Raw genomic sequence first — 130,334 nt, 5'->3', positions numbered from 1 at the left:
GCACACATGAAGTTTAAATATTTATTGACTATTTATTGGGAATTTTAAAATCAGTTGGTAGCCTTATTTCAGATCCTGCACAGCTGCTCCTCATCAAGGAAATGTGGTGGTTGTCTGTCAGGAGAGAAGAATAGTGATTGTGATTAAGGTTTACCAGTAAGGAAACTAATGCAAGTGTGTGTGTGAAAGCTAGGAATAAAAGTGGTGCAAATAAGTGTAAGATAATGATTACTCAACTTTCTTGCCTGTGTCCTCTTCAAGGTGTTTGGGCAAATGTTTCCCCGGGGGTCCAGACATCATTTAAAGGTTCCGGGAGAGACCATTGGTAAAGAGTGTGGTGAATCTTGTTGTGCTTGGGTTTCTGGGTTTTTATAATATTGGGTTTGGTGTAACATTAAAGTGTGAAATATTTATTAATATGAAAATGTGAAATGTATTTATGTATTTATTTATTCTAATTGATATATTGTATACTGTGGTGGAAGGTTGGGATTTAAGAATTTACCTGAGAGTGGAATAATGGTTAAGTCTGTGACAGCTGAATATATTTAAGGCTGCCAGTTGTCATTAGAGGTGGATTTTTGTGCTGTGAAGAAGCTCGACAAGTTAATTGTTGTAAGGAGAGCTGTATAGAAAATAAATACTTTGTTCCACTACACTTGCCTTGGTCCATCTCACTGTGTTTCCAGCCGCTAAGGGCCGCCCTGTTACAGATCACATGGTAGCAGAGACACGTCAAAGGCATGAATGGGACACTTTAAGTGAGTTTGATGAAACTGCATTAATCGATGCTCCGGGAACGAGAGCAGGCCGGATGAGTCGTGCGCTCCCTGATTATAATGGGCGATGAGGGCTTGGCACAGCGCTGTGTGTTTGCTTATAGGCGTCTGATTAAATTGTTTTCACAGTTACTAAAAGTTAATGCAACCAATCAGGATCCAGAATTATTCCTGATCTTACATTTATTTATGTGTGAAAACAAACATCGGACTTCACGTGTTTCCTCTGGCTGTTTGTTTGCAGTTTAGGCTGAAACTCACAGGAGCCTTAAATGTTATACTGTTACAATGTTACTGTAAAGGTACTCCATATAAGGCAACATACATGCCATAATTCTATGTTATTGTATCCAGCATAAATTAGTCATATGTTTGTATATTTTTGTCATTTCATTTCAAAGTGTTTTATTTTTTGAATTTATCTCCTTGTTGCAGAGATGTAAGGTTGCAGGTAGAATCACAAATATTTCTTCCCAACTCTTCTTTTGTAATGTTTGCAGATATTAGGCCAACATAAGTTTCCTTATTTGCATGTCTCCCGAGTGCCTGCCGGGAGGTTTGAGAGGAAGTTTAGTTCCATTCGTTTTAGATATAAACAGAAGACGTTATGCTGTTTTGATCATAATGGAGAACAAGGAAAAAGACCGTATTTATCATATGGATGCAAATCTGTGCAGATGAGGTGAATAAACCTGTTAACGCAGACTAGAAAATCAGCACAAGCGCACGCATGTTTAATAAAATACAGGTTTTGATGACTGTGGCTTTAACGTTACAACATTTTCTTAACTTTACTAATATATGTTTCATGTGAGCTCTGTTTGGTCCCTCCTGAAACTCTCATGCAGAGGTTTTCTTTTTTCTTTTTCTTTGTTTGACCTCTGTTTTGTCTTACCTGCTTTTTGGCTTCCTTGCTTTTCCACCATCTTCAAGGGAGTGCTGTTACACTCTGCAATGCATCTAATTCATCAAAGCCTAGCTAATTTCTCAGCTTGTTTGATTTACTGTTAGTTGTTGCTAAAATGCCAGCATCGAGCTGTGAACTTTGGAGGAAAATCTTTGAGCAGATGAGAAAAGAAAAGACTACAAAAACTAAAATGAGATAACACTCACACTGACAGGTCTGCAGATTGCACTGAAGCTCGGTTGGCATGTGTGATACGTGTTGACAGTTCGTGGGTTCATGGCCAGCCCGTCCCGTCTATCACTCCGGCCTCACACCCTGGGCTTACCTGTCCCATGTGTCCCGGCTCTGTCTGGTCAGGCCTGTTGTTTCTGGAAAGCACTTTCATCCTGATCCTCATCACTAATTCATCCGCTTACGACCTCCATCCATCAGTGCTAGCTCAAGTATGAAAACACCTCAGGCTAACTCACTACAATAGCGGTCTGGCTTCCTCCTTGCACCATGAAACCTGCTCTGCTTCTTTCTCTTTTTCTACCTGAGAAAAACACCATCTTTCTCCCAGTTTGGCTTTTCTTCTTCGATTTCTCTCCTCTATTAGTAACTGTCAGAGTTTTTTGTTTTGTGCCTCTTGTATTCTCTGTTTATTCTGTTCTTTTACCATTTATTTCTCCCCTCTCTCTGTTTCTTACTGCGTTTATCCCTTAGATGGAAGCACTGCAGCGAGAGCCACTGACAAGATAATGGCCTTCCTCTAGTTAGTCTCCTAAACACAGTAATGCTAATGTTAGATCTTTGTGTGCGTCACAAATATATTCCTGGCAGCACGTGCTTCCTAATTCTAATTTACCTGGTTTCTTCTTTCTTTCTTTTCTTTGGTTGTTTGTATTAAAAATGCATGTGACTCGTCTGCAGCACCGCTGCACAGAGATCAAGGTTGCAGACTTTTTTCACGTCGCCAACTTATTTATTTTTTTAATGTTTTTGTCCCCTTTCAGATCTGGCCTTTGGCAGCCATTTAGATCTTGTGTATGACTTAAAAATACACGGTTGTCAGCCTGTGAAATATTAGGTTTGCTCAATTGCTCGAATGCTGATTCCTCGGTGATGGAAGCGTTTCCAGCTGTCACCTGTGCCAGCCAACATCCCAATACTTAGAAAACCAGTGAAGTCAGTCCACACAGGATTTATCCACGCTAGAAACGAGGTTGTACCGAGGTCGCTGTTTATCTTTTGGTCATTTGGTCTCTTGGAATTTTTAAGTTCACTAATTCTGCGGACTGTTGTAAATCTTTGTATAACTATTAATGATCCCACGGCAGTAAACCAATCAGCCACAACAATAAAACCAGCCGTGGGTCATCCCACCATGTTTACCCTCCCTAACCCAGTCATAGATTCAAAGACTCCAGAGGTAGTTTTAATGGGAATTATGCAAAATTTTAGACATCTGTTGTCATTAGTTTCAGGAGTGCAGTTCAAGTTAACACAATGACAGTGTCGCGGTCCTGGAATTGTTTGCCCTGCGTTTGACTATTTGGACGTTTTAATTTTATTTAGTTATTATACGAGATCCCAGCGTTGTGTAATGCTTGTATTACTTATTGTATTCCTCGTCTCACTGTAAGTTTGATTCCTCCCTCCTGTTACAAGTCTCTTATATTAAGTTTCTTGGTGTGTCTGTGCCGTCCCCATTTAGTTATCACTTCCTGTTGTACTTTGAGTCTTTGTGGTCCTGGGCTGTATCCCAATTCAGGGTCTGCAGCCTTAAAGGCCGCATTTTAAGGCCGATTACGTCACAGCGACGCGACGAAGGCTGTCCCAATTCGAAGGCTGCTCGAAATGTGGCCCTCAAATGCATCCTTCATTTCCCTGAATTTTAAGGACGTGGTGGTGTAGACTTCGTGGCCCAACATATCCCAGAATGCATAGCGCGGCGGTGGGTGCAGTGTTGCCAACTCCTCAGTAAGGAAAATCGCTATTGGCTGTCCTAAAAGTCGCTAGAAGTCGCTAAATGACGTCATCACCTAATTTGCATAATTGGTCATGCTAATGTAATTGTTACCTACGCTGCTGGAGAGAGAAATAACATCGTGGAAGAGACATAAAGTGAGCAAAAAACGTCCTAAATGCATTTAGAGTTTATTTAGAACTACAAATTAAATTTCTTTTAGCAATTATTGTTTTTTGTAATGTCACAATTCCAACCCTGCTCCTTTACCCGGGCTTGGGCCGGCAAAAGTGACCCGAAATAGGCACTCTGGTGGAGTTACTTTGTGTGTGTGTGTTTATAAGTAGTTTTAAACCTGATCCACAAAACAGCATCACAGTAAAAGAGTAAAAGAAGAACTGACTGCGTTACAGCACCCGCTGCTTGTTGAGAGTAAAACCGATATGCGCTTTCACGTCTTTTTTTAGCAACTTTTTTTTAGAAAAAAAGTCGCTAGGGGGTCTGAAAACTAGCTAAATATAGCGACAAAGTCGCTAAGTTGGCAACACTGGGTGGGTGTGGATAATTTTGCCGAAAAAAAACAGCGGATGAGGGGCGCCCGAAGAGTAAACTTTAAGTAAGTACTGAATATTATGTCACTTATTTATGTGCAAATGTTTAATAACGAAGAACATTAAAACATTACTGTTGGCCACATGTTGGTAAAGTCATGTGACATTAATGACGTTTGTACTAACTTGGTTTTAAAGCCTTTACTTTAAAATATACGCCGTTCAATAGCTGAGCTTAATCTGACAGGAAATGATCAAAGCTCATGTAGAAACAAACAAACAAATGAACAAAAGATTTTCTCCTTCATTTCTGTCAAACAAAGCTGTATGAAACGTTTCCAGCTGTTAGTATCATGGTTGCTAGGCAACCTGGGCAGCGCAACGGAGGCTAGACCGTCCCATTTCACAAGCCTCGCACTTCCGGCCTTAGCGGTCTTTAAGTACGTGGCCCTTGAGGATCGTTGAGGCTGCTTACTTTAAGGCTGCAGACCCTGAATTGGGATACAGCCCTGGTGTTTTGCTTTTAGTTCCCATCCTTTGTCTCGTCCGCTGTGATTTGGTTCACCTGTGTATTACTCTCCCCAGCTCTGTACGCTTTGCTAAATGACCCCTCTGTGTATATATTGATATCTCATGTCCCTCATCACAGCATCTGCTCTTCTTCCTCACTGAATCCGAGCCCTGGGAAGTTTTCTAGTTTTCTCCTGTTATGTTCCAGCAGTCGTTGTTTTCAGTTCACTTGTGGACTTTTACTTTTGTACCACATTCAGCATAATAAATGGCTCGCTCTTCGTTAAATGTTGTCTGCCTGAGAGTCTGCACTCGGGTCCTCAGAGAAAGTTTATGTCAATATTATATCTAAAATTTTTAATGTGGTATTTATTTATTTATTTGAGAAAATATAAAGATATTTGGGAGCTGAAATTCCTGTCATAAAGTTGATCTTTCCCCTGGAGTTTTTTTTTTTAAAAGGAAAATCTGTGAAGGTCTGGGAGGAGGGGGCATCCTTCTTCCTCTTCCATCTCAGGGCAACGTGTCACCAAAGCAAATATGAGGTAACGCCACGAGTGCAGGAATGTTGGAGCTCTCTTTAGTCCATTCACTTAGAGCCCATTCATTTGGTAAATTGTGCTCACATTTTACACATCAAATACGATTGCTTCTCTAGCTTGAATTTGCCGTGCCTGCAGCCAGTCGACCACGTGTTATCATCAAACAAGAACGCCTTTCAGTGCTGGAAATTCCACACTACTTTCCTCCTGAAATCTGAGAAAGGCTCCAACAAACTGTGCAAAGTAATGCGTCATCTCTACTTAAGGAAACATCTGCCGCCTCTAGATATCCTTTCTGCTTTATTGCATGCTTTAAAGCATTTGATGTAAGAGTTATCAAAAAGAAACCAAATGGAATTAAATTCCATTTCTTTGACAAAATAATTAAAATAGTTACATTTGTCTTAAAAAGTGAAAGATCCCTGGTTTGATCCCAGGAGGAGGCACAAAAATCCCTTTGTAGTTGCATCAGGATGGAAACAAATGTATCCAGTTACATTCTCACCTTGGAATTCTTCTGCACTCTTGTCTCTTTACAGCTGCAGATCCACAGCGATGAGTGACGGTGAGAGGCTCATTTAAACCACTCATTTCTGATTTTTCAGCATCTTTGTCTCTTTGAATGCGAGAGTGGATCTGAAAGGGAGCGTCGGTGTGCTGCCAGGTAACACAGGTTACCCGTGCAATATAACGTTAAGGATTGCATGCAGGTGGTTATTAAGGGAAATTGTTTCTCCATGGTGACGTTGCTCGGCTGTCGGTAAATATAGCGGGCTTTACGCAGACAGGACGAGGACGGAGAAATTGCTCAAACTGGCTTTGTAGTCCCTATAAATGTCTTCTTCCTTCGTCTCTGTGTTTCTGCTCTTTTTTCCTCCGCTGACAGTCTGTTCCTGCCTTCTTAACAGGACTTCATTCCTCTTGCTAACTCTCCTCCTGTCGTCCTTCCTCCCTGACTCTTACTCCTGTCCTTCCTGCTCCACTTTTCTTCCTTCGTCCTTTGACACTGCCATCACACCTGTCCTTCCTGCCATCACTCTTCTTCCTTTGTTTTTTTTTTTATATGACTTTCTGTCTTCTTCTTTGCTGCTTTTCCTTCCCTCCTCCTTCCTCTCCCTCCCTGCACACAGCCATATGCAGCTCTGTAAATGGCAGGATGCTGTGTGGTTGTGATGTGGTCTGGCTGTGGTCTGTTTGCACTGCCACTGTGGTTCATTCTGCTTACCAGCCTGCTGCTTCACCCTGTCTGGACCCGACCGGCTGCCCGCCCGCCTCCCCGGCTGGCTGGCTGGCTGGTCGTCCGATTGACTGACTGCTGCGTAATTGAGGCGGTAGATGCACCACACATAGATGCTACCACTGTCGCAAGCCTGTCACAAACCATTACAAACTATCCCGTCGCTGCAGAGACCAAGGCCAGCCATCAGAGTCGCATTTACTGCTCTGTTTTCAACTTAATGCCCCCGTCGTCTAAATTTTCTGACAATACCATCAAATGGCATTTATCATCCAATAATTGCAGCCTGCAGAAAACCGGTCAGTGAGAATGATTAACGCGATGACTCATGGGCTGTGTTAGCCCACCTGATGGGAGCGGTGATGTATTATGTGGAGCAGAGGACGGAGTCTGTATCCGAATGTGGGTAAAAAGTGTGTGCCGTTTGTGTGTTTTGGCACATACAGCGGAGCAGTTACATTAAACAGTTATATCCAGAGAGACGCAAATTGAAAAGGTGACCATTTTGGGGTAAGTGCAGTAATAAGGTAATGTGGTAAAGCGAGACTTTCCATATGTGTGTTTCGCTGTCTGTGTGAGAGAGAGAAACCGAGTCAGACAGAGAGCAGACAGAGAGCAAGAGAGGAAGAGGAAACAGGAGGAGGGTAGCTGCCAGAGGGTGAATGTTGGAACATAGAGCATGCTGTGTTGATTTGATTAAATTCAGTTCTGTTCTATTTGCAGTAGGCCTAGTTACTCAGCTATATTTGTACAGTGCTGTCTGCAGAGTTTTAACAACACTGACACAGATCCGTGTGAGAGCGGGAGGCCTGGGATTAGGCTGCAAAATACACTTTTGAAAAGGATACGCCAAGTTTTGGGGGAGATTAGCCCCGTTTGTGCGGTTTATTTAAATTAAACCATGTGTCCCCCGTTTGGTCCTGCTCTCAGTGCTAACACTTTAACAATTTATCGTGCAAAAGCTACAAAAAACGTGGAGTGAGGACTAGCGTTATCGCAAATTTAAAAAAAGATGAAAGAATAGACCTTGAAGCGGTGCTATAAATAAACAGCCAGCAGCGTTGTGTACAGTACTTCTTTATTTTGAATACAAAAGACTATAATTGCATCTGCATGGCTAAACATCGCCATTTATTCATGTATTCATTCTATTTTTATTTATCTTTTAAAGTGTCCCTTGTAGTGGATGTGCGTGACATCAGAGTAGGAAACGCTTAATCAGCAGCCCTCATTTACATCCTTCTTGTTTAAGAGCCAAAAAAGATCCCACCCAAGTTTTCTACTGGTTTTCTACTGGGCAGGAGATTGACTGGCTTTAAACCACAGTGGAGCTTCCATGGAACTGTATGTATGCGAATGGCTGTTTTGTATCCTTGCCAGTGTTGGGGAGTAACGGAATACATGTACCGCCGTTACGTATTTAAAATACAAAATATGAGTAACTGTATTCCGTTACAGTTACCGTTTAAAAAGGTGGTATTCAGAATACAGTTACTTTGTTGAAATAAATGGATTACACGGCGGTACTTCCCTGTTTCATATTGTGGCGGGTCAGGACTGTTTGGGTTTTGTTTGACAGCTACGTTCTGATGTTCCAGGCGGCAGCGCTACGGTTGCCATGGTTACAGGGCGACGCTCTCTCTCTGCGTGTTTCCTGGGTGAGAGAGGCCTTTTTGTTGTTGTTGTGCTAAGCTAATAGGCAGAATGCTACAGGTATAGCTCTAAAGAATGTAGCATCATAGGCAGTGTAGTCCGTGCTCAGTGTTGCCAACTCCTCAGTAAGGAAAATCGCTATTGGTTGTCCTAAAAGTCGCTAGAAGTCGCTAAATGACGTCATCACCTAATTTGCATAATTGGTTATGCTAATGTAATTGTAACCTAAGCTGCTGGAGAGAGAAATAACATCGTGGACGAGACATAAAGTGAGCAAAAAACGTCCTAAATGCATTTAGAATTTATTTAGAACTACAAATTAAATTTCTTTTAGCAATTATTGTTTTTTGTAATGTCACAATTCCAACCCTGCTCCTTTACCCGGGCTTGGACCGGCAAAAGTGACCCGAAATAGGCACTCTGGTGGAGTTACTTTGTGTGTGTGTGTGTGTGTTTATAAGTAGTTTTAAACCTGATCCACAAAACAGCATAAGAGTAAAAGAAGAACTGACTGCATTACAGCACCCGCTGCTTGTTGAGAGTAAAAGCGATATGCGCTTTCACGTCTTTTTTTAGCGACTTTTTTTCTAAAAAAAGTCGCTAGGGGGTCTGAAAACTCGCTAAATATAGCGACAAAGTCACTAAGTTGGCAACACTGTCCGTGCTGCAGGGAGAATGGACTGCCATACCCGTTATGTGTCTGTGAGCGAGGGAGGGAGAAAAAGGAAAAGTACGAGCTGTCATCGAGCAGAAACGGGAGCTGGAAGCATGTAAATATAATAATAACCACTGCAGCCAAGAAGAGAGCCTGACGAGCCCAGTTGTAAGTAAGCTATTAAGACTCGACTGTACACCGTGTTCGTGTTTTCCTCCAAAAACAATAAGTTCTGTTGGAGCAGCCTTTCAACGCCTCTCTCTGTCTCTGCTAGCAAAGTTGACCCAGACAACAAAGTAAAGCTAGTTTTCAGCTACGAGACACAGAACCCACCGTATTAGCCAGAGGTCCCTTTACTACGGTTCGGAGCCGCGGACCTTCAGTAACAGTAATAAATCACAGCAATAGTACATTCACGTAGTTGTAAACAGCATGATAATATGTTAAGTAATCCAAAGTATTCAGAATACGTTACTCTCATTGAGTAACGTAACGGAATACGTTACAGAATACAATTTGGGGCATGTATTCTGTAATCTGTAATACTCGTTTTTTTTGTTTGTTTGTTTTTAGTGGCGGAAACGCTTCCATACCCTTGGTCGGTGACAGCTCGTACTTTTCCACTGCCCATGAAGCTACATTCTTTAGGGCTACACCTGTAACACTCTGCCTATTGCCTTCATATTAAATCATCTTTGTGAAAATTTTTAAAAATATTTCTTCACGTCATTATGCAGCCGCAAGTAGGGGTGACATTGGCCGCGAGATTGAGACACAGACATTGGAGCCTCTTAATGCGTGTTTTGTTTGGGGCGCGGAAACCAACAATAGAGAGGGCACAGCCGAACATATGAAACAGGAAAATACCGCCGAGTAATCCCTTTATTTCAACAAAGTAACTGTATTCTAAATACCACCTTTTTAAACGGTAACTGTAACAGAATACAGTTACTCATATTTTGTATTTTTGATACATGTATCATGTATCATTTGATACATGATACATGTGTTCCGTTACTCCCCAACACTGGCTACAGATTTGCAGTTTTTGCCATATTACTACGAGCAGATTGCATGTAACTGCCATCTTGACCCCATTCGCTCGTAGACTGACTCCACCTCATCCTGCTTTTTATCCAAAGTATCCTTGATGACATTTACTGACTGTGAGTAGTTGCAGACCTGGTCCCATCTTCAAAGCAACCATTTCAAAGGCAACAGGATCACAAGTTCATTGCACACAGTCCCAATAATTTTGGTGGCGCCGTGGTCTGCGCCCTGTTTCCCCTCTTCAAACTTTACGTTCTTCTCCACGCACCTTTGACAAAGGTGAGAAACTTTCATCCAAAGAATAAAATATGTTGTACTTCACTGAAAATCCTAAGAAAGAAAAAAGGTTGAAACCTGGAACCAACACAGTGTATGTTAAGTGTTAGCATGTAGCCCTGGAACAAACAGTTTTCCCAGGGAAAATCCAATTCATTTGATAGTGAAGCTAGTATTTGAGACTTTCCTGTTGACAGGATGGTGTTTTATATGCATAATCTTTGTACAATTTTGAATTTTTAGGCATTAGTTTGATGTTATTCTTTGACAGCAGCTGTATCTTTCAAATGACGGGAAGGTTCGGTCTGCTCTGAAGCCTGGAAACAAACAATCGGTGTTAAGTGAAAGCTTCCCTGGTCTTGTTTTGCTCCTGCACTTTCATTTGAATGTGTATAACTTTCAAGCCTTTCGAGTGACAAACTACCCAAAACTCTGAGTGATATTTATGATTTTAGTTTAATTAAGATAAATCATCTTGATGAGAGTTTGGAATAAAGCTTAAACTCTGGAAGCATTTGGCTCCGGCTTCTCCTTTGTACTTTTTACTGCGTGATTATTAATACAGTTATAACTTTTTGCTCTCATCGGCTAAGTGGCTGCTAAGTTTGACAGGCTTATATACAATGTGTGATGGACTAACTGGAGCTGTTTGTGGAGCCAGTAAAACAAATAGAAGCTGAAAACTGTGCATCACCACCTAAACTCCTGCAAACAAATCAGATGTGCAGCCTTTTATTTTATATTATATTGAATATTTGTTTATTTATTTTACGATTTTGAGCAAATCTTCAGTCCACCACAAAATAATCATTTTGTCATCAGGGGTAAATGACCACATCTGCTTCTTCTTCCTGCTTTTCCTGTCCAGTAGCACCTCTTCTCAAAAGCATGCTGAGCGCACTGTTAGTTGTTCTGAGCATTTTGTTGTCCTAACAGCGCATGACGTTCCCTCCACCTGCAACTTTTTTGTTTCTAACAGACTCTCAAAATTTCTGAAACTGTCAGTTTTCAATCAGAAATGCTTTTTCAGAGAAGGCAGTTTGATACGGCCGGTAAGAGGGTCGGGTGCACTTTTTCCTTTTCGACACCGTTTGACAAAATGAAGTTGTTTCAAGCACTTTAAATCCCACAATCCAACAAGCAATCTGCATAAAGTAAGTCTGAGTTACTCTCAGAATCGGTGGTCACATGTAGGAGGCAGAAAGGGGCCCGTGGTTCAGTTAGCAGCCAGTTCATCTCTCATATCCTGAAATCAGAAAAACAGCAGCGATGCTGTGGCCTGAATGCACGGTGCTGCCAGCGAAATCATTGAAGCCTTAACAGGACGAAATGCATCCTGATAGAGAGTTTGATAGGGAAATACTTCCTGAAAACAAATCCAATTCCAGGTGTAACAAAAAGGGAGAGATTTGAAAAGTAATGCTTTCAGTGTGAAGCTGAAATCGTTAGGTTCGGCGTGGAACTCAGAGTTTCTCCGAGTGTGTTTTTGAATGTGATGGATGGATCGAGTCGATGTGTCGATGGTGAGTGTATAGGTGCCTGAGTCAATGTCTGGTGACAGCTTGGGAACAGTCAGCCAGCCAGCTCCAGTCCCAGGGGACACTCGGAGTAGGTCGCGCACACACACACACACACACACACACACACACACACACACACACACACACACACACGGCTCAGACCGGGTTGATGCTCACTCAATGTCACTCTGACATTTACTCTCTGAGGGAACGCTGCTGTCACTGAGGACGATGTGTCATGAGATGGAGGCAAATTTTTTTACAGCCTCACTCTGCAGTAAACACGTACAGTAATAATACAGGGATGGATTTTTTTGTTTTTGGAAGTGAAATCCTGAGTTTGCATCTCTTTTCAGATCCGTTTTGATAAATTAGTTTCCCTTTCAGAGCTCGATGCGGAACACATTACAAGTTTTTGTTGTTTTGATTTTAGGTGGATGCCCCGCTACTGCTGCATGAAACCATCTGACCAGACACACACACAGATGTACTTTACCTAAACTCTATAGCTTTCTCTCCTCCTGGTCTACAGCTACTCTTGCATACATACCTCTGCACAGTGTTGGGAAGGTTACTTTTAAAATGTATTCCATTACAGATTACAGAATACATGCCCCAAAATGTATTCTGTAACGTATTCCGTTACGTTACTCAATGAGAGTAACGTATTCTGAATACTTTGGATTACTTAATATATCATCATGCTGTTTACAACTACATGAATGTACTATTGCTGTGATTTATTACTGTTACTGAAGGTCCGCGGCTCCGAACCGTAGTAAAGGGACCTCTGGCTAATACGGCGGGTTCTGTGCTCGTAGCCGAAAACTAGCTTTACTTTGTTGTCTGGGTCACTTTGCTAGCGAGAGACAGAGAGAGGCGTTGAAAGGCTGCTCCAACAGAACTTATTCTTTCAGAGGAAAACACGAACACGGTGTACAGTCGAGTCTTAATAGCTTACTTACAACTGGGCTCGTCAGGCACTCTTCTTGGCTGCAGTGGTTATTATTATATTTACATGCTTCCAGCTCCCGTTTTTGCTCGATGACAGCTCGTACTTTTCCTTTTTCTCCCTCCCTCGCTCACAGACACATAACGGGTATGGCAGTCCATTCTCCCTGCAGCACGGACTACACTGCCTATGATGCTACATTCTTTAGAGCTATACCGGTAGCATTCTGCCTATTAGCTTAGCACAACAACAACAACAAGGCCTCTCTCACCCAGGAAACACGCAGAGAGAGAGCGTCACCCTGTAACCATGGCAACCGTAACGCTGCCGCCTGGAACATCAGAACGTAGCTGTCAAACAAAACCCAAACAGTCCTGACCCGCGACAATATGAAACAGGGAAGTACCGCCGTGTAATCCATTTATTTCAACAAAGTAACTGTATTCTAAATACCACCTTTTTAAACGGTAACTGTAACGGAATACAGTTACTCATATTTTGTATTTTAAACACGTAACGGCGGTACATGTATTCCGTTACTCCCCAACACTGCCTCTGCAGCACTATTTTTAGTACAGACACACCCAGAAAACACACACAAACACTCCCTGGTTGATGTTGTCCCAGCTTCCTGCCAGATGGTGTCATTTGGCCAGACAAGGTTGCTCTGCCCCAGTTGCTGACAGAAATGTCAACTCTAGCAACTTGTTTATAGTTTCACTTCACCTCATATATATATACTGTATAAATATATACAATAAGCTTTTCTGCTTATCATTAGTGATGCCTAACTGTATATTTTCATTTGTTTAAGTTCCTATTAGTCTCGATGCTTCCATGATGTACACAAACGGAGGATTGTTTTTGGCTCTTGGAGCTTTGGAATAAGTTATAAAACAGTCACACACCTTCGCACAAACAATATCATCGTCACTCTGGATAATCCACAGAGCTCACCTCATCGACAGTTGACTGAAAAGTGTAGCAGATTTCTCTTGGCCTTAAGACCGAACGCACAACTCGGTGCTTCCTTCCAATCCTCCAACATCCTTTGACTCCTGCGCTTTCCTTCGCCCCCTCCCCGCCTTCACCGCATCCTCGTGAATGCGAGGATGTCTGAGGTAACACGGGAAGTGTTACCTCAGACAACCTCGCGCTTCCACCTGTGTTCACATCCCATTACTTTTATATCTGTCAGCTCCCAAAGATGCCATTTCCTCGTTTAATTTCACCCCATCACTGATACAACACAAAACTGGGTTAATTTTTATGGCAGATGCTCAGAAGTAAGTTTGCATGCCAGGGCTTTGTCTCACTCTTCTTGAATTGTGTGCGAGGCTCTGCAAATGTGTGTATTTCACTCTCACTTCAGGCCAGGGTTAATGCTGTGGATTGCTGGTAGAGTCTGACCTTAATTAGCATGATATAACCCGGGCATGGTGCCAAGCTCCGTTTGCGCGTGCTCATGTGTGCAACGGGGGCGTGCATTGTGTCTTCTTGTCTGCGTGTGCGCACATGGTTGTGCTTCTGTTTCAAAAAATATCTCAAAATAAATTTGTGTGTGTAGATATGATCATTTAGACACGTGCAAAAGACGTTGCGTGCAAATACGTAGCTCGTTTATGTGTTATTACGTGCGCAGACATGCGGCGCAAAGCAGGAGCAACATTTCATCTCATGTAGCAAAAGTAAGGAAAATGCATTTACTAACCAAAGCTTACAAGGTGAGGCCGTCCAAGATTTTAAACTGAAACCTAAACCTGACCTGAAGCCAGTGCAGTGGAGTGATACGAGAAAATCTATGAGGCTGAGCTAATCGACTTACAGCAGCATCTTCGGCAGACTGAAGGTGATTAAAAGATGCTTTAGACAGATGAGAAAAGCAGGAGATGAACGAACATCTCGAGTTCACAACCCTGAGTTTAGCAATAAGACAAAAAATCTCTGAAAGTATTTAGTTAAAATATAGTTTCTTCAAATTCATGCAAATTTCTTTTCACTGCAATAGACTATGTGCACGTTAGCATATGCTACTTCCGGTGCGGAAACTCCTGTGGGGAGCTTTGTTTCCGGTGTCCTATTCGCGCCCTGTTTACGGTCCAAAACAAGTTAAGCAAGTGAATGAATCAAGTGGCGATTTACATTTCTATAGATGTCTCGGGCATTTACCCAATATATCTGTAAATGATGTTCATTGACTTGTTGATATTTTTTCCCCGCGCCTCAGAGCAAAAGAGAAAAGGGATTCAAATGTTGTATTTCTCAGCTGTCCCTCGTTTATCGCAGGTGTTATGTTCTAAAAACAACCAGCTATAGGTGAAATCAAGTAGCCAATTTTATTTTTTGACGGTGCAAAATGTTTCGTGGACATCGTCGACATACAGTACTGCACTTTAGAGTCACACTGCTAGCGATCGATGCAGCGATTCTGTACTGTACAGGAGAGACGCCATGGAGGAGATCGTCTGCAGCGATCAGGACACAATGTGACGTAAAAAAATAAGCATGCAAACTTGCACTAAAAATCTGCGGAACAGCGAGGTGAAAGGTGAACCGCGTTATAGCGAGCGACCGCTGTAATTTTGAAGGTAAGTCACAACATACCCTTCGTAAATACTAATGTATAGAAACCTTTACCGGCTTTTTTTCACGGTTTGTTAACATGCTGTGTAGGTGTGTACTTGACTAGCTGATCTCGACATAATGGGGGAAACATCTGGTTTGACTTTTCTTCACCTGTAGTTTGAATGCTGAACATTTGCCTGTTTAAATCATGAGACCAGTCACTATACAGAGATGTGCTTCTGAATGTGGACGATGTGTCTTCTGCTGCAGTTCTGCTTGTGTTGAGTGATGTAAACAACTGATCGATCTAAACTCTTTAAACGTCAAAATTGATCATTAGATTTTTTATGACACAGCAGTGGTGAGTGTTCCCACCTTCTGCTCTTTGTAACTTAACGCGATCTTTCCGTTTTAGAGTTTTGGACATGATTTTGGAGTATATCTTCGCAGTAGCGATTGACCGCAAAGTAAAGCTACCGGAAATGTACAACCCCACATCCGGTCTCAAACCAGGAAGTTAGCATTTTCTCGTGCGCAAGGTCAATTTTGAGATCTTGGTTTCTTTTACAGACCACGTAGACGAATGACGGTGCAACAAAGACTGAACTGGGTCTTTAACCCTGCAAGAGAGGGTATATTGAGTGTACTGCATGCACATGAGCTGAACAGTCATGTGATGTGTAATTGTTTCTTTAAGGAGGACACTGTTTTCTGCACTACCTGTTAAGAGTGACTGTCTTCCTGTGATCACAAGTAGGAGTGAAATATTCACTTTCACCCAATAAGACTGAAAGAAAGAAGACCTCCCCAAGCATTATCATAAAGTTTTTATTGATTCATATGAGAAAAACCTCCCCTGCACACTCCCTGGTGTATATTTCTGAATAACAGATTCAGTATTAATAAACCTTAAAGCTGGTAAAACAACAGTGAAACCTCCACTGAGATTCACGATTAAGAAATCAAGACAAATACGATTATATTACTGACATCAGTATTATTGAATCATGTTGATAAGACAACTCTTTCTAAACAAAAGCAGTGGTGGCTCCTTAAAAAAAAGTAGAACTGGAGAAGAAAATGGGGCTGTAATGAGAACGCTGGCTTATATTCAGCTCTGCGTGAGGCTCCGGGTTGGTCACGCCGGTCGCTGCCAGTTTCCATTACCTAGTGCAGAGTCCGAACCCGCTCCACTTGGGCTCAGAGTGCTCTGTTTGCACAAATGATCTTGGCACGCTAATGTCTCGAACACCTCACTCAACAAACACTGTGTCAAGGGAGCGGCCACGGAGTAGCGTGTGTAATGGGGAGTTAGGATCACTTTGTTCATTGGCAAGGAAAACATGTCTTGTTTTCTCCGATCTTCCCTCGACCTTTATTGCTACCTCTGCCTCTTTTATTTTTTTCATGCATACAAACAACACAAAAAATGATTCGTTTCTTTGGACCAAATATTATCTAAAGATGCTCGTTCCTGATTTATTGCTGATCAGCCATCTCCAACTGAAACCATTTTAATGAGAGGCGTAAAAAATGTCTCCAACTCACTTCATCAAAAAAATACACTTTTTATGAGATATTTTAGTTGTTGTGTGCTTTTGTTTGCTTTGCTTGGCACAACACTGTTGCCAGTACTCTGCAACCTGAAAAGTAGATTTTAGTCGCACTCAAACTGAATACTCAGGTAATCAATTTCAGGAAACACTTAACTTTTTAGATAACGATATTAAAAATAATATGGTAACAAGGTTGAAATTATAGAAACTAACTGGGTTGAATGGATGTTTTACTTTTCGTTATGTCATAATAAATGTGACAATTAAATGCTCAGGCTAACAGAAGTACTGTTTACAGTTAGGTCCATATATATTTGGACACTGACACAAGTTTTGCTTTTCACCTGTTCAGTGAAACAGATTCCTGTTATAGTTATATAATAAACATGGACATAATTGTCCATGAGTTCATTTTGTATTTGTCTCATTTTAGAGTTGTGATTAGTTTATGTGTCATTCCTATTTAGCTTTAGTAAGGCAGTTATTATTTATTGTTTCCTTGGTTTCTATGTTTGAGTTCTTGTATCGTTCGTCACGTGTTAGGTCTGTTAAGCTTGTTGTCATGTCTAGTTTCAGTGTTTCCTGTTTTATTTTGAAGGAGTCGTGTGTTCTTTGTTCATTGTATTTAGTTTCACTTCCCCGTCTTGTCATTAGGCTCATGTCAGTCAGCTGTTCCTCCATGTGTTCCCACTTCCCCTAATCACCTCCTGTGTATTTAAGTCCTCTGTTTTCAGTGTGTCATTGTCAGATCGTCTGCTTTGTTTTCAAGCCAAGAAGTTCATGTCGAGTCCATGTTCCTGTTGTAGGTTTTTAGTTAATTTAACTCACCCAGTTTAGTTTATTGTTAGCTTTGACTTTTGTTTACAGTTATTTTGCCAGCCTCAATAAACGGCTCGTTTTCTGTTATTCAAGTCATGTTTCACATTTTGTTTTCGTCTGCATTTGGGTCCACCCTTCACTCTACACACAGTCAGCCCTGCTGATTGTGACCATAATGTGTAGACTCTCAGCTTTCATTTGAGGGTATCTACATTCAACTTGAATGAAGGATTTAGGAGTTTCAGCTCCTTAACACGTGCCACACTCTTTTTAAAGAGACCAAGTGACCACCTGACTCGTGGGCAATTACTCCTTTATGTCATTATCAATTAAGCAGATAAAAGCCCTGGAGTTAATTTGAAGTGTGGTGCTTGCATTTTTAATATTTTGCTGTGAACAGACAACATGCGGTCAAAGGAGCTCTTCATGCAGATGAAACAAGCCATCTTTAAGCTGTGAAAACAGAAAAAAACTCCATCTACAATATTAGGTGTGGCAAAATCTGCAGTTTGAGAAAGAAAGCAGAAAGCAGTGGTAGACTCAGCAATGCAAAAAGACCTGGGCATCCACGGAAGACAACAGTGGTGGATGATCGCAGAATCATTTCCATAGTGATGAGAAACCCCTTCACAACAGCCAAACAAGTGAACAACACTCTACAGGAGGTAGACGTATCCATATCCAAGTCTACCATAAAGAGAAGACTGCATGAAAGTAAATACAAGGTGCAAGCCATTTAAAAGCCTAAAGAATAGAAAGGCTAGATTGGACTTTGCTAAAAACAAACAAACAAACAAACAAACAAAAAAACCCTGAAAAATCTTTTTTAAAAAGCCAGCACAGTTCTGAAAAAACATTTTGGACAGATGAAACCAAGATCAACCTTCACCAGAACGATGACAAGAAAAAAGTATGGAGAAGTCGTGGAACAGCTCATGATCCAAAGCATGCCAATCATCTGTAAAACACGGTGGAGGCAGTGCGATGGCTTGAGCATGCATGGCTGCAGGTGGCGCTGGGACGCTAGTGTTTACTGATGATGTGACACAGGACAGAAGCAGCCAAATGAACTCCGAGGTGTTCAGAGACAAACTGTCTGCTCAAATGCAGTCAAACTGATTGGGCGGCGTTTCATAATACAGATGGACAACGACCCAAAACATGCAGCCAAAGAAACCCAGGAGTTTATTAAAGCAAAGAAGTTGAATATTATTGAACAGCCAAGTGAGTCACCTGATCTTAACCCAACTGAGCTGCATTTCACTTGTCAAAGACTAAACTTTGGACAGAAAGGCCCAAAAACAAACAGCAACTGAAAGCTGCTGCAGTAGAGGCCTGTCAGAGTAATGGAAAGGAGCAAACTCAGCATCTGGTGAAGTCCATGAGTTCAACCAAGTATTTTAAATGAACATTTTATTTTCACTTATTTGATTTGTTCAAATACTTTTGAGCCCTTAAAATGAAGGGATTGTGTCAAAAATGCTTTAGTTGCTCACATTTTTATGCAATCTTTTTGTTTTATACACTGAGTTAAAGATGAGATTCTGCACATTTGTTTAATTTACAATTCAATGTGGTAATGTACAGAAACAAAATTATTATTGTATAGTGGGGGCTAAATATAGTTATATAAGTAAAAGCTTTGAAAATCTCTTCTTTTTGGTAATACCAGTAATGATGTTGCTTTGGTTACCATAGTTAATCTAGTCAGAAAAGACTGGAAAAGTATAGAAGTATCAAAGAGGTTGGCTCTGTGCTGTGGGACACAAGTATAACTACATATCTGTTGTTGTTTTTTTACTTTAAAATATGCAGTGCAATATTAAACGTCATTCCTGTTCTCAGTTTCATGTATACTTGAGGAAATTAAACCAAGATTCATTAAAAGATCAACAGATCTGAGGTGCCGGTGGGTTTTTGACTTTATTTTGTACTTGGTGGGAAGAGAGTTTGTTTGAAATCTGACTATATTTGTCAGAAGTGTGCTAACATGTTATTGTTCTGCAAATTTTGTGAAACAGATAAATAGATCTTGGAACTTTTGTGTGACAAAGAAACCCCCGAGGGATAGATGAAACAGAAAACCAGCGAGAAGAAAAAGCCAAATACCAAAAAGATCTTTCTTTTCTAACTTTCTGTATCTCAGCTTCTCCATGTTTCTTACTTCTAACTCTTTCTTTGATCCCGTGTCTTTTGAGCAGACGCACACGCGATGCACGGGTCCGGTGTGTATTGCGTGCGCGTGAGCGAGTGCCGTGCATGCCTGCTCTGTAAGGCCAGTTGAACAACAAGATATCCCCCAGGAATCTCCAAACATGGCATCATGAATTTTTCAACACTGACATTCGCCATCTGCACCTCGACCAACACACACATGCACAAGCGTGCACGCACGAGCACACGCATCCCGATCCAGCATTCCTCGCACGCATACGTGCATCTGCTCTCTTTCAGTCCATCTCACCTCTCTCTCTTCCTCTCTGTGTTTTTGAACACTCTGCATCTGGTCGGAAGAACCCCTGCCAGTACATTTCACACTTACATAATGTATCCTACTGTCAGAATCTTTAAGAAGAGACGGAGAGAGGGGAGAGAGGAAGGAACAAAAAGATGGAAAGAGAACAGAGCAATGGCGAGAGGTATTGATATTCCTCTTTGATTAGTATTATCGATAATGCAACAAACCATTTTTCCAGTCCAATGAGGCACGATGCAGAATTCGAGGCAGAGCTGAGAGTTGGACGAGGGAACGCTTTGATATGCAGGATGTATATAGAGCAGCATGCCGAGATGGAAAACCAATCACAGCGATTGTGTTGTGCTGCTGGATAAATGACCAACTATCACAAAGTAAAGAGCTGCATGGCTTTATTTTCCTGGTGTCAGTGGAAATGATCAAGAAAAGAAAAATGCAGAGGCACAAATGAAATACGTTCTGCTGGAAGCGTTAGCTCGGCGGGGAACTGTTTTTGTGTCCTTGACTTTGAAATTACATACGTGCCTTTATTAAACTTTTTTTTTTTTAAGTTAATCTATTATGTGTGTTTGTTCAAGTGTTTGTTTCAGACTGTGCAAGTGTATATAATCAGTCTACATTCAAGCTAGCACCCCTGTGAAGCCGCGCTTTGGCTCAGCTGCGAATGTAGTCGGCATGCTAACATGGTGGTGTTGAAATGGTTCCAATGCTGCGATTGAAATATTAAAAGCCCCATTAGCTAATCGCCACAAAACATGAGCAACAGGAATGCTATTTGTTTGGAGAGTAACCATTAAAAAAAACCCTAAAAAAAGGAAGTACTGAATGAATTAAAGCTGTAACGGGAACTTGAGAGTTCATTTCATGGCTATCCACCAAATAGCTGTGAATATGTAGAGCAATTTCTCTCCAAACCACAAATGTCAGCTCTTGACGAGAAGTCGGGGGATCACCACAGGCGGAGGGCTTCATCTCTGGGGACCTCAAGTATGAAAATTCAGTGACGATCCACCCACAGCGGGTTTTTCAGTCTGGACGAAACTGGCTGAGCGAGCCGACGGAGCCGACAGAGCAGCGCTGCCATCCATAGAGCCACGCTGCCAGCTTGGCTAAAAGTGTAAGAGTAAATATTGCTATATGCATTCAGGAGAGACACAAGCAGGACTGAGTGTGAGATGATGACAATAATGGTGGAAGGGGAGAAGGTATTTTATTTGCTGGAGTCTGCCTCAGTCCAAATTAGTCACAGAATTGGCTCACGCAAAGCAGTCTGATCCCAGGACAGTCTACTACAGCCTGGAGGGTTGAACACACATGCACACACACACACACAAACTGAGTTGTGCAAACACATCTGCATAGGTAACCGCTCTCGCAGCACAAACACAAGCGTTCTCACCGGGTGTCCAGTTCGTAGTCCACGTGCATCACCGCAGACAATATCCTCTGAATACTTTGCCTTGTTTCCTGTGAATGAAGCGAGGACTTTCAGCTTTAATTCAACGGATTTAACAAAAAAATTAGTGTTCACTTTTTACAGGAACCATTTTCTACACAGTCCCCCATTTTTCAGATGCTCACGGGTAACTGGGAAAAACTAATATGATTTTAAATATAAGGGTGTTTTTTTAAGATTAGACGAAAATCATTTGAAGTCTCAAACCCACAAACATCACTAGATCCTCTGCTGGGCCACCTTCAGTTGCTGCTTGTTTGTAAATGGTAAATGGTCTGGTTCTTATATAGCGCTTTTCTACTCTGTCCGAGCACTCAAAGCACTTTATACAGCTAATTCATTCACCCAATCACACAAGCACTTCTAAGCATCTAACATTCATACACATTCACAGCAACATGGGGTTAGTATCTTGCCCAAGGATATTTGGCATGCAGACTGGAGCAGCCTGGGATCGAACCACCGACCTTCTGGTTAGTGGCTGATCCGCTTTGCCACCTGAGCTACAGCCACCCATGTGGGTCTTTCTGCTTCGGTTTTATCTTCAGTAACTGAACATCTGCTGGTTCAGTTGACCGACTTTGCCACTGAAGAATATCCCGTTTCTTTACCTTGAGACTGTGAGCGAACGAGCAGCGATTATAGACCTGCTCGCTTCAGAATTCATCCTGCAGTCACGTCATTAGAAAACACTGGTGAACAGATTTTACTGGCAGCTTCAGATCGTCTTGGTTTCATCTGCCCAAACTGTTCCAGCTGTTCATTGGCAAAGTTTAATCTGACCTTCCAGATCTTGAGTCTAACTAGTGGTTTGCACCTTGTTGTAAACCCTCTGTATTTACAGTAATGAAGGTGTCCCATGATTGCAGAACTCGACAATCTTACACCTACCTGCCCGAGAGTCTTCCTGACTTGGCTGGATGGTGTGAACTGGGCTCCCCAGTTGAACTGACTTCACTTGGGGTCTCACATTCAACGTGACAAGGAAAAGCTATAGAATACAAATTCAAAACTTTGAACCAATTCAAAATCTTTTATTTGCATCATTTGTCTTGAAATAATAAGAGTATCTGCCTCACCTGGCCATGAAGCTGACTATTAGTCCACTGTCCAATTAGATTTGAGATGTTAAATAATAATGTTAAAAATGTTAAAAGCCCTTTCACTAGCTGGGCCCACGTCCTCATTTTAAGTTTGACAGCTTTCAGTAGGTAAAAGTGAATGCTTTGACATGAATTGAGCTGCAGTTTGGGGAAGGCCTCGAAGGGGAGTGGAGATGCCTCCCGGGCCTGGCAGATCCCCGTGCACTAAATAGAAATGAAGCAGTTAAAGAATTGAGAACGAAGAGGGAGGGAGGGGCACGTAAATGAGAATGAACAGCTGGCAGAACTGGGGGAACCTATATAGATGACAACCGGAATGAGCGTGTTTGGAGGCGTGGTCCTGCTCCTGAAATTCCGATAGATAATCTCCAATAAATTAAAGCTGAAGTATGTGTACAGTATGCACATGCATACATCCCAGTTATGCATACTATATCATCATATTTTGGGAAAAAACACTGCAAACACATTACAGCTTATCAGATGTGGAGATAGCTGATACAAACCTTTTTACTACACTTATTGCATCCACCTGTAGTGAGTGTGCGTCAGTGGCCTGCATCTGAGATGCACAGGTGGAAAGCACGGAGTCCCCTCTCCTTTTATGTCCTTTCACGTTACCGGATGCCGATCCCCATCGTCTGGATATTTGCCACGTTTCCTGCTGAGCTGACCTTTAGGTGCTATAGTCCATTAAGGGACACAAGGACTTCTGAGTAAGTGAAAAATTAACCGGACAAACTAAGGTTAGCATTAAGTCTTGTTTGGAGGAAGTGCATTGTATTGTACCACTGACCTCTAAGGCCTGTTGCATTCACTGTAGGACCACACCCAGTTTTACTGCTACGTGTTGGTGATGATCAGCTGAAGTCACCACAAGATTATCTCCTGGCTGCATCTTTTTTTCCCTTTTTGTTTTTGAAGCAAACTTGTCACAGTAAGATTTCCTGAACCAGACAAGTTTAGTGTTCCTGGGGAATTATGCCGACGTTGGAGAACTTTGAACCTCTGAATTCAATACCAGTGTGCAGTGCAGGGTACAGGAAGCGGTGCATCCAGCTTTCATGCAAAAAAAACAAAGTTTGCCTCCTGTTACAGGCGGGCAAAACGTTTGATCTGAACATCCGTGTACTGGAGATATTATTAGAGAAAGACACGGCACTCAAGGAATTCTGCAACAGCAAAGATGATGGTAGAAATAATCTGATCTGACTGGCGATTCCATACACGCTGTCTTCATGCCTAGCTGACTATTGAATGTGAAGCTAATTTAGACAGTTCTTCAAAACAACTTCCTAAAAAAGTGGGCGAAGTGGTTTTGTTTCATTTGAGATCTAATGTGCCGGAATGCAAATCTTGCCCCATAGAGATGCACACATGCACATCACGCAGAAGTGACACAGTTCTTTCCTGCAGCAAGGAGCAGGAAATAAGTTGGACGAAGCTAATTATGGCACAGTGTTGCTGCACATATTCCACACAACCAGCCAGGAAGTCACACTGATCTTGCAGAAACATACTCAGTCACACCCAAACACGTCAATAGACGCACAAGCACGCACTCACACACATGCACAGATCCTTTCACAGTATAGCCCAATGTTTGCACTACCAGGTCAGGAGATCACATGTGTTTGCAGGCACTCAGGGGCCTGTAACCCACCGCAGGTATATGTACATGGCAGTTTTATTCGCACTGTGTGTCTGTGTGTGTGTGTGTGTGTGGAGGGGTCTGCTAGTAACGCATGTCGGCACATTCCCCTGTTTGTGTGTGCCAGTGTGTGAATAGGCGTCTATTTATCCGGCATCAACCACACCAGAGCTTCTCCAGACTCCCACATCACAGGGATAGGGTTTCTCCTTGTGCCGTTTCCTATTACTGAATAGATTAGTCAGTGCAGATCTGCAGATCGCTTCCCTGACTGACAGCTGTGTGTGTGTGTGTCTGTGTGTGTGTGTATGAAATCATTTAAACAAAACAGAAACCATCAGAATTGAATAGAAGATTCGAAGAAACGAACTCAAAGTCAATCAGTTAACTTTTCTTTTTACCGCTGCGTCTCATAGTTGACATCAACAAGTAAAGTCTACTTACTCCTGATCTTGATCCTCCACCATGTCCTTGGCAACAATTAGGTTCAGTCTGCAACTGAAACATCTGATAGACCCGACCCGAATACCTTGAAGTTTGATTAGAAAAACAGTAAAGTTTCACAGTCATAAAAGCAGAATAAGGACCTGCAAAAAAAGAAAAGAAAAGAATTAAATAGAACGCACTTTAAATCTTACTAAAACTAACTAATATTACTAAAACTACTGAAAAGATTCATGCACAAGCTTTTTAAATGATGCTCTGTAGCCACAGTTTGTCTTCTTCCTCTTTGCCTCCTGCCTGACACCTCCAACTTTGTCCAGTATTTGTGAGTTTGATAAATCAGTCATTCTAAAATGGACATAGGTGTGGACGTCTTGCGCCTTTAAACCCTGAATCGAATAGAAGACCGATGGACATTTGTATCAAACGACTCATTTCAAAGAAAACTACAACAAAAGAACTTTCATCAAAGCTACAAAGGAGTTTGATTTCCCTTTCACTTCTAATAATCTGAAACAGCAATGATAAATGTCATGGTTATGGTGCTTGACCTTTCTAAAGAGCAAGCGATTGTTTCCAGACAAACAATGTGGGTATAAACCTACTGCAGAAGACGCAGAGATGCCAGTTGCTCTATTGACGTCCTACAGCAGGTGACGCAGCCACACGTGCGCTCCGAGCCAAAGACAAGGATTCGCATCCAAAGAAAATGTACTGCGGCGTGGAGTGCACTTCCCTCTAAACATCGCTGTCTTTGGTGACCTCTTGGTTCTCCAGCATCCGTGTTCCCTTTAATGAGTAGGTACAGTCAGACCCTTTTACTGCATTTCACTGCCACACATTGACAGTTTCCTCTGTAGCCTGTCCATAAAGCTTTATGCAGCCTTCCACACACCTAAAGACAAGACAGTGAGTACAATGGCACTCAGCAGCTTTTTATTTTTACCCTGCAGTGCAGAGTTGTAAAATGTGGTCCGTGAAGGGAGTCATCATGCCGGAGCGTGTTTTGTTGAGACACACCAAATTTGCACAGTATCGCTCTGGAGGTGCACGCAACAGCTCAGAGTGTGTATGTGTGTGTGTGTGTCTGCACGCATGCACTGCACATAACGACGTATAGAAAGTGCCACAAACAGCAGCAACTACGGAACTAGAAAATCATTGTGTGTGTGAGTTTATACACTATGTGTGTGTGAGCTGCATCTTTAAAGATATAGAAATTATTTTACATAAAAAGCAAGACAGAAAGAGCTGGGAAAACACATCGGGCATGAAAGCCAGACGCTGCAGGTTGTTTGTCATATCCGACTCGTTTTATGTGTTTAGGTTAGGGTTGTTCCACATGAATGTTTACTTATTTTAATTTTTAAGTGTTTGAAGTGGAATAAAGGAGCAAGAAAAAAAAAAGGCTTTAATTTCGTGCTGGACTTAACTGCGTGTGAGGTGTTTGTGTGTGTGTGTGTGTGTGTGTGTGTGTGTGTGTGTGTGTCTGTGTGTGTGTGTGTGTGTGTGTGTACAGTATCCTGTGTGAGAGACCGTGTGTGTGTGTGCAGTAGAAATAGCGGGATTGAAATTAACGGCAGAATTTACTGAGCATTTATGTAGCGTGACTGACAGGGTGCGTGTGTGTTTGTGCGCGCGCGCAGAATAATTGGAACTTCAATGCCCACAATCCCCACAGACTCGTCGGCTACCCCCCTCCCCACCGCCGCCGCCGCCACCACCGCCCACACCCATTCAATGGCCAAGCTGCACCACGATTGGCCCGCTCTCCTCATGACATCAGGACCCAACGTGGGGTTCCCTGAAGGCAATTGGTTAAAACAGGGAGACGCTCCCTCCAATCAGAACGCGGAGAGAGTCCCCAGTCAGAGCTGAGCTTTTAAGGTGGAACCGAAGTGTTGGGGTGTGAGGGATGTGGGGGGCGGTCCTTTTCTACAGTCTAAATTGAGATGTGTTAGCATGAAACTCGAGTTTCCCTCACCTTTACGGCGTGTTGTTACCCAACTAATAGGTGATCCTATTTGAATGTAAGTGTACTCCGTGTATTCAGCCACTGGACATTTTTAGTTTAGGCGTCGTGTGAAAATGCCGCCACTGCTAATTCGTCGATATTTTAACTGTCATTAGCTACCATAGTTAAGTTGGCTGCACTAAGTTTTGGTTGCTAACTCTATGACAGGTTTTTGTCTCATTGTGTAGTGTTAGGTTGTAGTACTGGTTATTTTCCATTATAGACCACGAGAGGACCATGTTTATCCCATGCATGGCCTGATCTCGCTCTGCTAGAAATGATTACCACACACATAAACAGTGTATAAATCATCTGTTGCTGCTATTTAGGGCTTTGGAAGCTGAGATCATAGTGTCATTGCTGTATCTCATCATGGGACTTTTTGCATCAGTCTGAAGGCGCTGACTCAAAGGCAAAGGTCAGTCAGAACACACTCCTACGCATGCGTTTGATATCCATAGAGAAACTGTAGGTTGTCCAGGGTTTCACCAGTCCAGCATTTCAAATTGGCAAAAGTATTTCTTTCTTGTGATTTTTTGTTTTAGAAGACATTCAGTTAAGGCTCTAACATGAGATGAGTAGGCTCTCTGTGTATCCCAAACAATATCAGTTGTTGTACACTAACAGATTATGCCTCTATGAATGTCACTGATGGACCTGCTGGACCTGGTACTGTGATGTGACTTGGTCATTTTGGGCTAGTGCACCCTCATAAACCAGTTTAGCCCATATAGCGTTGCGTTAAAATCAGGTCGTCACTATAAATGCTTTGAACCGATCTGTACTGATGTCTGCATCTGTCTGTGTGTTTGCATGCTTACCTATCTGTCTCTCTTAAACCCAATGTGAGGAGTCGGGGGAGTAATTACCTGCATAATCCATTCTAGAAAATTAGATAATGCTGATTAGTACAATGGGCTACATGGGGAATAGTGGTGGGCATCACTGAATGACAGCATGTGTGTGTCTGTGTGAAAAAGAGCGCTAAGAAAAAAGCAATTTAGAAAGAGACAAAGAGGGAAAAATGTGTTTCCTCACTAAATGATAGCTTAAGCAGGCTTAAAAGTTTTTTTGTTTTGTTTTGTGCTTCCCTCTCTCAGAAGTTTCCTCAGGTGACCTGTCCACCTCTAGTCCTGCTCGGATTAATTGTTTGGATGTGAATAATCCGGATGCGTAGATTTGATGAAGAAGGTGATGTGCTTCTTTCTTAACCTTTGGGCTGCTGTTGCTTGATTGCACTCATGATTTCCATTATGTCTCAAACTCTGCTCGATGCTTCTAGTGTAAATTTATGGAGAATGAACTGAGAGAGTAAGGACAGTTTCAAACGCTGAACATATAAGAGCTTCTGCAACTTCTCTGTCCATTCATCCATAACCAGTTATTCAATTCAGGGTTGTGAAGGTGTGGAGCCTATCCAGACTTTCAAAAGACAAGAGGCAGGGCCACACGCTGGACAAGTCGCCACTTCATCACTGAGCTAACGCAGAGAGACGGACAACTGTTCACACTCACATTCACACTTATGGCCAATTTAGACAAGCAAGCTAACAGGCATGCCTTTGGGCTGTGGGAGGGAAAACATGCAAACTCCACTCAGATCTTTGGTTCATGTTACGGCTTAAATTTTGTATTATTTCCCATTGGTTAGTTAGCATTAGTAAGCAGAAAGGGGTCACTTTCAGAGTAGAAGTCATCCAGTATTATAGTGGGTAGAAATACTTTTTAAAAATCTGGGCTTTTATTTTGAAAGGCATATGTATTGCGATATAACAGACATGAGACCACTAACCATAAGACATTAACTTGTCGGCTATTTTGGACATGTGACAGTCATGGTGGGAGTCAGTCAGTCAGTCAGACAGGCCTAGAGACTGGTCGTGAGGGGGAAAAGGAGTATTCTTGGACTGGCTGCGAATGGTTGCTGGCAGTCACTGGAAAAATGGTTGGTAAAGCTCCAGTCACACAGGCTGGTTACACCCCCCCATTTTTCTCTAGTGATCCACCTGTTGCTCTAGAAGGGGAACAGATAGGCAAAAACCTCGTTGTTTGCTTGTATGCTAGTCACAGACTAGTCTGCAAACACTGTCCAGCTGTTAACTGTGAAGAGCAACGCACACCAGAAATGGGGACTGTTTGCCTTGAAATTAAAAGTTGGGCTTTTTGATGCATTGATAGTACATTCATGGTACTTATGGAGTATATGCAGACAAACATGAAAAACTACAGGCAACCATGGCAATCACTAGCAGGATTTGAGTGCAGCACATTCTTTGCAACCACTTTTTCCAACTAAAGCCAGCAACCTCCAGGAACCACTGCTAACCAATCGGGGAATAGACATTTACACCATTTAACCCTATAGAAATGAAAACAAATCTCATTAGAGTAATAAAATGGCACTAGCGTTTCGAATAGCTAGCTAAAAATAACAACAGTTCTTAATCTACCCATGTTTTTTTTCCCTAACCCGTATTTGGGGGGCATCCTTGTGTTTTTGCTCTCGGCCATTATTCTGTCCTTTAAATGACTGCTGGATAATATGTAGAAAACATATTTTATCACTTTCAAATTTAAAGAGTTGACATCAAATGATTTCCCTTTTTTTGGTGAAATGAAATGAAACACGAAGAGTTAAGATGAATGAAAGACAAAACATATGAAATGGATTGTTTTTTGTTGATTAGAAATCAGTTACCTTCCAAAATGATCTGAAATCAATTCCAGTAAGATCGCTAACAACTGAAATAATTCATTTATCATAACGACAGATTGGTGTGTAACATCAAGGCTCATCCCTCCCCACAAATATGCTTTATATTAAATTAGGGAGTGACGAGTACAATCCCCCTGGAGCTCACAGGTGGATGCTGGGGGTGATGGAGGGGTTTTAAACAGCAGGCGGTGAAGCAGAGCTCGAGTCAGACGGGCGTTTTGTTGGGAGAGACGGTAAATTTTGCAGCTTAAAGAGATAAAGATCCAAATTTGGATGGTGTGTTTGGTATATGACGTAAGGTGGCAGGGAAGTAAGTGTGCATGATGCATTGCAGCTTGCCTGAACTAGCTTGCAGGCTTCTCACCATTAATCAACAGATTGCAATTAACAGCAGAAATGTCTGGCCTCATCACCGCCACAGCTGCCCGTCATAAATGTATAGTCTGCTGAAATTAAAAGAGCCTGGCTTAGTTTCAGTCAAATGACAAATCAAACATTTGAACAAATGTAGAACAATACATTTCAGAGCGCACTGACAGCAGTTTACTCCAGGATCTATAGTGTGGGGTAATAGGCTGTATTGGATAATAGGACGTCTGTATGTGGCCTTAATTGAAGCTCTGGAGCTGCCCTCTGGCTAACCCACTAGTTATCCAATGCAGTTTCTGTCTTACTGGAAACCCTCCACGGATACCAAGACCCACTGTGTCCGATTCCACAGCGCCGGATTAATGGCTGTTTGATCAAGTTCAAAGGCAGAGCTGCTCTGGATAAACTCATTATAAACTGCGCCAAAAGACGGCTTGGCCAGACCGTCGTACTGTACGTGGAAAGGCTTTAAATACCAGGTCTTAGTTGGTCCAGGTCCATTCTGGGCAGTCCTGTAAATAACAGGTGTGCTGGAGCCAAGAGTCAAAAGTAGGCAGGGAGACATTTTTATCTTGCTCTAGCTTGGATATTTCTGGTGTGTTACGCTGGTAATCCTCCAGTTACTCGACGACGTGTTGATTTAGATGGCGTCTTTGGCGGGAAGTGGACGTAACTGTTGCGTTGCTGCTCTGAAGTTTTGACAAATGTGGCCATAATTATCCATTTTGATTCAGAAGTCTCTGCAGGTGGCACGTCTAGTTGTTTATTCCAGCTGAGTGTTCTCGTTAAGGTGAAAGTTCTGAAAAATAGTCTGTTTTTTAAACGAAATCTTAATGCCAAGGTGTTTTTTAATAATATGCTGTGAGTTTCTGTTCACCTTAAGAAACCCATGGAGAAACAATAGATCAGAATTCAGAACCACCAAAAACAGTTCTGAGCAGATTATTTTTAAATATGTGTTGTGTTTAGAGTTTTAGGCCCGTTGTGGAACATGTTAAGGCTCTTGCTGTCTGCACCTTTAGGCTACGTTCACACTGCAGGTCTTGATGCTCAATTAAGATTTTTTGATCAAATCTGATTTTTTTGTCTGCTCGTTCACACTACAAATAAAATGTGACAGCAAACGCGCTCTAGTGTGAACGCTCAAAGCGGCCCGCATGCGCAAAAGAAGACGTCACACACAACGCGCTCTGTTTAGACCCAGACCCAACTATTGTTTGACTGATGGCCCTTAATATAAAGACTTCGGACTTCACGTTTCCCAATTTTTGCTTTAAGTTATTTTGTTATTTACATAATAATGTAGATAACCTAATAATGATCCTTATTGCTGTTTTAGAGCGGTGCTTCAAAGGATAGTTGCAGATTTCTGTCAGAATCTGCAGATTATACAGTGCAAATAAAATGTTCACGTTTCTCCAACGTTGTCTTCCCAACAGTTTCACCGGATGGCCAGGAAGCGTTCGCGATGTCTTCTCCGGCGCTGATAATTGGCGTCTGTCTTGTGTCAGTGACGTAAAAGACGGATTTAACGCGACATGACCATCAAACAGCAGTCGCTTTCTGAAACATCGGATATGTATCGGATTCAGTACCACATACGAAAGTGACCCAGATCGGATTTGAAAATATCGGATTTGTGCCGTTCACACTGTCACACCATGATCGGATATGGGTCGCATAGGGTCAAAAAAATCGGATTTAATGCGCTTTCGCCTGCAGTGTGAACGTAGCCTTAGTGTGGTGGCCCTGGAAAACTTTATCATTATGGCGTGTACGCCAAGCCCTGTGAATAGCCTCGAACTATGCGCATCAAGTGCACCCTTCTCCCAGGCGAACCAGAAAGCAATATAAGACACATCACTGGGTTGTATCCTTGTATCCCAGCCCGTGCTTTCATATTTAATCCTTACTGCAAACACGCTCACAGCCTTTAGACATAAACGTGATAACTTTAGCGTTACAGCGCGCACTTCCGTGGCACTCTTCTGTGTTAGAGAGGCTGTAGGAGCAAATGTATGTGGTCTGAACTCCTGGATGCAGCGCTTCTCAGGCCTTTTGGTGACGAGGTGTGAGGAGTCACATCGGTAGCGCAGCCCGAGTGTGTTTACACCTGGATTTGTGCGCGAATAGGTGTGATTGCTGTCGCATCATCCATGCCGCATTTTAATGCAAGGTGCAAACTGCCTAATAAACTTATCACTGTAATTGTTGTGTGCGGTTGGTGCTGCACATCGAGCGTGTCCGCATAGCTGTCGAGCGTTTTGTGTGTTTGAATCTCGATTCATATCAGTTTGAGCCCGAGTCTTTGTGCATGACTGATTGCTTTGTGTGTCCGACCACAATTGAAAAGAGATCCATCTCTCGCCTCTCTCTCTTGCTCCCCCTCCGTGTGCGACTGGGTGTCTCTATCTACTCAGTTCCACCTTAAGAGGAGCTTTAGCAGGCTGTCGTGTTTGTGTTGAAGCCAACAGGCACAATATATTACAGTCTAGGGCTTGCTGCTGAAAAGCCCGCTGGATCCTCCACTGACCTGCTGTTCTTTCCTGCTTTCCTCTTGCATTTTTTTTCCACATTTAGATTAAAAACAAAGCTCTCACTCTCTCTCTCACACACACTCTCACTCCCGTCCCCTCCTCCTTCTCCTCCTCCTCCTCCTTTTTCTTCTTCTTCTTCTTCTTCTTCTTATCCTCCTTCTTCTTTTCTGCGGCAGCAGTCAAGGCAGAGGCTTCAGTGTGTCACAGAGAGGGCGAAGAGGAGGAAAAAGCAGAGAAGAAGACTATTTGATCGAACTGAGTGTTTGTTTACGTTTGTGTGTTTCGCCATTGGACGGCCGGGCGAAGGGGCAGGAGGAGAAGAGGGGCGAAGAGTCGGAGAAGTGGACGAGGGGAGCTCGTCTGGATGAAATTCTCTGTGTCATGTCACTACGTGTGGACCCTGACTGATCACAGGGTGAGGAGAAGGCTGAGAGACGCTAAGGAGGAGAAACTGAGACTTTCCCTGTGGAAAGGACAAGAGAGGAGGAGGAGGTAAAGTCCGCTGCTCCGTTTTGTCATGATATTATCGGATGAAGGAATTGACAGACTTCTTCTTCAGTTGTGCGTCAAGAGGAATATGCGGTAAAAGATAAATATATATATACATATATAGGGAGAGAGCGCGCGAGAAAAGGCAAAGAAGAACAGAAGAGTAAAGACTGCTGCGTTCAAGCCTGCCAAGGAGCAGGAACTGGACTTATTGACTGGTGAGAGTGTGCGGGGGTTTGTGTGTGTGCGTGTGTGTGGCTGTGTAACCGGTGGAGGGCAGAGGAGTGGAGGGCCAGGGGACTAACCTGGCCATCAAACGGACTGGCAGCCTCTCCTCTCCTGGGATCATGTACCCTCAGGGCAGGCATCCGGTATGTACCTCCTTATGTCTTCTTTACCTGTCTGTCTCTGTCTCCCTTTTTATGTCTCCGATTGCATTGTCACTTTTTTTTTTCTTTCAGTACGTCTCTTATCTTGCGTCTTGATTTCTTTTTTCTTTTTTAAATTTCCTGCTGGTCTTTCCTTACGTCCCTCCTCTTCTCAACTCTCACCTTGTTTATGTGTCTGCGTCCTTCTGTCCGTCTTTTTCTGTCCCTCCTCCTTAGTTTTACTGTAACATGAGGAGTGAGACGTGATGGGAGGGGAGTGGGATGTTTGGGCTAAGAGATTCCCTGTTATGCACACACACACACACACACACACACACACACACACACACACACACACACACACACACACACACACACACACACACACACACACACACATCTCTGTCATCTGCAACCAGGTGCCTTTGAGATCTTGTTGATAATTGGCAATGTAGGTGGCACATAGCTAAATCTGCACCTTTCAGTGTGCATTTATGTGTGTGTGTGTGTGTGTGTGTGTGTGTGTGTGTGTGTGTGTGAGAATAGATCTGGCTGCATTAATGTGTGTGCGTGTGTGTGTGAAAGACCATCAGCTGTCTATTTGCTCATTTCTGTTGTTAAGCAAACACACACAGACGCCCAGACACACACACGCACACACATAGACACAGGCCATTTAATTGATAGTTAAATTCTACTTAATTCATTTCCATTGCAACTAAGAAAGGTCGTGAGTGCACAAGTACTTCCCCTTAATACCTCTTTAAAATCCCTCCTTCAGTTTCACCCTCCACCACCAGTAAGAATTCGCCGTTAATTTACCTGCCGGGGTAAAATAAAGGTTAAATACGTAGACTAAAAAGCACAGAAGGATGAATGACAGCTTAGGCTCAGTTTGGCTTAGGCCATTCGTTTCACAAGGGCCCTGGTCTGGTTGCTATAATCAGATTTGGTTGTCAGTCTCTTTGTATCTGCTACAAATGGGTCAGTGGCCACTTTGCCTCACAGTCAGCCAGCAAGCCAACCACTCAGTCAGTCAGTCAGTCAGCCAGCCATCCAGCCAACTAGCCATCCAACCAGCCAGCCAGCTATCACACAGAATTATGAATGACATTTCCACAAGAGGAAGGCATGAGGAATCAATTATACGTACAGAGAGAATGCTAATAAGGCAGCAGCGGGAAAAGAAGGGAGAAAAAGACGCTGGAAGAGACAGAGGAGTAAATACAAATGGAGAAAGTGAAAGATGTAAGAGCCAAGAAGGAGGAGGGGGGGGCAAAAAAGGCTAGAAAGAATTCTTTAAAAAGGCACGGCTGGGGGTGGAAAGAGAAATGAAAATGAATGAGAGATGCGAAAGAAGAATAGAGCGCGAACATTCCTCTGTTCTCTCCTTTAGAGACGAATCAGAAAGCTTCCTGCTGCGATGCTCTGCGTTTCTGATAAAGTTCAATGCCGGATTGAGCCAACTCCAACCGATCAATAGTCTCTCTCCCGTCTTTCTCCTCCTCTCTCGCTTCTTCCTCTGCGGCCCTCCTCTGCCAGAGGAACTTTATTTCTGGTGTTGCTGTGAAATGTGATCTGTGGAGAGGTGCGAGGGTGCAAAGAACGGTTACGTGTGTGCGTGCACGTGTGTGGTTGTCTGAGTTTTCATGTGCTTGTGTTTGTAGACACTGTGAGTGTGCTCATATGCATATACACATGTGCTCAGTTCAGACTTATAATTTGTACTTTTAGCTTTTTAGCAGTCCGTCAGCTTTTCCACATGCAGGAATGCTGAAATATTATTATTTTTCCCTGTTTTTATACTAGTTTGTTGTTTAGATACTTTAATTGTGCCTATGTGAATGGGAAAAGGTTGTAATAGGTATAAATATATACTCCCTTCAATAACATCAAGCAGGTTTCTAGTAATGAGCTTACATTTAAAAAGTGCATTTCTAGTTTAGAGGCAGATTTCCCTTTTTTTTCAGTCAAACATTAGTTTCCATTCATTTAAAAGAGGCTTGAAAGTTGCACGAGTCAGATCATCTCTGGCAGTAATCGCTGTATCGCCTTAATTGTTTGTGGTAAAGATACACTTCTGTGTTGCTGTCTTTTTACACGGATCCCCATCAAACATTCTCCTCAAAAACGAGTCGACTGCATCAAACAGCTGATGTGTGTCACTGGTAAATGCAATCAGAAGCCAAACTGTGAGGAATGTGAAAACAAAGTACGAGCTGTGTGTGTTTTTGATCACACCACAACAGTTTACGAAATCTATGTGAAAACTGCGTTACCAAGAGCTGATAATGTAACTTTCATCATCATCATCAACTTTATTTATAAAGCACTTTAAAACAACCACAGCTGACACAAAGTGCTGTACATTGGAACTGTAAAATAAAATTACATAAGATATAAGTAAAAACCAAATAAAAGAAGAGTGAAATCATTAAATAACTACTTCAATTAAAAGAGAAACTAAGTCTCGCTGAGGTTAAAAGCCAAGGAATAAAAGGGGGTTTTAAGACGTGATTTGCTTTAAATGGTTTCATGTCATGACCAAGTTAGGTTATGAAGTGTAACTTATTTGAAAGTTTGTCTGAAGATGTCTTAAATATACTACATCCTGGGCCATCTGACCTCAGGAATTCGCATGACAAGGTGGGGCCAGGTTTCACAATGAGCTCACCCAAAACTCTGGCTGATTGGGACCCACACCCAGTTCCACACCTTGGCTCAGGCGATTAGAGGATCATCAGGGGGTCCTTTTGTCCCTCTGTGGGCGGACACTCCCACTAGGTTTATATCTGGGACTCCCCACCATTTGACCTTAGAACTGAAGAAGCTTCTCGGATGAGAGGTGAAACGTCTTCAAGCAACTTAAAGAAGTCCAGACGCTTTTCTTTGCAAGCTCCTTTGACTACGATGACCTGGATGACTGAGAACCTTCACAGACCAGGGCTCGCAAAATCGCTAGCCCGACGTCCCGGGGCTAGCGATTTTTCCAGTCGGGCTACCAAAATCTAACTCAGCCCTGCCTGTCGGGCTATCATAGGAAGGAAAATATATGTCTATGCTTTTGCATTCTTTCGCCAATGTAGCTGAGTAATTATGTCATTGGCATTGGTGAGCCACTGTCAATATGTGACATATTGAAATCGCGTTTGAATTTGCGCTTGTTTTTTGCTTTCAGTTTCATTTTGCGATCGCGCGAACGGTGTGTAGAGAGCAGCAGCACTGTGACATCGTCTTATCACTCATTAGCTTACTATTCAAACGCGACAAGTGAAATCTCTTGCAGCAAGCTTAAACATGTGAGAGGTTGAGTGCGCAAAGAATCGCTGACCGTTATGTAAGTACGTGTGTAAAAGCAGCAGGAATTACGCAGGTATTTTAGTTCTGCTGAGCCAAATAAGACAGGTCAGGGTGAAGAAGTGACAGCCAAAGAAAAGCTTACCACAAAACGGAAAAGTTATGACAAATCAGACTATGAGGCAAAAAGAAAGTGCAGCTTTTTTGGTTTCATGGACAAAATAATTTCTGTGGCTGGAATACGACGAGCTATATAACATGATGTTCTGCCAGGTGTGTTGTGAGTTTCATTTGATTTCTGAGTCGACATGCGCCTTTGTTACTGGGACCAGTAATTTTAAGAAAGACCCCATCAGAACCCATGAGAAATGCAATGCATTATTGCCCAGTCTGCAGTATCTTTCCCAGAACAAACAGCAATTGCAAAAAAACATACTAAAAATAAACCAAGCACAACAAGAACTCCTGAAAAAGCTGTTTAGAACAGCGTGCTATGTTGCAAAGAGTGAACTACCACTGGCAAAATTTATCAGTCTTTGCAAACTTCAAAAAGCAAATTGCCTCGATCTTGGTTCCACTTACTTCTTACCCGTGACTTCAGTGGAAATTTCAAATTCAGGATCTGACACAGACTGATTTATGTTCTACACAGTTCTTACAAGTTCATAGAAATTTCTGTTCAATTTGAACCAAGTATTTGAATTGATGTTTGTAATTTTTATACAGTTGTTGTGATTTGTATTTTAACAATTTTTTTTGATTAATTTTGGAGGTGAGAGATTAATTTTGTTTCTCTTGTAACAATATTTTGTCACAATATTATACTTTAATGTATAATATTGCAACGGAAACAAAACATAAAAAAATTGCTTTATTTTTTATTCGGGCTACTTAAATTTATTTTGGGCTACCAAAAATGGAAGAATGCCTGCCCGAAGGGCTACCAGAGATTTTAAAATTTTGCGAGCCCTGCAGACTTAAATATACTTGATTTCTTCATCAAAGTTTTCTTCATCTAAAGTGGTGGTTAAGTCATGATTGATGATGTGAGTTTTCCTCTTCAGTCTGACACGTTGGTTTAATTCCCAACAGGCTGCCCTGAATGTGAAATGTTCCGACCCATGCCTATTTGGAGGTGATGTCTTCAGATTAATGGATAAAATGAGGATGCAAGGCTTGAACTGCATCATTACTGTTGTTGTCATTTTAATTGTTTTTGGAAAAGTCAAGACTTTGTTCTGGTTCTCTGGTGGGAAAGGGTTAAAAACTGAGGGTTGATTTGCCAGGCGAGCAGAGCTGTAATTGGTTCCACTGGATTTTTGTGGCAAGCGTTATCAGAACTGTGTGTACAATTGTGTGTGTGTGTGTGTAGAGAGAGAGGGGGGGTTTGTGCGAGGTGTGTTTCTGTTTAATGTGTGTTTTGCGGCGCGTGTGCTTTTTCTTTTAGGTGTCTATTTCCTTTCAGTGCTTTTTGCGAGTGTGCACATATTTGTAGTAGCTGTGCGTGAGTGTGTGTCGCCTTGTTTGTTGACTTAGATGTGTGTTTCTCAGTGTGCATTTCTCCAGCGTAAGGTTCGGTGCTGTCTTACGTGCGTCTGTGTGTAACCATATGCATGTGCTTGGCTGTAATGCTGTTAATTTTTATTTATCAGTTAAATGCTCGAAAACCCGTCGTTCTTCCTGTTTATTTATTTTTATGGTTCACGTTTGTTTACTTGCTGCACATGGAATTTGGGACCAATCAGACAGCTCTGTGCCAGTATTGCGGGGTGGATATGAACCCCCAAACTTTTGCATGCGTGTGTGCTTGATTTGGAAGTGGACGTGCAAAAGGAGAGCCGTGGCGGCGTGTGTGGATGTGCCAACAACAGTAACAATAAATATTGTCCCAGTTCGACCTCGACTGCTGCTGTGAATGTACAAGGCCTTGATTGGCCGCCACACCCCAGTGAGCCAGGGGGAGGGAAAGAAGGGGCGAAAGGGAGAGATTTCCAGTTTATTTTCACGGTTAACAGAGATGTCAGGGACTCCTAGCTTGTAGAGGGGATCATGATTAGACTCAAACTGAAATATGCACACGTACTTATCTTCTACGTCATTATATACAGTGTACTTCACAGCCGCACAAACTCTCTGCACGTTTCTTTAAAGGTGCAGAATCTGCACATGTTCACCTTAAGCTGCTTCCCTGTGTGTGTGCTACAAATTCTTCCTTGGATCCCACATTTGCAAAGACTCTAGCGTGGAGGACAGAAGCATATGCAATTAGAAGAGAAAGAGCAAAGCACGGTCGAGCCAGGAAGAGAACGGGGTTGAATTTTCCACAATTGTAATAATAAAAGGTTGCAAAAAAATACTGGAGATATTTATGATGTTACAGTTATTAAATTGTTCGATATTTACCTTTCAATGAGTTGCCAGACAAGTTGTTGCAGAACTTCAAATGTACAGTCATCTCTGTGCATGTATGAAATGAGCTTGCTTCTCCTGTGGCCATGAACAGACCGACAAACTAATTGCAATAGACGGCCACAGAAAGTACGTATGACTCAGTAATGAGGCGAGAGATGCCGAAGTGTTTCTGTGCAACTTAAACTCGTTTGATGAGTGTGTGTCAGACTAGTTGAGATGACTTCATTGCGTTGGCAGTAATTAAGTAATTGTTAGTTTGTTCCGCAGACACACAAATATGCAGCGTTCGCTTTCACATGCACACACCGGCCCTGCCATTTCTTCTTCTTCTTTTTTGCCAGCTGCGTTGGGTAGTTTGTGTTTTTTCCAAACATTTGTGGCTGTAATGACATCTACGTACGGTAAACAGCACAGAGGATTGCTGTAACCTCCCACGGATGACATTCTCTCCCCCACCCGAGACATTGTCCTTGTGTTGTTTACATTTAATTTCATTCAGCATTTCAGAGGCAGCCTTCTAAATGGCAAAAAGTCAAGCAACAACAATACAGCTGCAGTGAGACGACCCACAGGATAAGCAAAAAGTCAAACAACTAACCAAGCAGCTACTCCTGATCAGCCATCAGCAGCCACCCAGATTAAGGCTCCTCTCTGATTAAAAACAGGCTCAAATCCTGCGTTCTGTGTTCTTTTCTTTGCCATTAAAAGACATGATCAGAGCGAGGCTTGGATCGAGTCCAGAGACTCATTTAGCTGCCAATCTTTCCCTTATTTGTAATCCACCTCTGGCTTAACGGCTGACTGGTGAGCTGCAGCTTTAACTGGCTTGCTTTCTGACTGACTGGTAACTAGTGGACTGACGGGCTGATTCAACGTCTATTTCACTTTAGGGCTACTGGATCACTGACTGACATTGATTAGATCTTATTGATACAAGCAGCGCATTTGATTTAGCTTGCAGTTGTGTTTTGTTAAGTTTTTTTAATTGATCCTCCTCTCGATTGCTGAAAAAATATTTTTTTTTGTTCTTTATTAGCATCCACCCAGCTGGGTTATTATCTCAGAGTGAGCTGAAGCTTTACTACAATGAAATTGAAATAATTATTGTACCACGTCAGGGTTTTTCCTCGCTCAAAATGTGCCTCCGGGGAGTGACTGTGCACTTGAGCGCAATTGGCTTGTGTATAGTTCTGGGACAAAGTCTTTGTTACCTGAGTTAACAGAAGTTTATAAGAGTTTAAAAGAAATAAGCTTGACTATATCAAACTGTCCATATTTTTAGTATTGATCATTTTTCATATGGAAGACCAAAATATCCCGGATAGATGAAAGGAATTTCAAGCTTCAAGGATGCAATTCTGATGCATTAGATGATTTTTGTGCCGGTTCTCAGCTGGAAACAGTCTTGATTCAAATTCTTACAGACTGTAGCTGTTTCTGAACCTCGTGGAGGAGTATGTGAAAATCCAAACGTCCTACTCAGTCAGACCCCGGCATTAAACAGCCTAATCCAAAGGCTGTGTAATGACCAATTGCGCTGATTTGTGCCATTGTGAAAATGCTGCGGTTAAAAATCTGCACGCTCCTTTCAGGCGCTTTCTTCGACTAAACCACACTGAGAGTCTCCAGTAGGGGGAATGCATCTGAAGTGGATTTTCTCCTGCTGTGTGATACGTGTGAGACGAAACCGCTTCAGACAACGTCCCAACCTGTTTTCCCTAAACTGTCTGGACTGCATCTCCTTAAGTGTTAGTTTGTTAAGATTTAAGCTTTTAAAGGCTTGAAAAACCAAATAACTGTGAATAGCAAAAGATGTTCCCGAGTTCTCAGCACAAAGAAAGAGCCAGAACCTCTTAACGGGACTGTTGGAAGAGTGTTTTTCTCTTAGTAATAAATGCTTTTGAGTGGAAATGCAGGGACAGACTTACAAAAATGAAACTCTGAGGGCTTCATAAAAACCTTGCTGATATGTCGGTACGTTACATTACCATCCTTCCCTTAAGCCTCTCTGTTTAGCTTTTCTAAACCAAGGAGCTGTTCCTGATGTTACTGCTCACTTCAGCAGACACAAATACTCAAGCTCACACATATGCAGGCGTGCGCACAGCACACACACATATACACACATGCACAAGGGGCACTGACACTCCTCTGCCACACTTGGCATTTCTCATCTATTCGTGTGCCTTTTTTCCTAAATATTTCACCAGCCAATTATTATTTCATGTGCTATCTGAATGTGTCTCTGCTTGTCTCAGACAGACACACAGGGGAAGGGGGGGAAAAAAAGAGGGAGCAGGAAGGATGAGTAAAGAGCGACAGAAGAGAAGAAGGAGGGAAGAATGAGCCCGAATGGCAAGCGAAAGGGCACGAAAAAAGAAAAACAAAAGAGAAAAGTGTTCTGTGGGTGTTTTTGGTTGAACGAATGCATCCATGCATAGGCATGCCTGCTTATACCGCGCGAATACTTATGTGATGGTGGAAAGTGTGCCAGGGGCTAAACAGATAGGTGGAGGAGACAAGCAGACAGAAAGAATCATTTCATTCCCAGACCTGAATCTGTTTCACAGTCGCCTCTCGTGCAGCAGCTATCGGTGCTGGAAGAACAGGCAGCAGCTCGAACAGAAGACAGAGACTGACACCGACGCAGGCTGACCTGATACCTGAAGACAATTTAAAAAAATAACTGAAAAAGTACAGAAAATAAACTTGAATTGAATAGTTGGGAAAAGTATTCATGTGCAAATTCACAGTTTTTAATACTTTTCCCTAGGGCTGCTTGATTATGGCAAAAATGATAATCACGATTATTTTCACTGAAATTGAGATCTCGATTATTTGACGATATTTATTTAACAATAACAATGTGTTGAATAATGACTTTAAAGATTGTCAAAAAATAATATAAAATACTGATAACAGTGCAAATGTTTGCAATATAAAAAATTAATGAAAAATGTAACCATCTATGTTTAGTGAACTTTGCAGTGTTGCTCTGTGGTGCAGCTACGACACTGTAGCAAAGTTTACACACTGTGTCTACTTGATCCACGTCTGACTCCGCGAACCCATAATGTTTCCACACCACTGAAGTTTTTTTTACCTCTCTTTTCAACCAACAGTGATTCTCCTCTCCAAATAACTTCTGCTTAGCTTTCCGAGCTTCCCTCGGGTCCTCTTAATCAGCGGTCCCCAACCCCCGGGCCTCGGACCGGTACCGGTCTGTGAGTAGTTTGGTACCGGGCCGCGAGAGTTGAGGCTCAGGTGTGAAATGTATAGTTTTCAGGGTTTTTATCGGTTTTCAGCGTTATTTTGTTATCGTTTACTCGGTTTTCCTGGGTCTTTTCACGTGTGTTATGCATAGCTGGACTGGCCAGCGGCCCACCGGGCAAATAATACAAAAGACATTTTTAATGTTAATTAGACTTTTTTTAACGGCATAAATAAAGGTTATATAAAAGTCACTGCCAAAGACTGATTGCGGCTTCTACCTTGTTACACTAATGTTGTTTGTAGCTCAATATGACTTTATGTCATCCATGAGGGATGCATTTGACATATGTTTCACATATTATAGCCCAACAAGTGACTTATAGCAATTTAAATACGAGCAATCAGTTTTTGGCAAATACTGGAAATCACTTTTTGGCACAACACCGGCTATTGCAGTTAATAATACAACAGTTTCTTGACATTTTTTGTGTTTCTTTTTATCGCTGTGTAACTGAGTTCAATTGAAAGCCTGCATGCGCTAGTACCGCTTGCCACAAGTTCCCAGAATCCTTTGCGGTTTTACCCCTGAATGACGTCACATTTTTGGTGGGCCGGTCTCTAGTCAAAATGCCCGGGCCGATTTTTTGTCCCAGTCCAGCCCTGGTGTTATGAATAAATTTTCTTTTTTTCGGTACCGGTACTAGTTTTATTTTGTTGTATTTATCCGCGACACCTTAAAGGCCGGTCCGTGAAAATATTGTCGGGCATAAACCGGTCCGTGGCGCAAAAAAGGTTGGAGACCGCTGCTCTTAATTGTTGTGACACGTGTTCGAAATGCAGAGAGGTGCGCTCGATTTGCCACACGGAGCAGCGCGAGAGTAAAGCACGAGGGAGGGGCTAATAATCGGCTCTGTCATTTTTAATGATCGTTGAAAGCCCAGATCGTAATCGTGATTAAAATTCGATTAATTGAGCAGCCCTACTTTTCCCACAAAAAACGAGTGCCTGTGTGTGACCGTGACATTGACTAGTGACATTTACTGAATGAGTTTGTAAAAGCTACATGAGATTTGATGCTGAGTTTTTCACCTAAAAAAAGAGAAAGAAATGATTAAATTAATGAAAACACCAGAGTAATGTGTGTCTTTATTCCGTTTGTAGTATCCACACGCAAATTGATGCTGGCATCAAACATGGGTGGCGTGATTCACGTCCCACAGTTGGTTTTTCTTTTATTTTGACTGATATGATGGCGCAAGGTAGTTTGTTTGCGCCTGATGGAAAGAAGCAGGCATAGAAACAATGCAGGATTTCAATTATTTAAGAAACTGCTTTGTAAATATTTTATGATATTTCTGAAGAAGCACATTACTGCCACTTGTATCTCTTCAGTCAATGCCCACAGCTCATGGCAGTAGATGAGGATAGGAAAATAGATTGACCCGTAAATCAACAGAGCGCTAAAGCATCCGCATCGTTGCAGATGCCGATATGATCCTCATATCAATCTTCCTCTGGATTCTGCCTGGAACTCGTGAAGCAGCAGGTTTCCGGTCCAGATCATGCAAATCCACCAATTTTACTGATTGGAGTTGCTCATTCTTACTCACTCACCTCCAGAGTGTCCCAGTTCAAGCTGGAGGTCAACATCAACCTTCAGAAAGTCAAGACACCAGCCCACCAAAACTGGGCCTCACCTAGAAAATCTGTCAGGGCTAGGGATGGGTACCGGTATCATGGCACCGGTTCTGACATAAACGGTAGTAACCAGACAAAAAAACAGCGCACATTTCAGTGCTTTATTTTCCTGAGCTGTGATACAATTTAGATTCTAGCCAATCATTTTAAGTTTCCGGGGATAGTAGGCGGGTCCAGGTACGTACGTTCTTTTAGAGCAGAGCTACAGATTAAAAATGCCCAAGGCTAAGCGGTCAAAGTCTGGCTGTACTTCACAGCAAAAGATGCAAACTCAGCAGCCTGCAACAAGTGCTTTAAGGTCGATGAAACACCTGGCGATGCATAGCGGTTTTTTTTAAAGCCGAGAAATGCGCCGTATTTCATAGCTTGCTGCGAGACCTCACACCGTGCACATCTACTGCGGGTGTGGTGCCTGTTATCGGACCAAATGACCAAAGAAAAAGAGGAAAACAGTTAAACATGAGAGATTTTTGGACAAAGTTTGTGTTTTTTCCATTGTTTAAGCACTGCTTCCAGCCAAGAGTGATACCATATATGCCCCATAGCTGCAGAAAAGGCTAACATTGTTATCTTTTTACAGAAAAACAGCTGAATATTAGAGGTTTTTGGACCAATTTTGTGTTCTCCATTCTTTAAGCACCGGTTTGAGCACTGTTTAAGCACCGGCACTGTTTCAAAAGTACCGGTTTGGTACTGGTATCGGATAAAACCTAAACGATACCCATCCCTAGTCAGGGCTGAGGGTCGTTACGTCCTTACAGCCCTTGCAGTCAAACTCCTGACAGGTGCATCAGTTGACAGACAGGTAATAGTTGTGTCCAGCAGGTGGGTCCCTCCTCCGTGCCGTCTCGTGACACGGTAAAATAGGCTTCAACCACCACTCCCCTCCCCTCGCTTCCTACCATATACATAATCCTTCCTAATTCTCTGCTTACCCGTGCCAGCTCGTCCAAATTGTGATTGACTGCTGGCCCACATGGTGCATGCGTGCATGTGTGTGTATGTGTGTTTATGCACAAGTGACCTTTATTTCTCTTCCTCTCCCCTCTTCCACCTCCTAGATTAACTGGATCAGTTTTGGGTTTCAGGATCCCCTATGCTGGATGATATGGTGCTCTCTCTGAAATGCACACACACAGACACACACAGTCACACATAAAAACATGGGAGGCGTTAGGCTGTTTTTTGGCTCGTCGTGACGCCCTACTGGACCCCTAACAGTCTGGTCTGCCATCTGTCACAATATAGGAGAGAAGGCTCACACATACACTCAAACAACAGTGTTTGTTTGGTGTACATAGAGCATTGCTTGCTGATGCTTCTCTTGCAGAAGTTCAATCTTACTCTTACCGGCTTAAGTGTCCTTGAGTAAGACACTAAGTCTCCTGTTATTACATTTAAGCATGAACTATTTTCATTCCAGCTTCCCATGCTGGTCTCTTCGTTCTGACAGAAAGAGCTCAGCGCAAGCGTGGAATATTTCTCCTTTTGCCTCAGGACCTTATAACTTTTTTTTTTGTTGTATTTTTCATTTCCTTTTTCGTGCATAAGAAGCTTTATCGCTCCGGGCTCTTTTGAAACTCATTCAAAAAGGTGCAACTGGCAAATCAAAAGTGAGACATTTTTTCGAGTTTTTGTCCAGCAGATGAAAGGATTCAGGTCTCTCTCATCAGCGCGCTGCACAGGACGCCGTGGCGACACCAACGGTTGTGACTCTCAGGTCTCTTGTATAATCCCGATCTGTGACTATGGGCTTTATTATGTGACTTAGTGCTGCTGAGCCAGCAGCACTTTGTCTGTGTGCTCATGTGTGCATGGCAGCAGATGGTAGAAGCAGTATTACCACAGGCCGACGGACAGGGTAGAGAGACCGGGCTGTGTTGACTACAGCAAACACAGCATCTCTCTCTCTCTTTTACCGAGTCTGAGTCTCTCTCTCGCCTATGTCCTCTTCCCCTCGCCTCAGTGTCAGACGGATGAATGGCTGGCTATCTCTCTCAGTCAGCAGCCACACCACTTTTTCATCATCTGTCTCTCTGTTCGTTCTTTCATTCCTCTGGAAGAATGTCAGACTAGTCTATCACACCCTCCATCCCTCAATCCATCCACCCCTCTGTCTGTCAGATGAGTATCTATCTTTCTTCTGACCCCCCCACCCCCACCCCCGGTCAATCCATCCCTCTGTCCCTGCCCTCCCTTTGTGAATTTGTGCGTCGTCTGTGTGGCACTGTGTACTTAAATTGTGAAACTACATACACAGTGTGTGTTTGTTTATGTGTTTTTCAATAAGCTTATGCTATGTGTGTGTGTGCCAGATCATGGTCTGCAAGCCTCCCCACCCCTCCCGACACACACACTCCCGCCTCTCCTCCCCCACTGGGTGCGTGTGGTGTGAATCAAGGTCAGTGGGGATCTGTTGGCAGACACCATCATCTATCCCATCTACGCTCTCCCTTATACGCGCGCACACCCACCCTGGGGGTTTGTGTGTATTGCGTCCGTCCACCCATCTAGACGTCCCCACCACGCCTGCCTCAGTTCAGTTAAGCTCGGGCTCAGCTCGGCTCCCCGGATTAATTACTGGGGAACCCACCGCGTCTTTGACCTCCACCGTCGGACTAATTGAAATCTAATTGAATTGTGCTTGTCTAGACTAATGAAGAGCCACCACTGAAACCGCCAATCTTTTAGCCGTGGCTGTTGCCCGATAGCCACCCAACTGCGCCATAGCGACAGCACCGGTCTGCTCATTCTGATTGGAAGGACGCGTGGATAGGTGTAGAGACGAACAATAGTTGATTTAGATAACCAAAGCAACCAAAAGAAAGCTATGAAATAAATATGATATCTACAAACTTTAACAAGGGCGTATTAGCTTCTGCTTAATAACCACCGTTAGCCTTTTGCTCCTGCAGTGCAGCCCTGAACTTTTAAAACTTACTTGACAAAGGCGCAAATGTTTGATGCAGTCTGACTGGACATTAGCTGGTACCTCCTTGGATTTCAGATTGCAGAATGTCCGAACGGAGCACCTAATTTTCTGGTGCATTTACCACTAGTGTACAGCAGAGCTCGGATGATCTGATATCGTCGTGTTGGTGTTGTTCCCAGATCATCATGAAAATGTTGTTCCAGGTTCAACATTGCAAGTGACCAATCACATTATTGTGACGTTATTCTTTTGCGCACCAACCCATTTGTGCATTTATGAAATTCCAATGTTGCAAGGACAATATCAATTCTGCTTAGCGTTTATTAAAGGGTCAGGGTTAGGGTCCGTTGATCGGCGGACAAAGGCGGTTTCTCGCAGCTTAAGTACAGTTTTTTGTTTTACGCCGGTTTTTCCCGAAGTCGCAAAAGTATGACATCACAACATTCTGATTGGTCACTTGCAATGTTGAACCTGGAACAACCTTTAGTATGATGATCTGGGAACAACACCAACACGAGGATATCAGATCGTGCAGCAGAGCTCACCTAAACCAAACAAAGCAAACGTGTCCGAAATAAGCAGCTATGTGTGATTCTCTCAAAATTGTCCCTTGTGCAAGTGTGATAGTTGTGATACAGGCAGAAAAGATGTTGGCATTGAGTTATGCACCTGTAGGACAGCGGAAGAGTTTTAGTTTACACTTCTGCGCGCCTGTGTTGCTCTGCAGTCTCCCTGACAAAATGCTACTTGGCGCTTCTCTTCAAGTTGATCCGTTTTCCTACAGTTGATTGGGAAAAATTGTGGCTGCAGGCTGCAACGACGTGACGTGCTGTTACTTTTATAGCAAGATGCACATCGGGTTACAACACAGAAGCATAAATTCTCTTTCAGTCTCCAAACACTACAGGAATCTGGCTTCTGGCCTCAACTGCCATGCTCTTGGCTTTGGTGGGGGGGCTCATGGTCACAGCGGGGATTATTTGCAGCCTGGAAGCAGATGAGTTGTCCTTGTCATAGGAATTTAAAGGGGATAGTGGTGAGACTGCACTCTGACAGGTCATAAGAAGTGCGAGCCAAGCAGACTGGCACCTGGCAGTCTGCTTGGCTCGCAGTGAGCGTCATAATACAGAAAAATTAATCAGTCTAAATTCGGAGGAAGTAGGAGAAGAATGGAAAAAAAAACTGGTGTCTTCTTACATAAAAATGTCCTCTGAGGATTGACAGTGTCATTAAAAACACGCTCGTGCTCTTCCGCGTACTCCAGCCCCATCTCCAAACAAAACAACTTCTGCATCGAAAAACATCAACACTGGCCTCGTTTCTCAAACTTTGCGAAGACTACGGAGAAGCAGGGCTGCTGTCGAAAGCGTTTTAGACAGGCATGGAGGGCTGGTGGTGGGGGACCCTTGGGAGATGCTTGTTTTGTTGGGCCTTCTTTGGCTTTTAGCAGGTGAGAGACGATGCCGTGATTCCCTATAAGTTATTCATTTGATGTTTCCTCCCTTCTCAGCTCTTTGTAGGCTGGAATACATTAGCAGCCTGCCAGAGTGAAGAGGATGCTAATGTGGAAGCGAGGGAGAGCGAGAGGAGAGGAAGAAAGGATAGGGGGGCAGTGGAGAGAAGGAGGCAGAGTCATTAGAGGAGGAGGAGAACAGAGAGAGAGAGGACAAGGCTTTTATGATGTGTGGGAAGGGGAAGTGACCTTCCCTCTCACTTTCATCTTGGCTTTTTTTCCTCGTGCATTGCTCCCTCACACACAAAAACACACAAACACACTTACAGTTTCTCGCACACACGCCAGTATGCAGGTTCGCACGCACCTGCACATTTACAGCAGTGCTTACAGTCTGCTCTCGAACAGGCGCACACACATTCACACCTCTCTATCTGTTTTTCAACCACTCTTTGTTCTGTTTTCTCCCCCGTGCAGGTCCCCTTGCAACCTGGCCAGTCTTTCAAGTTCACAGTCCTGGAAACTCTGGACCGAATCAAGGAGGAATTCCAATTCCTCCAGGCTCAGTATCACAGGTACCCAAAACACATAACACAAACCCACTTGTGAATGCGTGGAGATGCACAAATTTATTTAAAAATGTAAATATTGTTGGGAAACGAGCTTCCCGAAGAAGCTTGAAACCAGTAACGCTCTTCTAGTCTTAATATAGAGACAACAAATTGTAATTCAGTTCAAATAATAAAGATAGAATGGCTGCACATGTGTCCTTTAATCTTTATAAGGAAATATGGGATGCCTGTCATACCAAATTCTTTTCAGTTTCAGTCTTATCCGTCTCTCTTCATTCTAACAGGCATCCGTTTACACTAATTTGGGGAGAAATATGCTATCATTGTGTCTCTCCGTATCAACCTTAACGTGATATTAATAAGAAATAAATATATCACATCTAATTTTAAAATACTGCATTTTTTTTTCAACAGCATAACTGAGTTTCCAACATAAAAAAAAAGAAAGTTAGGTAATTCAGGTCATTTATTTTTAACTGCTGGAGGTGACTGATCAGCTTATCACGGCTGGTTGACCTGAAATGACCTTAGCTAATAGAGATAAAGAGTTAGGTTTAAAAAAAAAAGCCTCTTTCTTACACCTCAGCGGGCTGGTTGAGCAGCCTGCTGTGATACATTAACAGTAATTCACTGCAGGGTGTGGTGGATCTGTGCAAAACAAGCACACACATCAGTAACGCCTTTCATAATAATGACCCACTGGAAGTTTCTTCGTTTAATCGCTGTTGATTCGTTTTAAAACCACGCACTCTAGATATCTGTCACGTCTACAAACAATAACAATAATAAAAATGCGGCGCAAATGTGCAGTTTAAGCAGAATTGAAAAAACTTTGCACTTGGTAGCACAGAATCGGACACCTTCCCACACACGTGGTGTTTTTATGGTGAACTTCAAGAATGAGAGACACCCGTCAGGCTGTCGCTGTCATAGGTGAACATTTTCTGTGCTACTTTAAGCAGATCTTAGACCTTAAATAGTATTTTTTTTTGGCATGTATGGTATAGCAACCTGAGTCCTGTGTAAATTATTTCACTGGATTCAAAGAAACCATTTCATTCATGTGTTTGTGCTTTTTCTCACCCTCGTGCAGCCTGAAGCTGGAGTGTGAGAAGCTGGCCAGTGAGAAGACTGAGATGCAGAGGCACTACATCATGGTGAGTCCAGTCACATCTTTACCAAAGCTATATGTTAATTGACTAGTCTGACCAGGGCTCTCTGAGAGGAGTCTGCTGGGTTAAAATCAAATAGATGGTATATATTGAGGGAAGTATCTTAAATATCAATAACAGCAGATATTTAAGATAAGGCACATTTGCACAATATAGTCTTTGCTATCGAGAGTTTTTCTCACACGCCGTTTATCTCGCTCTTTCATACCTGTCTCCGTATCTCTCGCCTTATTTTATTCCTCACTCAGACCTTTTATATTGTCTTTTTCTTTGGCTCTTCCTTTTTTCTCCCGTGTGCTAACAGCCTGAGCGCCTCGTGTCGGTGTGTCTGCGCGACTAAAGGCTCACATGTATCGTAAGCCTTCGTCTGTGGTACAAAACCCACACAGAGCCGACCAGAATACGATATGTACCATCTGCTAAGCTGCTCGCATTTCATAAACCTGGGAGAGCAGGCAGGATCAGGGCCGTAAGCTAGATAGACACACAGATGGAGAGACATAAAGAGGGAGAGAGAGAGAGAAGAGAAGCAGACTGGCAGATAGACTGACAAAAGAGAGAGAAAGGTAGAGAGAGAGAGAGCACTAAACAGGCAAACTGGCAGACAGACAGATGGATGGAGATGGCCACAGACAGGCAGGAGATCAGCAGATAAACACACACACCCACACAGACACCCACTCACCCACACACAGGATGTACAGGGTACTCGTTCATTCATCCATACTTGCACACGACCTTGTTCCTCTGTCCTTACGAGGACCTGATACAAGTGCATGCCAAATGCTGTTACACATGCATTTCTCCAAATAAAACAAAATTCCTTTTTTTTTTAAATAAAAGAGCATAAGAACACTCTCTAGCACAGGGGTACACAGTGGGCCAAAATTCAAAACTGGAACAAAGTCGCAGGTTAACTTTAATATTTATTAAAAAAAAAAAATCTTCCTCTAGATATAAGAATGAATCTTTTCTTATGGACTCAAACAAGTTTTGCTGAAAAACTGAATATGGAACAAGCAAAGCTTAATACTAAACAATATATATATTAGCTGTATAATACCAGTAGGCCAGCTCTAATAGTAATTTGGTATGGCTTCGCGGGCCAAATATAATTAGGCTGCGGGCCAAATTTGGCCCGCGGGCCAGAGCTTGACACCTATGCTCTAGCAGTTGCTATTCTTATTACGTACAGTAGTTTGGTAAGGCCTGACAGCCTCCCCATATGGAAAAGATATATATAAATCTTATAAAGTTTGTATCTGTCTTGTGTGAAACTTGTATGAAAAGCATACAAGAGTGAAAACAGATATAAGATCCCTTGAAAAATTATATAATGAAACTTGTATGTTTTGTATACTTACTAAAACAATATATGAAAGTAATGAGAAACTGGCCACTTTCATGAGTAAATCATATAAGTTTTTACTATTTCTTTTCCATATGGGTCTGGTCGCTAAGGAAATAGTGTAATTCCTGACCAGCTGGAGAGGTGTTGTTAGGGGTTGCTAGCTGTCGCTAGGTTAAATTAGAGACTGCACTACATACAAAAACCTCCATGCAAGCGCTTTGGTCGTTAGCATAATGAAACAACCTGTAGAGTGCATGGAAGATGAAAACTAGTCTGCAAACTGGAAATGAAAGTAAAAGAAGAAGAAAATGCACCATTGTTCAGCTCACTGCACTTGGGTGGCTTACTGCTGTGACCCAGTCCAGTGTCTGCTAATAGTTCTTTTAGCTAATACAGCATGTTTGGACAATTGTGTGATTGAAGTCACTGAAACTGTTTTCACGCATGCACCGCAACCCTGAACATTTCCGGGCGATACGTGAGAGCACAACTGTCTCGTGCTGTTGGATCAGACGTGAGCCAGTCAACCTGTGAGCCAGAGTCTGCGTGATGTCATTTTGTACCGATGTGCAAATAACACAGATAGTAGTACAGTGTTCCCCTCCTGCACGCAGCATCCAGGCTGCTGCCAAATGACACAGAGTACTTCCAGTCGTGCCAGCGCATCTGAGGCAGGCTACATCCTGCTGTGAGAAAGAACAACTGTGGAAAATATCCAACCTCATTATCTCGAAATTGGCTTGAGTTCATGTGTGAAAATGTCTCGAGATAACACGCTGATCGTACGATTCTTTTGTCGAACGAATATTTTAGTTTCACGAGAAGAAGACTGAGCGCTTCACCAGCAGATCTGCTTGTTGCTCAGGTCGCTCGCTCAGGTTATAATGACATCTTTAAAACGACTGGAACAGAAATCCGCTGTGCTGCTTGCAATCTAAGTGGCTGTTCAGCAAAAGCTACGCGAGCTCATATTGAAGTTATTTATTATTCACTTATTCTGATTTACAATTGAGTTATAACAGAATTTCTGATTTCGCTTAATTGTATTTCCATGATTTGTCACTTACTCCCAATACGGGAGCCTTTTCATTACATTTTAAAGTTATTGCATTTTCTGGCAGCTGCATAAACACTATAAAACTTTAGATTGATGGCATACTGCATATCAATAAATTCAAGCAACTGGACGACCAAATGCTGATTGAGGATTCCTAACAACACGAAAGCATGTGCATTAAAGATGAAAGGTTGTCAAACTGACCTCATTATAAAGTTTTTAATGTGCTTCTCATTATAAGAATCAAGAAGATGCATGCGCACATAGTTGAGCAATTCAGGCACTCCCCATTTTCGCTTCACACGTTTACTGTGGGGAAGAAAAAGCTTAGATAAACATCCGTCTTCCCCAGTGTAAATCTTCACCACCCTTTCTTATACAATAGGGGCAGCGGCATGCCAGAACAGATACATTTCCGTGTCTTTCAATAGTCAGCGGGATTTAATCAAACTTGTGCATATTATATGTCACAACCTCTGTGACCGCTGTGGATGGAGGAGGAATGACGCGCAGTATCCGCTGTTGTGCGTTTAAACACGAGGCTTTAACGGCCGCCTTTTGCAGGAGGTCAGGGAGCTGCAGATGCTGATGACATACCCATATAGGTTAGCATAACAGAGCGTTAGCACCGCAGGCTATAATATTTGAACAAGGGCTCACCGTATTGTAGTGGATGGCTAACGCAGTGTAATGCTACTTCATAGGCATGGCTCAGAAATGAGAGGGAGGGAAAGAGGGAGAGAAAATGAGAGAGAGAAGAAAGAGAGGCTCAAAGGGAAAGATAGCTTGAGAGAAAAAAAGGCTCAGAGAGTGTCAGACAGAAAAAAAAAACAGGGAGCTGCTGAGGGAGGAAGGGATACAAAAGGAGGCAGAGATAAAGAGAATAAAAGAGGAGAGGGAGAGAGATGCAGAGAGAGAAAGAGTGTGAAAAAAAGCTGAAAAGGAATGAGAGAGAAGAAATGAGAAAGAGGGATACCAGGGGACGGAAAGATGGAGACTGAGAAAAAGATGCTGCGAAGGGATGAAATGGACAGAAAGGGAGAGAGAGGAAAAAGAGTATGCAACACAGAGTGCGAGAGAAAGAGATAGCGACGTGTTTGTGTGTGTGGTTGGGGGGGGGGGCGTGAAATGAGAGGGCGAGAGAGATGGAGAAGGAGAGAGAGGGTGCACGCACAGACACGTAAATAATGTGAAGCAACAACGGACTCGCTGCGCCCACAGAGGAGATAACCCAGAAGGCTATATTTAGCTCGTTAGGCCTGTCATCCACACTGAGGCCTGTTTCCACAGGCTGGGGCTCTGCACACCAGGCTGCACTGCTCCTGCCTTTACTATTCATCGGTTTTAAGCTCTTTAAATACCAGGGCGAGGGGTTGGAAAGTAGGAAGGTAGTTACACATAACTGGAGCGCATGTAAGTTCATGTAAACTGTAAAAGCTTTACATTCAAGATGACACGACAGTTAAGAAACATATACTTTGTGCCTAAAGGTGGGAGGTCTGGGTGTCTCTTTGGCATCAGAAAGCCTGCTGCTTTAGAGCGGTTAAAAAAAGACATGCAAGTTGAAATACGCTTCAGTCTTTGTTTTAAATTGCTTTCCTAGTAAACCATTTTAGTAAACCTCAAAAATATTCTGTGAGTAGTTTTTGGTTGCCGTTGATTGGCTTTAGAATCAGTCGGTCGGTAATTTGTTTCCTGAACACGAACGAACCACATCAGAAATGTTTCCGTTTACTGCGTTCTCAAGCCAATAGTCTCACACCACAAAAAAAAAAAATGAAAACAATAGTGTTTGCACAACACGCCATCATGCCACGATTGAGTCAACCCAGGTCGGGCTGTTGCTGCGTATGTCCGTGGGAGCGCCATCTCTGATCTGATTGTTCTTGGCTCTACCTGCACTTGTCCCATTTTCGGAGCAGCATCTTGCTCTGCGGTCGTTTCAGCAGGACAGCGCCCACCCACAAAGTACCAAAATAGCTCGCGTAGCCAGACTTCAGTCCTGATATGTATCTTTTTGAGCATGCCTGGGACATGCTGGGCTGACATGTTCATCATTGGCAGCAACGATGCAACGTACAGCTACAGGCGGCACTCACTGAGGAATGCAGAGCAATTCTTCAACAACAGACGCGGATGCTTGAGAAGTTCATGCGCAGATGGATGACTACTTGTATCACATTCAGGGGGGGCATACTTCATATCAAACATCTTGCACATATAAATTTTTTCTAGTGGTGGTCTATAAAATGTATTTACATTACTTTTTTTGCCTGCTATAATGTCTTCACCCAGCACGTGGTGGCGTTGCTTGATCAGCCATTCCTCTGGTAACTTCTCAGAGCTGCTGCATTTGTGCATTTATCACAAATGAACCGGTGTTATGATTTTTGCTTTGGGACATGTTGAAAACAGGTGTTAACTGAGCTCCCAGTACAACCACCTTACAGCTGGTGTACGAAATTACATGTGAAGGACAGTTTTTTATGTGGAAAACCACAAATAACTCCTTTATTCTTGTAAACATGAGTTATTTTATTCAGTTTAATCACAGTGTGGCTGGGAATTGCAGGTTTTACAAATCACATTTCTTTGTATTAATCGTCTTTAGGCTAACGATAATTGCTAAATGGAGGTAATAGTGCTGAAAAATACTAATTGACTAATAGCAATAGACTGGAAATGCCCCGTGTTCATTAAACTATTTGAGAGAACGATGCACAAACAAATCAACACGAAAAATAAACTGAAGTTAGAAAGTAGCTGTAGTGTGTGTGTGTGTACACAGAAGGTGCAAGTTTCACTGTGCTGCTAGCTCTCTCCTTATGGCATTAAACTTTGCTTTTTCCACACATTTACCACTTTAATTCTATAGTTGGCAATGGGTACGTTTTACACATTTCACGCTTCAAGAGATGATGCCATAACACCCTCAAATTGCTCCTGTTTGTGGCGTTTTGCCGCAGTAAAATAACACAGCCAGGTTTGGATGTAGTATATTTCTATGTTTGGCAGACCGAGTCTCTGTAGCTCTTTGGATGGGATATATGTTTTATGTTGGCTAAGCTACTGGGCCTGCTCGCTGGCAACGTGCACACACACACATGCGCACACGCAGATAAACATCAAGACGTGCACATTGAGTGTCTGTGGGAGTCTTGCTCTTATCCGGCAGTTGCATTTATAATTCATGGCTCTCAGATTTCACTGCTCTCCTGGAATTCCACTGTGTATTTTTAAATAAGGTTACATTGTAGCCCTGGTTAATCAGCGGGCGTAGACATGTCGGTCACATGCTCGCACGGCGCGCAAGCAAGACTTCCACCTGAAGAGCTGCGTTCGCCCAGCGTGGCCTGAGGTCGGATCTCGCAAAGGACACATGAAAGAGCGCGAGGCTCGGGGGAATTTGAAAGGAAAGGAGTGATAAAGTTGTTTTCTTGCGTCATAAAACTTCCAAAGTCACCTACGGTTGAACTTCTTGTTTTAACCTCTCCTCTCTCTCCTTCCTTCATGGCTCTAGGCAACATGAGGGTAAGAGATTGGGATGCTTGTGGGCCTAAGATTGGAAAAAACTCCTTGATGATGATTTTATGGCTGAAAGTTTTACAGTCAGTTTCTGCCCTCGTTTTCTCCATTTTCTTTTCTTTGTAGGAGTTAATGCCTTCAGAAATCTTTTTTTTTCTGCAGAGAATTGCCTTTGCTGCAGCTCTCCTCTCATCTCTACTGTCAAACACAAGACAAAACTCTTACAGAGGGGTGGACTGCCCAGCCCCTTTAATATAGAGTTTAAAAAAGACATGTCTACTGGAGGGTGACAGCTCGCAGTTGGGAATCACATTAGGTGGCCTCTCCATCACTGCGTTTGTGTCTATGTGTGTAAGTGAGGTACAGTGGAGCTGCAGGGGTCTAGGGTTAATGAAGGGCCATGCTGCTGGCAAGAGACAAAATATTGTTGCATTATGTTTCATAATAAAAAACAATCGCAGGATGAATCGCTTGGTATGAAATTATAGATTTTATAATTGTGTTTTCCCTTCCTGTACGAGGGGACTGCGAACAATAGAGCTGTCATCATTTCAAGCTACCGTTGAAACATAAAGCGATGATTTTAACAAATTCAAAGTGCCTTAAGTGTCAAACAGCAAGTGGAGACTCGAGATACGAAGCCAAAGCATTCGTTTCATAATTCAAGAAGCCTAATAATTAGACTGAACATGGCAAATACTGTAGTCACTACAAATTTTACACAGGCGATTCTTAATGCAGATAATCAGCCAATCACACGGCAGCAACTTGATACATTTAAAGCATGTAGACCTCGTCAAGATGTTCTGCTGAAGTTCAAACGGAGCTCAGAATGACGAAGAAAGTTGATTTATGTGGCTTTGAATTAGGGCTGCCACGATTAGTCGACTAGTCACGATTACTTCGACTATTAAAGTCGTCGACGACTAATTTAATAGTCGACGTGTCGTTTGAAGCTTTGTAAGATCCCAAAAGACGCAGGAATGAGTAGTAGGATTTAAGAGTGTAATAACGGACTGAAACAGAAGATGGCAGCACTGCATGTACAAGGATGCCAGCTGCCGTTAAACCCCGAAGAAGAAGAAACTGTCCCAGAATTCATAGCGCAGCCCAGCTCAGTTTCCAACAATGGCGGCAGCTAGTTAGTTTTAATATTACTCTTATTATTCTTTCTGGTTCACAAAATAAACGTTTAACATATTTTCAGGCGAGAATGTAGCTGTGTAAACCTCAAATATCTGCTCAGTTTATCAAGACACCGCATATTTTCAAAAGCGCTCTGACGTTTTCTGAGACGTCTGTTAGCCACTAGCTCAATAGCTAGCCGGGGGCTAGGCTCATTAGAGCCCGTGAGAACACCGGACTCCCGGCAAATCATTTTCAAACCCACCGCCGTCTTTCGCTACTCAGGTTAAACATGATATATAAGTCACTTAGATAACTTACAAATGTTATTGTTTGGCTTTTTTGTAGTATTTTATTTGTTCCTGAGTAAATCGGTTTGGCTGAGATTAAAGTTATAGTTTTTACACAGCTGAATAAACGTCAAGCAGACAGCTGATTATCAGAAGTGTGAGATGCTGGAGAATATACTCCGGTGTCCTGTTATATTTTAGATAGCAAGGAGTTTATTAAACTTCACCGAAACAATCTGCAGATGTAATTAAAATTTAATAAACTATCATCTTGTCTTTATTTTTAGTTAGCACAGACCTTAAACACTTAAAGCTGTAAGCTAATGATAGTTATATAAGAGCTGATGCTGCTGGTGCAATAAGCTGTACGCTGTATGTCCAATGGATGATGATCTGATTAGTCGACTAATCGCAAAAATAATTGGTGACTAGTCGACTATCAAAATAATAGTTTGTGGCAGCCCTACTTTGAATGTGGCTTTATATTCGTGTCGGAGTTTACAGAGACTGGTTTGAAAAAGAGAAAATATCCAGTGAGTGGCAGCTCAAAAAGCCGTGTTGAGAATGAGCGTTTCAAGCTGACAATATGGCAACAGTAACTGCTTGTTACATCTAAGGTATGCAGAAAAGCATCTGAGGGTACACTTTGCATGGGCTCACCCAAACTGGACAACAGGTCTTGATTTCTTTGAATGGTAGGGTCAGAATTAGTGTAAACAACATGAAAGCGTGGCTCCATGCTGCATCGTATCAACAATTTAGTCTGCCGCTGGTGGTGTAACGATGTGGTGATTTTTATTTTAGCTAACCGAGGGCCCGTTGGTACCACAGCTTAGCTGAGTACTCTAACTGATCAAGTCCGTTCCTTTATTACCAAAAGGGACGTGTAACCATCTCCTGATTGCTGCTTCCAGCAGGATTAGAAACTGTCAAAAAGCTCAAACAAAACCAGTGTCTTGAACATGACAGTGAGTTCACTGCGCTCAAATGTCCTCCTCAGTAACCAGATCGCAATCCAGTAGAGCACCTTTGGGATGCGGTGAAACAGGAGATTCCCGTCGTGGATGTGCAGCTGACAGCAGCTGTGTGATGATATCATGTCAATATGTACCAAAAATCTGAGGAGTGTTTACATCATCTTGTTGAATCCGTGCCACAAAGAGCTGAGACAGTGTTAAAGGCAAAATAGGGTCAAACCCAGTACGAGTAAGGAGTAACTAAGAATAACGTGACCAGTGATTATAGCTTAATGTTTTAGTGCATGCTAAGCTTTCGTGGAAAATAATGCAACAGTGAAAGATGTGTGTCTGTGAAGGTTCTCAGTCATCCAGATCATCGTAGTCTAAGGAGCAAAGAAAAGCGTCTGGACTTCTTTAAGTTGCTTGAAGACGTTTCACCTCTCATCCGAGAAGCTTCTTCAGTTCTAAGGTCAAATGGTGGAGAGTCCCAGATTTAAGGTCAAAGGTCACTCTTTTGAGGATGCCAATGTTCACATTTTGGACAGAGAGGACAGATGGTTTGAAAGAGGAGTGAAAGAAGCATCTATGTCCACTGTGAGCGACCATCTTTGAACAGAGGCGGTGGTTTACGACACCAACTGTCTGCCATCTATAATCCAGTTTTGAGTTCCCTCCCCAGACGCCTTAACGCCCACTTACATCCTGGGCCATCTGACCTCAGGAATTCGCATGATAAGGTGGGGCCAGGTTTCACAATGAGCTCACCCGAAACCCTGGCTGATTGGGACCCACACCCAGTTTCACACCTTGGCTCAGGCGATTAGAGGATCATCAGGGGGTCCTTTTGTCCCTCTGTGGGGGGAAACTCCCACTAGGTTTATATCTGGGACTCTCCACCATTTGACCTTAGAACTTCTGAAGCTTCTCGGATGAGAGGTGAAACGTCTTCAAGCAACTTAAAGAAGTCCAGACGCTTTACAGATAACAGATAACTTCAAAACTAAGCTAAGCCTCCTCTAGTGGCTGTAGGCTAGCATTACACCTGCTGTTTTATGGCAACTTTTTGAAAAGCTTTTACTTCAGAAGTTTGCATTTTAAGGATTAGTTGGCATTCATTGCATTAATATCAAAACTCAGAAACATCATGCTGCTCAATTTTTCAAATTTAAAACGATTAAAAGAAAACTGAGGTAGAAAAAACCCCACTGGTTGGTCACAGTAGTAAATAAGTAACATTTAATATTGGTATTTCATTTCTTACATAATTTATTAGCTAGAAAGCTTACATTAATGGGGTTTCTTTTAGAATCGCAGTGTGTATCAGGCTTGCATTATAGAGTTTCATGCTTTTGCTCATGTTTTGTCTCATGCAGTCATTTTCTGGAGCATTGCGAGGATGTGTTTGCGCATGGTTTCTCTGTCTTAGTTTGTGTGCGTGTGTGTGTGCGAGTATATATCTGTGTGCATTGTCCGTTCAGCCCCTCAGGCAGGGACTGTGTGTGTGTTAGTGTGTGTGTGTGTGTGTTAGTGTGTGTGTGGATTAATGCAGTGCTCTCAGCCTCTTACTCCACTCCCAGCTCATCTGTCTGATTCAGGATGACACACTGTGTTCTCTTCAGCAACATTACAGTCACAGACTGCTTAGGAAAGGGGGGCGGTGGAGGATGTAGAGAAAAGGAAGGAGGGCGTATAGAAGCAATGAGAGAGAGATGGGGACAGTGAGATAGATAGATAGAAAAAGGGGTGAATAAAACTGAGATGAAAGAGAAATATGAGAAAGAGGCCACAAGGGCATTGGCAGAGAGTGAGAGAGAGAGGGAGGGGAAAAAACAGAGCAAGGACACTGCTGAAGAGAGAGGGACGGAGAGAAACCCAGAAAAGGAAGAAAGTGCAGATTTTTCTACACGAGGATGATGGAGGAGGGTTCAGAAAAAGAGAAATGACGAGAATCAGTTGGAAGTAAAAAAAAAAAAAAAAGTGATGCGTGATAGGAGGAAGGCGAAAAGGGATTGGACCGTGCTAAGCTAAATGTTGCCCCACCATCCACGAGTGGGAGTTGGCCAGGCAGGGATTTAAGCATGGCCAGATGTAGGGAAGGATTGAGTCTGTTTTAAGAATCTTAAACCTGTCTGAACTGTCTGGAGCGAAGTAAACAAACAAGATAGGAGTATTCATAAAGACTCTGTTGCAGAACATACTGTACACATGTGTTTAAGGATAGAAACCCCTGAAATTCAAGGTCAGTTATCCGGCTGTTGTTGCGACTCTCTTTCTCTGATGAAACTGGCTGCAAGAGAAGCTGCGGTGAAACTGGATGTCAGCTGTGACTGATTTAGCCGTCACCCGCTGACAGGACACAACAGAAAGTCAGCGTCTGCTAACATAACCTCCGACGTGGGTTAGCGCAGCGTGCTAATAAATGTTTTAACATCGGCGGTATGTGTGCGTGTCCAAGTGCGTGTGCGTGGGCGGGCAGATGAAAGAGACAAGCTCGCCCGAGAGACATCGGTGAACAATGCTTTTGTTAAGGCTTTTTCACGCACACACATGCACACTTACACCATGCTCGAGTAAAAGCATGCCTGTAAGCTACACACAGACTGTATGAATACAAACATGCTGTACAGCATTACACACACACACACACACATGAATGTCCCATTTAGATAAATCACCTTGGATTAGACCCACTTCCTAAAGCTCATTTTAAAGTCTGCCAGCGTTCTTTGCAGAATGCATAGAGGAGATAGAGGGGAAGAGAGAGAGAGGGAGAGTCTGGCACTGTTGTCTGACACTCTCTCAGCACCATGAGGGTGGAGGGAGGGAGGGCGGGCAGGAGCGGGGGAACGAAAGAGCAAACACTCCCCGAAGAATGGACGAGTGCAAAGGAGGAGGGAAACACAAGAGCGAGGGAAGAAAGAAGCAGACAGAGGGAGAGCGTTTCATTGAGAGAAACGCAGGAATGCTTTTCGTCTGTTTGTGCCCCGATGATGACAGTGCAGTCCGCGTGTTATTAGCAGGAGATGGATGCTAGATATGAAGTGTGTTCAGAAGAGTGGGATGTTACAGTTCGATCAGATAAACAAGAATTACACCGCTACCTCATTTATCTAAAGTAACCCGCCTGCTGAACTGACATAATGAGCCGAAAAGCAAGCAGAAAATGAAGGAGTGATAATGGAGTGAGTGAGATGTAGACTCAACATGAGTATACAAGTATTTCCTCTCTCCCTCTCCCTCTGTTTTTGTCTTCTTTTTATGTTCGGCTACACTGGGAATTGAAAACATTTTAAGGCTTCGCAGATTTTATTCTCCTCAGCTGTATGGGCGAAAAGCTTCACTTTAAGGGAAAAAAGAAAAATTGCGCACAAGTCAAAGAATTAAGATTTTGCTTTCTTTTCGAAACGATATAAAAGACTTCAGATTTGTAGAAAAGTAAAAGTTTGCAGATGCAACTAAGTGTTTAATTAAATTAAACTTGCTCCAGTCTGTTCAGTTTACTTCCAGTAGAGGTCAGTTTTCATATTAAATCGAGACAGTATCTTAGAAGCAAAGTTGCCTTTCCATTCACAAAGAAAATACTTATTTATTTATTATTTATTAACCTTTATTTAACCAGGAAGATCCCATTGAGATTAAAAACCTCTTTTTCAAGGGAGACCTGGCCAAGATAGGCAGCAGCAGGTGTCTCACAGTTACAGAAATTACTCAAACACAGGCAGCAACAACACACATGCAACAATAAGTGAAAGAATACAAATAAAATAAAATAAAATTCAATAAAATTCAAATAAAAATAAAAAAGTCAGTTAAAATGACAATCAATCTAATTGAAACAGTTGTATGTTATGGACTTGGCTTCAAGGATTCGTAGTTTAGATTTAAAAGCACTAAATGAAATGAATTCAGTCATTTTCCTTCTGCAGTTTGTTCCAAGCCGAGGGAGCTAAATGGACAAAAGCTCATGGAATATTATTAAATTTACTCAGTCTGTGCCAAAACTGATATGTATAAAAGATGGATGTAGCCACTGTGAAGTCACTTACGGGTTAGCGAAATCCTGCCTCAAAGCCTCGGGCCGAGCAATTTGGCTGTCGACGCCTTGGTGTTTTGACACCGGACGTGACGAGTGAGGAGAGGATCTGACTGAGAAGCCGCGGTGCTGCAATCGGAGGTGTAACGGCCGTTAGAAAGAGTTCAGATTTCGGTCTTTGTTTGCACACATCATGCTGCTATCGATCTCTTAATTCCGAGATAATAAAATTGCATATTATTACAGTATTTATCAAATTTCAGCTTCAAAACAAAACGAAGCAAAAAATAAAAACAACCCAGTTTGTTACCCAAACTATTCTGCAAACAATAATTATGTATTATCGTTCACATTACCTTGGGGGGTTGATGACAATTTCGCTTTTACCGAGGTGAACTTGTGTTTTTTGTATTAGTGTTGCTAATGGATTGCGCCCGTGTCGTCCGTTTTTCACGTTTTGTGCATGCGTGTCTATAATTTAGCGAACGCACAAGAGCACGTTTAGGTTAATGCAGCGACGGCCACCGATAACAATGTCTGCATCACATAAGACGCTCTCGTTAAATGTCATTTGGCGATGGATTCACTTTAATCTAAGAGCGCCGTGAATGCCTCTGTGGCTATGTGCTCATGCCAGTTTCAGTCTGTTCTAAAAATAGAAAATATACATAACCCGAGTAGATTAGTCTCACTTTCCCAAGCTCTCTGTTTGTGTCCTTACAGTTCCCATCATCTTCAGATGAAGCTTCACTGTCTGTTACAAATACACACACCACAGTACACGTGCACACTCGCTGGGTGGGCAGTGCTGGGTGTTCTCGGTTAGTGATGTCAGCCAGTTGGCTTAATGCCCCTCTGCCAGGCTTAACATACCACACACATACACAAACACACATGCTCATCCAGCGCATGTGCCTTGCACTGTGTGCGACACACACACACATGCCCACAAAGCCTGCACACACCATAGATCTTACACTGAGTGCTGAATGAGATTGCAGTGGCACAACAGAGGGATTATATAAGGCAGAAGAGCAGGCATCAGTGGGTGTAATTGGAGGTTGGGGGGGGCAAGTAGTTAAGAGGAGATGAACTTATTAAAAACAGGACTACAACAGACAAAACATACTGTAGTACAACAATTTCAACTGTTCAGACAGAAGCGTTATTAGTCATATTGTGTAGTCATAGTGCAGCTGTTATCCCCGCCTACTGTAGAGGACCGTGTGGTGCATCTGTTACTACTGGAGTGCATATGCACAATGCAGTCCCACGTTGCAATATAATTTTCCATCTTCAGCTCTACAGACTGTAGTTAAACATATTTGTGAAGTGGTCGACTTTAGTGTTATCCAAACAAAGACATTAATCGTGGTCTGTACTGTAAGTGCCAATCACGTTCGTTTTAAATCAAACACAACTTTTAACTGCTTCAACAGACCAGGCTCCCATAGGGTGCTGTCGCTGCCGCTCTGCAGAGATCGCACAAAGAGTACAATAGTCACTTCACTGCTGTCTGGCCAACTCCCACTGGACAACTGTTACTACATTTCAGTCTCCTCTTTTGTGCCTCTTCAAAGGAAACCCTGGCTGAGACACGTTTTGGACCAGTCGTTTTACAGTTTAAAGAGCCGATTTCTATTTGGAGCAAGTTACCAGTGTAAATCAGCGATGTTGTAAATGATACGCTGGCTTGTGGCTCGTGTCCCGTTCAGCTCTTAGCTTCTTATCATCTTTTGGTGTTTAAAATCCTGCAGATTTCTATGTGTGGGAATTCCTGTTTTATTTTCTTTATACTGACTTAGATTTTTCCTAGTAGTTTACATATGGCATGCACATCATGCTGAATAATTATTTGCTGCTTACGGAGGTTTTCCTTCCCCCGTACTTGCTCCTAAAATGTTTAAAGGTAATCCGTGTGTTCATGTCTTTTCTAATGAGCCAGGAGTGGTAGAAACATTTTAAACAGTGCACTCAAAGTGTAAAAAAAAAGTAAAAGAAACCCTGTACACCCTGCAAAATTCAGATTTTTTGGAACTGAGATGTTTACTAACCCTTATAACAAAATCCACAATTTTTGTTTTTGCTATATCATGTTGTGTATGGTATATTTATTACATCGCATTTGATACATTGGGTGTTTTTGGCAACTTTTTGTTAACAACAATGTTAATTTTAGACAAAAAAAAGAGTTTTGTCCATAACATTTTGAAATTATGGCAAGTATTGATCATGTTGCTGAGATAGAGGTTTCAGAAACTCATGTATCAAATATGATACAAAGGGTATTATTTGTGGGGTCAGATATCCTTATAGGGCAGCACGGTGGTGTGCAGTTAGTGGGATCGGGTAAATGGATGGTAGCCTGGCGACAGGCTAACGATCTGTTCAGGGTGTACCGCGCTTCTTGCACTGTGGTAGGTGGGGTAGGCTTCAGTTTTTGAAAGTTTTTGCCACTTTTCCTACAAATCAATAAAAAGTTGAAAACAATTTAGGCTTTCCTGTTAGTTTTGGGCACCAAAACAACCCTAATTTAGGAAAAGATCATGGTGTGGTTTAAAATAGACCTTTTCATTTTGCTTGGTTCCTCAAGTGACGAGTCTCATCCCTACAGTACGCCCCCGGCAACTGCCTTTATTATAAAAATACTACATTTTAAACCGTGGACCAACATAGCTATTACACGTTTTGCTTTTGGTCTCATGCAAGCTAGAAAACATATTAATGAGAATGTGAGCAATCACAGTTGCTCATACCCTGTAATACTGCAAAAATAAATTTTAGGCTGTGGCTTTTCTCAGTGTTTCTGATTTTCATGTGGATGTTAAAGCACCAACCGGTCCTAACCTGCGATGAACACAGGGGGCAGAAATCTTCTGTAAGCAATACCAAAAGCACAAACAGTGATACTGACAGATACCTACAGGGATACAGTACATAGATCCAAAAACAACTCCACATACATTTATGCAAATAAAGCCAAAACACTGACATGAAAAATCAGCATCCATAATAAGAAAAGTACCAAATGTGATATTCTGTATCATGCAATATATTGAGCGATCAAATATACACATTAAAAAGCTATAAATGCCTATAAAAAGCAATCCATTAGATGACCCTACATAACTAAATTGTTTATCATAGGGCCTGTGGTAAGACATAAAGACCTCTTAATGAGCACAACAATAATTCCTCATTTCATCCCGGAAGATATACTATTTGCACAGGATGTATCCCGCAGGCCAGATTTCTGCTTTGTGCTGTTCCACTGCAGGATTTTGCTTCTGCCCACTTTTATCTGTAACTTTTTCTTGGTCTCAGTTTTCCTGCTACAGTGGAAAAGCTGCAGGTTAGCTTGATTTCAAAGTTTTAAATGTGAGAGAGTTTATCGAGCTCTGAACTTTCCCTGTCATTAAAGGCTCATTTTTAATGTCCGTTACTTACTGTAGGTCGTTTGCACATGGGTACCCTGCCTTTTGCATAACGTGCAACTGTACAATCAGCTACGTCGTTTAAGTCCAGACTGGAGTGTCCTTGCAAAGGTCGGCTGCTGAAGTGATCTGGCAAGGTTGTATTCAAATATAGGAGCCCCAGTTGTAGCACTCAGCTATTTGTGTAATGGGAAAAATGTTGATTACTACTTTTTTTTTTTTGTAAAAGAGGAAGATGTAAGAGAGGAGGGAAGGAAAGAGTAATGACAGGTAGTGAGGCTGATGGCAGCGATGGAGGGAGAATTAATAAAGAGAGACAGACAGGAATCGAGTTAAAACGATGGGATGAGCTGAGGGGAGGTGTAATGATGGAGAAGAGAGAAGCTGAGGAGAGATGGAGAGAGGGGGAGAACAAAGAGAGATGTCACATGTCCTTTATGTTGAGATTGGCTGGAAAGGGAGACACCTTCATGCAAAGACCTACTCCCATGTGTTTGTGTGCATTTGCTTTCAGCAAAGTTTGTTTGCATTTTCACAGGTGAACGAGATCGCAACATTGCATGTGCTTTTGTGCACATGACTTCTTTTTCTTTCCTTTTTTTTTTTGGGCCAGTCCGTCCATGAGAGAAATGGAAAGAGTAGAGAACTAAATACACAGCGGAGGTGAGCTGAGAGAAAGGAGAAAATGTAGATGTAGCACTCAACAAGGACGAGAGCGAACAAAATACACAAAGCAAGGGAGCCAAGTAGAAAATGGCAATAGAGCGCGAGAGCATGAAGCGGGGCGAGAACATAAAGGAGAGGGATGATTGATAGAAATTACTAAAAGGGGGGAAAGAAAGGCTAAGAGAGTGTAAGGGACGGAAACAAAAATGATACGGCAGATAGATAAAACAAGGGGGGAGGGATAAAAGAGTGTAATGGGGAGAGGGAAAGAAGGTCAGAGAAATGAACGAAAAGGATAATTGGCCAGAAAAACAGAAAAGGTTTTGGCAGCTGAGAGCGAGAGAGGATGCACAGGAGGAAGAAGGTGACAAAGGAGAGACGGGACAAAAGGGTGACAACAGAGGGAGTCAGGTTTGGTCACAAAGATGACTTATGGTGATCTCGACTCCTGCAGTTTAAAAAGAAAATCCATTTCAACCTCTTTCTAAGATGTTTTACAGTAATGATGTCACTCTGTGTCTGCCAGCGTTCCTGGCAAGCCAGTAATAATTCACACAGCCACTAGAGGCCCTGATGGGTAAATTGTACTGATGTGCCAATGTGATTTTCTATGCCTTGATTAAGGACGATCTGTCAACTCACAGTGGTGTCTTTTCCCCAAATAAAAGCTATATTTTATGGCATGGAATCACTTTTATATAAATGAAAAGGTAAATTCTTTATTTATAAATGTGGCCACTCATTTCTGAACTAGAGCAAAAATACCAAGAATTTCACACATGCACAGACGAATAGCTTAATGACGGAAATACTGACACACTGAAGCAGCAAAATGTGCCACAGCTTGTCACTACCTGAGGGGAAAACCAGTGAAACTGTGCCGAGCTTCTTCAAAAGTCCTCCTTTTGCTTTTGATCTTTAGTCGTTCTTGCGGTACGCTAGTATGTAATCCTGCAATATTGTAAATATATTCTAGTGATGCAAAAACTGCTTGCTTTTTAAAACACTGTTCTTATTCTTCTTTACATTTTCCGAGTGTGTAATTTGAATTCGAGATGGATAGGTGAATCCATGGGTAGAGACAGATAAAGGCAAAGATACAGAGTTCAGTAAAATGAGACAGGAAATAGAAAAATACACTGAAATGGAGAGTGAAAGAACATCTGACAGCTAGGGGGAAAAAAGGGAAGGGAATAAGTAGAGAGCAGCGTGAGAGAAAAGATGGACTGACAACCCCTTAAAAGATAGAGATTGGAGTGAGAGGGAGGGACCGAATGAGGCGGGGAATAAATGGAGAGAAGAGAGAGCGATCGAGTGAAAATGAGCAAGAGAATACCGAGAGTGGGGGGGAAGAGAGAGAGCCGTGTCTCACTCTCATCAGTCAGAGCGTTGCTCATCCACCGGCAGAGGATGCCTTTGTCACCATGACGGATCCTCGCTGTCTGTGTGCCGCTCGCCGCCAACACCATTACAGAACATTACTGATGTACGCGCAGAAACACACAGAGGAGAGAGAGAGACACATATTTAGGAAGGGAACACGTGCAGCGGTGATAGCACATGGCATTTAATAAGAAGAGGCGCAGGTATTGTGTCAAACATACAAAGGAACACAAAACATACTCACTCAGGACAGGAGCCTGACATGCGCTGGTATTGATATGTTGTGTTATTGACCTCTTTAGAGCTTGTTTTGATGTGATATGTGCACATTAGGGCTGCCACAAACGATTATTTTGATAGTCGACTAGTCACCGATTATTTTTGCCATTAGTCGACTAATCAGATCATCATCCATTGGACTACAGCATACAGCTTATTGCACCAGCAGCATCTGCTCTTATATAACTATCATTAGCTTACAGCTTTAAGTGTTTAAGGTATGTGCTAACTAAAAATAAAGACAAGATGATAGTTTATTAAATTTTAATGAAATTTGCAGATTGTTTCGGTGAAGTTTAATAAACTCCTTGCTATCTAAAATATAACAGGACACCGGAGTATATTCTCCAGCATCTCACACTTCTGATAATCAGCTGTCTGCTTGACGTTTATTCAGCTGTGTAAAAACTGTAACTTTAATCTCAGCCAAACCGATTTACTCAGGAACAAATAAAATACTGCAAAAAGCCAAACAATAACATTTGTAAGTTATCTAAGTGACTTATATATCATGTTTAACCTGAGTAGCGAAAGACGGCGGTGGGTTTGAAAACGATTTGCCAATGAGCCTTGCCCCCGGCTAGCTATCGAGCTAGTGGGTAACAGACGTCTCCGAAAACGTCTGAGCGCTTTTGAAAATATGTGGCGTCTTGATAAACTGAGCAGATATTTGAGGTTTACACAGCTACATTCTCGCCTGAAAATATGTTAAACGTTTATTTTGTGACCCAGAAAGAATAATAAGAGTAATATTAAAACTAACTAGCTGCCGCCATTGTTGGAAACTGAGCTGGGCCGCGCTATGAATTCTGGGACACAGCTTCTTCTTCTTCGGTGTTTAACGGCAGCTGGCATCCTTGTACATGCAGTGCTGCCATCTTCTGTTTCAGTCCGTTATTACACTCTTAAATCCTACTACTTATTCCTGCGTCTTTTGTGATCTTACAAAACTTCAAACGACGCGTTGACTATTAAATCAATCGTCGACGATTCTGATAGTCGACGTAATCGTGACTAGTCGACTAATCGTGGCAGCTCTAGTGCACATTATGCACAGCACGGCTAAAGCTGATAGTTAATAGTTTCTATGGTAGTCGGTCTGTTAGTTAAATAATAAGTCATTTAGTCCAGAAAATGGAGTAAAACGATGCCATAATTATTTGCATATTAATGCAGAAGACACTTTTTTTTAATTTGTAAGTTATTTAATCATTAAAATATTGCAAATGATTGACAGTCAGCTGACTCCATCATTAATCAGTTCGATAGCTTAAGCTTTTAACTGGATAATGACATCTGATTGGAGGCATTACATCTTGTGTCCCACATCAAGGGAAGCAGTGACGCTTTGCGGGCTCTTGTTTTTCTCTGTTAAAAAAGGGCCTTTGAAAATGGCAAAAAGCAGGAAGAAGCCGTACATTCATTTTTTTTTTTCCCGTGGCCACACTAAGTCTGAATTTACACCTCACCTGTGTGCTCACAATACCAGCTTTTAGCTGTGGTTTGGCCAAGGTTGTAGCAATCCAGTTGCATTGTGTTGTGCGTGCATTTGCGCCATGCATTGCCAGATGTTTTTTACTTAAAATACCCGGACAGATATTTCATGGTAATCCTACGTGTGGAAAGAGATTTTGTGCCTGTAGAGTATTTGACAGACTATGCACACACCGAGCACAATATGTTCACAGTAAGCATTCCCAGAGTCTTATTATTTGGATACAACGCGTAGCTGTTCGTGTGCATAAAACCAACATCCACACAAACGGTGAGAGAAAACAACATGCGGTTAACACACACAAGCGCACTCATAATGTCATGCTCATTTGGCAGCTGTGCACAAATAGTCAAACTGCTAAAAGGAAGAAACCCTGACACGTGCACAACACGCGCGCGCACACAAACGCTCGTGTAACACTGAGACAAAAATATCTCATTACCTCCACGTAGACAGACACACACTTGTTGTGCATCCCATGTGCGCTCTTCATCTTTTCCGTCTTTTCGCGCGCTCGTTTTCTTTCTGTCATTAAAACCGCGGCGACAAACAGCAGCATATGCGGCTGTGCCGAGCAACAGCTGTTCAATGGGAGATTTTGTGTACGAATGAATGTTAATGTGGGCTGTGAATAAAATGCTAACAAAGCTCCGTGTGTCTCTGTGTGTGTGTCTCCGCAGTACTATGAGATGTCCTACGGTCTCAACATTGAGATGCACAAGCAGGTAAGAAACTCTGCATGTAGTATGATTGGATTTCTTCCAACCTCCAGGTTGTTGCTGTGTGTTTGGTTGCATATGTGTACAGTGTAATGTGGCTGGGTTTCAACTGTATTTTCTTCCAACCTCTACGTATGCAAACAAATTGGACACTTATTGGTTAAATGTATGGTTGTAATGCTGGTTAATGCATACCACCACCACCACTTCAAAATGTACTTTGCATATAAATACACACAAATATTTCTCTTCACTGAATTTTTGCATGATATTAGTATTCTGATAATGTATATATTTGGAAGGCATCGAGGTATTTTGTGGGTACGAGTGTGTTCACACATCTTGGTTAATTTGTTCCCGTATTTTAAATGATTTTGTGCACACGCTTTGGTTTATTCGTGTGCTTGTAAATGGAGAGCCTGCGCAGCAGATTAGCCTTTCTCCCCAAAGCATTAGGTGAACTCTGCCTGCTACTTAGTACAGAGTTGTTAAAATACAAGCACCGTCTGTTTCCTAGAGTAGTAAAGCACACAGCGAGCTACAGTCAAGTGTTTGTGAAGTGATTATGCTGACGCTACTCTGACTGAAGATATCGGACATTTTTGTATTATCTCGGGCTCTTTGCAGATGGTCCACGTAAATTTGTCCTGCTGGGGTCGCACGTCGAATTTTCAACAAGCCTCATCCAGCTGACCTACAGTCAGAGTCGGTTTGCAAAAAAAACACCCAAACCAAGCGAAACCTTTTATCCATTTATCTTTTTCTCCTACTACTATTATTGCTCTTTAAAACTGCAATAAAAGCAATAACTAAATATATGTAGCTCCCAACTGTGCTTCTGTAGATAGGTTATGAATAAGAAGATTTAGCTGGGTATCATTTATAAGGCATATGATGTTAGTTATGCTCTTCCTTGTGTTTTAACTCCACAAAGGACGATAATGGTGCCGCACGGTTATAGAAAACCCAGCTGCTGGATTCAGACTGGCTGCAGTAGAAGGAGTGAAATATGCATTAATAAAGTTCAACAATTTGATTAAGAGTTCATATACTCCACGGCCATGTTGGAGTTTAATTTCAGAACCTCACAGCTGCTCTGTCACTAGTAAATGAGTAAAAAGTGGCCTTGAAAGATTTTTCGCTCTATGGTTACTGACAGGCTCCATAGACGGAGTGATCCCAGTTTTCCCTCCTCATTTATGAAGACTAATAATCAGCCCAAAAGTAGCAAGTTGTTTCAGAAGGCTGAAATTTTAGTAAAGGTCACTGCCCAACATTTCAGTTTAGAGCTGCAGCGATTCATCGAGTAACTTAATAACTTTTGCTTTGATACTTTAAAACCGCGACTCTGCAGCGCTCAGTTCTCACTGTGTAGCAGTTTAACGTGTCTGTCTGTACACACAGTGTTTACACACAAGGCTGGTATCAGGGGTCCTACTATCACTGCAGTATGCAGCCTGAAGGGGGGCATGGGGTGTACTAGACCGTTTTTATTTTAAGGCTTTAGTAACATTACTTTTGCACATGTAGTTAATATAAAACATAGAAAACACATACACATGAACATACACCAACTCTACGTATAAATTAGGGATGCAACGATACCAATTTTTTCAAACCGATACGATACTGATACTTGGATCTGAGTACTTGCCGATACAGAGTACAAAAAACGATACTTCTACCACACACACACACACACACACACACACACACACACACACACACACACACACACACAAATACAATTAATTATAAGACAGGTTTTATTATATTCCCTGCCGATAAAAAATAAAATCTTAATTAAAATGACCACAAAAAAATTTTAAGTGAAAAATAAGCACTTCTGTTAAAATATTGCAGAGTCTCCACATTGTAATTTAACAAAATATCACTGAACTATTGTCTCGAGCTTTCAGAATAATAAATAAACACTTCTGTTTGGAATAAAATAAATACAAATTAGGTTTGCGAATAAAATAAACTTTTAAATTATTGCAGAGTGTCCATATTGTAAACAAACAAACAAAATAATTATTATTAAATAAATAATAAAATATAAAAAATTATAAAATAAATAATAAATAAAATAATAATTGGCCCCCTAGTGGCCAATCTAAAAAACTACAACAGAAATGACAAGCCACCCTCTGATTAATGAAATAAGTTGGTATCGGTTAACTTTTATGAGTATGAGTACAAACACATTTTACAGTATCGGCCCCGATACCCGATACCAGTATCGGTATCGGTGCATCCCTAGTATAAATATTGTCAGTATTTTATTTTATGGCTTTGCGTCGATCCTATGTATAACTATTCTATTTAACATCACTGTACTTGTGATTGTTTATTTATTTTTGCATTTTAAAAAAAAGTTTTCTTTAAAAAAAGATTTTAATATGGCAATTAAATACAGCGAAAGAGTTTAGTATTTGTGGACAGATGTTGGACACATTGCAGTTTCTCAAATGAAAACCAGTGAGTGCTTCGTTTTTTCCTCTTTGACTAACTAATAACTAGTGTCGCTCATGAATAAGACAAAAGTATTTTATGAGATCACTTGATTCATTGGAAAATTGATGGAATACTCAATATACCTGCGCATGCATCAAAAGCAAGCGCTGCAATCTCTGTATGAATGAAAAAGTCGTCGGTTATCTCAAAATTATGATAACCTATGAATGTGTATTTGTGTGCATGTTTTGTTTGGTCATTATAAAGTAAAACAAAGAACAATGTGTGCAAATGAAAGAAGATACAATTACTCGCGAGAGACAGCTGACCGGCACAAAACGGTGACCTTAGCAATGCTGAACGTATGTTATACAAAACTGGTACTGACAGATTGAAGACAGGTGACATTAGCTCAATAAGGATTAGCTATAATCTGCAGCATGTGATATGATCAGGGTGTAAAAATCATTCCTCCTACGACACTGTAAAGAATACCATGTAGAGAGTAGTAAAGGAAGGTCGGTGTAAATTGTGCAGCGTTTCCACTTGTCCTTGCTCAGACTGGGTGTTCCTGTACGAAGACGTGTCTAATGAGCAGTGTGTGCTCTCAGGAGCCAGTTAGTGCTTGAATTCCCACACTTGCTGCTAATTTGCTGTCTGTGTCACGTTACAGGAGAGAACAACAGTCAAACCGCACGTAGAAAGACGTGCAGACAGTGAGATAAATGTCTTGGCAGACGGACAGACGTTGAGACCTGAAAGCTGTTTTTTCTCCGTGTTGATAGAATTATTATCCGTGATTATCCACCTTAAACACACTTCCTTTAAGAAGCCTGCACGTTCCCCCCACCTCCCTCTCTGTATCTATCAATCTATCTGCGTCATGCTAACTCTCTCCCTCGCTCTCTGACTTAGACACTGTCATGGAAGAAAAGACAAGAGGGGTTTATTATTTTCACGTTTCACAATGGGCTCTCAACCTGCCTGTTATAGCCTTTCAGAAAGAAGCTCGTTGTTTGAAATAATCTCCGAAACGCCTTTAAATGAAAGCCTCTGCACTTCAACCTCGTAATCATCGTGTCATTTAGCCATCAAGGCAATTATAGCGCAAAGACATCCAACAATGGCTCCACATGTTGAGTACTGTGTACACATGTGCTCCAAATCCTCTGCTGGGTGTCGTTAGCAAAGAGAAAACACATGTTTAGGGGCAAACGGGGCATATGTATAGATTGATCTGAATCAGCTGTGTTCATTTGAGTCGAGATCTTTGTGTAAAGCATCCATCGAAAACACTGCATCGCACTCTGTTGTTGCACTAGAACTTCCTCTTAATTCGCGTTGTGAGCAAACAGAGTGCAGCACAATACGTCTCTTTCCTTTGGTGAAGTAAGGATGTGTTGTGGATTGCCTCTTATGTTGTAGTGTTTTTGAAAACTGCAGTTATACTTCAGCAGCCTATTCAGTGTTTGAGGTAGGTGAGACTGCCCATTTTTTTAAAACTGTAACACAGAAATAAAGCTATCGTCACCTCGCTGAAAGTTCATCAGCTCGGTTCCTGTTTTCTTGTAGATTGTTTTAGGCCTACAGTCTGCATATCAGATACGTACTTAGATTAGTGATATTTAAGACATTATGTAACGTGCTTGTGAGGCACCTTCATGCTAATTCAAATCCAGCCTCCACATCTTCATTAAAAATCATTATTCTGCTCTGCTATCATACATTATCTGTTTTTCCAGTGCACAATTTCTGCTTTCAAATATAAAACTAACACTGTCACGCAAACACTCAGAGTTTAATGGATGCACTGGGGGCAATTTGAGGTTAAGTCTCTTTCCCAAGTACGCTCTAACATGCATAGTCTTCCAAAATTTAGCATGTTTCTTTCTACCCTTCCTCAGCCTTACAGTAGGGCTGCCATGATTAGTCGACTAGTCACGATTACGTCGACTATCAAAATCGTCGACGACTGATTTAATAGTCGACGCGTCGTTTGAAGCTTTGTAAGATCCCAAAAGACGCAGGAATAAGTAGTAGGATTTAAGAGTGTAATAACGGACTGAAACAGAAGATGGCAGCACTGCATGTACAAGGATGCCAGCTGCGGTTAAACGCCGAAGAAGAAGAAACTGTGTCCCAGAATTCATAGCGCGGCCCAGCTCAGTTTCCAACAATGGCGGCAGCTAGTTAGTTTTAATATTACTCTTATTATTCTTTCTGGGTCACAAAATAAACGTTTAACATATTTTCAGGCGAGAATGTAGCTGTGTAAACCTCAAATATCTGCTCAGTTTATCAAGACACCACATATTTTCAAAAGCGCTCCGACGTTTTCGGAGACGTCTGTTAGCCACTAGCTCGATAGCTAGCCGGGGGCTAGGCTCACTAGAGCCGTGAGAACACCGGACTCCCGCAAATTTCAAACCCACCGCCGTCTTTCGCTACTCAGGTTAAACATGATATATAAGTCACTTAGATAACTTAAAAATGTTATTGTTTGGCTTTTTTAGTATTTTATTTGTTCCTGAGTAAATCAGTTTGGCTGAGATTAAAGTTAGAGTTTTTACACAGCTGAATAAACGTCAAGCAGACAGCTGATTATCAGAAGTGTGAGATGCTCGAGAATACTCCGGTGTCCTGTTATATTTTAGATAGCAAGGAGTTTATTAAACTTCACCGAAACAATCTGCAAATTTCATTAAAATTTAATAAACTATCATCTTGCCTTTATTTTTAGTTAGCACATACCTTAAACACTTAAAGCTGTAAGCTAATGATAGTTATATAAGATCAGATGCTGCTGGTGCAATAAGCTGTAGTTTTATGTCCAATGGATGATGATCTGATTAGTCGACTAATCGCAAAAATAATTGGTGACTAGTCGACTATCAAAATAATCGTTTGTGGCAGCCCTACCTTACAGTGGACACCTCTACATGGCACAACTACTGAGGAGCAACGATCAGAAAGAGTGGAAGACTGCAAGAGATGGAAAAAAAAGGGGGACTAGAGTTGAAAGAGATCGCAGTACTGAAATGTACTGCGAATGTGTGAAATGTAATGTGTTAGCAACCATTTATTTTATAGAGGAACAATTCGAACTACTGTAGGATAGAGAATGATATAACGATATGTCAGCTTTTATTAGTCCAACTGGGGAATGAAATATTTAAATAATAATACTTGAAACAAATAAAGTCAACAACTGAAATGCAATTATCTTTGCTTTCCTTGACATTTAATGCTACCCCCCTTTTAAATGTATTTTGGGTAAACCAAATGAAACGCAGTGAAAGTCTTATGTTAATCACAAAAAGGGAAACTATTACTCAGCAGGAAGGGAGAATAGATAAAGAGAGGCAGAGCGAGTGGGGAGAGAGAAATGTGGCTGGCAGCAAAAGCCAGGCAGAACTGGACTGTCAGCTTTTGTCGCCAAAAAAGAAGAAATGGACTCGGTGCTGGCTGCACCTCTGAGAGATGAAGAGAGAGGAGGAGGGCGAGGAGGAGGATGATAGGTGGGGAGGATGACAAAGAGAGACCAAAGGAGAAGTGAGTGAGGAAAATAGGAGGAGTGGAAGGAGAGATGGGAAGAAAAGATGGAATGACAGGAGGAGACCGAAGAGCCGGAGTGGGGCGTATGAGAGTGAAAAAGAGAGAAAGTAATGAAGAAGAAGCGGTCTGGTGTCAGGAACGAGCGAACGAGGCTGCGAGGAGAGCTAGCAGCCAGAATATGAGAGCGAGGAAAGGTGGAAACAATTTATGATTGAGCAGCGGGAAGGAGAAGTGCATATGTGCAGAAAGAAGAAGGAGGGCGGTTAAAAGAGATAAGATGTAGGAGAATCGGCGTGAGAGGAAATGTGAAGCAGATAGCAAAAGAGTACGAACGGTATCACAAGTAGAAAAGGAAACAGAGAAGCCCAAATTGACAGAAATAGAATAAAAAGAAGGCGGTGGAAGGGAAAGTGGTCTAGCACGGAAAATTAGGGAAGTACTGCAAAAATGGCATCAAAAAGAGAGAAGATGTAAGAATTTTTGAGAGAAAAGAAAGTGGACACAGTCATTGCACAGAACGAGAGGTTGTGGAGGACGTTACAAAGGGAGAAGGGCTATAAAAGCGAGTGGAAGAGTTTGAAAAAGTAAGATCATTTATAAAATTGGGGACTGAAGATATAAAAGTACAAGTGCACGTAGAAAAAGACTGTCAGAGCATGGGAGATAGGGAAAGTTTAAAAAAAATGGCAGGGAGAGCCGATGTTGGAAAAAGTGTGAGAATAGGAGAGAGATTAATTGAACGGATGAAAGAGGAGAGGGTAAACAGGAAGGATGGAGCCTTAGAAAAGACAGATAAAGACCTCATAGAATAGATGAGGGGGGGGCAGCGACGGAGATGAAAATGAGAGCAATGGGGGGAGTGGGAAAGAAAAAAAGGGGGAGAGCAGAAATAGGGAGACATAGAGAGAAACAGAGACATCAAGAGAGGGAGGGGAAGCTTTGAGCTGCAGCACGAAATAATGAATCATGAATAGATTTAACAGTATCTGCTCTTATTTCCTCTCCACACACCCCCTCCCCCCCACCCACCCTCCAGCTTCCTCCTAACATCCTGTCGAGATCACTGCTATTGCCTCTCTCTTTCTTTCTCCAGCGCACGCTCTGTCATTATCTGTGGCAGGGCCATCTCATGTCCTGGCATTAATTGAGCTGTAACAGTCATCTCTTGCCTTTCTACCCTTCCTTTGAGTCTCTTTTGATTTTTTTTCTCCCCTCATCTCTCTCTTTTTTCTGTTCTTTTACCATTTAATTTTCACATTTCTTTAGATTTCACACCGCTTTGTATCTCTGCGCTTCTTTCTTTCGTTCTCTTCCTCGTTCTTTCTTTCTGCTCCGATGGTAGCATCTCCCTCCTCCTTCTCTTAGGCTGTATGGATACACTGACATGCATGCACACACGCACGCCATCACATTATCTCACTTCCATTATCATATCATATATATATACTAGCTGTATCCCCAGGAGGAGCGAGGGAGGCTGTGAGGACTTTACGCTGCTCTCCGTGGTTATTCTGTATTCATTGAAATAGCACTTTTGGAGCTTGAGTAGTTATTGCCTGCATCCCCTGCTGTGCACAACATGTATATTCAGTATATTTTGTAATTCATCCATAAACTGTGAGCTCAGAGTTGTCGGCAGAGGGAAGCTTACAGATACAACGGTGTCCTGTATGTCTCAAGATGTGTTTCGAATAGACTGAAACCTGTTTTGTATCGATGCTTAATTCTGGAAGCAGATTGATAAATTGGTGGGATGGAAGCTGTGTTAGACTCGCTTCCCACAAGAGCACAGTGCAGTCTGGGAGACTGTGAAAATGTGAAAGGCAGGAGGTTAATAAGATAGAGCCAATACTTGTTTGCTGTAGCAAAAAGACAATCGCAGCAGAACTAACCAGCAGCTTAAGATTCATAACTACAGTGAGCATTACACGCATTATTGGTACTTAGCGGACAAAAAGCTTCACAGGTTAGAAGTTCACGGTTTATATTATGATGATGTGAATACAAATATTTACTAAAATGGTCACAAGAACAACCTGGACAGACACAGTCTCAGTTGATAAAAGTGTCATTTTGAACGGATGTCGTGTATTTGAAGTGAACCGAAGAGAAAAAGAGCAATACTGGCAGTAACATGACACGCTACCATTTCACAAGCAATATATTATTGTTCCTTCAATTCATTGTTCATCAAAAATGACTGACTTGAACACAAGATGATACTTGCATCCCATCTTATATGATTTACAGGATGGGATGTAAGTAACGGGAGACAGGCACCGTCTCTACTTTTGAGGTTAGCTGTAAAAATGTCTTGTGTGTCTTTCTCCTGCCTCTCTCCCCTTACTCATAACTAGGGATGGGTACCGGTATCCGGTGTCATGATGGCACCGGTTTTGACATAAACGGTAGTAACCAGACCGAAAAGCAGCGCACATTTCGGTGCTTTATTTCGGTGATTTTTTTTCCTGAGCTGTGATACACTTTCTTCTTCCTTACATTTGTATTGGCGGTTGGCAAACAACTGAAAGGTGCATTACCGCCACCAACTGGTATGGAATGATACACTTTAGATTCTAGCCAATCATTTTACGTTTCCGAGGATAGTAGGCGGGTCCAGGTACGTACGTTCTTTTAGAGCAGAGCTACAGATTAAAAATGCCCAAGGCGAAGCGGTCATAAGTCTGGCTGTACTTCACAGCAAAAGATGCAAACTCAGCAGCTGCAACAAGTGCTTTAAGGTGATACTGTGATACTGTCAAAGGAGGAAACACCTCGAATCCGATGAAACACCTGGCGACGCATAGCGTTTTTTTTAAAGCCGAGAAATGCGGCGTATTTGATAGCTTGCTGCGAGACCTCACACCGAGCACATCTACTGCGGGTGGGTTGCCTGTTATCGGACCCGGAGTTAGCAACATCCCCCAAAAACCCGAAGAGGAGAGTCCTGGCCCCTAGCCCTGCCAGTGTAGCAGAAATGATGAGGATGATGATGCAGCAGCAGCCGTTCTTCTCTGCGTGAGTAGCTTAATGTTGTTCGTGTGTAATTGACGTTGAGTAGGCTAACCACGTTATTACATTAATGCATGTAAGGTGAACTAGCAAACATCATCATAGCTACATGCTGCTGTCTTCTTGTTTGATGGCAGATACTCCCTTCACCCTGGCCAAAAAGGCTAAAATGACCAAAGAAAAAGTGGAAAACAGCTAAACATGAGAGGTTTTTGGACAAAGTTTGTGTTTTTTCCATTGTTTAAGCACTGCTTCCAGCCAAGAGTGATACCATATATGCCTTATAGCTGCAGAAAAGGCTAACATTGTTATCTTTTTACAAAAAAACAGCTGAACATGAGAGGTTTTTGGACCAATTTTGTGTTCTCCATTCTTTAAGCACCGGTTTGAGCACCATTTAAGCACCGGCACCGTTTCAAAAGTACCGGTTTGGCACCGGTATCGGATAAAACCTAAACGATACCCATCCCTACTCATAACCAGTCACGGCAGATGTTTGTCTTAACAGTTCACTTGGAGAAGTTCCTGTGATTGTCACCATAATGACTTACTGGAACTCCTACTGGAACTCAGCCATCATTAATTTCACCAGTCCTTTCCCCGCTATGCTGAGTCAAAATGTCTGCAACGACCAGAATTCTAATCAAGCAGTGAGTGAAACCGTCTATTTGACGGATCATTAATTGTTGAAGAAGCTGTAATGTAAAGTGGCACAAAGATTAGCTGTGCAACTCTAACATAAAGCACATCAATCTTTGTGTGCTGGTATGCTGAGGTGTATACAGGAGTGTATCACTGAAATGCCAGTAAACCTGTGATACTTACACAGCTGGTCGATGGTGCTAGGTGCAGAGAAACGCCCCGCCTCCTAAACAGACTGCATCTTCTGCACTATAAGCTGGCTAACTGAGACTATTTTGGGGGTTGAAAATGACAACATATTCATGTATCTTTCCTCTAGCGTTGAACGGTGCATCCTCACAGTTTCAGTGGTAATATGCGATTTCAGCAGTAGGCTCTATTGCTTCTTTGCTGGGGTTCTGTCCCCTTGAAAACCCAGGGGGTCTGCAGGGGCTGTGGCAGCATTTCAGTAACTGCCTGGGTAAGTGTTTCTGTATGACTGGATCGGGATCTGACAGTGCCTCGCAACAAAAAAAGAAGCTCAGATGACTTCCAGGATTCATCCTTAGACTGCCTCTATATCTTCACCTCCTTCCTAACAAAAATAAACTCCACACATTAGTGTCTAAATTATACCTGGAAAGGAAGCAGGAGTGGATGAAACGCACATGGCCTAAGCTTATGTTGCATCATGTAGCCGCTCTCCTCCCTAACAGTCACTCCACAATCTTATCACTGGAAACAGGAAAATCCTGCCTTTGACTCCAATTTGGAAGACTTGATCTCGTTAATTCATTATGATTATGCATGTACAATGATCGCTGCTTTTAGGTGTGTATAAATGTCTGCCTGATTTATTTAGAAATCAATATCCTAAGGAAGCAAATAGCAGCCTTTATGAGTCAAGCTTGCGTGGTCGGCTGATTGAAATCCGTGATTTTTACATAAGGATCAACGCTGAGGCGTGACAACAATTTTAACCAGTTTGACGTTTGAAAAATTATTCACACTGGGAAGCTGAGGTTGAAACGGCTTGTTTGTTTGCATTTAAACAGCCTGATAGGACGCGATGCTACGACACAAGGCTACTGGGCAGCAAGGGCAGTTAATTAGGGATTAAACAGCAGGAAATTGGAGGAATATGTGAAGTTAAAAGCCGGGTCACAGCTGAATTTTTATAATGGTGCATATAATACATGGCAGAACACGTGCATTTACCAACTCGTCTTTTTCTTACAAATACCAGTATACTCACACGCAGTGTAACCCTACAGTGTGATGTTTGTACGCCTTTAACAGCAGTTTTAAAAGATGTCTGCACCAAACTCATTAAATATTGAGGTCAGTTTAACTAAGTAGTGTTTATTAGCAACTATGGCTGCCACGATTAGTCGACTAGTCACGATTACGTCGACTATCAAAATCGTCGACGACTGATTTAATAGTCGACGCGTCGTTTTAAGCTTTGTAAGATCCCAAAAGACGCAGGAATAAGTAGTAGGATTTAAGAGTGTAATAACGGACTGAAACAGAAGATGGCAGCACTGCATGTACAAGGATGCCAGCTGCCGTTAAACCCCGAAGAAGAAGAAGTAGCTGTGTCCCAGAATTCATAGCGCAGCCCAGCTCAGTTTCCAACAATGGCGGCAGCTAGTTAGTTTTAATATTACTCTTATTATTCTTTCTGGGTCACAAAATAAACGTTTAACATATTTTCAGGCGAGAATGTAGCTGTGTAAACCTCAAATATCTGCTCAGTTTATCAAGACACCACATATTTTCAAAAGCGCTCCGACGTTTTCGGAGACGTCTGTTAGCCACTAGCTCGATAGCTAGCCGGGGGCTAGGCTCACTAGAGCCGTGAGAGCACCGGACTCCCGGCAAATCGTTTTCAAACCCACCGCCGTCTTTCGCTACTCAGGTTAAACATTATATATAAGTCACTTAGATAACTTAAAATGTTATTGTTTGGCTTTTTTTTTTGTATTTTATTTGTTCCTGAGTAAATCGGTTTGGCTGAGATTAAAGTTATAGTTTTTACACAGCTGAATAAACGTCAAGCAGACAACTGATCATCAAAAGTGTGAGATGCTCGAGAATATATTCCAGTGTCCCGTTATATTTTAGATAGCAAGGAGTTTATTAAACTTCACCGAAACAATCCGCAAATTTCATTAAAATTTAATATCATCTTGGTTTTATTTTTAGTTAGCACATACCTTAAACACTTCAAGCTGTAAGCTAATGATAGTTATATAAGAGCAGATGCTGCTGGTGCAATAAGCTGTATGCTGTAGTCCAATGGATGATGATCTGATTAGTCGACTAATGGCAAAAATAATTGGTGACTAGTCGACTATCAAAATAATCATTTGTGGCAGCCCTATTAGCAACAAATAAGCAGCTAAAATGTCTCATTTATAGTCAACTGAAAGCATAATTTCAAGTCTAAACGTTTTAACCTGTTTTATCCTAGTATTGCTTCCTCTTTTCTGCGTGACTACATGTATGTTACAACCATGTTACAAGCAAGTAAAAATAAATCCGCATTATATACCTGTCATGTAAGTGGCCCTGCCATTAAATTCCTCCACTGTCAGATATGTTTTGAAATATCCTCTGTAATCATTTTACAGGCTAAGAGACAGAAAAGGTGGCCGAGTGGTGAGCGAGAGCATCCCATTAGTGAAAGGTGTCAGTGTGTCCTTGAGCTGGTGTGAACCCCTGGCTGGTTACTAATTTTAAGCCATTTAGGATAATAACAGCGTGAGATAAAAGCTTTAAAATTAGTAGCTGGGAATTGGGGAAACCAAACCTAAAACCTCAAATACTTATTAAAATATAAAAATTACACAGTAGACCAGCGTCTTTCCAGTCATCTTTCCGAAGTTTGGTTCCTGAACTTCAGGATGAGACTCAGTGAAATAAATACTCGGCACGAAGGGGACGCTACGTTATTTCAGCACACATTTCCCCTCAGTAAGGAGCAGCGTCGGTAAGAATGCCAGATTCCCGCACTATATATGGCATATTATAAGAATCAGCGATGCATACATATATATAGCCTTTACATAGTGTTTCAGGATTCTAGTTAAAGAGATTGTGTGGTGCACAGAGCAGGCAGGATATTATAGGAGGCTGTGTTTAATAGTCAGGATGCTCAGCAGCCAGACTGTTTCCCCTGTGGACTCCTGAGGACAGATGAAGCAGCTGGCTGTCCTTCCTTCCTGTTCCCTCCTTTCATTTCACCACCACACATATGAGGCCGAGGGTGTGTGAGCGTGTGTGTGTGCAGGCGCGCTTTTGTGTGAGAGAAAACAGCGAGTTTCCCAGTCATTCTTGTACTCCCATTTATGTGGCGGGTTATGTTATAAAGTAAACAATTTTATATTTCTCAGCAGTGAAAGAATAAAAAAAAAACGAGCCGAGTAGTGGTGGGAAAAAGCTGAGAAAAAGACAGGAAAGAGGCTGAGCAGAGAAATAAACAGAGAAGATGAATAAAACAGAAATGGGGACTAAGGAAGATTAAGAGAGAGTACAAGCAGGAGAGAGAGATCACACGGGAGGATATTTATCTGCTTGCGTCGTGTAAAAAAATTGTGTGCATGCGCTCATCCTCCAGCCTAATTAGCCCGGGCTGTCTGGCCTTTTTATGCATGTGTTTGTACACATGCCTGCATGTGTGTGTGTGGTATATTTGGCTGAAGTTGTGACCTGAATCCTCATCTCAATGGGGAGAGGGAAGAGTGAAGGAGAAAAACAGGGGGGAGAGTGTGAGCAGGAGATGCCTTCATATCATCTCACCGCTTTGGTTCATAATAGGATTGGGCTTCCCTCTCTTTTCCTCCTTTTTTTCCCTTCTTCTGTCTCACTCTTTCAATCTCCTGTGCCTCAGATTTTTTTTTTCTTTCATTTTCACCACCCAGTCAGTGCATAATCCCATGGTTGCGGTTAGATTTTTATTTAAAGTGGTTTTATTTGAAGGGTGGATTAAGATGAGGCTGAATATGTGGGTCAGCTGAAACAAGCTTTGGAGAGGTCAAATGACTTTGTTTGTGTGTTTGTGTGTCTGTGTGCGTGTCTGTGTTTGGACTCTCTTTGATAGTGGTGGTATAAGCAGTCCCCTCTTTTAACATGTTAGCATCTGTGCCCTGTGTGTGTGTGTGTGTGTGTGCGCGCGCATGTGCAAAGCTTTGATCTCTCACACTCTCTTTCCTTATCTCTCTCTCTCTCGTCAAACCGTGTGTGTGTGTTTGCTTTTGTATACATGTGTTGCAGAGCTCATTTGTGAATAATGAAGCATAGACAGCGAGAGCTGGCTAGTTTGATATGGCCCTTTAGGAATGATAGAATAGAAGTTGAGAGAAAAAGAAAGACAGTGAAAAAGAAAAAGAAAGATGAGTTGAAAGATAAAAGCAAGTGATTAAATTCCCAGGGAGCTAGCCTTTTAGCGTAATAACTTTGTCACATTGGCAGAGGATCTCTGGTTGCTTCACAGACTATATTGCCTATAATTCTGTGTGTGTGTCTGTGTGTGTTTTATATATATTTCATATGTATTTGAAAGGGCTGTATGTTGTGCCAGCGACCTGTGCTTGAACTGGGATAAATAAGCTGGCTAAATTCGGAAGACACAGTTGTAGTTTTCGCTATAGATAACATATTCTGGTGTGTTTGCTTCACGTTGTTTTGTTTAAAGACATTCTTGTAGCACAATGAGCGAGACGTTGACTTTAAATACCAAAGTAATAATAAAAGTATGATATTTCTGTGTTCCACTATCTTTCACTCATCATGAAGTTCACGTTTTAAAATCCTTTTGTATACTTTTACAATTTTAAATAACTTGGCGCCTAGTTACCTTACCGACCTCATTGACTTGTATCGCCCCAAGAGAGCACAGATCCTCTAACCAACTGCTCTTAGTGCAACCAAGGACCAGACGAAAGACTAGAGGGAACTGAGCTTTTGCAATTGCCGCACCCAAACCGAACAATCGATGTTCGCACATCCGAATCCATACAATCACTTAAATTGTGCTTAAAAACTCACTTGTTTAATCTAGTTCGGACTTCCACCCGGTCTGCATTTGTGCTACATAACTGTAACTGTAACTGTTTTTGTTATCTTTTGTTGTAACCCGCATTCCGGCACTTGTGTGAAACACTTTGATGGACACTGCTCCTTTTTAAATGTGCTATAGAAATAAACTTTGATTGACATTTGTTATTTTGGAGGTAATGATTCAACCGATTTTAGATGAATTGCAAAGAAATTTGCTTCAGAAGTGCAACTAGACAAATTGCTGAAAGGATGAAGAATTGAAGTACTGTCAAGTTAAACTGCTAAACATCAACACGTTAGCATGTTGATGTAAACATTTAGTGTAAAGCATGGCTGTGTCTTTGTACTAAATTCGATCTCCTTCAGCACCACGGCTAGACTCTAAAGTTTAAGTAAAGTAGAAAAGTTTGTCTGTGAAGTGATTGTTGTTACACTGACTAATACCGCTATAGGCAAGCTCATAAGTCTGGGCAAGACTTTTCTGATTTTCAAATTTTGGTGAGCCTGTGTGAATCGTAGTCTCGGGTTCCTGCTCTTTGGTGTCTGAAGTGACACCTGCTGTGGTCTTCTGCTGCTGTAGCCCATCTGCTTCAAGGCTTGACATGTTGGCGGTTCAGAGATGCTCTTCTGCTGGTTGTAACAAGTGGTGTTTTCAGTTACTGTTGCCTTCTCTGACCTCTGACATCAACAAGGCATTTATACCCAAAGAACTGCTTGTCATTGAATAGTTTCTCAGTTTTGGCCATTCTTCATAAACCCTAGATGTAGTTGTGGAGAAAAATCACAGTAGATCAGCAGTTTCTGAAATATTCACACACGTCTGTCTGTCAACGACAACCATGCAATGTTTAAAAGTCACCTTTTCTCCTCCATCCTAAATGCACTGAGTTGCTGCCATGAGTTTGGCTGATTGAAGAGTTGTGCTAACAAGCACCTGAACAGGTATACCTAATAAAGTGGCTGGTGCGTGTATAGAGTGACTGTTAAGCAGATGCTGAAAAAATAAAAAGGCAAATCTAAGAAACTATGTGTCCCACACCATAGAGTGTATGTTTCAGCATCTCACAGACCCGGCAACAATGAGATACATAAAAGCAACATTCATTAGCGTACATGTAGGTGTCGGTGTGTGTGATGCGCACGTCTTTGAATGCCTTTTCATGCGTGCATACTCTGCAGCCAGCTTTGCTACTCTGGCTACTTTGTGTCTGATTGCATTGTGGATGACATGAGTTTGAAGCCGTATGCAGTCTGTCAATGCAAGCTGGTGAGCTGGCACAGTGTGAATATGACTAATAGCTTAGTGTATAATAGAGTCAGAGAGCGCAAGATCTAGAAAACTATCAAATTTCAACCAATTGCAAGGCAGAGATTTTGAATCTCATTGTCACAGGCTTGTGTGTGTGTTTGTGTATTTCAGAAGCATAGAGTGAAAGGACCGTGCATCTGTGCGTCTCGAAATTATCTATGTGGCTTTTGTGTGAAGTTTTTGCAAGTACATGTTTCGTACCGTGTGGCACCTCCATGTATGATTGGATACGTGTGTTCATGAGGAAGTCGAAGTGAGCTGTCTGTCTGTATTTTTTATTCTAAATGATTCTGCTGCCCGCTCCGCTGCCTATCTCGCATTGGTTCTGCACTGAAGGTTGAATCTGTGCCTGTGTGTATGTGCTGGAGCAAGTGTGCGGGTGTCGGTCCCATGCTGTGAGGCTGCTTGCTCTGCACACAGCTCTGTGTATGCGTGCTCCTCTGTTCTGTTTAGATTGGCTTTCTGTGTGCTCTTGTTGCTCGGTCCGTGTGTATGTGCGTGCACAAATGCTCGCGGTGGCTTTTGTGTGCGCAGTTGCGATATGCACAATTCTGAGGGTGCGTGCGTGCTCGTGTGTGCGTCATTTTGGTGTATGTGTCTGTGTGTTTTGGTGCCCCCCTCCCTCTTTCTTTCTCTGTTTCCCTTCCTCTCCTTCCAGAATAGTGGGGCCATCAATCAGAGGCAAGGGGGATAGAGGAAGGGAGTGAAGGGTGGAGGAGGCGAAGTGGAGGAAAGGAGCTGGCTCGGTGCCAGGGAAGAGGAGCTGGCACGCTGCCCAGAGGAGAGAGAGAGGAGAGAGAAAATAAGGAGGGTAGAGGGAGACTCTGGGAGAAAGAAACAGGGCAGAGAGATGGAGCAAGAAGGGGAGAGAAATGAGAGAGAATAAGAAGAAGGGCAGAGAGAGAGCAAAAGAGCAGAGCCAAGTGCACCGAGGGAAAACAGAGGGAGAGAGCAAGAGAGACACCGTGGAAGTGGGGAAAAATGAGCCAGCAGAATAGATAAAGAAGAAGGCTGATTGCTTGGAGAAAAAGAGGAAATAGGGGGAGGAGGTGGGGGGTACTGAAAGGGAGGAAGTGGGAATGGTTGTTCTCACCGAACAGCGCTGTGTCTGCCACCCCAATCAGTGGGTGATTAGTATGTCATTGGCTACAAATATTTACCTTAAACTGTTCGCGGAGGGGAGAGCGGCCCAATTAGAAAGCAGGGGACGGAGATGAATTTGTGTGTGTTATATGTACATGCTGTGTGACTCCTGAAAGGCTATTCTGAAGCCATGTGTACAAAGAGAAGGGGCTGGGCGGCACTCTAAGATGTCCATCGTATATTTGCCTTTAAAGAAAATCACCCTCAAAAGTCACCACACTCCACAGCTGCTCGTAGTGATGCCAACTTAGACTTAGTTCCTCCTGCGCCGGATGGCGGATTGGGCGGCAAGGGATCGCCAACGAGCTCGGTTTGCAGCCACATCTTCAGCCTCGTCCCATGAAAGATCGACCGCTTTCAGGTCCTCAATGAATGACCATCTCCATGTCTGTTTTGGTCGTCCGCGGCTCCGTGACCCCTTGGCGGGTCTCCACAACATGGCTATCTCCGGCGAAGAACATGACCGGCGAAATGGAATTGTCGCTCCAATACCATGTCCGCTAGCGGTCGTGAGGCAGTGCGCCGAAGTAACTCGATACGAAATCTTGAGAATCCGTCGGAGGCTGCGCTGTTGGAAAACATTCAGTCGTCGGATAATTGTTGCCGTCGACTTCCATGTTTCACTCACATCACTTGGTACAACTATCGTGAACAAATGGACTTTAGATGATATCGAGATGGTGGCCGATCTCCAAGCCGGATTCAAGTTGCGCATGGCCGATGCTGCCTTTCCGAGCCGAAAGGGCAATGTCCTTCTCCGAGCCACCGTCCAGTGTTATCACACTGCCCAGATACGTGAACTGATCGACTTCATCAAGCGGGCAACGGCCGACGAGTACCGGGGTGTCGGACGAGTACCAGAGTCCGATACTCTGATGCCAAACGATGATGATTAAAATGTGTTTAGTATTACATAATATTATAAATTTTGAGGATTTTCTCTTCTTTTTTTTTTAAATAAACTGGATCTTTTACTTTATCAATTACTGGTTTCTGTTATCTTGTGTTGGAAGTAGAGAGTGTATTTGAATGATTATGAGTGCACTCGCAAAACGCATACGTTTGCAAAAACTTGCACAAATGTATATGATGCTTTTAGAACAACTTTAGTGCCGTGAACACAGTAAGATGAGCTTTCATTGTGATTTACAAATACTATGAGCCACCACTTGTATAAATTACGAAGGTCAGAGGCTCATTACTCTTTCTGTCACCACAGAACAGTTTTGTAAAAGCTTTTATATCGATGTGAAAATGACTGGATATTCTGTTTTCAGTAGCATCATCTGCCACGCTCACTGTGGAATGCATTCAATTTAAAGTAGCCCGTTGCCTTCGGTGCTCAACTCTTCCTTTTTCCAACCAGCAACTATTCCAGCAACAAGCAAGAGGGGGAGCAAAGAACAGAAACGGAATAGGAGCTAAGAGAAGTGGCAGAGATTTTTGTTAGGAGCAATTAGAGCGAGTAGAGGGGTATCACTCACACACTTATGCGCATACACACACACACGCACACAGACACACAAAGCTGGCTTGCTCAGCCATAGTGGGACTCAGAGGCTGGCACAGCTGGCAGTGCCAGAGCACACTGGGCACCATCTTCCTCTTCCCGTGCCAATCTCAACCCATGCTCATCACATTCAAATTCACCAAGCTTTATTGGCAAGACGAACGCGGTCACTGTTGCTCGCTGTCATGCTGAGAGACCAAATTGAATGCTGATCTTTCACAGGGAAGTGGCTTCCCCATTGTTCCAGCTCAAGTTTACTTTAATGTCAAAAGTGAAAATGTGTGTGCTCGGAGAAATGGGACTTTCAGTTCAGCCCTTATTTGAGTTTCTCTGCATTTAGTCTTCGTCGCTTTGTCTGTCGGTATGTTGCAGCTACACAGGATGAAAAAAACACAAGATGCTTTGTCATTCTAAGCAAACAGCTGCGTGCAGATCGTAACACGGTAACACGTAACACGACCTCCCTACGATACAAACTTTGGCTTTGTCAGAGCAAAGCCAAAGTTTTGCACTTTTATTTTATTTTTTTAAGAAAATTGCAGAGGCAGATGCGCCATCATTCTGCAGTTGCTTATTTTGTGAGTGTTATAATTTTCTTTTTAGAGTACGCACAGCCTCATCTTCCCACCTGTCTGGACTATTTCTACTTCAGTTAGTCATTTTCAGCATTTTCCAGAATGCATTTTGACAGCCTTCATAGAACAGACAGGAACATGTTGCGTTTATCGTGTGGGTTAAATATGTGGGTGGACGGAGAGCAGCAGATAGCAATTGCAGAGTAAGTGCGGGAGAATGAGTTTCTTTTTTTTACAGTCAAACTCTAAGAATTACACCTCTAACTGAAAGCGTCACTCTTGCCTCTGCATTATGGTCCACTGAGCCGAGTGCTGGTGTGGAAACTGTCCCTCCTGCCTGTCTTTGGAGTTCCTCCTGACTGACAGCTGAATGTGGGTCCAAAATGTTGGGTCAAGGAACAGTTTATTGGCGTGTATGTCTGACTTGCATTCAGATTTTTAATCATGATGTCAAATCATGTGCTGCTGACCACTTTAAAATATAACTTTTGTCTTTTCCTTGGCTTGTAGGTAGGGCTGTTCGATATAATGATATAAAAACGTCTATCGTTTCATTTTACGCTATCGTTTGTTTTGTGGTGTCGCAAAATAAACTATTTACGGCAATATTTTTTCATCGTTTTGATGGTCACTGTAGTGGCTATATTAATTTCTTAAAGTTCTCTCTTTCTCTTATTTTTAATATAACCACACTACTGACGGACAAGCGCCTGTTTTTATGCGTTGACGTTAGCAACAACGACGGTAACAGCATCGCGTCACGTGTCCGCTTGTTTATGTTCCACATAAACCTTTCACAATAAAGCTCAAGACCCTGTTGAGACTTTTCAAAATAAACTGAATCGCGTGAAAGATGCAGATTATTTACAGATGAGAAGCAAAAAAGAGCCGCCAGGTGCTAAAAAATAAACCTTAGACTCGAACGTTAGGACAGGCTTTTCCCCGCAGCACGCCGTGTAATAAATACTCACAAAGAAAACGGCGGCCGTTACAACTTATGTCTAAAAATGTATCGTTTCATGCATCGATTAAAACACTCGACTCCAGCTACATGACGCGCAGCTGAAAACACTCCACACAAGTCGAGCTGCCCGAGATTCACAGAATTTACAAAAAAAATGTTACATTTTTGTGATTTATATCGTTATCGGGACGATAGATGTCTTATATCGGGATATAAGATTTTCTCCCACAAAAACGCTACGTCCACATGATCAGATTCAACTTTTGGAGAGTCATTGTAGAACTTTACAAAGAACCTGCACATTCTTATGTGGCATTTTTTGGCAACTTTTTCCAAGTCCTACTAACAGAAACATCAGCTCAACACATCTGTCTTTTTATAGACTAAACTCTTCACTTCTGCTGAATTGCAGAGATATCATCATGCTGGATGTCATGTTTCTGACAGTCTTTGACGTGACTTAGTACAGTGTGCTGTGTCTAGGGTACTGACATTTTTTTAGTGGTTTCACGTAGCTCTTTATGTATTTTACAATATGTGGTATATAATCGATACGGAATATACCTGCAAAAGCCTGGTAATTGCATAGTTGTTTTAGATTTGAGAGGATTGCATCCTGTCAGTGATGAAAAGCCTAGGTGTGCTTCTACTGCGTGAGCTTGTCTGTTACATGAAGACACCGTCATACATGGAGCATGTGTGTTTTGATGCCTCTGGCTCGAACAGTCCTCAGGAACAGACTGTCTTTGTCCCAGAATTCATTCCTTCTTCTTCTTCCTTGTCTTCATTTCTTTCAATTTCCCTTCCTCTGTCAGTCTGTTTATTCTGGAGACTGTTTTGGTAAATTTTTGCCCTCGTGATTGAAAAGCTATTCCCTCACCTATATTTTCTCTCTGTTTCATCTGAAGCTTTTTTCTCTGTCTCGCTGTCTGACTCCATGCCAGCTGGCAGGGTATCTGCCCTCAGGTGTTTATTGACCAGTCCCTCGCTTTCCTTTGTATCTATCCATCCATTCATCCCTCCATCCAGCCAGTCTTTGCCAGTCCTCCCCGGTGGCCGTGCTTTGGTTGGACAGTGGAACGACAGTGTGCTGTGTTGTTTCTGAGACCTGGCCCGGCTCAGGCTGCTTCAGCAAGCTCGCTTTCGTTCAGTTGTAAACCCCATCAGTTATTGGTATCTTGTGCTTATAATACCTACTGTCTCTCAGGCATAACGTGGAGTTTGTTTGTTTATGATCTTCTCTTTAACTTTTGTTTTTTATCTTTCCAGTAAAGTTTGTTTGTATGTCGTAAGATCAAAGTTATGGGGACAGTAAATAAGAGTGGCTTCATAGACCAACCATGTTCAGGTCAGTCCCTTCAGATTGTTTTTGGTTAATGGACATATGGTTAAACATCAGTACTGTCAGATTGGTTTCCTACTGGCCAAAACTGAACTAGGTCATCTGAATTGATCTGATGGCCGAGCACAACCTGTTGCATGATAAGCGGCAATCTGGCATAGTTGCAAAGATAATTAATGGAGGAGAACACTGAACACTGAAGTGTACTGAACTATACCCTTGCTAATGGTAAACAGTGTTATACCATTAGCAAAAACTCAGTGAGAAGTGGTTATGAACAGTTAATCCTCAAACATGTGTCCACTTAGAGCAATTTGTGGCTCAAACTGTTCCCAGAGTGTGATCTTTTTTTAATACATAAGAACTTGTTTCCTATTTCTAAAGCTGTTCGTGTCAACTCAGAGCAACAACAGATATACAGCACTGTGCAACCGTCTTGAGCCACCCATTATTGCTTTATATTTTGCTTCCAAGCAGCCAGACTTTCTTCTAATGTTTTACTGAGGCCTTGAGCAATAGTTCTTCAGGCCATCTGAAGGTCTTTCGAGATTTTTCTTTTGACATTTGCTGCTTTTTTCTCTCATTTTCACTCCCGAAATTGAGGAAGAGTCCTTGTACCGGACTATGTTCAAGGAAATGTTTTCTTAACACTGACCCGTGAATTATTCAGGCATAAAAAAGTCACCTAACTCCAGGGATGAACCACTTTAAATTCTATCTCTAGTCTCTTTGTTGCTAGCAGAACACATCATTTTTTTTCCATTTCTTTAGTTGAATCTAAATGCCATGTTTGACTGGCATAAATGATATTTTTACACCAACAAGGTGATTCCCAAAGAGCTATTAGCTGAAAACATGGCACATCTCAGCAATTTGAAATTTCTTTTTTTTAACATTATCGGGAAAGAAGTACAACAATAGTCCCACAGACAATGCAAACGCTGTAAAAGCATACTTGAATAGAAAAACACACAGTGGAACACAAACGCTTATAGGCTGGCCTTCCTCGAGCACAGACCCGAAGCAGTGTGGGATCATCTTTACAGCACATGGAATAAAAAGCAGCAAACATCCAAGGAAGAGCTTTGAATGACCTTCAAGAAGCCCAGAGAACTATTGCTGACGACTACCTAAAGAAATTACAAGAACGCTTGACTAAGAGAGTTCAGGCTGTGTTAAAGAAGTAAAGATCGGCAGAACTGTACAAATGCTCATGTTTCAATATATCCCTGCTTCTATTTCCCATTGCCCGAGTACGAGTGCTTTGATTTATTTCCATCTGCGATCTAGTAGGACAGATTGAACGAGCAACAGGCTAAAGTATAGTCAAGCAGACTGACCAAGGTTTCAGAAGAACAGATACCACTTGAATACAGAAGAACGACTCCCTTGAGTTTAATGGAGTAAAAGTTTCACATTGGCAGCAGGCGGATAATCTACTTCCAGTAGAGGTGGGGGGAAAAATTGATACTGTGTAGTATCGTGATATTTTGTTTGCTAATAATGTATCGATACAGGGACAGTAGAAATCGATATTTTGTTGCAAAAAAGGTTTTTGTGCTCTGACTTCAGAGCATGTTGATCCTTTTTCTGAGCAAGAATCCTGACATTCCTTCACTGTCCAAATGTGACAGTTTACTTATTTTAATTTAAGACATGTTTTATTTTAATTAAGTTTTTATTTATAAACTTTTTTATTTAATGTAAAATTATATTTTGTTTTAATTTACTTTCAAATTCTTCAGTTGCTGAAGGGGCTGCATAGTTTTCATAAACTGCATAGTTCAGAATAGCTATAATTGTACCAGATGGTTGATTCAGTTAAGTTGGACTAGACTGTAATACAAACCGTTCAGTTTGTCAACAATAAAACTGAAATGAGAGAAAGACTGAGTGTGAGACTTTGATATTAGATAAAATGAATATTGATAAAGTTTACCTTTATGTACAGAATCTGAATATCGCAAAATATTTTAAAAAATCGCAATAATATCGTATCGTGCGTTAAGTATTGTGATAATATCGTATCGTGGGATGTATGGTGATTCCCACCTCTAACTTCCAGTTATAAAAAATATATTCAGGTTTGCCAAGTTCTTCTTTCTAACTCTCACTTTTCTCTTTGTGGTCCTCACATACATACAGACACATATGCTTTATAGAAATACACCAAAGGAGCTGAGGCACAGTCATCTACTTGAATGCATAGGTTGACACACGCATGAAGCTGTGTCTGTCCTTGGAACTGAGCCGGGTGTCTGGTGCTAATTGTTTATGAAGCCTCGTTGAGAGTAACCGAAAGGCTGGTTGAATGGTGCGTGTCTCTGAGAGCCTTTGTATGATGGCGTACACAGCCCTGTCAGTCCTACGCTGCCCTCCAATGCCACGTCTGCTGTCTTTTATCTATTCCTCTTCAACGCCTCTAAGTGCCAGCAACATGTGTTAGTGAGGATGAAGTGATGCAGAGAGAAAGAGAGAAAGAAGGAGGACGGGCAGATGGAGGAAAAAGGGGGCGAAAATAAGACTGTTGGAGAAAAATCACCGAAAACATGAGAGCGACTGATGTTATAGAGGAAGAATAAGAGCAGCTGAGGGAAAAAGAGGGCCGACAGATTATAAAAGAGAGGAAATAATATAGAAAAATAGAAAGATGGGAAAATAGACAAAGAGAGCAACCGAGGGGAGGGAGATGAGAGAGGAAGAGAGAGGGGGAGAGGGATGGGAGGAAGAGGATGAATAGGGTAATAATGGCTCAGTGTGAGAGCTGTTGTAGAAAAAGAGAGAACGGCTGAGTGAAGAAGAGAACAAAATGAGGCTGAGGGCACTCAGACAGATAGAATTAGACACACCGCAGAGGTTCACTGTGCGTGTGTGTGTTTGTGTGCACGGCTGTGCTTTTGTTTCTGTGTGTTTGTGTGCACTGGTGTACAGTGTGTGTGTGTGTGGGCAGCAGTTTTCTTAGGAAGGGCACTATTGCTGTTGGTGTGAATGGACGGATGGAGGAAAAGGGAAAAAAAGCCTTTTTCAGACCAAGAAAAAGCATTTTTTGTGAAATTTCACAGTTTTCGGAAATGGAAAAACATAATAACATGAAATAGTCGGCTGAGACAGGTGGAGAGCTCGGGAGGAATTTTCTGAGGTTTTCAGGCTCTCTGTGAATGCTCGTATGTTTATTGTTGGATCGTGAGGACAAGCTGAGTGAAACTAGTGCGAAGGTGCTAAAAGACCCAAATGATGAGCGTAGCTCTAATGCTGCCTCCATCCCACCACCTCTGCTGTTCGCTCACACAATCCCCCACATGTTTCTTCTCTCAGCCTCACAGAAACGTCACTGACAGAACTTCTTGTTCATTAAGAAGGTCTTTAAAAGGCTTAATGTGCTGTAGAGGTGTATCATATGCTCTGTGCTCATTGTGTACTTATGATCCTGCAATATGCAACATGATTATATATCCCCTACTACTCTCTCCTTCTGTCTCTCACTCTCATTTCTCTCTCTTTCCATCACAGGCGGAGATTGTCAAGCGTCTCAGTGCCATCTGTGCTCAGATCATCCCTTTCCTCTCTCAAGAGGTAAGTGTTACTACAGCCAGAGACATTTACACATGCACAAGCAACATGCTGGCACAAAAAAAGGGGAGAAAACCACTCATACCTCAGACACTTCCCCACAGAATATCAGAAATCATATACTGCATACAGCAGCGGTCTCCAACCTTTTTTGCGCCACGGACCGGTTTATGCCCGACAATATTTTCACGGACCGGCCTTTAAGGTGTCGCGGTAAATACAATAAAATAAAACTAGTACCGGTACCGAAAAAAAGAAAATTTATTCATAACACACGTGAAAAGACCCAGGAAAACCGAGTAAACAATAAAAACGATAACAAAATCACGCTGAAAACCGATAAAAACCCTGAAAACTATACATTTCACACCTGAGCCTCAACTCTCGTGGCCCGGTACCAAACGACTCATGGGGGTCCGAGGCCCGGGGGTTGGGGACCGCTGGCATACAGGACATTTTAACAGTTGAAGAATTTAAATACTAATCCTGATTTGCTACATTGATGTTAATTAATCCAAATCCTTTACATTTTAAAGCAAGCATATTGATAATGGAACGTTAACTTTCCGTGGTATGTTGTCACTTGGACAGAATTCTGTATTATATACAGTTAGATCCATAATATATTGGATAAAAACATCTAGTGTTGCCTCTGAGTCCCACAGTTTCAGGCTTAAAGTCAACTGGACAGTGTTGAATTTGTATTTCACTTTATTTTCACTGTGATTTTGCCAGTGAAAAATTCCACCATCGGGCTGAAAAAGCAAAATAAACCGAGAGAAAGCAAAAACTTTACAAGTGGCCAAATCTACAGTTTGGTTTATTCTTAAAAATAAGGACTCCACTGACCAGCTCAGCTTTTTTAACAGCAAATCTGTGAGAAAAGTTGGAGGCAATGTTACGGCTGCCAGTAGAACCATGTCAGTAGTGTTTACTGATGATGTGAATGGAAAATGAAGCAAAGCAGACTGAAAAAACAACCCAAGAGTTTATCAATGAAAAGAAAATTGGTATTTTTTAATGGCAAAAAGTGATTCGCTTGTTCTCAAACCAATAGACCACGCTTTTCAGGTATTTATTACAAATCTTAAGGCTAAAAGGAAGGACAAACAAGAAGCAACTAAAAGCAGCTGCAGTAAAAGTCTAGTTGAGCATCCTGAGGTAGGAAACACAGCATTTGCTGATGTTCATGAGTTCAAGACTTTTTGCTTCTGAAAATGTGGAACTGTGTATAAAAACATCAGTAAATACTAAACAGTTGAATATTTCTTTCTTTTTTTAATGACTTGAATTAAAGCTGAAAGCCTGCACTTCAATCATGTCTTGAGTGTTTGATTTTAAATCCAATGCGGCGGTGCACAGAGGCGGCATTATTAAAAACGGTCTCCAACACATTATTGATGTGGCTCTGTTAGGCGAACACAACAACTGGCTAATTTTTAAGATAAATAAATCAAACCAACAATAATATATAACAGTAACAATTTCACAGTTAGTGTAGCAGATGTGATTGATACGTCTACATTTCTGACTTGAAGGGGCCTCCATGTCATGTTACAGTCAGCTAATATTTGATATTATTATTATTATTTAATGTGATGCCCCATGGCGAAAACAAGGTATTACAGCTGTATGCATTGTATGTGTTTCTGGGGTTATTTACTAATGAACTATCCAATAGCGAATGGCGCTGATGACATAATAAATCTCAGAACTTTCAGTGTAACTGGAGACAAAGCAGACGTCTTTAGCATAGACGCAGCTATACAGCACATCATGAAGCAAGCTCTCTGACTACTCTAAGTTAAATACATACTTTTTTTAAGAGCTTCAGGGCCTCTTATCATTCAGAAACATTATCACCATTCCTGCACGAGTGTTTTGCTTCATTAATTGCTCCTTAAAGCCGTAATTTAATTTCTACGTGCTTAGAGGAGCAGAATTATTGATGATGTATTGTTACATTGTTGCTGTGACTCTGGGCGAGACAACAAAACAGATTAAATGAGAGGAAACCATTTTTATAGTTTAATTCTACTGCGTCAGTGTGATTTTTACTGTACATTTGTGCGTGCGCGGAGGGTTTTTTGTGCAGGTGTGTACATTGTGTAAATACAAACCTGCAGACGCCCTCCTTTTTTCGTCTCCAAGTGTGAGTGTACACTGAGTGCGCTACCTGGAGACAGCAAGGTCACAGCTTTGTCAGTTTGATCAATATTGACACTGTGTGTATTCTGTGTGTAGGTGTGCAGCAGCGGCGCACACGTGTATGTTTGAGTTTGTGCGACTGATTACATTGGGATTTTGTTCAAACAGAGCTGAGATTTTCGTTAGCCTCGCTCTCGGTGTATGTGAATGCGCGCGTATCTCTGTACGTGTCTGGCTACAGTGTGCGCGCTTCCGTTTTTTGTGACGTTCTCTCAATGTTTGTGTTGTGTGAATGCATGGTTGCTCCATCCAGACCGTCTTATTTGCACTACCTGTACCGGCTTTGGATGGAGGCAGCAGCGTTTCTCTCGCTTGTTTAATGTAGAGTCCCCGTTGTGTCGTTACTGAGCGTACATGCAATATACTCTACATCACATTATGCTTACGGTATATATCCCCGTACACACCGTGGATGATTATGCACTGTAATATGTCTTTCTTTCACTTTCTCCCTTTATGTGTATGTGCAGCACCAGCAACAGGTGGTCCAAGCTGTGGAGAGGGCCAAGCAGGTCACTATGGCTGAACTCAACGCCATCATCGGGGTGAGTCACCTTGATTCATCAGCACAGAGGAGCTAAGAATGATGGGAATTAAATTATTATTCATTTTTAATGTCTATAAATACAAATGGCGATCAAATAGCTCAAAGAGTTGGGTGTTCGTCTTGTAACCGGAAGGTTGCCGGTTCGAGCCCCGGCTCGGACAGTCTCGGTCGTTGTGTCCTTGGGCAAGACACTTCACCTGCCTACTGGTGTTGGCCAGTTTGGGCCGATGGCGCAATATGGCAGCCTCGCTTCTGTCAGTCCGCACCAGGGCAGCTGGGGCTACAACTGTAGCTGCCTCCACCAGTGTGTGAATGTGAGAGTGAATGATAGTGGAATTGTAAAGCGCTTTGAGGGCCCCAAAAAGCGCTATATAAATGCAATCCATTATTATTATTATTATTTAAATGTCTGTGATGAGCAGTCCTGTGAAAATGATTCAGTAGCTTGCAGAACCACCTTTAACAGCAGTAACTTTCCATTTCTCTCACATCCTTATGGAGAAGTTTTGGCCCCCCCTTCTTTACAACTTCACTTCACCTCATTGAGATTTGCGGGCATCTGTTTATGCACAGCTCTCTTAAGGTCCCGCATCAGTATGTCGATCAGGTTGAGGTCTGGACTTGGACTCCACTGCAACACAGTCATTCTTTTCTTTTGCAGTGATCCTGCTGTTTGCTTCCTCGGGTGGTCACCCAAAAAGCTGATTCACAATACTTTGAATACTAACTTATTAGACTTATCAGAGTATTTTTGCATCACCAAAAGCACGCCCTTGCACATTTGGCTATATTGTCCTGAGTATGAATGCGCCCCATTGCACATATATGCACGCTTCCTCATTTCACCGTGAGATGATATCGGTCGCATCTAACCGGCGATGCCCTCGTTATTTTTCATTGCAGCGGCAGCTTAAACCAAACTAACCGCTCGCCGTTAACGTGCACGAGCTGTGGCGCCAGCATCGTTCTCCTCCTCTTCTCCGCCACTGTTGTGGAGCTATGTTTAGCTCGCAGGTGCTTCCTCAAATTTGAAGGGGGAAGCTTTTCGCAGCTGACAGACACTTTACACCTGGGCACAGTTTGCATTTCCCTGTGATCTTCCTGCCATTTTCACCCACAGACTTAAAATAATGTGGATACTTCCAAAACATAAAGGCTTTCATTGCTGCCATCTTACTTGCAGAGCTACGTGCACAGCGAGACCATTTGGCGAATGTTGATCATGTGAGCGGAAGGTCAGCAAGTAGAAGAGGTCATTTGAAGAGGAATGGTTTATTAATCTGAAGATTTGACTAAATAATGAGTTACCTGAATCATCAATTCAAGAACTTTACCAATGCTCATATTGTGCATATGATCTGCTTGTCTGTATATACATATATATGTACGCACAGAGAGACACAGTGATGCTCCTGAGTGCTGTAGTAGATGGGGCTTTCCACAGCTTGTCAGAGCACTGATCACATTACTGTCTACTTAAGGCCCTTTGTTCCTCCCAGCACTACAAACACTGCCGTCTCTAAGGTGTGTGCTTTTGTGTGTGCATGTGTGTCTAATACACCGGCTTGACAAAACAGCACACAGAAACACATCATAATGCTCCCCTCAGGATAATAGCCTTTCTTTATCTGTAGCTGCTCCTTTGCTCTCCTCTCTCTCTCCTCATTTTTCTCATTTTCCTCCATCTCTCTTTTTTCTTACCTTCGTCATTTTCTTTCTGGATTTTTCCCAACAATCTTTTATCGTTCTCTCCATCTCACGTCGGCCGTGTCCTCATTTATTCTCTCCCATCCTTTTTTTTCTCTTACCTTTCATTCTCCCTGCTGCACACTTTCCTTCCCTTTCTTCCTGCACTCATTTACTCTTTCTCCTGTTCACTTTTCCTTGCTTCCTATGTTATTTCCTTCTGTTTCTCCTCATCATTTGCTCTGTGACTCAAACATTTTCATCCCTGTGTTTTCCCATGGCCCCTTTTCTACCTTATTCTTCTCCTTTATAATAAATCCCATTGCCTCTGGTTCTTCTATTCACTCCTTGGTTTCATTCTCAACTGCCTTTGCTTTCTGGGTGTATCATGATCATTCAATTTCATTCTGCCTTTCTTTCCTTGTCCTCTTTCCCATCCTTGGTCTCCATCCTTTCACCTGTTAATCCTCTAATCACTTTCACATCCTGTCCACCTTCATCTTAACATCCTTCTTCACCGTTGGGCTCTCCATCTTCTCCCTTTCTCATGCCTTCCCCCTCACTTCACTTCTCCCGTTTTTCATTCCCTTTTCTTCTTTACCTTGTCTTTTCTAACCACACACTCTCTTGTATCTCACCCTCCCTCCCCTTACCCCTTACCTCCCCGCTACTTTCTTTCCCTGTGGCCACAGCAGCAGCAGCTCCAGCACCTGTCTCACCACGCCCCTGGCATCCCCCTGACGCCACACCCATCAGGGCTGTCCCTGGGCGCAGGGGGCTCAGGACTGCTGGCACTGACGGGGGCTTTGGGGGTCTCAGCCCACCTTGCCTCCAAAGATGAGCGCAACCACCTGGACCCTGAACATCTCAGAGGTAAAGAAGCGTTTAGCCTCTTCGTTCTCAGTTTTGTCAAACCAGGATTATGTGTTTCGGTAGAGTATTTGTCATGAAGATATTCTGAGTGAGCAGCTAGAATAAAAGACTGTGACTTTGAGCAGCGTTAAGTCTTTTCTACTATTGAAACCGGCTGCCTTTACTTGCACTCACACTCATCAGAACATTTTGTTTCTTAATGTGGACGTTTTTACCCCTAAAAATCCCTCCAGCCCTGAAGTGTACCGCGGTTGTTCCACAGTGAGAATCAGTGTACTTGTTTTTGTTTCAGGTTTACACAAAGTGCTTGATCGATGATGAAATCAATGACAGTATTGAACATTTTGAGGTTAGCTAGTTCCGTACATGTGAGGCTGAGGGAAACGGCGCGTGCACCTATCGAGTATCAAACGCGCAGAGATGATTTTTTGCTTCCTAAAATGTGTCTGTTTTCCAACATTTGCATTTCTGATTTTTGTCTTTAATTGGCTTCATTTGTCATCCTAGAATTGGCGGATAGTAACTCGTGACAGCTGCAGAATAAGAAAAAGATCATTTTTTATCATTTTTAACCACACGAAATGCAGTCAAAAATGCAAAGCAGCGCTATACATCATCTCTGACAGGCAGCTGCTTTGTAATTTGTCCAGGAACTCACCTTTTGGACTCGGTTTGAACTTTCCTGTTTCGATTGCTGTCTTACCATGACCAGATGTATTCATGGCCTTTCTGTAAATGCAGGAGAAACGCTCTCTCCCTATGAACTTCCTTTCACCCCGATAGAATATCTTATCTTTGTGCAGTTTTTTCCAGCAGCGAGCCAACAGAGACTTTCTCATGAATAAACTGAGAGCTAGAAAGAAAAATGGAAGGAATCGGTGAGAACAGAAACGGGGGGAGAGATAAAGAGATCACTGTGTTCGCATTGTCACGTTAAGCATCTGTGTAAGAGCTTATGCGTGTCTGCAGCTGTGTGTGTTTCTGTTCTTACATATGAGACGAAGAATGAGGGAAAAGATGGTGAGCGTTGATGGCAGCAGGGGAAGACAGCGAGCTTTGTCTGCTTGGAGAGGAGAGAGAGGGAAAGATAGAGAGGATAGAGGAGGCTGGAGTCGGGCACAATAGTGGGTTTGTATCTTTATTAGACAGAAGTCGTCGTAGTTCAGCCTAACCTTGGCTGACTGGGGACTGTTGTTGTTGTTGTTATCGGCACTGACGTCAAACTTTCTCTCTTCTCCCCATTTTCCCTTCTTCATCGCTCTCTTCTTTTCTCTGCTCTGTTTTCTTTCCTTCCCTTTCTCTGCCCCGACCCAGAGGGAGCGCCCAGCAGGGTGAGTAGTGTTGCATGTGTGTACCTTGATGTAAGTGTTTTGTACGCCCACGTTTCGCCGTGCGCACGCGCGCGTGTGACAGTGATAAACTGAGGGAAATGGAGACGCGCCGCAAAGTGGCCTCTAAAAAAGGCAGTGTTTTGCTGGAGCTCAGCCAGGAGTAGCACTGCTCAACACCAGCACAATAGCAGCTCATCACCATCAACCTTGAGCTTCTCAAGGTTTTCCACATTATACTAACGTCTGAGCTCGCCGCATTCGACTGTTATCTAGAGGAGCCGACGAACTGAGTTAATGGACCGTTTCTTTATCAGCGCCGCAAATATTCGGGGAATCGACAACATATACAGAACACGAGGAAGGATTATATCTGAGTTAATGTTAAATGCTGCCCAAGATACCCCAAAATAAGAAATGCAAGTAAAACCGCTAAATACTGGCCGGGAATCGCCAAATATTCCTGATCAGCAGATCCAACGGCGATTAGATGCTTCAGAGTCGAAACGATCCCTAGTTAATATTAAACCTAACGTGCAAAAGTGCCGTCGTCACCATGAAGTGAAATCGCTGCACCAGAAAATCAAAATGCTTGTTCACCATGAATGGATGAACAGTTCAAAGGCTTATGGAGTTTCTAGCCTGCAGGAAGTAATGTAATTGTCATGAACCGAAGTTCAGTACACAAGCTGGACCCAGAAGCAGAGACAACACGCACAGGAGTACGAAAAATAAACTTTATTTCAACTAAAGGTGTCCCGGAAGGGTCAAAGGAAAACACACGAGAAACTAGAAAAACCAAGGGACCGGGGGATGAGTTACGCAGGAACGCCGTAATCGGGACTGTGGGAGGCTGCAGCAGAAAGAGGAAGAGAGTTACTGGGGAGCATACGTGGGGGAGAGTATGAGTCTTACAGTCAAAGTGGGGCCGTGGGAGCCGGAGGGAGGGGTGAGGGTCCGCGGGGGAGCTCCAGGAAAGTAGAGGTGATTGGTACCGGAGGCGATCCAAACTCCAGACGGGCAGGTGGCTCAAAAACACGCCGAGCTGTTACCTGAGCGCAAAGGAAAAGATTAGCGTTTGTTCAGGTAAATGAGGGTTTTCACAACCGCCTTTCCGTGGGTGTACGTTACCGCTGTGAGACGACTAACGGACTGGCGTGGAGCAGCTGGCTGGGCTGGATCAAATAGTCCACCTGATAATCGCCTGAGATGGGATGCAGGTGTGGAGTTAACAGCCACACCCGTGGGCGTGGGCATCCCATCAGCTCCTCGGACACCGGGCCGCGGACCATGACAGTAATGTTTGAACACGTGTTGCTCTAAGAGCAAAAATTATCAGTTTACCAGCCCGGTTCCAAAAAAAGTTGTGCAGTTGTGCAGAATGGAAATAAAAACAGAATGTGTTGATATCCAAATCTGAAAAAGATGTTTTATTATTAACAGCAGAACATAGGAAACATGAATGGATGCAACATGTTTCAAAAACTTTGAGATGGAGGCTGGAAATGGAGTGATAAAACGAACCAGATGCCAGAAGATTGTTTGACGTGAAACGAAAAATATAACAAGTTTGGGTTGTTTGACAGTTTTTACATGTACAGTAACTTATTCTGAGTTTCATTGGGCACAATAAGAATAAACACACAGATGACAGTACAGTAGCTGTCTTTTCCTTAAGGTGACATTTCACTGCAGCACTGACCTGTTTGAGTTTTTCCATCAGAAGCAGGAGGAATTATTTGTGTGAAAACTGAAAAAGAAACTAAAGAGATGAAACTTGTGTGCTGGCAGCAGTGGGGTGTTGTTAAAAACACCAACAGGTCTTTGTTCTAGCTTTATTGTGAAATAAAAATGATTTAGGGCCGCTGCTGACTTTACTTTCCCTCGCTCTTTCTGCAGCGAAAACCTTAGCATAATTTAACTGCGAGCACAATGCCGATTGTTAAGCACCGAGAAAATATTTCTCTCATGAGCGGAGGTTTCTGTTGAACTTAGCCAAGCATTACCGCATTTGGGGGAGTAAGGGAGGAGGAGGAGGATGCATATCAATCGACATTTATCAGAGAGCCCCACGCTGGCAAAAACAAGTTTGAATTTGAAATGGAGGCGAAAAAAGGGACAGCGAGAGGAAGTGAACAAAAAGGCGGAAAAAAAGGGAAATTTGCGGAGCTGCACTGAGGTCCATTGTGTAGCCTCTTCTCTCGTGCGTTGTGCTCCTTCCTGCCGTTCCCGTGGGCTCCTTCCTGTGTGACTCACTCGTGTGTTAAGCCCTCGCTGTTCTTGTCCTCCCCACAGGGGGACAGAGAATGACAAGTGGTCCTCGCCGAACCTCCGGCCCTTGCCCCAGTCCTAAAACAACACAATGCTTTGATCGGATTTTCAGAGAGCTGAGCACCAGGAAAGGCTTGTAAATATACCTGCACAGCTTTATTAGCCAATAATGAGACTCATATTTTACATGAAGACTGCTGTGTCGAGGGAGAGCAGTAATTAGCTTTATAGGCTGGCCTGTGCGCCGCTATGACTGCGTCTGAACCTGTGCTGTGTGTGTGTTTTGTGTGCTTTTAATGTCTGTTTTTCCATCCTCTGTATCTCCACGTGTTTACTTTGATGTGTTTGATCATTTGCGAGTGTGACGTGAGTCTGCGTGTCATGCCCTGGGCGGTCATTACCTGTGCTTTTGCTGTGAGGTCGCGTTCGCGCGTTCATACTTTTGATTGTGTTCCTGTCTTTTCTTTTTCCCCCAGAGTAAGTCGGTGTCATCCACAGACAGCCAGCCAAATGAAGAGCGCCAAGGCCCATCGGGAGGTTACGCCTCCTCGCAGGGAGGAGCTGAGGCCAAGAGAAGGCGCTGTGACGACAAAGAGTCTCTCCCGCCACATTCCTACGTATGTGTTTGTTACCTTCACCAATGTGATTAAGGGTTGGTTCAGTAGTGAAGGCCGGAGGGCGCTGCGTAGGTGGTGAAGCTCAGATCAGATCCAAGAGTGTTTTTTGGGAGGATTCTTTTCCGTTCTTTCAGAATTTCTTCACAAAAAGCATATCGATCATAAAATTAAAAAAAAAATGTATATATAGTCTTGATGTTCTTAAAAAAATTGCAGTGACCCAGATTCAGATGTCCTACACCAGCGGTGTCCAACTCCAGGCCTCAAGAGCCAGTGTCCAGCCACACAGCTGATTTAAATGCTTAACCCTTTAAGACCTACCATAGCACCAAGTCTGCCAGAGCTTATATTATATTTTTACATTTTAGTGCCATTTTTGGGAGCATTTCAAGTTGATATACATCAATACAACCATTATAGCCCAAATTTTAATAATATGTCTGCATTAAGTGCATAGTAATTACATAAATTGCAAGAAAGTGCAATAAACTACAAAAAAATTGAAAATCTTTTGTTTTTTTTAACATATATTTCTAGTTAGAGAAATTTAAGAGGCTTATCCCTCAAAACTGTAAATACAAAAAAGTTGCACAAAATAGTTTCCCACCACAGGAAATTTATTTATTATTTATTTATTATTCTTTTATTTTTGAAATACACCAATTTTTATATACTGCAGGAAAAATGAAAAGAAATATTATAATGCAAATTTGCAAAAAAAAGCAGCATATGCATCAAAATAAACTATTTCCAGCAGTGCAATATGAGTCCTAAGCATCCCAGAAATGACTCAGAAAGTCATAAAGTCAAACATAACTTTTAAAAACACCGGTATAGGCTCATAAGGCCCTGATGGAAAAAAAAACTACATTTCGGCAAAATTACGTCACTTCCGGTTTTGGGCAGGTCATGGCGGACATGCGATAGTTCACGCTGATGGACGTAGGAAGTGTTACAAACAGCTGATCAGATCAGCAAAGCGTGTTTCTGGAATATTATGTTTTTGTTGCTGCAAGTGCTTTTTATGCAGTTTTTGCAAAGCTATATGTGGAAGGAAACTGTGACCGAGGACAAGCTGATGGCATAAGATGTAAGTACAACTCCTCCGGTTTCATATGGAAAAAAAATTATTGCGCTAGCTTACATCGTTGCAGTGCTACCGGGATTTAAAAGTAGTTACGCAAAATGGAGCGTGTCCGCTCTGACCGGCTTTAAAGGGTTAAATGACCTCCTCAACATGTCTTGAAGTTCTCCAGATGACGTAATGAACGAATTATTTGATTCAGGCGTGTTGACCCAGGGTGGTATCTTAAACCTGCAAGACACCGGCCCTCGAGGCCTGGAGTTGGACAGGGCTGTGGACGCAATCTCGGACCCAATCCAAGCCTGTTGCAGTGGGAATTTTCAACCTTGGTGACAGGAAGCGTGTTATGTGACTTTGTGCTTATAATCTGAGCCTGAAACGATGCCGCTGAGAAAAATAAAATGCAGCAGCGGAGGTAACAACCAACGGGAGGAATCGTAAAAGTTACATGTAAACTAACAACTTTTGTTCTTTATATCAACCGAAGATGTCTGTCTGATGTGTGTCTGCGTGGTCGTGTGTGTCTGTATGACATTGCCTATGACATTACGGGCCACCCGGGGGTCGGGGGCCCGTGGCCAATTAGAGTCGTGTTTGGTTTGGATGGGTCCAGTGGGGAAGAGCAAGCAGCCAGAGGCGATGTAATGCCAGAAGAGAGATGGCCAAGGCAGATAGCTGTAATGAATTAGATGGCTGTGTGTTTGCAGTCTGGAGGATTGATTGACACCGGGAGTCTGTGTGTGCAAGACGGCCTCCAGCTAAGTCAGTTTGGCATCAGCAGCAACAGTCCAAATCTTCCCATTAGTTCAGAAAGAGAACAAGCACCGAGAGCTTCCACTTTCTGAATGTTTTTCCTCTCTTTCCGTCTGTCGAGCCGAATTACGCCTCCCATTTCTCTCTGTTTGCCTTTTCCTATTCTATATCTTTCTCTGTCTCTTTACCGCTGTTTCTCAGTTCCTCTCGCTTTTTCGCTCACGCTCCACGCTCTACTTCTTGTTTCCTTTTCATTTTTATTCCATCTGTATTATTTTCTGCCCTTTTTTTCCCTCCTTGAACTTTTTTCTCGTCCCTCCTCACCATCATTTCCACTCTCTCTCTCTCGCTTCATCTCTTGCTGTTTTTTTTGTGTGTGTGTTTTTGTTCCAGGAAGGAGGTTGTAGACACTGTCCTGTTTTGACTCTGCATAATAAGGCACTGATGTCACTCCACACTGATGTCAATAGGAATATCAGGCCATGATCACATCAAAGCGCTGTTGCCATGGTGACTAAGTGCCATCGTTCTCACCCCAGAAAAAAAAGGAGAGAGAGATGGAGAGATGGCTAGACGAAGAGGGGAAAAAATGTGCTGTGTGTGCGTATGACTGAGATCAAAAAATCTTTGTACAGGGGGATGTTTGGTGAGAATATATGATATACAATATCTCTGTGTTAAATGTTGCATGGACGGTGGACAGAGATCGAAAGGAAGCAAAGAGCAGCCAGTGATATTGATATATCGATCTGTGTGCGCACTTGTGTGTCTTTATTATTTAACTTCTCCATGTACACACGCAGCATATTGTATCTCTGTGCCAGTGACTGAGGAGGGAAAAAACAGCTGTTTTATCTTAATGGATGTTAAAAAATCATGTTTTCCCCTTTCTTCTATCTTCTTTGCTCCTCAGGACAGCGATGGAGACAAGAGCGAAGACAATCTCGTAGTGGATGTCTCCAATGAGGTGAGACGCCAGTCTTTCTAAATGATTTTGACAGCACCTTGATGTGGCTGTTATCAGCAGGTTTTCACGAGCGCGTATATGTAAAAGAGGTTGCTTGTAGTGATGAATCCACAGAGAATTGTCACTTGACTCTGCTTTTCCACCTCCACTCTGTGGAGCTTTTTAGAAAATTGTCTGCTAATTCTTTTTCCCCTTCATGTTCATCTTCATAGGCTGGATATAAGATGGATATAATTTCAATATAGAAGCCAGATAGAGCTGCATTATTTTTACAGGCCACCAGGGGGCGATAGCTGTGGTCTCAGAAAGATTTATTGTCTGTGGGGAAAACGGCTCTCTGCCGGGACTTTGGCAAACACATTGCTTCTCAGTTTATGGCGTCTCTCACTCATTTTGGTTCGCACTGAATAAAACATAAGACCTGCTCATTACCAAATGGCAAACAGCAAAAGTTAGCGGCTGGCTTCTGAATTTAGCGGCTAGAGTCCGAAATCTCTTTCACGAGTTAGCAGAGGCCAAAAATTGAACTAAAAGGAAATGTTTTGTATCACAAGCGGTAACGCTGTTTCAGTCAAAAGAGCCAGCTTCACAGTAATGAAGAAAATATCTTTAATTGGTAATATTAATGAATGCATGGTGGTGGATGAATTTTTTCTTCGCTTTCTTGCCAGTCAAAACAGGAAGAGCTCACACAGCGACCACACTCAGAAAGACCACTGGTTTCTTATTAATAGAAGTTCAGTCTAATTTGTGAGTGACCTATCAGGAAAATACAGACTGAGCTCTGTGCAACAAGTACTTAACATTTGTTAAAAGTCAAATCTAATTAAACATCTCAGAGAAATTAAATTAAAAAAAATTTAAATATTTTTTTTTATATTTTTTTCAAAATATTTTGCTGTTTAAAGGTCATTGAAAGCATTCTTTATCCAACACAAGCTCTGTGACACAGAGGTGCAGCCACACGTGAATAAAGCATGAGTCCAACATTGGAAGGACCAGCGTTGTATATGTATATATGTATGTGTGTGTACATGTGTGTGTACGTGTGTGTGTGTGTATATATATATATATATATATATATATATATATATATATATATATATATATATATATATATATATATATAACAGCATAATAAGAAAGATTTCATATTATTAATATTAATTTGACTTGATTATTTCATCATTTTGGTTTAATTTGTTTATTATCATTTGATTAAAAAAGTTGCACTCAGTTATTACTTTGTTCAGACTAATAGAGTAATCCTTTTATTTAAAAGTAGTTTTTGTGTTGTAAAACATGTTCACCAAGATATTCGTTTTACGTTTTACCCTTGAAACATCAGAATTTTTTTGCATTTACATTTTTGCGTTTCAGGGATTCTTGTTTGCTTGCTTTAAAAAAATATTGTCCATCTGGAGTAACCTTGGTGTGTGTGTTTGTGCGTGCGTGTGCGTGCGTGTGCGTGTGTGTGGTGCATCTGTGAAATGTAAAGCGAGTCAGCAGGTATGTAGCTAGTTCAGCTTTCTGCTGCAGTTTCCTTGTAAATAGGAAGAGCTCCTATGTAAGCTCATTATCAGCTGCCACTGTTTATGCTTTCTTCTCGTGAACCGTCCGTACACACACACACACACACACACACACACACACACACACACACACACACACACGCGCGGTATTCACCTATTTCTTCACATTTACCTCACATTTGCATCCTGTAGCTTCTGTTCTTCCATCTCTCCACTTTTCTCTCACTCATTCTTTTCCACTCTCCTTACCCCGCTCCACCTCCTTCTTTCCACCTCCTTCCTCTCATTAGATAACTGCAGTCGGCTTCATTTAATATATGCAAAGCCGTTTATGCCCCTGGAATATTTTAGTTCTTTAAATACTTCACGCAGTGTACCAAAATATGTTTCATCTAAAGCCTTCTGTATTTTGATATTGCACACAAAAGCAGAACCGGCCTCTTGTGTGATTTGGAAACTGGTACAAAAGCACAGAGGAGAAAAAAAATGTGACAAAAGTGGGTAATGGAAGAAAAAGGGGAGGGAAGTGTGTGTGTGTGTGCTAGAGAGACAAGCTACATGCATAGGTTTAAACATACATGTAAGCTTGTGAGTACGTGTTTGCCTGCAATTAGCAGATGAATGTGTGTCTGTGGCTTGGAGTAGAGGATGTTATTTGTGTGTGTGTGTGTGTGTGTGTAAGCACTAAAACGTCTGTGCTGATCACTGTGACCCAGAGAGAAGTGCTGACACCAGCACTTTGCTCTGGGGGAGGCAATGCTGGCTCAACAGCGGCTCCAGCCAGTGATGAAAGCATCCGTAACAGCAACATTATCTCCAGGTCCACACACTACTGCATCAGCAACACCGACAACCTCTGCTGCTTCACGTGGTGTTTCCTGAGCTCTCTCTCCCTTTACAATCCAAATAAACTCAGTGACAACACAGTTGCTGTTGGCTTCATTAGGCTACTTAAAAATGAGAAGTAAGTTAAGTGCAGATGAGGATCTGCTATCTCAGGAAAACACACATTTGTCTTTTAGAAGTAATGGTAACTGTAGTAATTAAATAAAACTTGAAATAAAGGTCAAGACGAAGCTTGAAGCTGTCACTAAGAGCGACAGCGTTAATGAAGGTACCCCAGCAAAAATATTTTACTGGCACTATTGTTGGCCTGCTGTCAATAAGCATCCTGTCATCTGTGCTACTTATCATCTTTTAGCATTATTAATTGTTAAGTACTAAGAAGTTGATCCTGGAATTGACTTGGTTAAAGATCGCTCTGTTCTTCCAGTCTGTTCGGTCCCGGTGCGGTTCTGGAGTGACAGAAGTTTGGGAGATTTTTGTTTGTTTGTTCGATTTTTCCTTTTCTTTTTTTGCCTGGTGGCCTTTTGGCTGACCGGCTGATCTCTAAGGCTGTGTGTACGAGGCCTCAGCTCGCCTCTTTGGTTAACGATGTGCACTTCTGATTCACTGAGATGTTTCACTGTCAAAAAGAAAGGCATCCCTTAAACCCAATAAGAAGTCAATTATATCTTTAATATATAAACAACTTTTTAAATGTCCATTCAGTTGCTAAGATTAGGGGGGCTTGGGAGCGGGAGTTAGGAGTAATTTTTTCGGATCAGCAATGGGAGAAAGCAGTATCCAATGTCCGTTATAGTACGTCCTGTGCCAGGTTACAACTTATCCAGTTCAAGGTGTCGTACAGGGTTTACTATTCAAAGTCTCGTCTGTCTGAGATTTACCCACAAGTGATGGATCAGTGTGAGAGATGTCATGCCACCCCATGTGACCTAGGCCATATGTTCTTTCTGTGCCCAAGACTCCATGGCTTCTTTTTGGTTTAGAGATGTGATGTCATTTCTTAAATTGCAAAAGATAGGCCTTGTGGCGAAGGGCAAATACAGAGAATTTTATCATATCTGGGGCCCCTTCGTAAACTATTGCAAGTCATTAAACGCTCTACCAGCTGATTAATATCATATCTCCCCCCCCCCCCCCCCCCCTTTTTTTTTTATTTTATTTTTTTTTAATGTGTGTGTTTTGGGGTTTGTTGTTTGTTTGTTTTGGGTTTCTTCTTAGGTTTTGTTTTGTTTGTTTGTTTTTTCAACTTTATTTAAGCGTGTGTGTGTGTGTATTATCATATCTGTTCATGTAAGAAAAACTAAAAAATATGTGAGGGGAACAGTTTGTATTGTCATTGTAAACTAATGTACACTTGTCTCTCAATAAAAATATGGAAAAAAAAAAAGAAAGGCTTAAAATTCAACGTCATTTTTAACCTCCTAGGACCCAAACTCTTCCACAGCATGCATTTTTAATTTCTCTTTGATATTTGGGCATATTGGGGCCCGATGAATGTAAAAATAAAGAATTACCAGATTTGTTTTTTTACCTAATTTTTGTTTCTAAGAAAAATCAGAGCCACATATGAGGATATTCGTTTAAAATTTTGATAGAACAGTAGCAGTATAATGTCCTCGTAAGTGGATATCAGGCCCTTGTAGAATAAATCTAAATAACCCAAAATGTGACGTCCACATATGTGGACGCCAGGTCCAAGGAGGTTAAAGATAAACCGCCCAGCCGACTCCTCGGAGTATCTTCTAATGCAACTATGACACTCAACTATCATTCAGAGCACTTTTTCACACGTGCACGTTGGCTTCAAAAAGACATGCATACATATATTGGTAAAATTGTTATAGGAGAACTGCAGAAATGAGGACGAAGGTCACATCTTGAAAGACAATATGCCACAGTGGAAGAATGCAGCGCTTTGAAGATCAGGATAGAAAGAGAACAAAGAAAGCATTGTGTGATCAGAAATAAGATCTCTTTTATACTCATGTAGAACATTAAGAATTTTCTCACCTCTCTTTGTCGCTCAGGAGCCTAACTCTCCCGCGGGCAGCCCTCCTCACTCGCCCCATGGGAATGGGTTAGACCGGGCCCCCACTCTGAGGAAAGAGCTTCCAGGGTCCTCGAGCACAGGAGAGGCACCGTCCACGCCAAACCCCCGCAGCCCAACCACAGGGAAAGCCAAGGACCCTGGACAGGTAAGATAAACAGAGTTGCTTACAAAGCACTGTACTTTTTAACATTTCCAGTAGAAAATCTCTTCACTTTTTACCCTTGGGCCATTCATTGCTGGTGTATATTACGCTATCATATTGTTTTGCTCTGGGGTTATAAAAAAGCTCATACATTACTAATTTATGCACACTAAATGGCTCTGATACAAAACAAAAGTTTTGTTTTTTTTCACACCGAGAATGTTTAAGCAGCGTCATTCTGGAGGTTACTGCAACGGATCGGCTATGTTCCTTTTTTCCCACTTTCTTTTTTATTGTTTGACATCTCTGCAGATGGATAAGTCCCAGTCCCCGTTGTCTAAGTCTGGCACCCCGTCCCCATCCCACCGTGAGGCCCTTACCCCAGGAACACCAGGGGCCCCAGGGGCTGGTCCCAGCACTTCCTGCCTTCGCCTAGTCAGCAAAGCAGCAACCAGTGCAGATCCCCTTGGTGAGACTTTCCTGACTGACTGACAAGCCTGCTGTAATTTAAATCTAAAATAACTGGTTATTATAATTTCACTGTAGATAAAGGCCCTCTATGATACAAAGCTATGGTTACACTGTTTTTTAATATTTGTAAATTGCACAGATCATCACAGTACCACTGCCCTTGACTTTCAAACTGAGCTGCTTTACTGCAGGTCTTTTTCATCCAACTAATTGGGTCAAATCAATCTTTTAATTCAGGCTTTGTACCCAGCTGACCTTTGCCCTTCATGCATTTTAACCTCTTATCCCACTTTTTCATTTCCACATTTGTTTATACTTATATACTGAATAATCTTGCTTACTCTACAGTTTTGTTGCAAATTTGCTTAATATGATCAAAGCAAAGTTGAGCAAAATTGAGTGTGGATTAGGGCTGCCACGATTAGTCGACTAGTCACGATTACGTCGACTATTAAAATCATCGATGACTAATTTAATAGTCGACGCGTCGTTTGAAGCTTTGTAAGATCACAAAAGCCGCAGGAATAAGTAGTAGGATTTAAGAGTGTAATAACGGACTGAAACAGAAGATGGCAGCACTGCATGTACAAGGATGCCAGCTGCCGTTAAACCCCGAAGAAGAAGAAGCTGTGTCCCAGAATTTATAGTGCAGCCCAGCTCAGTTTCCAACAATGGCGGCTGCTAGTTAGTTTTAATATTACTTTTATTATTCTTTCTGGGTCACAAAATAAACGTTTAACATATTTTCAGGCGAGAATGTAGCTGTGTAAACCTCAAATATCTGCTCAGTTTATCAGGACACCATATATTTTCAAAAGCGCTCCGACATTTTCAGAGACGTCTGTTAGCCACTAGCTCGATAGCTAGCCGGGGGCTAGGCTAACTAGAGCCCGTGAGAGCACCGGACTCCTGGCAAATCGTTTTCAAACCCACCGCTGTCTTTCGCTACTCAGGTTAAACATATATAAGTTACTTAGATAACTTCAGAATGTTATCGTTTGGCTTTTTTTTGTATTTTATTTGTTCCTGAGTAAATCGGTTTGGCTGAGATTAAAGTTATAGTTTTTACACAGCTGAATAAATGTCAAGCAGACAGCTGATTATCAGAAGTGTGAGATGCTCGAGAATTTACTCCGGTGTCGTTATATTTTAGATAGCAAGGAGTTTATTAAACTTCACCGAAACAATCTGCAAAATTCATTAAAATTTAATAAACTATCATCTTGTCTTTATTGTTAGTTAGCACATACCTTAAACACTATAAGCTGTAAGCTAATGATAGTTATATAAGATCAGATGCATGCTGGTGCAATAAGCTGTAGTTTTATGTCCAATGGATGATGATCTGATTAGTCGACTAATCGCAAAAATAATCGGTGACTAGTCGACTATCAAAATAATCATTTGTGGCAGCCCTAGTGTGGATTTGAGCGCTTCTTGGTCTGGTGTCAAAGTTTAGTGAAACGAAACATTTTCCATTCTTCTCAGTCCCTCTGTGACTGTGCTTGTATACTGTGCATTGTTCTTCCCTTCATCCCATCCTTCAATTCCTCCTTCCTCTTTCCCCCCCTCCCCAGCTCTCCGCAGTCCCATGTCTGTGCCCCCCGGTTCATACCCGGCTCATTTTGGCGTGGTGTCCCACGCAGGACTGAATGGGGAGCTGGCCAGCCCAGGAGGCTTCGGAGGGGCTCTGACTCTCTCCCCGCAAATCAGCGCCGCGGCCAGCGCGTACTCCAGAAGCCCCATGGTGTGTAACGGCCAAATTTATCTTCTCTGTCAAGCTCTGATTTATTGTTCAGATGCAAACTTTTGACTTTTGTAGCACTGTTCAAAAACTCGATGAATCACTTCTGCGCTATCAACTGCATTCATTATATACTCGAAGCTGTCACATTTACATTCTCAAATTCACTGTCATATAGTGCTACAGTCATAGAGAAGAGAAACTTTACTACAAAGAGTCGTGCCTTGATGGATTGCATCTATGTTACATATCAGGAAACGTGGGTGAACAAGAAGGAGCTGATGTAGAAAAATAAATTCGTCCCTTCTAATCGCTTTAACCCTTTAAAACCGGTCGGTAACTATTTTTAAATCCCGGTAGCACTGCAACGATGTGAGCTAGCGCAATAATTTTTTTTGCATATGAAACCGGAGAAGTTGTACTTACATCTTATGCCATCAGCTTGTCCTAAGTCACAGTTTCCTTCCACATATAGCTTTGCAAAAACTGCATAAAAAGCACTTGCAGCAACAAAAACATAATATTCCAGAAACACGCTTTGCCAATCCGATCAGCTGTTTGTAACACTTCCTACCTCCATCAGCGTGAACTATCGCATGTCCGCCATGTCCTGCCCAAAACCGGAAGTGACGTCATTTCGCAGAAATGTAGGTTTGTTTTTTTTTTTACAATCAGGGCCTCATGAGCCTATACTGGTGTTTTTAAAAGTTATCTTTGACTTCATGACTTTCTGTGTCGTTTCTGGGATGCTTAGGACTCATATTGCACTGCTGGAAATAGTTTATTTTGATGCATATGCTGCTTTTTTTTTGCAAATTTGCATTATAATATTTATTTTCGTTTTTCCTGCAGTGTATAAAAATTGGTGTATTTCAAAAATAAAACTATGAAGACACTCAAAATAAATTTCCTGTGGTGGGAAACTATTTGGTGCAACTTTTTTGTATTTACAGTTTTGAGGGATAAGCCTCTTAAATTTCTCTAACTAGAAATATATGTTAAAAAAACAAAAACGATTTTCTATTTTTTTGTAGTTTATTGCACTTTTTTTGCAATTTATGTAATTACTATGCACTTAATGCAGACATATTATTAAAATTTGGGCTATAATGGTTGTATTGATGTATATCAACTTGAAATGCTCCCAAAAATAGCACTACAGCATGTAAAAAATATAATATAAGCTCTGCCGGACTTGGTTCTATGGTAGGTCTTAAAGGGTTAAATTGCAACTACTTTTATTTATTTGGAAAATAGATTCTACTGGATAACTTCTTGCACCTTTGGATGATAATCTTTCTGGAAATTATTCTGAATCTTTAAGGTAGCCTTTGCCAGTCTGTCACTTTTTTGTTCACGCTTTACTTTCCACCAGGTGGCGTATGACTCTCGGTCTCACCTAAGGGCCCCGGGGCTGCCCTCCTCTCTCCCTGGTTCCTCTGGTGGCAAGCCGTAAGTCAGAGCTTCTATCGCGCACTAAAACAAGCCCAGATTAGACGATGCTCAAGCGTGAAGAGAGATCAAATATAATGATTCAATGTGCTGCAAATTTTATCTGAAGCTGAGTCTTTTTCTGTTTTGCAATTAAAACCATCTACAGTTTTGAGGCACATGTAATAGCGTTAGTATTGTATTTATTTTGCATGGATGTGCTGTATAATTGAATGAAGCAGTTACATTTTTAATCGTATTTTTAGCCGATGGTGCTTATAGAACAGCAGAAAAGGACAACAACACAACAGGAACATACTTCAAATATTAGCTCAGTGATAACCCACAAATATTTGCCTTGGATGGGAATCAGGATGAGCTGTAGCTGCTCCTCGTTGTGTTTTTAAAAGAAAATAGAGGGCATTTCAAAGATGTCCATGAACCTTTCTTGATGTCTGAAATGCTGGTGTGATTTTTAAATGGCACCTACTCAGACAAATTTGCAGACTGAGGAATTGTGTTGTTTTTGTCATTCGTTGCAGAGTGGCAATTCATTCTCGCGGCGCTAATTTGAAATCATAAAACAGCCTCGGCTTCCAACCGCTACAGTATCGATCAGCCATTAGCAAAGCCACGCTGACTCTGCCCTGTAATATAATCTGCCATTATGCATTCCTGCCCGTAGCTACGGTGAGCCCAGTAATTGCCAGAGTTCGGGGAAATACTGCTGGAGTTTCAAGGCCATTATGGTGTCGTCAGACGTCACACTGCCCACTGACATATTTGTGGTCATTAATGAGTTGCGTGTATTTACCCCCAACACTCTGCTTTTACTTGCTCGCTAACTGATTGATTGATTTTCATCTTCTCTCTCTTGTCTTCATCGCGCCTAGGAGTCCAATTTTAGTTTGTTTTTTTAGCTGTTGCTCTTTCTGCCTGATTGTATTGATTTATTTCCCCTCCTCTCTCTATCCCTTCTCAGCGCCTATTCGTTCCACGTGAGCGCGGACGGCCAGATGCAGCCGGTGCCCTTTCCTCCCGACGCTCTGCTGGGTCCGGGAATCCCTCGTCACGCCCGTCAGATCCACACCCTGAGCCACGGGGAGGTGGTGTGCGCCGTCACCATCAGCACCTCGACTCGCCACGTCTACACCGGAGGGAAGGGCTGCGTCAAGGTGTGGGACATCAGCCAACCGGGAAGCAAGAACCCCATGGCCCAGCTGGACTGTCTGGTGAGACATGAAAGAAAATGAGGCCCACACAAGTATTAAGAAATTGAGAGGAGTACTCTCGTAACCACTCGCACGTGAATCCATGAAAACCAGCGCATGCATCCACAGAGCAGATTTGTTTTTACCGACCGTGTCGTGTTTCCTCCTCCACTTTGGTAACAGACATTAAAACGTCCACATTAATTTCCTGAACGTCCCTAGTGTTGCCATCTGTCCTGTAAAGCCTCACGCACTCCCCCCTCTCCCCCCCCCCTCCTTGATCAAGTTACAACAGCCGTAATCTGACTGGTTTCTTTATCTTGTCAAATCAGAACAGGGATAACTACATCCGCTCCTGTAAAATCCTCCCAGACGGACGAACCTTGATTGTTGGAGGAGAGGCCAGCACGTTGTCAATCTGGGATTTGGCCACGCCAACTCCCCGCATCAAGGCGGAGCTGACGTCATCCGCTCCCGCCTGCTACGCTCTGGCCATCTCCCCTGACAACAAGGTCTGCTTTTCCTGCTGCAGCGACGGCAACATCGTCGTCTGGGACCTTCACAACCAGACGCTCGTCAGGTAAGAAGGACGTCTGCAGGTAGACGGTAGTGAGAAGAGAGCAGAAAGAGGAAGCGAGTGAGAAATTGTTGCAGTCTGTGGCTTCTTTAACTAACACCAAGGTCAGGTGCAAACAAAAGGGATAATCTAGCCATAGGGGATGTGAAGAGGATCAAACGGCTCTGTTTTAGCAAAGCTGGGCTTAAATAAAAAGGAAATGAGATACTGTCGGTTCTACGGGGAGGCAAGAATTAAAACATGTTTAATCTGACACCTCTACCAGAAAAGAAGCAGAGAAACAACGGGGAGGCAGAGTTTATTCAGAGGGGTTCCTGTTCGGTTCTTAGACCCTCTTTTGTGCGTGTTTGCGTGGTCGTTGTCCCTGCAGGCAGTTCCAGGGCCACACGGACGGAGCGAGCTGCATCGATATCTCCAACGACGGCACCAAGCTGTGGACGGGAGGGCTGGACAACACAGTCCGCTGCTGGGACCTCCGAGAGGGACGCCAGCTGCAGCAACACGATTTCACTTCACAGGTGCGCACACACACACACAGACACACACACAGTAATCATATTCTGCTCACGCTTTTTAACATGTTGTAACAGCACTTAAATGGTAATAGATCCCTAATATTGCATCTGTAATCATCATGCACAGTAAATACAACAATAATCTACACACACACACTTTGTCTCTCATTCACTATTCACTGTGACGACAGGACTTCAGTTGACCACTGGTGTCAAATGAGTTTCGATCCACAGTATAATGACTTTCTCTGTCTGCCATCTTTTTATTTCACTCTATATTTAGCTCGTTTATATCACTCCACTCTTTCATTTTTCCTTTTCCCTTCTTTCCACCTCTGATCTTTTGTTGTCCCGTCATCTTTATCTCTTCTCTTTAATATCCTTCGATCCCTAATTTTAAGTTCTTTTATCTGTCCTCCCTACTTCCTTTCATTCTTCTCTTCGAATCAACCTTATCTTCTTTCCCGCCCCTCATGTTGTTTTTCTTTTCACTTTTTTAAAAATAACTTCTGCGTCCTTGCTGTTCTGCCTTCTAATCCTTCTGTGTTGTCCCTCATTTTGCTTTATTCATCTCCTTTCTCCTCCACCCAATCTCCAGATCTTCTCTCTGGGCTACTGTCCGACAGGCGAGTGGTTGGCCGTGGGAATGGAGAGCAGTAACGTGGAAGTCCTCCACGTCTCCAAACCGGACAAATATCAGCTGCACCTGCACGAGAGCTGTGTTCTCTCCCTCAAGTTCGCCTACTGCGGTACAAACACTTTAATCCGTTCCTAAATCGATTGAATTCCAGCCACTGACCGACATGTGTCCGTCTTCTCCACGTGCTTGCTTTGTAGTTTGTTTTTCCCCTTTAGTTACTCCTTTCTCATTGATTAACATGTGTTACTGTGGCTTTGTTGTTTCAGGGAAGTGGTTTGTGAGTACAGGAAAAGACAATCTGTTGAATGCATGGAGGACACCTTATGGAGCTAGTATTTTCCAGGTGAGAGATAAGCACCGATGACTGGCTCTGATGACGTTTATCCTCTCTGTGTGTGTGTGTTTGTGTGTAATATGTCTTTTGTCAGCGTGGCATAGGGAGAGAGTCTGCAGCACAGAGCCTTTAAGGCAAAAGAGAGCGAGAGATGACAGGGTTCAAAGGGAGCGAGCGTGATAAACCTCTATTTTTTTCACTTCCAGATTTGTTGATCCAAGGTGACTTGTGGAGATTTATCAGATGGTGCAGACTGACGCACACACACAAACACACACAGCGAATCAAAACACGACAAACACCATCTTTCCGTTTTGTTCAGTCGCTTCGTTGGAGGAAATGTTGAAACATGAATATGCAGGGAATATTTTTAGCTGAGCGAGTACATCTGGGTGTGAAGGAAACTCGAGAGACGAAGGCACATTTAAGCCGAGTGGTGTGTGTGTGTCTGTGTGTGTAAAACAGTGTGGTTGTCATATTTCTGTAAGCTACAGTGGGCAGCAGGGTTGGCGGCTCCCGTCTTTCCCCGTGGACTGAAAGGAGAATACTGGCTATCTTGCTTTGTTATCCAAATGCCAAATGTTCCTCCTGCCAAACAGCTCCCTCCTGTCACTGTGTTAAACAGAGCTGCTCCCTCTCTCTCTCGCTCCTCTTCATCGCTGTCCTCCTCGCCTCTTTTCAAAGCGCCGTTTTGCTCTCGTCTTATTTTTCCTCCCCGTTTGTTGTCGTCCTCCCTCCCTCTGCTCATTTTTATCTTTTCCTCCAAATCTGCCTGGATCTACTTTCTTCTTTGACCTTGTCCTTTTTATTACCGTCCTTTGCTTTCATCGCCTTCCTTTATTCTAGTTCCTGTTTCCCCCTCTTTCTCCTCATGCTTGCTTTCATTCGAGTCCTTTAGCCGGTGTGTGGCATCACTCTCTTTGTTTGCTTTCTCTCAAGGGAAACTGGAAAAGGACAAAGGTCATAAAGAGTACGATCCAATCAACATACGCAGACTGAAAGAAAACAGATGGAAGAGTCCGATGAGTCTCGAGTTGAGAAAGTTTAATGAGGGGGCGACTTTTGTGCAGTGCAGAAGTTGTTCTCTTAAATCAGTGAGTTTAGAGAAGCGACTATTTGCGGTGCACAGGGAGAACACAGACATCCACTTGTTTCACTGTCCAGCCAGTATTCACACCACAAAGGTTTCCCCTCGTCCTTTTTTCAGCTTCTATTGAGCTGTTTTTCACACCGAAATGCCAAACGTTCTCTCATCCTTTCAGCGGTATTGGCTCAACAAAACAAGCTGTTATCATCCTGAAATGTTGCCTTTTATAAATGTTCATTCTCCCTGCTATAAATTTTAAATATGACAGTTAAATGGCACATTAGCTGAAAATCTGTGCTGCCAGGTACACGCCACCATGCTCACGTCACATGGTAGCATGCAGCTTCACACATTCAATCACAAAGATGTTTTTTTATATACAAGTGTTTAAATAATGATACTTATTTTTAGCTTGTTCACTTCGTAAGCACATCCTCAGCTTCTTTTTAGCAGTAAACTAGTGTCTCTTAAATGTTACCGAACATTTTAGGCTAAAAGATGAATCAAATAAACCTTGTGACTCTTTTTTCCAGAAAGCAGACAATGTGAAAAAGACAAAAATCACAGACATCCAAAAAGTAAATCAGAATGTAGAGAATCAGAGTTTTAAGTTTCTCTGGGTTTTTCAATTCAATTCAATTTTATTTATATAGCGCCAAATCACAACAAAAGTCGCCTCAAGGCGCTTCATAGATACAGAGAAAAGCCCAACAATCATATGACCCCCTATGAGCAAGCACTTTGGCGACAGTGGGAAGGAAAAACTCCCTTTTAACAGGAAGAAACCTCCAGCAGAACCAGGCTCAGGGAGGGGCGGGGCCATCTGCTGTGATTGGTTGGGATGAGAGAAGGAAGACAGGATAAAAGACATGCTGTGGACAAGAGACAGAGATTAATAACAGATATGATTCAATACAGAGAGGTCTATTAATACATAGTGAGTGAGAAAGGTGACTGGAAAGGAAAAACTCAATGCATCATGGGAATCCCCCGGCAGCCTACGTCTATTGCAGCATAACTAAGGGAGGATCCAGGGTCACCTGGTCCAGCCCTAACTATATGCTTTAGCAAAAAGGAAAGTTTTAAGCCTAATCTTAAAAGTAGAGATAGTGTCTGTCTCCTGAATCCAAACTGGAAGCTGGTTCCACAGAAGAGGGGCCTGAAAACTAACATTAACATTCTACTTTTAAATACTCTAGGAACAACAAGTAGGCCTGCAGAGCGAGAGCGAAGTGCTCTAATAGGGTGATATGGTACTACAAGGTCATTAAGATAAGATGGGGCCTGATTATTTAAGACCTTGTATGTGAGGAGCAGGATTTTGAATTCAATGTCTTCTTTACTTTTCTCATCTTCAAACTCATCCTTTAACCTGTCACTGCCCCCTCTCCCTCCTCCCCTCCTGCTATCTTGTTATAGTTTGAGGATTCCTGTGTGAAATGGCCTCTCACCAGTGCCCTGATGATTGACAGCCCCGCTGAGCTTGTAGCGAGGAAAGGAGGAGAGGGCAGAGAAGTTTAGAGAGGGAGAGGAGGAGTCGACACGAGAGCTGGGGCCTGAGTGAAAGGGGAGCCTAAGAGGATAGAGAGCGGTGGTGTGGAGGAGGAGGAGAGTCTGGGAGGAAAGGGAGGAAGATAAATGATGATGGAACAGTAGGAGGGGAAAGGAGGTGAAAGGGGAGGTGGGGTTTAGAAGTAGCTTTAGATCATCTAAAGCCAGGTGCCCAGGTCTGGCTTTGGGATACAGGGGGGAAAAGAGAGCGAATAAAAGGGAAGGATTGTGCATTTTTCCAGTTGAGGCTAGCAGGCTTATGCTGCTTAAAACCTGGAGTTAATGTGGCAGTGTCTCACACTGGAGCAGACGAATGAGTCAGCATCCCGGAGCTGTGGAGTTGTCTGTTTGGAAATAATTGCCGACTGTTTTGAAATGCAAATATGTCTTGTATGATTGAGTATTAAATGATGAGTCACATCTTTTCTAACATCTCTTTGTGTTCCTTTCTCTCCATCTGTCTTCATCCATTTATCATCACATCCCTCTCGCTTTCTCTCTCACCCCCCCAACCCCCATCTCTCGAACACTCCCAGTCCAAGGAGTCTTCATCAGTGCTGAGCTGTGACGTCTCCCCAGACGACAAGTACATAGTAACAGGCTCTGGGGACAAGAAGGCCACGGTGTACGAGGTGGTGTACTGAGGGCCGGGACGAGATGGGAAGAGACAAGGTGGAGATTTTAGGGGCGGGACACTCTGCCAACCACTCCTGATCCTCATTACATCAGCAACAGCAGCACCTCCGTCTCAGTCGTCTTGAGTCCTCCTGACTCTTACCCCCAAAACATCACTCCCCCACCCCTCTCTTTTTTTTTTTTTGCTGTGATATAAGCTACTGTGGAAGCTCCCAAATGCCATCTCCCCTCCTCCCCCCTCCACTTTTAGCCCAAGGATGAGGCATGATAGCAGAGAGAGAGAGAGAGGCAGAATGGGGAGCAGCAAGATAAGAAGGACAAAGGAAAAGGGCGGTGGAGCATAAAGATAAAGTTTGGAGGAGAAAGAGGGAAAGATGAGGAGAAGAGAAAGAGTGAGTGCGGAAGGAAGAAATGAAAGGGAGGAAGAGGACGATGAGGAGGAGGAGGGAGGCAGGGTAATTAGGGCTGTTTCCTGATTAAGAGCTCAGTGGAAGGGAGGCCCCCAGAGGAGGCGCGGAGCGGCACTGTGGGAGCGCCAGCCAGGAGCACTGATACCACACAATCGATTCATTAGCCAGACAGTGGAAGCCTTAATGAGGCTGACGCCGCAGCTCGATCTCCCCAGCGAGAGGTGTCAGGAGCTGGGGAATGATGACGCTCCGAGACGGAAGGGGGCTGCTTCAGATATCCACATACACTGACGTGAAACATAGACCTGCTAATACACACACGCACACACGGGGCATCGGGCTAGAACACACACACACTCGCTTCCACCCCCTTGAGGTACTCGTATGAAGAGAGAAACACACACAACACATAGAGCACCCAATTAAACATTCACCGCAGCGCTCCCCGTCTCACTGCTAATATCTATTTTATTTTGGTCTGACAAAGGCAGCGTCTAATGAGCGGCGGAGTCAATGGGATTCTCCCAGGGCCCAGAGACACAAACAGAACATCAGCCGAGCTGTTCATTCTAATTCCTCTGGATTGTTCTCCTGACACCGGGCGCTGCACTCACTCTCATTAAAGGCACTGTCAGCTAGATGAAGTAGCAGCACGCCAGCGTCACTGTAAGGCGGACGAGGGGGCAAATTAACACCGCACGTTTACGCTATCATCAGCAGCCAACTAAGCAGCGACTAATCCGATTCCTTTCAAAATTTTATGCAACTAGTTGCTGTTTTCATTTACAGATGAGATTACGTGTTTATCAGAGTCATTATCTCCGTCTCTGCCTGCCTGCTTACGTGCTAGTGTTCAAGTGCTCGGGCTAATTCTTGTTTCATAAGCTATTGATTTCTATTAACTGAGATGCTAAACACCTTAAAGAATTTTTTACATTTTCACTTGCTCACTGAGATTACGATTAGAAGATTTATGCCACTCTCATGTCTGTAAATTCGCCGCAAGCAGCCTTCCAATGTAGCTTGGCCAACAGACAGAAAACAGGTGCCCAAAAGAGCATTTTACTCTCCGCACCACACTAGCTGGCTTAAACACCTTACCGCTGTCAACTGCATGCTGAAGTTTCAGTGCAGCCAGAATAAAAATAGTTGAAAATAACTTGTGTCAATGTGTCACAAACAGTGTAATCAGTATCGTCCATGAGTTCAGCTTCTTTGCATGCAAACAGCTCCATACCACCGTGTAGGGGAGAGCAGCGTGTCGTGATTTATGAGCTGAATCATCATCACTATGCAAACACATTTTAATGACAGCTAAATCACTGTGATTTTTACTTTCCACTAATTAGTTAGAAACACAACTTTCAGCCTTTCTTATATTTTAAAATTGGGGTTTTTTGGAGACCTGGGATGTAAATGTGGCGGCATTTCTGGGTCAGCTTCTGTTGTGTGCACAGGCTATAAATAAAACAGACGTGACAGTCAACACAAAAGGGTTCAGACATTTTTCAAAGTGCCTGTTTGTTCATTTAACACAAATCGCTAAACTTACAGGACAGAAACTACATATCAATCCTGTCAGGACAGTATTGATCCAGCACCAATAGGAGCATTGGTATCGTTACCATGGCAACATTCAGAAAATAAAATAAATGCATAAATCAGAGGGGGTTTTTTTTCCCAGAAAGCCTGATGTTTTCAAACTGTTGCAACATCTCCCTCTCTGTGTGTGACTCTCCAATATATTCGTGAAGCAGTGGTTAAAAACCAGCACAGGCGTAACGTCAGCAGCATAAACATGTCCTTAGCTGGAGACAGGTGCTTTTGGTGAATTTGGTTTGCGTGCCATCGATAAAGTTTGACCAGGTGCTTCCTCAGATTGGATGCGTTACCGTGGCCACCTTCACATTTAGCACCACGAATGTCACAGAGGGCATCGTCTGCATATATCGCATCAGATCGCTCAAACGCTGCAGAAGTCGAGGTTAATACTTTCTCCACTTTTCTGTTTGTGGGCTAAGCTTACTTACGTATTAGTGGCCCTGACTAATAGCAGGCTAGTAAAACGATGTTTCTCCCTGTTTTTCTTCTGTGGCTACACTGAGTATTAATCTATTCTCAAGTATTCTAGCACGTTATACGGCTTTTACTTGGCTTTTTGTGGATAAACGCATGAGCATTGGAGATGCTGATAAGGAGTTTTTAGGAGTTTTTCTTTATATTTCAGACAGTCAGGCTACCCGTTCTCGTTTCTGTGTACTAAGCTATCAGGCCTTGTAATTATTGTACAGACATGAGAGTACTATCAGTCTTTCTAATTCTTGTTATGACAGCAAATAAGAAAAATATCAAGCTACTTCTTTAAATATAATCCTTACTTTTGATTCCTACTTGTATCATATTCCAAACTGGCAGGCAAACTGTATATCGGAGCTCTCTGCTTCTGTAGAACACGCATCACCAATGTTTAGACTAAAAAGGCACATTTCAAGATTTTCTTTGATTACTCGTTAATTTCTGAATATTTTTTTTTTTTTAATAGTGATTGCTTGTCTTATGTAATGATGTGTTTATGTATTGGGGTTGCCTATGATTGTGGGGAAGAATGCACTCACACATGGAGACAGAATATCAAGAGGAACACAGGTGGGACTACTTTTTTTGTCTTTTTTTTTTTTTTTAAATCAGGGTACCTTTTATCCTTGGTGACGGTGATGGGCAGAGGGCGTACAACATCAGCAATCCAGTGTAAAGAAAAAAAAGAGCTCCTCTGTCCACTCTTTGTTTTTATTATCCCCCTTTTTTTCCAAAGTGGTAGTGCGTGTATTTTAGTCTGTTTTCAGTCCTTACTGTGTAGTAATAAGCCGTTTCTGTTGAGTCTGTGGACCGTGTACAACGGGCGTCGGCTGCGACATGAAAATATAGATTTAGCCATTGATTGATCGATCGAGGTTCCACTTTTTATTGCATGTTTGTTGCATTAAAGCGCCACTGCTGGTAGAGCAAAATCGATCTGGTTTCGTTCGGTAAATACAGCGAACGGTCTCACAGCCGCAGTTTTACACGAGAAAATCTTAGCGTGACAGTATGCAATCTAGCTCATCTGTATAAAATGTCAGCAGGACTCTTCCATGCTTCTTGCTGCAGCACTAATGCAGAATAGGAGATTTACGAGAGACTTCTGAGATGGCTCGCGTACCAGCCAGGAGTCAGAGATAATCTGTACAGTTTAATGCCTTTGCCTGCCTGTTTCCCTTTCTGCCTGACAGCCACGGGCAAATCTAAACGATATTCTCATACACAAGCTTGTAATCTACTCAAAATGATGCTGTATAATGGCTATGCATTTGGTGGTATAGCATAAATATTTGGGACATTGTATTTGATACTTTTCTTTAACAGTAGGTAACACGTCTCCCCTGCTTGTGCTTCTCTGTTCCAACAGTGTTCAAAACTTATTTTTCCCCCATTTTACAAGTTCATGTAAAGTTTCTCTTTTAAAAAGCCAAGGAACTTCCTCTTTTTGTTTTCTTTTTTTTTTTTTTAACTGGGTCTTCCCTCCTGAAGTGTTTTCCCACGTGCTGTAAAAGAAATACTATGTGTGAAAAATAAACCAAACTTGTGTTCATCCTTTCCTGTGTCTTCTGTGTCAATTATTTTACTATGGGGATGGCAGTGGGTGCTCCGCTTTTGGTATCAATTTTAACATTTCTGGAAATGAAAGCTAAAAAAAAAATGAGGCCAATGCGAAAAGTTCCCTAACATGCATCTCCTCTCTATTGTCTCTGTAAGAGCCTCAAGTAACAGTGGTGAGAGCATGCTTTGTTGAAGATGGATAGCACTACCTAGATACACAGGGGACCGACTGCACTGTGGAGAAGAAAGCCAAATCCTAATGTGAGCCAAATATTAACTTTCGTTTTAGCAGTTTTCGGGCTCAAGATTATCCCAGCTGTCGTAGGTTGACCCTGGACAGATTACTAGTCCATCACAGGACCAACACAGAGAGTCAGCCAACCATTCACACTGACATTAACACCTATAGGCAATTTTGAATCAGCCATTACACAAACATGCATGTCTTTGGACTGTGGGAGGAAGCCACGCAGGCACAGGTAGAACAAACACAAAAGCCCCAGTCAGCCAGTAGATTCATGCCCAGGACCTTGCTGTGAGGGGCAAGTTTAACCACCAAAGAAACTGATTCCATTGTTTACCATAATCTCATTACTGTTTGCAGAACCTGTACCGCATGCGTACACATCACAGGTGAGCAGAGAGCAGTGCAGTGAAATGGTCTCGTCATCAGTGTTGGGGAGTAACGGAATACATGTACCGCCGTTACGTATATAAAATACAAAATATGAGTAACTGTATTCCGTTACAGTTACCGTTTAAAAAGGTGGTATTTAGAATACAGTTACTTTGTTGAAATAAATGGATTACACGGCGGTACTTCCCTGTTTCATATTGTGGCGGGTCAGGACTGTTTGGGTTTTGTTTGACAGCTACGTTCTGTTGTTCCAGGCGGCAGCGTTACGGTTGCCATGGTTACAGGGTGACGCTCTCTCTCTGCGTGTTTCCTGGGTGAGAGAGCGCCTGTTGTTGTTGTGCTAAGCTAATAGGCAGAATGCTACAAGCATAGCTCTAAAGAATGTAGCATCATAGGCAGTGTAGTCCGTGCTGCAGGGAGAATGGACTGCCATACACGTTATGTGTCTGTGAGCGAGGGAGGGAGAAAAAGGAAAAGTACGAGCTGTCATCGAGCAATAACGGGAGCTGGAAGCATGTAAATATAATAATAACCACTGCAGCCAAGAAGAGAGCCTAACGAGCCCAGTTGTAAGTAAGCTATTAAGACTCGACTGTACACCGTGTTCGTGTTTTCCTCCAAAAACAATAAGTTCCGCCTCTCTCTGTCTCTCGCTAGCAAAGTTGACCCAGACAACAAAGTAAAGCTAGTTTTCGGCTACGAGCCCGACACAGAACCCACCGTATTAGCCAGAGGTCCCTTTACTACGGTTCGGAGCCGCGGACCTTCAGTAACAGTAATAAATCACATTCATGTAGTTGTAAACAGCATGATAATATATTAAGTAATCCAAAGTATTCAGAATACGTTACTCTCATTGAGTAATGTAACGGAATACGTTACAGAATACATTTTGGGGCATGTATTCTGTAATCTGTAATGGAATACATTTTAAAAGTAACCTTCCCAACACTGCTCGTCATGTAACTTTACACCATCTACTTATCTCCACTTTCTTATGATCGCTGTAAAACAACAGTGTGTCTTAAAGACGATCACTGTGGGCCGTGGAGGCGAATCATGGCAACTATATTAGGCATATCTATTCAACGACTCATTAATGCAGCTGCCTGATCAACCAATCACGTGGCACAAACTAAATGCATCTAGGCATGTAATCATGGGCAAGACGCTCTGCTGAAGTCCAAACCGACCATCAGAATGGAGGAAAAGGTGATTCAAGTCTCTCTGAATGAGCCAAGGTTGTTGGTGCCAGATGAGATGGGCTGAGTGTTTCAGAAACTGCTGATCTACTGGGATTTTTACAACCATCCATCTCTGGGGTTTACAGAGAATGGTCCAAAAATGAGAAAGGATATAGTGAGCAGCAGGACTGTTTCAAGCTGATAGGAAGGTAACGATAACTAAAATAACTACTTGCTATAACAATGACATGTAGGAGAGCATCTATGAATCCTTAACATGTTTAATCTGGAAGCAAATGGGCTACAGCAGCAGAAGACCACACCAGGTTCCACTTCTTTCAGCTAAGAACAGGTAACCGAGGCTATGATTCACACAAGCTCACCAATATTGGACAACAGAAGGCTGGGAAAACACAAGTCTTGATTTCTGCTGGAACATTAAGATGGTAACACAAAAAGTGTAACCTTGTACCGGCGTTCAGGTTGGGGATGCTGGTGGAATAGTGTGTGAGAGAGATTCTTTGGCACACTTTGAGTCCTTTAGTTCCAAGTGAGCATTGTCTAAACACCACAGCTTACCCGAGAATTGCTGCTATCCATCCCTTCATGACCACAGTGCTAGTACATAGCACATAGCACATCACGTAGCGAATCCTTTTACACGGGTTTCTGTGGAAGCCATTGTAGTCAAATGGCTTCGACAGCCACCAGAACTCAATCTAATAGAGCAGTTTTTGGATTTAGTGGAATGAGAGATTTGCACTGTGGATGTGCAGCTGACAAATCTGCAACAGCTGTGTGATGCTGTCATGTCAACATAGACCAAAATCTCAGAGGAATGTTTCCAGGAATGTGTTGAATCTGTGCCACGAAGGGAAAAAAAGAGTTCTGACTCTAAAGGCAGGTTGTAACCCTAATCATTGCTGCCGGTGGTGTGGGGTAATTTCTTTCTAGGAACTCAAGTGAGACAATAACCCTGAATTATTGGAGTGAACTCTATCATATTGCGCAAAAACAGTATCAGACACAGGGCCATCACATGCTTTATCAAACTGACACTCGGTCCCGCTTTCTCAGACACTTTCATTTAAAACGTATTCAGCACATTTAAATTTTTATGTTCCCATCATTAAGCTACCAGTAGGCTGTCTGTATTAGCCACTGGTTACAAAGACTATTTTCTTCACACGCATAAAACGGTCTGTCCTCGCTTAACGTTTCAGTTTAGCACAAATGTTCATTGCCTGACAACATAACAGACCCAAAACAAGCCTGCGGAGGTTAGAAACTGTCACCATACAGGTAACAAACAAATGCTGCAAACACATGGTGCTAAATCCAGTCGAGCAAGGTTCAATGCACAATTTAAACACATCAAAATATCACACACTGGTACACTGGCACTTGAGTCAACAGCAAGGCACAGAAGTAGAAAGAGGTTCATATTTGAGGTGGGTGGAGCGATTTAAATATCAACAGTATCAATACCAATGCTGGATCGATAGTTCAGTTCAGTGTGTAGCACATTATACTGTTTTAAATAAACAATTGTTTTTGGAAATAAAAAATATACCTCAAACATGCACTATGACGTTTTTAACCCAAAGTCCTTTGGGGCATATTTAACTTCCTGGTCTTTTCTCCAAAAGCTGAAAGGTGGGCTTTGTCGTATTAACTAATTATGTTGGAAAATAAAAATCACAGTGATTTAGTGGTCATTAAAATGTGTTCAGAATATGCAAATTAATGAGAATTAATTTCATAAACCATAAAACACTGCTCTCCCATGCACAAATTGCCTTATATAGTAATAGCAATAGTGGTCCTGTATTTTGCACTATGTACAGCTCTGGTGCTCCGGTGTCTTGCTCACCAGTTTTAAAGAAGTGCCATCTGTATCTCTCTTTCTCTTTCGTGGTGGCCAAGTTTTTAAAACTCATATTCCAGACTTTATATTTATTTTCCACAGAGCCAGCTGGTATTTTTGTCCGCAAGTGTTCTTTAGATAACTTCTTTTACAAATCTCACAGCAGCAC

At 42.4% G+C, this 130,334-nt stretch overlaps 1 protein-coding gene across 4 annotated transcripts; it reads left to right on the top strand.

Annotated features, from left to right (window-relative positions):
- Nucleotides 1-26,596: 26,596 nt before the first annotated feature.
- On the top strand, nt 26,597-124,052 carry tle2b (TLE family member 2, transcriptional corepressor b). Of its 4 annotated transcripts, XM_087836608.1 has the most exons (22): nt 26,597-26,680; nt 26,994-27,082; nt 27,765-27,855; nt 48,626-48,723; nt 49,814-49,877; nt 70,170-70,214; nt 95,271-95,333; nt 98,009-98,083; nt 100,464-100,644; nt 101,959-101,975; nt 104,720-104,860; nt 107,611-107,664; nt 112,070-112,237; nt 112,547-112,703; nt 114,283-114,452; nt 115,825-115,901; nt 116,863-117,112; nt 117,424-117,671; nt 118,039-118,186; nt 118,782-118,932; nt 119,090-119,166; nt 122,332-124,052. In XM_087836608.1, exons 3-22 carry the CDS (start codon nt 27,847-27,849, stop codon nt 122,437-122,439), a joined length of 2,301 nt encoding a protein of 766 aa, XP_087692734.1. In that variant the 5' UTR covers nt 26,597-26,680; nt 26,994-27,082; nt 27,765-27,846; the 3' UTR covers nt 122,440-124,052. The 4 variants fall into 4 exon arrangements, with proteins under 4 accessions (XP_087692734.1, XP_087692733.1, XP_087692732.1 ...); XM_087836607.1 differs by lacking the exons at nt 26,597-26,680; nt 26,994-27,082; nt 27,765-27,855 and adding an exon at nt 32,206-33,146 and having other exon boundaries at nt 100,467-100,644; XM_087836606.1 differs by lacking the exons at nt 26,597-26,680; nt 26,994-27,082; nt 27,765-27,855 and adding an exon at nt 32,206-33,146.
- The last annotated feature ends 6,282 nt before the right edge of the window (nt 124,053-130,334 follow it).

Source organism: Neolamprologus brichardi, chromosome 23 (assembly GCF_056152115.1).
Source record: "Neolamprologus brichardi isolate AB-2024 chromosome 23, ASM5615211v1, whole genome shotgun sequence".
Classification (NCBI taxonomy): Eukaryota; Metazoa; Chordata; class Actinopteri; order Cichliformes; family Cichlidae; genus Neolamprologus; species Neolamprologus brichardi.
Note: the sequence above shows the minus strand (reverse complement) of the source record. Positions and strands in the feature narration are given on the sequence as shown.

What these genes read in the sequence shown, in the direction of transcription:
- tle2b (XM_087836606.1), top strand. Translation starts at nt 33,123, where the DNA reads ATGTACCCTCAGGGCAGGCATCCG. An exon ending in CGTACTCCAGAAGCCCCATG is followed by an intron (nt 114,453 to 115,824) that starts GTGTGTAACGGC and finishes ACTTTCCACCAG; the next exon opens with GTGGCGTATGACTCTCGGTC. An exon ending in AACACGATTTCACTTCACAG is followed by an intron (nt 118,187 to 118,781) that starts GTGCGCACACAC and finishes CCCAATCTCCAG; the next exon opens with ATCTTCTCTCTGGGCTACTG.